Below are 144,179 nucleotides of genomic sequence, written 5' to 3'. Positions count from 1 at the left end.
CCCGTTCTCTCTCTGACATAGTCTACTGTAACATGAAGGGCATACTGCTCCCCGTTCTCTCTCTGACATAGTCTACTGTAACATGAAGGGCATACTGCTCCCCGTTCTCTCTCTGACAGTCTACTGTAACATGAAGGGCATACTGCTCCCCGTTCTCTCTCTGACATAGTCTACTGTAACATGAAGGGCATACTGCTCCCCGTTCTCTCTATGACATAGTCTACTGTAACATGAAGGGCATACTGCTCCCCGTTCTCTCTATGACATAGTCTACTGTAACATGAAGGGCATACTGCTCCCCCGTTCTCTCTCTGACATAGTCTACTGTAACATGAAGGGCATACTGCTCCCCGTTCTCTCTATGACATAGTCTACTGTAACATGAAGGGCATACTGCTCCCCGTTCTCTCTATGACATAGTCTACTGTAACATGAAGGGCATACTGCTCCCCGTTCTCTCTCTGACATAGTCTACTGTAACATGAAGGGCATACTGCTCCCCGTTCTCTCTCTGACATAGTCTACTGTAACATGAAGGGCATACTGCTCCCCGTTCTCTCTCTGACATAGTCTACTGTAACATGAAGGGCATACTGCTCCCCCGTTCTCTCTCTGACATAGTCTACTGTAACATGAAGGGCATACTGCTCCCCGTTCTCTCTCTGACAGTCTACTGTAACATGAAGGGCATACTGCTCCCCGTTCTCTCTCTGACAGTCTACTGTAACATGAAGGGCATACTGCTCCCCGTTCTCTCTCTGACATAGTCTACTGTAACATGAAGGGCATACTGCTCCCCGTTCTCTCTATGACATAGTCTACTGTAACATGAAGGGCATACTGCTCCCCGTTCTCTCTATGACATAGTCTACTGTAACATGAAGGGCATAATGCTCCCCGTTCTCTCTCTGACATAGTCTACTGTAACATGAAGGGCATACTGCTCCCCGTTCTCTCTCTGACATAGTCTACTGTAACATGAAGGGCATACTGCTCCCCGTTCTCTCTCTGACATAGTCTACTGTAACATGAAGGGCATACTGCTCCCCGTTCTCTCTCTGACAGTCTACTGTAACATGAAGGGCATACTGCTCCCCGTTCTCTCTATGACATAGTCTACTGTAACATGAAGGGCATACTGCTCCCCGTTCTCTCTATGACATAGTCTACTGTAACATGAAGGGCATACTGCTCCCCGTTCTCTCTCTGACAGTCTACTGTAACATGAAGGGCATACTGCTCCCCGTTCTCTCTCTGACAGTCTACTGTAACATGAAGGGCATACTGCTCCCCGTTCTCTCTATGACATAGTCTACTGTAACATGAAGGGCATACTGCTCCCCGTTCTCTCTCTGACAGTCTACTGTAACATGAAGGGCATACTGCTCCCCGTTCTCTCTATGACATAGTCTACTGTAACATGAAGGGCATACTGCTCCCCGTTCTCTCTATGACATAGTCTACTGTAACATGAAGGGCATACTGCTCCCCGTTCTCTCTATGACATAGTCTACTGTAACATGAAGGGCATACTGCTCCCCGTTCTCTCTATGACATAGTCTACTGTAACATGAAGGGCATACTGCTCCCCGTTCTCTCTATGACATAGTCTACTGTAACATGAAGGGCATACTGCTCCCCGTTCTCTCTATGACATAGTCTACTGTAACATGAAGGGCATACTGCTCCCCGTTCTCTCTCTGACAGTCTACTGTAACATGAAGGGCATACTGCTCCCCGTTCTCTCTATGACATAGTCTACTGTAACATGAAGGGCATACTGCTCCCCGTTCTCTCTCTGACATAGTCTACTGTAACATGAAGGGCATACTGCTCCCCGTTCTCTCTCTGACAGTCTACTGTAACATGAAGGGCATACTGCTCCCCGTTCTCTCTCTGACAGTCTACTGTAACATGAAGGGCATATTGCCCCCCCCCCCCCCCCCCCCCCCTTCTCTCCAGGGATGCAAACTAGTGAAATTTGCCGTTTTTAATCCAAAATAGGTGACCTACGTGATTCATGTAGATCCGATGAGAAAAGTTTAGTAAGGGGAGGGGTTGGATCACTACTGTAAGCAAACGAGTGATGCACGTTTGGAGCAATACTGGCTGCTTTATCCAAGGCTCAGCCAATCATTTACTTAACAGAATGCAGTGCAGCACCCGACTGAAGAAAGAAGAGACAACCAACTTACTAGTTACAGCATCAACGCGCGTTTTGGAAAGTCAGCTTCCCAGTTACAGCAGCGTGTCCACTGAACGATAAGGAAGAGGTAGGTGAGAAGCCTGACCATAGAGACAGGGTGAGAAGGTGATGAAGCGTACTTCATGAGCTGTAACCAAACAACTATTGGCATTTGGAAAGTTTGAGGTGAGGGAGAAAGTGTGGTGGAACAAGAGTTAGCATTAAGTATCTTGCTATCTGGATTGAATTCTCCGTTAGCTAGCCAGATAAATGTTGAGCGACGTTAGCCAATTTATCTGATAAAATAATTGAGTTTATGGTGTAAAGTAGCTTGCTAATGAAGTTAGACAGTGAACGTTAGCTCATATGATGTTGTAACTAGAGCTCGACCGATTTATGATTTTTCAACGCCGATACCGATTTATTGGCTGACAAAAAAAGCCGATTATTAAAATAAATAAAAAGTATATATCACACATTTGTAATAATGACAATTGCAACAATACTGAATGAACAATTAACACTTATTTTAACTTAATATAATACATAAATAAAATCAATTTAGTCTCAAATAACATGAGAACATATGTTAAAACGAACCACCAGCTTTCATGGGTCTTCAATATTCTCAGTTAAGAAGTTTTAGGTTGTAGTGCAGAAAGCAGAGCTTGTCTGCATGGTCCCCTGTCAATCTGCTCCTCCGTGAAACACAGACCTTATTTGAAGTAGATCAAGACATTCTCTATGGAAGACATGAACGGTAAAATAACGAAGGAACCACTTTCAAGTTCAGCCGCAAGTTATTACAGGAATTATAACGCGTCGACTATTTCTCTCTAAACCATATACCTTAGACTAATCACCTCAAACAAAACGTTTATTCCGTTCCGTATTTTATCTAACGGGTGGCATCCATGAGTCTAAATATTCCTGTTACATTGCACAACCTTCAATGTTATGTCATAATTACATAAAATTCTGGCAAATTAGTTCGCAAAGAGCCAGGCGGCCCAAACTGTTGCATATACCCTGACTCTGCGTGCAATGAACGCAAGAGAAATGACACAATTTCACCTGCTTAATATTAACTGCTAACCCGGATTTCTTTTAGCTAAAATGCAGGTTTAAAAAATATATACTTGTGTATTGATTTTAAGAAAGGCATTGATGTTTATGGTTAAGTACACATTGGAGCAATGACAGTCTTTGATTGTTTTTTATAAGATAACTTTAATGCTAGCTAGCAACTTACCTTAGCTTACTGCATTCGCGTAACAGGCAGGCTCCTCGTGGGGTGCAATGTAATCAGGTGTTAGAGCATTGGACTAGTTAACTGTAAGGTTGCAAGATTGGATCCCCCGAGCTGACAAGGTTAAAAATCTGTCGTTAGGGTTAAAAGGGTTAAAAAATCTGTCAAACGCTCCTAGGCCGTCATTGAAAATAAAAATGTGTTCTTAACTGACTTGCCTAGTTAAATAAAGATTAAATAAAGGTGTAAAAAAAAAAAACGGCGCACAAAAATACCGATTTCAGATTTTGTTATGAAAACTTGAAATCGGCCCCGATTTAATCGGCCATTCTGATTAATCGGTCGACCTCTAGTTGTAACACTAGCTAACATTAGTAACCTAACCAATTCGCTATAGTATTAACTGGTATACGACTCTTTGCTGTTCCTCAAGTTAATGCGTTAGTTGCTTACTGGACCCTGGCAATCTGAAATGTTAACTAGCTAACGAACTAACCACTAGCTGTTAACTAATGTTTTCCCTCTACAGTATGTGGTTAATTTTCAGAATGAGAGAATTGGGTGAATTTATTTAATTATTTTTCCTTTTTAACTAGGCAAGTCTGTTACGAACAAATTCTTTTTTTCAATGACGACCTAGGAACAGTGGGTTAACTGCCTTGTTCAGGGGCAGAACGAAAGATTTTTACCTTGACAGATCGGGGATTCAATCTGGCAACCTTTCGGTTACTGGCCCAATGCTCTAACCACTAGGCTATCTGCCACCCTGTGTGACCACCAGAATTAGGTGAAAATTAGGCGTTGCTTGTTGAACAAGTGGATTCAGGGATTAAGCTGGATGCCACTATAGAGGTGAAAGGAACACGACACAATTTTCTTCTTTCTCACTTTTGCTGGCACATTGTAGAACAGATGTACACAGGCAGAAAGTGTACAATGTAATAATGTGTAGTGTAGCAGCCCAAATATATTGTTTTTTTTGTTTAACTTGACAGTAACACGTGTGTGTGTGTGTGGTGTGTGTGTGTGAGGGGCGATTCAATTATTTATTTATTTTTACTCAGTGAACGTTATTTTTGCACACATGTAGCCTTGTGCACTTGATCTATATCTTTAGTGGCCACTATAATAGAGCAAAAATAGAATGCCAGTTTGTTTCAATCTATTTCTACTATAAGATGTTTTTTCACCCCAAGTGCAATGTGTCTGCATTTAACACTGCTGGTTTGACAGTCTGTCTGTCCCGCCTCTTGATACGTGTGTGTGCTGTGGTGGCAGTCAAATGTCTTTACACTGAGGAAGAGAGCATGAATTTGCACATCCCATATAAATTGTTTATTTGCCCTTCATCTACTTCCCCAGATTCGGGTGAACTCTAGTTAGCATTAGACCAAGTGAAACTACACTACATGGCCAAATGTATGTGGACACCCTTTCAAATTAGTGGATTCGGCAACTTCAGCCATACCCGTTGCTGACAGGTGTATAAACTCGAGCACACAACCATGCAATCTCCATAGACAAACATTTGCATTAGAATGGCCTTACTGAAGAGCTCAGTGACTTAACTTTGCACCGTCATAGGATGCCACCTTTCCAACAAGTCCGTTTGTCAAATTTCTGCCCTGCTAGAGCTGCCCCTGTCAGCTGTAAGTGCTGTTACTGTGAAGTGGAAACATCTAGGAGCAACAACTGCTCAGTCTCGAAGTGGTCGGCCACACAATCTCACCGAACGGGACGGCTGAGTGCTGTAGCACGTGAAAATCGCCTGTCTTCGGTTGCAACACTCACTACCGAGTTCCAAACTGACTCTGGTAGCAACGTCAGTATGAAAACTGATGGGAGCTTCATGAAGTGGGTTTCCATGGACGAGCAGCCGCACACAAGCCTAAGATCACCATGCGCAATACCAAGCGTCAAGTGGACTGGTGTACACGCTTAGATCAGATGTTCACAGGCAAAGTGTACAATGTAATAATGTGCAGTGTAGCAGCCCAAATATATTGGCATCTGGAGCAGCGGAAACGCATTCTCTGGCGCGATGAATCACGCTTTACCATTTGGCAGTCCGACAGATGACTCTGGGTTTGGAGGATGCCAGGAGAATGCTACCTGCTCCAATGCATAGTGACAACTGTAAAGTTTGGAGGAGGAATAATGGTCTGCGGTGGTTTTTCATGGTTCGGGCTGGGCCCCTTAGTTCCAGTGAAGGGAAATCTTAATGTTACAGCGTACAATGACATTCTAGACTAACTCTGGTTGGCTGGACCCACCACCCTAGCCCGGGGGAGCCTGGCTGGCTACTTTTTCTATTAGGCTGGCTACTCCATTTGCTTGTGGAATAAACACTGTTTTTCCCTGGCAGCACAATATGATCAGCCTAAGCTTGTGTTTAGGTGCACTAGGCCTATATATGTCTAAGCTGGGGCTGAGCTTTTCTGCAGACTCACATGCCTTCCTCTAGTCTATAAGATAATAAGGATCTTAGCCCCGATTTTGTTAAAGCCTGTTCTCTGTGCTGCATAACTGCTGACGCGAGGACTGTTCCCCCCCCCCCCCCCCCCCCCCCCCCCCAATCTGAACTTTTTAAGTGTCTGCCTTTGTTGCTCTAGTTTCCAGTGCCTTGCACCCACGTGCACATCCGATATGGCACGACACTGGTGCTGTGTGTGTGTGTAATTTCTCCTGCTGTTTCCATCTGTTGTCTGTGTCTGTATGGGGAAGAGATTGAATGTGCAACATGGAAGGAAGGAAAAATGTATTTTCTTCATTTGCCTCAGGGCCCCTCAGGTGGGAAACTAGCTCCACTTATCAGGCACAAAAACATGAAGCTGCTTTCTGGGATGTTGTTGTTTTAATGTTTACTTTGGAATGTAATCGGAGTTAACATTGCATTACTTACTACTTACAATATGATACATAGGTTAAGAAGGCAGACTAGCTCTGTTGTGAGATAATGGGGCAATCAAGGTTTTGTGAGAGCTGTGCAATAGGCTGTGGCAAAGCATAAATTATGTTCAGCCGACATGGCATGGGGCACTAAATGTGAGCTGCAATCAATCTCTCATTATAGGACACTGTTTTTTATCAACTCTGAGCTGTTGAAGGTCATCTACATTTTCTGAGATTGTACTAGGACATGGCCCTTTGGCTCAGAGGAACACACACAGATTGCCTGGCTTAGAGCTTGTTGTTTGGGGACGTGAATGTAAACGATGAGCTGCACGCCTGTAAGCTTGGCTCTTTAATCTTGCGCATCTAGGCCAGTTGTCAGTGAACTCATCATACATGCATCTAACCTCCCAGAATCAGCTTCATCCATGCCTTAGTTCTAGATCTAGGTTGCTTTTACCTCAGCTGCTGCCTCAGTCTTGACCTATTCAGGAGAAGCGAGCGCTAATATGTTCTCTTTAACTAAAAGCCTTCATTCCCACAGCACAGGAATGTAGGTAGTGGTGTTGTTTTAGAGGAGCCCTAATGTGTTTCTGCTTCATGTACTATTTTATACTGTTTTAATTGGTTACTAGCTGTTTTATACCGTTTTATATGATCACTAGCTGTTTTATACTGGGTTTTTTATATGGTAACTAGCTGTTTTATACCGGCCGTGATCTGGAGACCCATAGGGCGGCGCACAATTGGCCCAGCGTCGTCGGGGTTAGGGGGAGGGTTTGTCCCGGGGTAGGCAGTCAAATAATACGAATTTTGTAAAATAAGAATTTGTTCTTAACTGACTTGCCTAGTTAAATAAAATAAAAGTATATATGGGAGCTAGCTGTTATGTTTTAAACAGTTTTATATGGTAGCTACTGTAGCTGTTTTCTACTGTTTTCTATGGGAGCTAGCTGTTTTAAACTGTTTTGGTGAAGTTGCCAGTAGAGGTTCTCTTTTATCCATTGTTTTTTTTTTCTCTGAGGGAAAATGCAGTGGATATTTTATTTTGGTGTGTCTAGGGATGAAGCTTTAACGTCATGTGTAATTACAACTTCCAGGCTGACACTATGGAGTTGCTGATTATACCTTACCAGTCAAAAGTTTGGACTCCTACTCATTCCAGGGTTTGCTATTTTCTACATTGTAGAATACTAGTGAAGACATCAACAAAACTATGAGCTAACAAATTTTATATTTGAGATTCTTCAAAGTAGCCACCCTGTGCCTTGACAGCCTCTCAACCAGCTTCATGAGTTAGTCACCTGGAATGCATTTCAATTAACAGGTGTGCCTTGTTAAAAGTAACTGTGCCTTGAAATCCACAAATTAAAACAGCATGGCTAGCACAGCATTCTGCAGCGATACGCCATCCCGTCTGGTTTGCGCTTAGTGGGACTAATGTTCAACAGGACAATGACCCAAAACACACCTCCAGGCTGTGTAAGGGCTATTTCACCAGGAAGGCGAGTGATGCAGTGCTGCATCAGATGACCTGGCCTCCAAAATCACCCAACCTCAACCAGATTGAGATGGTTTGGGATGAGTCGGACCACAGAGCGAAGGAAAAGCAGCCAACAACTGCTCAGCATATGTGGGAACTCCTTCAAGACTGCTGTAAAAGCATTTCAGGTGAAGCTGGTTGAGAGAATGCCAAGAGTGCAAAGCTGTCATCAAAGCAAAGTTTGGCTACTTTGAAGAATCTGAAATATATAAAACATTTTTTTTGGTTACTACATGATTTCATACGTGTTATTTCATAGTTTTGATGTCTTCACTATTATTCTATAATGTATAAAATAGTAAAAATAAAGAAAAACCCTTGAATGAGCAGGTGTTCTAAAACTTTTGACATGTAGTGTATGTATGTGAAGATGATCACGGAGTGAAAGACTGGAAACTACCTGGCTCATCCCCCATGTTCCCAGTTCTATCAGCACTAACAGCTGCTAAAGGATAGAAGCAGCCGCAGCTCACAACTGTGCTCTTTATTAAGCTTTTGCTGAAAAGATTGCAATTAATGAATTCGTTTTTTACGCAAAGATGTTTTGTTATATCGGGACAGAATTAGGCAAATGCTTTGCCATGGTCATTATCAAAATAACATTCTTGTGTTTGTGGGGAAATGACAGAAACAACCATGTAATCACATAACTGCAATGGTAGTCCTAGCACAATTATAATGTGTCCTTCACTCAGCTTTGCCTTCTTTATCTGTTGTCATGGTCACTAAATGTCATGAAATTATTGCCATGTCTCATTGAGTTCTGTGGGAAAACACTAAGGGGCTTTCACACCGAATTGGTTTGGAACGGTTTTTGCGAACTCTGGTGTGTTCGCCCGCTTGGTTTGTTTGGACTGGTGTAAAGTGAACACACTACACATTTTATTAAATGGAGGTCTCGGTCAGATTCAATTTGTACAGTGGTGTGGTTTGCTGCAGGTGAGAAAGTATTCAGGATCAAACAAAGGAGAAGAACCAGAATCGCGCAGTATTAATGGTTGTTTGACAGCAGCACATTGCTGAGCACATCTGATGCAGATTAGGGGAGACGGGGGCTGTACCGGGGATATAGGCTATTGAATATAGACTTCACTTAGAGGGGGTATTGCGCTGTTTCCTCCCACATGTTGTTGGAAGTGGAAATCGAAAGTAATGAAGATGACACAAGTTGTGTTTCTTTATAAATATAGATTGATTTAACATGATCAATTTTTGGCTATTGGGAATTGTTTTATTTTTTTAAATTTCACCTTTATTTAACCAGGTAGGCTAGTTAACAACAAGTTCTCATTTACAACTGCGACCTGCCGAGATAAAGCAAAGCAGTGCGACACAAACAACAACAGAGTTACTCATGGAAGAAACAAGCATATGGTCAATAATACAATAAAGTCTATATACAGTGTGTGCAAATGAGGTAGGATAAGGGGGGTGAGGCAATAAACAGGCCATAGTGGCGCAATTATTACAATATGACAAATTAAACACTGGTGTGATAGTTATGCAGAAGTTGAGTGTGCAACTAGCGATACTGGGGTGCAAAATAATAAAATAAATAACAATATCGTGATGAGGTAGTTGGATGGACTATTTACAGATTGGCTATGTGCAGTGATCTGTGAGCTGCTCTGACAGCTGGTGCTTAAAGTTAGTGAGGGAGATATGAGTCTCCAGCTTCAGTGATTTTTGCAGTTCGTTCCAGTCATTGGCAGCAGAGAACTGGAAGGAAAGGCAGCTGAAGGAGGAATTGGCTTTGGGGATGACCAGTGAGATTTACCTGCTGGAGCGTGTGCTGCGGGTGGGTGCTGCTATGGTGACCAGTGAGCTGAGATAAGGCGGGGCTTTACCTAGCAAAGACTTATAGATGACCTGGAGCCAGTGGGTTTGGCAACGGACATGAAGCGAGGGCCAGCCAACGAGAGCATACAGGTCGCAGTGGTGGGTAGTATATGGGGCTTTGGTGACAAAATGGATGGCTCTGTGATAGACTGCATCCAATTTGCTGAGTAGAGTGTTGGAGGCTATTTTGTAAATGACATCGCCGAAGTCGAGGATCGGTAGGATAGTCAGTTTTACTCTATGTATGGAATGTAAAACCACCCGGACCAAATGGAGAAACAAATAATCAAACCAAAATTCGAACTTTAGCTCAGAACTGTGTGAAAACGACCTTCGTGTGCATTGAGGACTGGTATGTGAGATGAGTTCAGAGCACATTTGTGGAGCAGCCAGTTAAGTGTTGGGGCTGAGCCTGAGACCAAACCTTGGGGTGGCTCTATCAGAATAAGCTTTATTTGCGAAGTACATTTTCACATACCCGGATTTGACTTGGTGAAGTGGTGATGCTAGCGATAGACTAAATATACAGACATAATATGGAGGAATTTACACAATCTCTAGATATAAACATTATATAAAATAATTTTGTCGCAAGTCACGTGCTGCCTCACTGAGCACCACATAGATAGCTAAGTACATTAGCATGGATGGATTCTCTGGGCGATATGCTCCTTGGTAGTTCCACAGAGCAGTGAAATTCTTTCTCTAATTCCTGCCGCTCTTAAGTGCATTTATTTAATCTGGTTTAGGATGATCTCTTTTGCAAAGATCCGTGTGTGTGTGAGAAAGCGAGGGAGGAAAATTAAATGAGTAGCCTATTGAACTATGATTCCTTCTACCTTCATTCCTTCCACAAATGTGATTGCATTTCTATGCATGCATATTGTATAGGCTTTTCATGTCTGGAATTGTCATGCAGGGCGTATTATCCTGCCGTGTCTGTCAATATGCCTCTCTCCGCTCTCGCTTTCTTTGATTTATATTTATAAAGCCACATTGATAACATCCATCACTTCACAACCCCAGTCCTGGTTGGAATAACATAAGTGATTTGCCAATGAGCACTGTTGTCTCAGGGAGAAGGTCTGTCAGGGGACAGCATGTCTATGGGAGAAACTCAATTGCATTTCCTTGATTCCTCAAGTTTTTTTCTCTCTTCACCTTCCCAAAACCTATTCAATGAGAAGGTCAGAGGGGAGGGACCTCCTTTCTTCTCATCCAATGGGTTTTGGGAAGGTGAAGAGAAAAACTTGAGGAATCAAGGAAATGCAATTGAGAGTAAAGGTCGAACGAAGAATTGGAATGGCCGATTTTAATTAGGGCCGATTTCAAGTTTTCATAACAATCGGTATTTTTGGACACCGATTTGCAGATAAATTTTTTTTTTTAATAGTATTTTTATGTAATACATTTTTTTTTACATCTTTATTTTACTAGGCAAGTCAGTTAAGAACACATTCTTATTTTCAATGACGGCCTAGGAACGGTGGGTTAACTGCCTTGTTCAGGGGCAGAACGACAGATTTTTACCTTGTCAGCTCGGGGATTTGTTTTTGCAACCTTCCGGTTACTAATCCAATGATCTATCCACCTGCCCTACCTTGCACTACATTGCACGTGGCAGGCTGACTACCTGTTACGTGAGGGTGAGCAAGAAGCCAAGGTAAGTTGCTAGCTAGCATTAAACTTATCTTATACAAAACAATCAATCTTAACATAATGACTAGTTAACTACACATGGTTGATGATATTTCTTGTTTATCTAGCGTGTCCTGCGTTGCATATAATCGATGCGGTGCCTGTTAATTTCTCATTGAATCACAGCCTATTTTGACAAAAGGGTGATGATTTAACAAGCGCATTTGCGAAAAAAGCACTCGTTGCACCAATGTACCTAACCATAAACATCAATGCCTTTCTTTAAAATCAATACACAAGTATATATTTTTAAAACTGCATATTTAGTTAATATTACTTGCTAACATGAATTTCTTATAACTAGGGAAATTGTGTAATTTCTCTTGCGATCCGTGCAAGCAGTCAGGGTATATGCAGCAGTTTGGGCCGCCTGGCTCATTGCAAACTGTGTGAAGTCCATTTATTCCTAACAAAGGCTGTAATTGATTTGCCAGAATTGTACATAATTATGACATAACATTGAAGGTTGTACAATGTAACAGCAATATTTAGACTTAGGGATGCCATCCGTTAGATAAAATACGGAACGGTTCCGTATTTCACTGAAAGAATAAACGTTTTGTTTTCGAAATTATAGTTTCCGGATTCGACCATTTTAATGACCAAAGGCTCGTATTTCTGTGCGTTATTATGTTATAATTAAGTCTATGATTTGATAGAGCAGCCTGACAGCGATGGTAGGCTCCAGCAGGCTCGTAAGCATTCATTCAAACAGCAATTTCATGCATTTGCCAGCAGCTCTTCGCAATGCTTCAAGCATTGAGCTGTTTATGACTTCAAGCCTATCAACTCCCGACCGAGATGGCCGCCTCGCTTCGCGTTCCTTGGAAAATATGCAGTATTTTATTTTTTTATGTGTTATTTCTTACATCGGTACCCCAGGTAATCTTAGGTTTCATTACATACAGTCGGGAGGAACTACTGAATATACGATTAACGTCAACTCCCCATCGTTATAACCAGGAATATGACTTTCCCGAAACGGATCCAGTGTTTTGCCTTCCACCCAATACAATGGATCTGATCCCAGCCGGGGACCCTATGCGACGCCGTAAAAGGGGCAAACGTAGCGGTCTCTTGGTCAGGCTTCGGAGACGGGCACATCGCGCTCCACTCCCTAGCATACTACTCGCCAATGTCCAGTCTCTTGACAATAAGGTTGATGAAATCCGAGCACGGGTAGCATTCCAGAGAGACATCAGGGATTGCAACGTGCTCTGCTTCACGGAAACATGGCTAACTCAAGAGACGCTAACGGAGTCGGTGCAGCCAGCTGGTTTCTTCATGCATCGCGCCGACAGAAACAAACATTTTTCTGGTAAGAAGAGGGGCGGGGGGGTATGCCTTATGATTAACGAGACGTGGTGTGATCATCATAACAACACACAGGAACTCAAGTCATTCTGTTCACCTGATCTACCAAGGGAATTCTCTTCGATCATAATCACAGCCGTATATATTCCCCCCCAAGCAGACACATCGATGGCCCTGAACGAACTTTATCTGACTCTTTGTAAACTGGAAACCACACACCCTGAGGCTGCATTCATCGTAGCTGGGGATTTTAACAAGGCTAATCTAAAAACAAAACTCCCTAAATTCTATCAGCATATCGATTGTGCTACCAGGGCTGGAAAAACCCTAGATCATTGTTATACTAATTTCCGCGACGCATATAAGGCCCTCCCCCGCCCCCCTTTCGGAAAAGCTGACCACGACTCCATTTTGTTGATTCCAGCCTACAAACAGAAACTAAAACAACAAGCTCCCGCGCTCAGGTCTGTTCAACGCTGGTCCGACCAATCTGATTCCACGCTTCAAGACTGCTTCGATCACGCGGATTGGAATATGTTCCGCATTGCGTCCAACAACAATATTGACGAATATGCTGATTCGGTGAGCGATTTCATTAGGAAGTGCATTGACGATGTCGTACCCACAGCAACGATTAAAACATTCCCAAACCAGAAACCGTGGATTGACGGCAGCATTCGCGTGAAACTGAAAGCGCGAACCACTGCTTTTAACCAGGGCAAGGTGACCGGAAGCATGACCGAATACAAACAGTGTAGCTATTCTCTCCGCAAGGCAATCAAACAGGCTAAGTCCCAGTACAGAGATAAAATCGAGTCGCAATTCAACAGCTCAGACACAAGAGGTATGTGGCAGGGTCTACAGTCAATCACGGATTACAAAAAGAAAACCAGCCCCGTCGCGGACCAGGATGTCTTGCTCCCAGACAGGCTAAACAACTTTTTTGCCCGCTTTGAGGACAATACAGTGCCACTGACACGGCCCCCTACCAAAACCTGCGGGCTCTCCTTCACTGCAGCCGAGGTGGGTAAAACATTTAAACGTGTTAACCCTCGCAAGGCTGCAGGCCCAGACAGCATTCCCAGCCGCGTCCTCAGAGCATGCGCAGACCAGCTGGCTGGTGTGTTTACGGACATATTCAATCAATCCTTATCCCAGTCTGCTGTTCCCACATGCTTCAAGAGGGCCACCATTGTTCCTGTTCCCAAGAAAGCTAAGGTAACTGAGCTAAACGACTACCGCCCCGTAGCACTCACTTCCGTCATCATGAAGTGCTTTGAGAGACTAGTCAAGGACCATATCACCTCCACCCTACCGGACACCCTAGACCCACTCCAATTTGCTTACCGACCCAATAGGTCCACAGACGACGCAATCGCAACCACACTGCACACTGCTCTAACCCATCTGGACAAGAGGAATACCCATGTGAGAATGCTGTTCATCGATTACAGCTCAGCATTTAACACCATAGTACCCTCCAAACTCGTCATCAAGCTCGAGACCCTGGGTCTCGACCCCGCCCTGTGCAACTGGGTCCTGGACTTCCTGACGGGCCGCCCCCAGGTGGTGAGGGTAGGTAACAACATCTCCACCCCGCTGATCCTCAACACTGGGGCCCCACAAGGGTGTGTTCTGAGCCCTCTCCTGTACTCCCTGTTCACCCACGACTGCGTGGCCATGCACGCCTCCAACTCAATCATCAAGTTTGCGGATGACACTACAGTGGTAGGCTTGATTACCAACAACGACGAGACGGCCTACAGGGAGGAGGTGAGGGCCCTCGGAGTGTGGTGTCAGGAAAATAACCTCACACTCAACGTCAACAAGGAAAACAGCAGAGGGAGAACTCCCCTATCCACATCGACGGGTCAGTAGTGGAGAAGGTGGAAAGTTTTAAGTTCCTCGGTGTACACATCACGGACAAACTGAATTGGTCCACCCACACAGACAGCGTTGTGAAGAAGGCGCAGCAGCGCCTCTTCAACCTCAGGAGGCTGAAGAAATTCGGCTTGTCACCAAAAGCACTCACAAACTTCTACAGATGCACAATCGAGAGCATCCTGTCGGGCTGTATCACCGCCTGGTACGGCAACTGCTCCGCCCACAACCGTAAGGCTCTCCAGAGGGTAGTGAGGTCTGCAGAACGCATCACCGGGGGCAAAATACCTGCCCTCCAGGACACCTACACCACCCGATGTCACAGGAAGGCCATAAAGATCATCAAGGACAACAACCACCCAAGCCACTGCCTGTTCACCCCGCTATCATCCAGAAGGCGAGGTCAGTACAGGTGCATCAAAGCAGGGACCGAGAGACTGATAAACAGCTTCTATCTCAAGGCCATCAGACTGTTAAACAGCCACCACTAACATTTAGCGGCCGCTGCCATCATACTGACTCAACTCCAGCCACTTTAAAAATGGGAATTGATGGAAATTATGTAAAAATGTACCACTAGCCACTTTAAACAATGCCACTTAATATAATGTTTACATACCCTACATTACCCATCTCATATGTATATACTGTACTCTATATCATCTACTGCATCTTGCCATCTTTATGTAATACATGTACCACTAGCCACTTTAAACTATGCCACTTTATGTTTGCATACCCTACAGTACTCATCTCATATGTATATACCGTACTCTATACCATCTACTGCATCTTGCCTATGCCGTTCTGTACCACCACTCATTCATATATCTTTATGTACATATTCTTTATCCCTTTACACTTGTGTGTGTGTATAAGGTAGTAGTTGTGGAATTGTTAGGTTAGATTACTTGTTGGTTATTACTGCATTGTCGGAACTAGAAGCACAAGCATTTCGCTACACTCGCATTAACATCTGCTAACCATGTGTATGTGACTAATAAAATTTGATTTGATTTGAGATTAGGCTGGTGTAACCGATGTGAAATGGCTAGCTAGTTAGCGGGGTGTGCGCTAATAGCGTTTCAAACGTCACTCGCTCTGAGACTTGGAGTAGTTGTTCCCCTTGCTCTGCATGGGTAATGCTGCTTCGAGGGTGGCTGTTGTCGATGTGTTCCTGGTTCGAGCCCAGGTTGGGGCGAGGAGAGGGGCGGAAGCTATACTGTTACACTCGCAATACTAAAGTGCCTATATGAACATCCAATAGTCAAAGGTATATGAAATACAAATGGTATAATAGAGAAATAGTCCTATAATTCCTATAACTACAACCTAAAACTTCTTACCTGGGAATATTGAAGACTCATGTTAAAAGGAACCACCAGCTTTCATATGTTCTCATGTTCTGAGCAAGGAACTTAAATGTTAGCTTTTTTACATTGCACATATTGCACTTTTACTTCTCCAGCACTTTGTTTTTGCATTATTTAAACCAAATTGAACGTTTCATTATTTATTTGAGGCCAAATTGATTTTATTGATGTATTATATTAAGTTAAAATAAGTGTTCATTCAGTATTGTTGTAATTGTCATTATTACAAAAAAATTAAATAATAATCGGCCGATTTAATCGGTATCAGCTTTTTTGGGTTCTCCAATAATCGGTGTCGGTGTTGAAAAATCAGAATCGGTCGACCTCTAATTGAGTCTCCCCATGTCCATATCAAGTCACTTGCTGGCAGTCTCCTGAGACGACAAGATCTCCTCTGCCTGACCTGCTGACAACCAGCCAGCATGCCTCCTCACGGTGACAACTTTCAGTTGCACATCACATGTCGGCCCGGACAGTGGGCACAGAAGATTAAAAAAATATATACTTATATTCCATTGCGGGAGAGAGAGGGGGATACGGGTAGCTTTTGAGTGGCAAATGGGAGGGTTATTTCGGCTGTTCAGGGCTAGAACCCCATTATTTGGGGTTGGCATCCGTCATTTTTAGAGTATCGTAACCCTTTGTAGGTGAGAGAAGGGGACAGGCTCAAACTGCCAACAATAACAAAACCATTAGCAACAGTTGTGAGCTCTGACATGATCTGTCAACAGTCGGTAAAATAGTATGATTGTTTTGGCCTTGGTTTCAGGATATGAGGAGTATACATTCTGGGCCCCCATAAAAATATTTGACTACTATCCCAAATTCTCTCTCTCTCCCTACAAATATAGGCTGCCGCTTACAGCCATCAGATTTTTCTAAATGATGTTTGCAAATAAACAGCAATCCAAAACACCAGCGGCCTTGAACGCAAACCACTGTCAGAAGGGATTGACTAGTTAACAGTACAGACATGAGAATGGTTACTCCTCCACATTCTTCCCATGACAACCCAGGGAGAAAAAAAATCCCTCTTTGAAAATGTTGAGCATTTCCTTTCCAGATAGACTAGACTGAGGATTTGTTCTCTCTGAATGGGAAATATGGGGAGCAGATTCAAACAATGGTTAGACACATCAAACTACTTAGATCTTTAGAGGATTTCTAGAGAGGACTACTTAGTTCTATGAGAACCTAAATCATATAGCACATACGAAAAGACGTGGGCTCACTATTACCACAAAGAAAGCATGTGGTTTAGGAAAGGTGTGTCTGTGTGTGGATCAATCCCTCCCTCCCTCTGGGAAGTAGCTGTATGGTCCTCAGCATCACCACACTAGCTCTACCAACAGTGAGCTGGCCAGCACACAACTGATTGAAGTTAGACTGATTTCTGAATAGTACTCGGTCAGGTAATGTGTATTTATCAAGATGATGAATAAGGGAGTTTGACGTTTCTTTTTATATTCCCGATCACGCTTTCATTCTCAATACCGCACTAGTAAGCACATTCCACAGGAGATAGGCTTAGGTAGTGAGTTGACCCAATTGTATTCTGATAAGTGCTCTTTTTAAAGTGGTACCCTTTCCTTTATCTTAAACCCCAGTGGGTTTACATAATTAAGTCTTCTTGCTGTAATGTTGATAAGCAGTTGGCTGTACGGTGTGAATATTGACAATCACGTTTAAATATCACAGTACAATCAATCAAATGTGTAATTCAATGGTTTTGAATGTAAATTTGACAGCTTAAGTATTTTTCATAAAAGTGACATTGTTCAATCTGATACAAGCTATGCCGTGTCGTCCAAGCCCACATTAGCATGACTGGTGGTGTGTAGGCTAACTCCTCCTGCTTCATAATGATCTACAATGGAGCTTTACTCTTAAACCAATGTTGCTTTTTATGCGCCAGACTCTTCTAATATAATACGCAGATGATTTTATCCAAAGCAACGTACAGTCATGCCTGCATTCAGTTTTTACGTATGGGTGTTCCTGAAAATCGAACACACTATTCTGGCGTTGCAAGTTTCAAAGTCTACCAACTGAGCTACAGAGGACCACCTTTTTTTCTTTCATGCATACATCTCATTTAATAAATGTCTTCTTCTGTGTTTTTCTAGGCATGCCTGTCTGGTGTGTCTGAGGAACATTAGTCTATATCACCAAATACACCAGGGTCTTCTGACCGGACCTGAAGCCTGTTCATATCTGATGCTCTTTCAGAAGAGAGTATCACCGCACTGTGGCTGGAGATTTTGTTTTGAGGAAGAGAACCCCCCCCCCCCCCCCCCACCGTTTGGAAGAAGGTAAGAACTTGTCTTTTATCCTGACTAGCGTCCTGTTCAGGGGCTGTACACTACCATTCAAAAGTTTGGGGTCACTTAGAAATGTCCTTGTTTTGAAAGAAAAGCAAATGTTTTTGTACATTACAATAACATCAATTTGATCAGAAATACAGAGTAGACATTGTTAATGGTTTAAAAAAATAAAAATTAAGATCTCGTACAACACTGTGTACTGCTCCCTTCACAGAACAGTGCAAACTGTCTCTAACCAGAATAGAAAGAGTAGGAGGCCCCGGTGCACAACTGAGCAAGAGGACAAGTACATTAGAGTGTCTAGTTTGAGAAACAGACTTCTCACAAGTCCTCAACTGGCAGATTCATTAAATAGTACCCGCAAAACACCAGTCTCAACATCAACAGTGAAGAGGTGACTTCGGGATGCTGGCCTTCTAGGCAGAGTTCCTCTGTCCAATGTCTGTGTTCTTTTGCCCATCTTAATCTTTTATTTTTGTTGGCTTTTTCTTTGCAACTCTTTGCAAAGGCCAGCATCACTGTTGATGTTGAGACTGGTGTTTTGCGGGTACTATTTAATGAATCTGCCAGTTGATGACTTGTGAGAAGTCTGTTTCTCAAACTAGACACTCTAATGTACTAATGCTCAGTTGTGCACCCGGGCCTCCCACTCTTTCTATTCTGGTTAGAGCCAGTTTGCGCTGTTCTGTGACAGGAGTAGTACACATCATTGTATGAGATCTTCAGTTTCTTGACAATTTCTCGCATGGAGTAGCCTTCATTTCTCGGAACAAGAATAGACTGACGAGTTTCAGAAGAAAGGACTTTGTTTCTGGCCATTTTGAGCCTGTAATCGAACCCACAAATGCTGATGCTCCAGACACTCAACTAGTCTAAAGAATGCCAGTTTTATTGCTTCTTTAATCAGGACAACAGTTTTCAGCTGTGCTAACATAATTGCAAAAGGGTTTTCTAATGATCAATTATTCTTTTAAAATTATGAAGTTGGATTAACTAACACAACGTGCCATTGGAACACAGGAGTGACGGTGGCTGATAATGGGCCTCTGTGCGCCTATGAAGATATTCCATTAAAAATCACCCGTTTCCAGCTACATTAGTCATATACAACATTAAGAATGTATTACTGATCAATTTGATGTTTTTTTAATGGACAAAGAAAGCATCAAGCTTCCTCACGCTCCAGAAACAGGAGAGAGGTTACCTCCTGCCACATTCTGTCTCGCACAAGGCGTGGGAGGGGGACTGATTTGGATGGCGGAGGTGGCAGGTCTCCTGGAGGAGCATTCAGCACTGAAACAAGGGGCGAAGAGTGAACACTCGGCCTCCCTCCCCTAATAAGACAAAGCACCCTGTGCTTAAGTGAGAGGTGGAAGTGCCTGTACCTGTCACTTGCCGTTTGGGTTGTGTGCCAGTGGTATCCTTGTAGCAGCCCGTTCAGCAGGCATTCTAACCTTGGGGGCTTGATCTTGTTAATTTAACACAAAAGATCCCCTGTCAAAACTTGGGTTCGAAGTTTGCACCGATATTGGATCACATCGAATGCAGGAACTACAATATTGGGTTTCCAGTGCAAATTTGACTTTTTCAAATTGAGGAACTATAATAAGAGTTGTCGGAGGAGCTTGCCCATTTGGGCCGTTGCCCACGGTACTTGATCGGTCTAGCTGCTCAAGATGGATTTGCTTTGAGTTTATTAGTTCTCTAAGAGATGTCCGTTGTGAACAAATACAAAGTTATAGTACTTTTTGTACTACACCCCATGTAAGTTCTTTGACTATTCATGTGTACTGCATTACTGAAAGAAATGGCATTTGGCTTGTAGGCATTTTGTGTATTTCAACAAGTTTACATTTTCTTCACCTTCTGTACGTTAGGGAAGTGGAGAAGAATGAATAATGAAATTTCATGAATAATTGAAAGCATTTGGCAGAATTTAATAATTAATATGTGAGAAAGGCATCTCCTAGAGCCATTTACTGTGCTGGGACTAACTCACAACACAGCCTGATTCTGCAAGGCTGCTTCAACCTGGAGAATAATTAGCCAGTCAGGGCAGATAAACCTTTTGTCAAATTATGCATATTTAAGACCTCATGAGACATCGTCTTACGTCAGATGGCGTTACTCCTACGCAACGCTCGTCCCTCAACCGATCTGTCTTGTAGGGTGTGGAGGTTTTATATATTAAGTATTTGAATACTCCCGAGTATCTACCATTCAACAATGAAAACATAATCACTGCGCTCTCGTATGACTCTCCATGAAAATAGGCAGAATAACTAGCAAAATTATTACTAATGTGACAGTGATTTAACTTTTTAGGGATAGGGGGCCGCATTTTCACTTTGGATGAATAGCGTGCCCAGAGTGAACTGCCTCCTACTCTGTCCTAGATGCTAATATATGCATATTATTATTAATATTATAATTTTTATCTTTTTAAAGGGGTGATCAGCTTAATATTGCGGAAAGAATGTTGCTTCCAATGTAATTGTCTGCATCATTTCCAATCCCCCATATTTTTGGGGTAAATATATATATCCATACACGTATGCATACATATACACATATATACATACACATACCTATATAGACATAAATACTTTTTTAAAGAATATACCTTTATTATTATTCCCCGCAAACCCTACCACCGATCCCCCAATTGGAGTAAACTAATAAACACTTCTGCTTTTACCTTCAATTTATACATCTTATACACATTTTAGACAGTCTACTTTACAATAGTTCTCTCTTGTTTGTTCTTAGTCCTTCCTCTATTTCTGATGTCCATCCAGTTTGATTTCTATTTGTAACTGTGCTATTTCACAAAAGTTCCAAACCAATATACATTTTACAGATCCCGTATGCTTTACATTGTTTATCTTGTTATTAGTCCCACCCTTCAGCTCCATTCAACCCCTCCCATCTATCTCTCAACATCATCCATTTCGGATTTCTATTTGCCATATATTTTTCAACTGTGCTGTGATGCTTCACAAAATAATTGAACCTTCCTATTCTCATAGCTTCTACAGATTGTACATTTAAAAATAAAATGTTTTGCCAAAATAATTATTATATTATTGATTGATTGACTATGGCTTTTCAAATCCCCCAGTATTGCTATCTGTAGCGTTAGTTCTAGGCAAATGTTGTAATTCTTCAACCATTCCTGGACCTGTGACCAAAAACGAGCTAATGACTCTGCCTCCTCACAACAGAATCTGCAGAGCTGGGAAGATTATATCCCCCATATATATAACATTCTATTAGTTGCAAGAATTTTGTATAGTAATTTAAATAGAAAAATTCTAAGTTTTGAATCTGGCGTTGTTTTGCGTATTAATTCATAAACCATGTGCCATGGAATGGGTACATCGAAAATCTCTTCCCAACTATTTTGCAATTTATATGGCACAGCTGTCAGTTTTTTGGTCCTTAAATGAAATTGGTATGTTTTTATTTATCACACTTTTCTTTAACCATTTATGTTCTTTAATATAGGGCCGACATACAAGTTCCTTACTTTTTTCCCCTTCTACTTGCCTCTTCCATTTTTGTGGTAATGCTGCAATTAATTGGTTGTAATTTTGGGTAGAGCAGACATTTCCATATGTCTGTGTTAGCTGCATGTGTGACATAACGCCCCCAGTCCTTTTTATGATATCGTTCACTAAAACTTTACCTTTTTTAAACATTTCTTCGATAAATAGTTTTTTTAATCTATTACTATATTTGAATTTAACAACAATATTTGTTGTACTATTTGTTCCGTCATTTCAGGTGGATTAAACTGAAATTGCAACCAACTTTCTAAGGCTTGTTTAAAAAATAAAGATATTTTGGAGATTATTTGCTTTTCAAACAACCGAAAGTGAGCAGGTGTAATCTGAATAAAGGGAAAAAGGCCCTTCTTGAACATAGGATGAGACATTCGTACCAATTTACTAGAGAACCAGTTTGGATTTAAGTTTAACTTTTGTATGACTGATGCCTTTAGTGAGAGTTCTAATGCTTTAATATTTAATAATTTCTGCCCTCCGAATTCATATTCGTTATATAAATAGGCCCTTTTAATTTTATCTGGCTTGCCGTTCCAAATAAAATTAAATATTTTTTGTTCAGATAATTTAAAAAGCAGGTCACTAGGTGTAGGCAAGACCATAAGCAAATAGGTAAACTGTGATATGATTAAAGAGTTAATCAGGGTGATTTTTCCACGAATAGACAGGTATTTTCCTTTCCATGGTAGCAAGATCTTATCTATTTTTGCTAACTTTCTATAAAAATGTATTGGAGTGAGATCATTTCTTTCTTTTGGGATTTGTATACCGAGTATGTCCACATCTCCGTCAGACCATTTAATTGGTAAACTACATGGTAATGTAAAATGTGCATTTTTTAGTGATCCAATATGTAATATGGTACATTTATCATAATTTGGTTTTAATCCAGAGAGGATAGCAAAAGTATCTAGATCCTCTAAGAGGCCGTGGACAGACTCTAATTGTGGTTTTAAAAGAACATGAATCATCAGCGTACAATGACACCTTTAGTTTTTAAGCCACAGATTTCTAATCCCTTAATATTATTGTTGGATCTAATCTTAACAGCTAACATTTCGATGGCAATAATAAATAGATATGCCGATAGTGGACAACCTTGTTTTACTCCTCTAGATAGTTTAAAACTTTCTGAGATGTAGCCATTATTTACTATTTTACACCTAGGGTTACTATACATAACTTTAACCCATTTTATTAGAGATTCCCCAAAATTGAAATAGTCTAGGCATTTATATATAAACTCCAGTCATACTTTATCAAAAGCCTTTTCAAAATCAGCTATGAAAACCAGGCCTGGTGTCCCCGATATTTCATAGTGTTTTATTGTTTCCAGTACTTCCAGTACTAGTCTTATATTATTTCCAATGTATCGTCCATGTAAAAAACCTGTCTGATTAGGATGAATAATATCTGACAATACTTTTTAAATTCTATGCGCCAAGCATTTTGCTAGGATTTTTGCATCACAACACTGAAGTGTAAGAGGTCTCCAATTTTTTAATTGGAATGGATCTTTATATATACCACTTGGGTCCTGTTTCAGTAATAATGATATCAGACCTTCTTGTTGTGTGTCTGATAATCTACCATTTATATAGGAGTGGGTAAAACAAGCTAATAATGGTCCTTTGAGTATATCAAAAAAAGCTTTGTATACTTCCACTGGTATGCCATCCAGCCCTGGAGTTTTCCCATCCTTAACCTCTCTTGGGTATGTGGGACGTTAGCGTCCCACCTCTTAAACAGCCAGTGAAACTGCTGGGCGCCAAATTCAAATAAATAAATACTCATTATAAAATTTCAGAAAACAAAATATATTTTACATAGGTTTAAAGATGAACGTCTTGTGAATCCAACCACGGTGTCAGATTTAAAAAATGCTTTACGGCGAAAGCATACCTTACGATTATTTTAGAACATAGCCCACTAGACAATTCATTACAGACAGTAACCAGCCAAGTAGAACAGTCAGAAATAGAGATAAAATGAATCCCTTACCTTTGATGATCTTCATGTGGTTGACTTAGCAGACATTCATTTACTCAAATGTTTCTTTTGTTCGATAAAGTCTCTTTATATACAAAAACCTCTGTTTTGTTCGTGCGTTTTCTTCAGTAATCCACAGGCTCAAATGCAGTCAAAACAGGAAGACAAAAAAATCCAAATTGTATCCGTAAAGTTCATAAAAACATGTCAAACGATGTTTATAGTCAATCTTCAGGTTGTTTTTAGCCTAAATAATTGATAATATTTCAACCGGACAATAACATAGTCAATTTAAAAGGTAAACAAGAATTGCTCTCTCTGTCGAGCGCATTAAAAAGCTCTGCAACACTTTAGCGTCCAGTCATGCCCTAATGCTCTTATTCCCTAATTTTTCAGAATACAAGCCTGAAACTATTTCTAAAGACTGTTGACATCTAGTGGGAGGCACAGAAACTGCAGTTTGAGTCCTAAGTCAATGGATACTGTTATGGCATTGAATAGAAAACTAACCCCCCCCCCCCCCCCCCCCCCCCCCCCAAAAAAGAAAAACTACTTCCTGAATGGATTTTTCTCAAGTTTTCACCTGCCAAATCAGTTCTGTTATACTCACAGACACTATTTTAACAGTTCTGGAAAATTTTGAGTGTTTTCTATCAAAATCTACCAGCTATATGCATATCATATCTTCTGGGCCCGAGAAGCAGGCAGTTTAAATTGGGCATGTATTTCATCCAAAATACTGAATGCTGCCCCCTACCCTAGTGAAGTTAAAGGCCCCAATTGCATCAAGGAGTTCCTCCTCTGTAATTTGGCCTTCACCTGAGTCTTTCTGTACAGATGTTAATTTTACATTATTATTAGGGAAAAAATCCATACAATTAGTTTCAGTTAGTGGAGATGGAGGAGCCTGAAACAAACATATTCTTAAAGTACTTTACTTCCTCTTTCAAAATATAATTTGGTGAATCATGCGTGACAAGTTTTAATACATTTTTTTTGGTGGCATTTCTATATTGAAGATTGAAAAATAATTTGGTGCATTTTCCCCCATATTCCATCCAGTTAGCTTTATTTTTATAATATATTACACTGGATCTTTCTTGAATAAGTTCCTCCATTTCTTTTTGTTTTTCCTCTAACTTATTCTCTGCCTCAATGGTACCATTTTTATTGCTATCTAACTGTACTGTTAGTCCTTCAATTTCCTTTGTTAATATGGACTCTTTTGATCTAAATTGTTTTTGTTTTATAGATGAGTACTGAATTGCATTGCTTCTAAAGGCACACTTAAAAGTGTCCCAAACAATACGGGGATCTGCTGTACCTATGTTATGTCTGAAAAAGTCAGTTATAAATTCTTCTGTCCTAGTTATAAACAATTTATCATCTACTAGGCTTTGATTAAATTTCCAATATCCTCGCCCACGTGGAAATTCTGTAAGAGTAATATATATGCCAATTATGTGATGATCCGACCGCATTCTGTCCCCTATCAACACTTTTTAAACTTTTGGTGCCAGAGAGAATGGCATAAGAAAGCAGTCAAGACGACTAGCTTGATTAAGCCTCCGCCATGTATATCTCACTAGATCAGGGTATTTAAGTCTCCATACATCCACTAATTCCAATATATCCATGACATTCATGATTTCATTAAGTGCCTGAGGGTGATAGTTTGTAGTGTGATTTCCTTTCCGGTCCATAGAGGTATTTAAGACCGTATTAAAATCTCCCACCATAATAATAGAGTCTAGTGTTGCTTGTAGAGTTGATAAATTCTAATATATATTTTCAAAGAAGCTTGGATCATCATTATTCGGACCGTATAGGTTAATAAGCCATATCTGTTTATTGTCCAATAACATATTTAAAATAATCCATCTACCTTGAGGATCTGTTTGGACAATTTGCACATTTGGATCAAAATGATTGTTAATTAAAACCATCACCCCTTTTGAATTTCTTTGCCCATGGGAGAAATATATTTCGCCCCCCCCAGTTCTTTTTCCACAAAACTTCATCTAAAACTGTTAAATGGGTTTCCTGTAAACAATAGATATTATATTCCTTCTCTTTTAGCCATGTAAATACGGATCGTCTTTTCTTATTATCTGCTAGGCCATTACAATTGTAACTGGCTATACTTATTTCACCACTTACCATAATGAGACACAACTTTCAATTCTTTTTATCAAAATATATGTTTGTAAACGTACCATTAAAAAGTAACATGATTGAGTGTCTATATAGCTGTACCGTGATATTTGCATTTCTACTAAGTAAACCTCCAATTGGTCCCTACTATTCCACCCGCTAAAAGCCCTCATCCCGAGTTGGGTTGTCATCCCAATGCCCGGCAGACCACCCTCGACCCCCTGTCTCCCATAGCCCTGAACTGACTGGGATCCATCCTTTGAAAAGAGCACACAGTGCCATTTACCGAATTGAAGTAGATCAAATGCATTTCCATCGCCCTCACCTCGATTTGTATTATATATAGCTGTGGATCATCCTCTATTGTCTCTAACATCTTTTACTCCTTCACAACAGTTGTGGGATACACACATACACCCACATACACTCAACCCTTACCCCCACACAACCATAAGCTCACTTTCTCAACAATTGCACCATCCCAGAGCCCAACTCAAGATAGGTCTTGATTTACAAATGCACTTGCAGCTGCATGAGAAGGTCTGCAAGACCGTGCAAAAAATGGGCGAAATTGAGAGATTTTATTAGCCATTGTCACATCCTAGATGATGGAGGTCAAATGTACACCTTCTTCCTGAAACACCCACAATACGGTCACCCGTTTTGACCATATTCCCAAGCATCTCCATGCAGTCCTACTTTGATTTTGTGCCACCAGGGTCACAATAATATACCCCCTCTCTGATTGTCTGAGTGTGACCCCCTCCCCATGGGTTACCGCAGCTAGTGTTGCCAGCACTGCCACTGCCTGGGTGGGGGCACCCCACCGGAATCCCCACCGGCTAGGTACAAGGTCGTCAAGGTTCTCATTAGCAGCTTTGAGAATTTCCTTGTGTAGTATGCTCTCCCTTTAGGGGGCTTTGGCTTTGCAGGACCAACCCTGCCAAGCAGGCTCAGAATCTTGAGGCAGTGCTGCTCTTGGTCTCTGACCTCATTTTGGCTGCATACAGACCGCTTACAGCAGGCACATAAAACAGTTAGGGACTTCTCCTTAGTATCTGGGTCATTTGTGTGGGTGTATAGGGTCATGGACCGTACCATTAAAATAGCATCATAAATAATTAGATATAATTTATTTTAAAAATGTAGTTCCCCATGATAGGACAATAATAAATCAGACGTATAATTCATTATGAAACTATATCCATCATCTGAACAACATTGAAAGCCCTCTCATACCCGGCTCACAGCAATACATTGGCTCTGGGATATGCAACCATTTCATTACTCACTCACTCAACTTTCCAAACATAACAAATAAAATAAACACACACCACACCATTCACACATACTATGCCTTCTGTTTACTTAGTTTTTATCTTCCCTATGTTGAATTAGTGCTTGTGTGTTCAATTAATTATATGTGACGATATATAGAAAAGCTATATTTTTTATTGTATTGTTACAATCCATAACTGGGCTAGAATTGTTTATTTTCCTCATGAGAACTTTGTCATTTTTAAAATAACCATGGAGTAGTCTTTGTGTCTCTGAACAACTGGTTATCAATATATAGTTTATAAACGACGAGAGCTACTCGTTTCGCTTTTAATCTATTTTCTTTGAAAATTGGATACAGAACTTTGCGCCGTTCTGCAATTTCCTTCAAACTGATCATTCTTGCCAATTTTGGTCCCAGCAAGTCTTTTACCCAGGCTTTTAACCATTATTTAATCTTTAAATGAAGCAAATTTGGCAACAATTGGGCGTTCATACCTTTGGCCTCTCTGTCCGAAGCGGTGTACAAGTTCCAGTTGGATTTTGTCGATAACTTCGCATGGGATCTGAAGCGCTGTGAGGAGGAACTCTAACTACAGATTCAGGAACTTCCCCTTCTTTCTCAGTTTGTCATTTATTGTTTTTAACAGTTCGGTTTCTACCTTTACCATTCCCGGTGGTGAAAATATTAAATCGTCTGTGTCTGTAGAAGAGTCACGTTTCCGTTTCGAAATCGCTTCCCCTGTCTTACTCTCCGTCATGTTTGGGTGTTGCTTGTTTTTGTAATATTTGTCGATAAATGTCTCTAGTCTTAAGATTTGTTTTGTGTTATCCAGATTGAAGGTTATGACCCACCAGATTATGTAGTGCTAATATTTTAGTCTAACTTGCAGATATTGATATTATGTTTTATCTTGAGGTGCTCTACATAACTTTGTTCAGTCCGCCATTACCTTTACATCCGCCCCTGCATCTCGTGCACAGAGAGTGTCAATTTTTGTGCAACCCTGATCGAGGGTTGCTCAAGAACAGAATGACAGGAGAATTATAGAATGTCATTATTATTACTATTGGATATAAAACTGTTTGAATGATGTCTGTGAGTATAACAGAACTCATATGGCAGGCGAAAACCTGTGAAAAATCCAACCAGGAAGTGGGATATCTGAGGTTGGTCGATTTTCAACTCATCGCCTATTGAAATCCCATTGGGATATGGATCTGTTTGCACTTCCTACGGCTTCCACTAGATGTCAACAGTCTGTAGAACGTTGAATGAAGCTTCTCTGTGATGTTGAGTCAGTGGTCTGGCAGAGAGCCAGGTCCTGGTCACGCGCATTCCACATGATATCGACTTGCGTTCCATTACTTCTATAGACACAAAGGAATTCTCCGGTTGGAACGTTATTGAATATTTATGATAACAACATCCTAAAGATTTATTCTATACTTTGACAAGTTTATTCGACCTGTAATATAACTTTTTGAAGTTTTCGTCCGACGTTTGCCTGGACCTGCACGAGCGTTTGGATATGTGTACTAAACGTGCTAACAAAAGTAGCTACTTGGACATAAATAATGGACATTATCGAACAAAACAACAATTTATTGTTGAACTAGGATTCCTGGGAGTGCATTCTGATGAAGATCATCAAAGGTAAGGGAATATTTATTGTCATTTCTGATTTCTGTTGACTCATACATGACGGAGAATTTTCTTTTCTTTCTGAGCGCCGCCTCAGATTATTGCATGGTTTGCTTTTTCCGTAAAGTTTTTTTGAAATCTGACACAGCGGTTGCATTAAGAACAAGTGTATCCTAATTTTATGTAAAACATGTATCTTTCATCAAAGTTTATGATGAGTATTTGTTATTTGATGTGGCTCTCTGCAATTTCTCTGGATATTTTGGAGTCATTTCTGAACATGGCGCTAATGTCAACTATCAACTCTATAAATATAGACATTATCGAACAAAACATACATGTATTGTGTAACATGATGTCCTATGAGTGTCATCTGATGAAGATCATCAAAGGTTAGTTATTCATTTTATCTCTATTTCTGCTTTTTGTGACTCCTCTCTTTGGCTGGGAAAATGTCTGTGTTTTTGGACTTGGCGGTGATCTGACATAATCATATGTTGTGTTTTCGCTGTAAAGCATCTTTAAAGTCGGACACGATGGGTAGATTAACAAGATGTTTATCTTTCATTTGCTGTATTCGACTTGTTAATGGGTGAAAGTTACACATTTCAAAAAAATATTTTTGAATTTCCCGCGCTGCCTTTTCAGCGGAATGTTGTCGAGGGGTTCCGCTAGCGGAACGTGTGTTCTAGAAAGGTTAAGGAAATAGACGCCTGGCTCAAATAGAAGCCTGGCTCAAATAGAAGCTTGTTAAGTGATTTTTAAGCCATTAAAAGCTCTGGCTATTATTAGAGGTTTTACTGTAGCTAGTTAGCCAGAGTGAATTTACGAAGTAGAGCTATCTACTCCGATTTCAGAGCACTCTCGTCTGAGCGTGCCAGAGCGCAGAATAACTGATTAATTTACGAACGCTCCACACCTGTTGAATATGGCCGCTGTTAGTAAATATCTGTAAAAAAGCGTAGTTAAATTGTTGCCAGCAGCAGAGTTAGTCACCAACATTAGCCAGTTATTTTGGGTGATTGACTGCCGTTGAGGTCAGAACACTCAGATCAACCCTACTCTTCGGCCGGAGTGTCCATTGTGCGCTCTGAACACTCAGAGAGCAAAAGACTGAGTTTACAAACGAACAATCTGATAACACACTCTGAATTTTTCGAAAAATTCAGAGCGAATTCACTAACATACCCATTGTGTGTGCAGCACTAAGTAAGTAGCTGGTTTGTTAGCATAATCTTTTCAGTGACTGGCCCAGCTAGCAGGCTAATGTTGGACAAATTTATGCTAGCTTTAGTGTCCATTGTCAAACTTGAAATACGGCGTTTTGAAGCACAACAGTTCTTAGCGAAATGTAAAATGTGGCGACTAAAGCAGATAAATGTAATCTTTTATGGGGCAGAAATGGGGTTCAGCAGACGGTCACCTAGGTAATATTTTTTTAATGTTAGACAGCTGTTGTAGCCGGATTTCTTTTGATCTATCCCATGACCCTTTGCGACGAGACAGATCAGTGCAGGCGGATACGACGCGCTGTCAGACAATGCTCATCAGGTCCTTTTGAACCAGTATCTTGGTAGAGGCACAGCCATCACTCAGCTACTGTAATGACCAACAGATGCTCCCCATTGTGATTAGTTGACTTGACTGTTTTCTAGTGCACACATCTTTGAATTCTAATGAAATGGGCCTTTGAGAAAATTGATTGTTTGCTTTACGGTCACTGGCACTGACAGGTAGGCCCAGGGCACTGTGCATTGATTTACAATGTAGATTTGTTTTTGTCTTTTAACCTGCTTTCAATTTATTCTGTGTTTATTTTCCTATTGTTGTTTTAGGAGGAAATGTCAGAAGGACTTATTTTTTTCGAAAGGTTTTAGAACCCTGCGTCTCATAGGAACATCCCCAACGCCAGAGTTTCCCAAAGTCGGTCCTGGAGACCCCAAGGGGTGAACTTTCAGTTTTTTTGTCTTAGCACTACAGTTGATTTTAGAAATATTCAAAGCTTGATGAGTTGATTATTTGAATCAGTTGTTTAGTGCTAGGCCGAAGACCTTTTGGGGTCCCTAGAATGGAATTTGGGAAATGCTGCCCTATGTTATATTTAACTAAATAAATGAATATAGAACTGTGGACCCTCGTTAGAGCAGACGCAAGTGAGGTGTTTTTGTCTGCCCTCAGACAGAAAAAGGACACCGGTCCAGACGAGGTCAGAGCAGGGCACATGACGACTACGGTGTTTCTGGCTGTAGCCTGGGCGTCTAGCCTCTGTCCCTGACTCAGTACCTGTCCCTGATTCATTACCTTTGGCTCTCAGGGGCCTCGTTCCAAACCGCCAGCTCAAAGCTTTTATAACCCTCAGAGGGGACTTTAAAACACAAATGCTCACGCAGTAGAAAAGATGCAGAGGACAGCCACTAAACTGATGGAACCCAGGTGGCACTAAACTGATTGGACCCAGGTGGCACTAAACTGCAGAGGCCAGTGTGATAGTTCATAGTGACAGGCCAGTCAGAAGGTTGTCATTTGCATGCAGAAAGGGTTGATAGAGCTGAGTAGACAGTCGGTGCTCAAGTGTGAGTTTTACTTGCCTTTGGTTTTACCCCTGAAAATGGGCCTCCGCTCACACAGGCTACATAAACGTTTAAGTTATAGTGGGTTGGGGTGGGGGTGGGGGGCACAGCGTGGTAACCAACAGTGTTGCTATGTCCATGTGTCCATACAGAATCATTAAACTATCTTACACACTCAATCTGCCCATAGTTCATCAGGATGTCATGGGAAATAGGCATGCAGAGCTGACTTCTCATGGCCCAGCTTTATAGTGGATGGAGCCTTGTCAGTGGAAGTAGTAGGCCTAAATCACAGCCACGCAGCCTTGACACATAATTACAGAGGAGGCTGTTAATATGGTCTCTACAAGACATTAGCATCTGACACTGGACCCAAAGACACTTGGCAAGGTTTCTTTTGAGGAATCAGTGGGGAGGCGAACGCCACAAACCCCAACACTTTAAGCAGGTTATTCTGAGCATCGGCAGGACAGCATTCCTCTGTGGCGTTCTTTCGATCCCCTCGACAGACAGCGAGCTGGCAGACGGTCTGTCTGTGTGGGTGAACGTTGCTCTGCTGTGCCCTCTACTTCTCCCCAGCCGGCCCGGCCTTTGCATGTCATCCCTGTTCTCCCATGTTTGCCCTGATTGATGGATTGTGTTGTGAGCAGCCTAGTTCTTCTGCAGGTATGTGCTGCAGCACCTGGTTCAGTATGACAGCATGTCGTCCCAACCAGCCGTCTCTAAATTTGACTAGAATGTGTTCCAGAAGAGGGGTTGCTTTGCTGCCTGGATATCAGAACTGGTCCAGCTGTGTCTCTTGTTAATGAGAGCACAGCAGTGCTCCCAAGTTGGACAGTGGTTGAAGCCTGGTGATGAAAAGTTAGTCTACCCTTTGAGACCAGATGAAGGGAAGCGAGAATGGAAGAATGGTCTTCTGAGTGAGATGTTATTGCTGATTAAGATGCGTGACCCTGAAGCCTTGTTGCGCACACACATGGCCTGTCATACTATAGTAGCTCTTTGGGTTCCATCTCTGCTCCCTGAGCATTAAAGCAGTCTTCACAACATGAATATTTTACTGTACGATCAGAGACAAATTCTGACACGTGGAAGGTTGGTTCCGTATATTCTTAAAAAAAAAAAAAAAAAAACAGCGACATAAGATTGTGGCGAAATCCTGCACGGAGCCTTCACCGTGCGCTGCCACTTTAAGAGCGCATGAGCAGTAAGGAAGGAGGAAATAAAGATGGCTCGTTCAGCTCTTTGGGGAGGAGCTCTTGGGTGGCGCGACAGTTTGATTGTGTGTGCTATGCTGCAGAAGTGTTGTTTGTTTTCAGCGTATGTAGTTATAAAGTATTTCACTTAATCATCGGTGTGATCGCTCTAGGTCGTGGTTGTTTTCGTTTGGGACCGCGCCGGTTATGGATCGCATGGATTAGTAGCAACATTGTTGCGAAGCTTTAAGCTTCAAACCAACAAACCATCGGACAGTCGGACAGTACACCGGCACGCCTGAAGACCACAGCTAAGATCTCTCTTGTTCCCTTTCTCTCTTTCTCTTCCCTCTATCGTTCCAGTGCTTTACCCTGAAACAGACTCTATTTTCCTAATGCACTTCCCATTGAAGTTCATTGGAGCTGGACTATTATTGCCCTGCCAGAAGTATTTGGGTGGACATTTTAGTTAAAAGGGAGGTTGCTTTAAAGTTGTGTATTGTTATTTGAACTGTATTGAGGTGGGGTGTACTAAGGACATGTGGCCGAGAAGATTGTGGACATTTTTAAGGCCTTTGTTGTGTCGATGAACACCCCCACATTCATACCCTCTGCACTCCTCCACTGGAAGAGAATACAGATTATTGCAAATCCTCTGTTGATGACTGGGTTCTTTCTGGTATGAAGTTGCTGTTCAATTGCTCTGCCATTATTATTATTATTATTATTATTATTATTATTGTATGAGGTATTCTTGGTGGGGTTACCCCTGTGCTGTGATGTGGGTTTTATAGGGTGGGTATTCTCTTTTCTCTCCGCTGGCTATCTGGTAAACAGGCTACACTCTAGGCAGTCTCTTCTGCTGATGTGTGTGGGTCTGGTAGTGGTACTCTCTCTATTCTACTCTTTTCCTTTCGGCATGGTTAATAACTGCCTGGCGCCCGAACAAAATCTTTCTTTACCCCCCTCTAATAAATATCGCTACAAGATGTTGACCAACTTTGTTGGTTATGCTGGGGGACTGGAAGTGTGACCTTGACCAACTTTGTTGGTTATGCTGGGAAAGAGGGAGGGAGAGTGGAAATGTTTCCTTCAACCCCCACTGCACTGCTCAAACGAGACCCCACCGACACTTTTTCTTCAGCTGCGATACAACTCCATTATCTGAATGGCTGAGTCGCCTGTACCCTTTTCATAATGGCTTGTTGTGTTTAGGAATTCTCGGCATGCTGACAATTACAATGGAGGGGGCCACATTGAACCACCCCTGCCTCACCTGTCTCCCTCAGCACCAAGCCAAATTAAACACTAAAGGTGACTCTTTTGTTTACTCCCCCCACTCTTTCCCTTTCTCTCCTTCTCCGTTCCCCCTCCTCTCATGCTCCCTCTATACTCCATGCTAAACCTCATGCCAGGCTTCTATTCTCTAAAGGCCTTTTATTTTGTTTTGGGAACTGCTATGTAGTACGCCTGGTATTCTTTTTACAGAATGATGTGTGCATATGGTATTTATGTAAGGATATTTTATCTGGTAATCCTGCTTTAGTCACATATGCTCAAATTGGTGGCTTGAGCTGTCTGAACTGGACAATCGCCTGTTTCCGTTCCCATTTTATTTTTTTCATTTGCGATAGTTCTTTCGGAAATTAAAAGAGCAGTCGTGTTATTTGTCTGGTTTTCTCATATTCCTGTAATGCCAACTGATTGTGTTGTTGTGAGAACGTTGTTCACATTCATTGAAATTCTAATCTCTTGACTTAGAAACATTGGAATGTTCATTGAATCAAAGTAGACCATGTATCAAGGGATAAAGACTTATTTTCCTCCATTCTGTTAAATGGCTTCTATGCATTTTGCTTCCATCTTCATGTTTTTTTAATAACACATGGGTTGTTTAGGATTTAAAGCTCACGGCAGAGTTTTTCCTTTCTATCTCAGGCTCCCAGGACACTGGAGCTATGGTTGTGTCAGGAGCACTGAAAGGGGACTGCATGGTGGGGGGGGGGGGGGGGGGGAAACGATTCTCTGTTCTGACTAAATCCACGGTTCTCTTCCACTTAATCACCTTCTCCCAGTGGTGTGTTCCAGTCAGCTCCCTCTGAACATGCCTCATCCACCGGCATGTTATTGCAGCCTTCTCCCCACCAGACACCGCTCCCCATGCGTTTTGAATTCATCAACCCACCCCTCGTCTCCTCTGTTCCCCAACGGTGACACCATCGGAGCAGGGAAGTGTAATGACCTAAATTGATGTACTTCAGGGTGAGACGACACCATTTAAGTGAGGGATGCAGCTGCCATGAAGCCAATCGCTCCCTAGTGCATTGGTCCTGCTCGCTTCTCCAGTCCTCACGCCTTGTCGTCTTAACCTCCAAGCTCTGGGCAGTGGTGTAACTTTGTATCACTGTGTGACACAATTAGTGAGGCCACACTGAAGAGTCAGACTCTAATCGCTGGGGGGTATTCAACCCCACAGATAATAGAATGTACGGAATGCCCTCTTCCAATCTCTCCCTGTATATCCTGTGGATTGCAATGGGAGCTGACATTGTTTTTATTTTAATAAGAATTTAGTCAACATACGTAGTTGGAAATGCCTAGGGCTTTAGATCTTATCATGGTGGACACAGAACATATAGAGAGGAAATGGATATTTAGTAGTATTCAATATAATAGCACGGTGCTCTCTTCTAGGTCCTATCAGGCGTTAAGGGGACTTCTTAGGGATCAAATCCCGTTAACGGGATCGATTTGACAACATCCGGTGAAATGGCAGAGCGCCAAATTAAATTTATTCGAAATATTTAACTTTCATACAATCACAAGTGCAATACACCAAATTAAAGCTTTACTTCTTGTTAATCCAGCCACCGTGTCAGATTTCAAAAAGGCTTTACGGCGAAAGCAAACCATGCTATTATCTGAGGACAGCACCCCATCAAACAAATACAGACAATCATTTCATCCCGCCAGGCGCGACACAATACTCAGAAATAACAATATAATTCATGCCTTACCTTTGACGAGCTTCTTCTATTGGCACTCCAATATGTCCCATAAACATCACAGATGGTCCTTTTGTTCGATTAATTCCGTCGTTATATATCCAAAATGTCCATTTTATTTTGCGCGTTTGATCCAGAAAAACACCTGTTCCAACTCGCGCAACATGACTACAAAATATCTAAGTTACCTGTAATCTTTGTCCAAACATTTCAAACAACTTTCCTAATACAACTTCAGGTATTTTTTTTAACGTAAATAATCAATACAATTTGATGGGATAAACTGCGGATAAAAACGAAGTGGAGCGAGCTTTCAGGTTGCGCGCCCCTAACAAACAGTACACTACACTCGACCCTCGTTCTGAACAGCCCTACTTCTTCATTACACAAAGGAAAAACATTAACCAATTTCTAAAGACTGTTGACATCCAGTGGAAGTGATAGGAACTGCAAGCAAGTGCCTTAGAAATCTAGATCCCCATAGAAAACCATTGAAAAGAGTGACCTAAAAAAAAAAAAAAAAACTGGATGTTTTGTCCTCGGGGTTCAAGATTGTTCAAATAGGTTCTGTTATACTCACAGACATCATTCAAACAATTTTAGAAACTTTAGTGTTTTCTATCCAAATCTACTAATAATATGCATATCCTAGCTTCTGGGCCTGAGTAGCAGACAGTTTACTTTGGGCTCACTTTTCATCCAGATGTGAAAATACCGCCCCCTAGCCTAGAGAGGTTAAGGGGAAATACACTAGTGTCTACAAATAGCTCTCTAAAATCAAATCAAACTTTATTTGTCACATGCGTCGAATACAACAAGTCTAGATGGGGTACAGGGGGTACCGAGTCAATGTGCAGAAGTACAGGCTTTGTGCCCACTGACAAAGCAAGGCTTGCACATTCTGAATTACTGATTAAATAATTATTGTATTCTTCAGGGTCAGAATATAAATTATATAGCTATTGAGTTTAATCTGATCTAAATTTAAGCCAATCTCAGATGAAGATGAGGGCTGCTGTTCGGTGTGTTTGGTCAGGGTAAGAGAGGAATTATAGACTGGAAGTGAAAAGGTGGGTCAGTCTCCCTGCGTTGTGATTGGAGAAGCCAAGAGTGAGTGTCATTGATCTGGATGTTTGGAGATGCGTGCTGCAGCCCGAGGTAATCCCTAGTGTTTCTGAACTGAATTGCTGATTCTAGAAAACGTGCAATCCTAAATCTCACCACGCTCTCTCTTTCTGGGACAGGGCTGGCATGTAATCAACACGGTTCAGATACCGCTGTGCACCTTCAATCGACTTTTGAATGCAGCCCTATTTTTCCTCCTCTGTTCTTATTTACTGTGTTCCGTTAAAGTGAGAGCGTAGTTATTTTATCCTCAGTTTGGTACAAAAAAGTCTACACTTGTAGCAGTTTTACTGAGCTAAATGTCAAGGCCAGTAGAGTACAGATTATAGGCCTCATGGATCATTTTTAAGGAACCCCACGAGGCTTTGCCAGAGAGGGTTGGATGTGAAAACAGAGTTATGGGAGAGACCCCCTCACCACAGCCTTAAGAATGTATGGTATCTGGTATTTAATAAAGTACTGGTATGCAGTCTCCATAGGCAACCCTGCTAATGAATATCATGAGGAGCAGCCCATACTTGTGGTTCCAGCACTTACTCCATTTCTATATCAATCAGTCAAATGTACAGTGGCAAGAAAAAGTATGTGAACCCTTTGTAATTACCTGGATTTCTGCATAAATTTAACATAACATTTTATCCGATCTTCATCTAAGTCACAACAATAGGCAAAGTGTGCTTAAACGAATAACACACAAATTATTGTATTTTCCTTGTCTATATTGAATACATCATGTAAACATTCGCAGTGTAGGTTGGACAAAGTATGTGAACCTCTAGGCTGACTTCTCTAAAAGCTAATTGGAGTCAGGAGTCAACTAACCTGGAGTCGAATCAATGAGACGAGATTGGAGGTTTTGGTTAGAGCTGCCCTGCCCCATAAACACTCACAAAATTTGAGTTTGCTATTCACAAGAAGCATTGCCTGATGTGAACCATGCTTCGAACAAAAGAGATCTCAGAAGACCTAAGATTAAGAATTGTTGCCTTGCATAAAGCTGGAAAGGATTACAAAAGTATCTCTAGAAGTCAGTGCATGGTATGACAAATTGTCTAAAAATGTAGAAATTTCAGCACTGTTGCTAGTCTCCCTAGGGGCTGTCGTCCTGCAAAGATGACTGCAAGAGCACAGCGCAGAATGCTCAATGAGGTTAAGAAGAATCCTAGAGTGTCAGCTAAAGATTTACAGAAATCTCTGGAACATGCTAACATCTCAGTTGACGAGTCTACAATAAATAAAAACACTAAACAAAGAATGGTGTTCAATGAGGGGACACCACGGAAGAAGCCACTGCTGTCCAAAAAAACTATATTGCTGCACGTCTGAAGTTTGTGAAAGAGCACCTGAATGTTCCAAAATATTCTGTGGACAGATGAAACTACAGTCTAGTTGTTTGGATGGAACACACAACACTAGGTGTGCTGTGCCTTTTTTTTCTCCACAAGCATCAAAACCTCATCCCAACTGTAAACTATGGTGGAGGGTGCATCATGGTTTGGGGCTGCCTCAGGGCCTGGACAGTTTGCTATCACTGATGGAAAAATGAATTCCCAAGTTTATCAAGACATTTTGCAGGAGAATGTTAGGCTGTCTGTCCAGACATCCCAAGAATATTGCTGAACTGAAACAGTTTTGTAAAGAGGAATGGTCCAAAATTCCTCCTGACCATTGTGCAGGTCTGATCCGCAACTACAGAAAACGTTTGGTTGAGGTTATTGCTGCCAAAGGTGGGCCGACCTGTTATTAAATCCAAGGGTTCACATACTTTCCCCATCCTGCACTGTGAATGTTTACACAGTGTGTTCAATAAAGACATGAAAACATATAATTGTTTGTGTTTTTAGTTTTAGCAGACTGTTGTTCGTCTATTGTTGTGACCACATTTTATGACCAATTTATGCCAAAATCCAGGTAATTCTAAAGGGTTCACATACTTTTTCTTCCCACTGTATTTATATAGCCCTTTTTACATCAGCACATGTCACAAAGTGCTTATACAGAAACCCAGACTAAAATCCCACAAAGAGCAAGAAAGGCAGGAACCTAGGAAGAAACGTATAGAGGAACCAGGCTATGAAGGGTGGCCAGTCCTCTTCTGGCTGTGCCGGGTGGAGATTGAGTACATGGCCATTAAGGCTATATTGTTCTTCAAGATGTTCATATTTGACCAGCAGGGTCAAATAATAATCACAGTGGTTATAGAGGGTGCAACAGGTCAGCACCTTAAGAGTAAATTACAGTTGGCTTTTCATAGCTGAGCCTTGAGGTCGAGACAGCAGGTGCGGGATAAGGTAGACTGTGTACACGCCACCTAAAGGAGTAAGGACAGGAAAGCAGGTAGGCATGCCAATGCTCTGTCTACCATCTGTTAGCTGGTGATAATTGAATTGCTTCTTAAGTCTGTGTTTGTTTAACCGATGCCAAAGATGGGACAATTCTAAGAACTCCTCAACTATTCTTAATTCCTCTGTTGCTGTGCTTGTCAGCACAGATTGGTTTTTCCACTGGTATTTCACTTTTTTGGGGGGGGCCTCGGTGTCTGAGTGTGTGTGATGGTATGCTCCGTGGACGGAGGTTTCCAGGAGGCCGAGCTGCCATGTATTTGTTAGCACCATACAACGGTAGAATAATAGTTGTCTGTAGTTGTTGGTTTCCTCCAGATGTGCTATTGTGTAAACGTACAGTATATACACATCAATGAAGGTGTAACAAAAAGGTTCCTCCTGGAAAAGATCAATGGCTCCGAGAGCTCCTGACGTTTTTAATTGGTAGTGCTCGAGTCGTGATGAATCTCTGGGAATGCCTAGCCTATTGGTTTCCTTTACCATCCACTAGAGTAAACTCTGCCTTCCCCCACGCTTGGACCATGACAGGCTGATGTATCACTCTCGGCTTTCTTAGCATTTCCCTCTCTCTGCTAAACCTTTCTCACCTCCTCACCCTGGGCCTAGTATACTATACCCTTCTATATGTCCACCTCACACACACTCATCTTTCCATTCACAGGCCGTTTGTTTTCTGCAGCTAGATATAAAAGCTAACAACACTAGTGCTGTGGATGTCCCCCCTCTTTTCATTTTAAGGTGGAATGATTAGTAATCTCCTGCCCCGGGTTAAGGAATGCACACATTCTTCTAGAATGAATTGAGTGTCCTCTTGGAACATTTTATTCGGTTGTCGTTTTTCATGGTAGTTGTAACATGGTTACCATTAGAAGGTGCTGTCTGTTCCCCCACATCTCCCAAATGAAGATTAATGAGGAAGTGTGTGTGTGTGTCTGTCTACGGGTGCCAGCAGGGACCAAAATATATTTAGTAAATTGGCGCTCCGCTGAACGTTAGAGGGGAGGAACAGTAGGATGCACATGTTCTCCATAATTTTCACCTTGTAGTTTTACAGCGGACACACATCCAAGCCACACATTCAAGCTAGTATGGATTAATTTATGATCCAGTGAGGAAACCGCTCAAGGATTTAATGGGTGTTATTGGGGAGAACTGAGGATGGATCAACAACATTGTAGTTACTCCAGAAAACAAACCTAATTGACAGAGTGAAATGAAGGAAGCCTTTACAGATTTTTTTTTTTCTTAACAAAAAATGTGGCTAAGGAATTAACTTTTTGTCCTGAATACAAAGTGTTATGTTTCAGGCAAATTTCACACATTACTGAGTACCACTCTTCATATTCTGAAGCATGGTGGTGGCTGCATCATGTTATGGATATGTTTGTCATTGGCAAGGACTAGGGAGCTTTTTTGGATAAAAAAATATATAAGTATTGCTAAACACAGGCAAAACCTGGAGGAGAACCTGGTTGTCTGCTTTCCAACAGACACTGGGAGACAAATTCACCTTTCAGCAGGACAATAACCTAAAACGCAAGACCAAATATACACGTGTTGCTTACCAAGACCACGTTGAATGTACCTGAGTGGCCAAATTACAGTTTTGACTAAAATCGCTTTGAAAATCTATGGCGAGATTTAAAAATGGCTGTCTCACATCCAACTTGACAAAGCTTTAAAAAAAAATAAAAAAAAATAAAGTGCATATTGTACAATCCAGTTGTGCAAAGTTCTTAGAGACTTACCTAGAAAGATATACACCTGTAATCACTGCCAAAGGTTCTTCTACAAAGTATTGACATAGGGGTGTGAACAATTATTTCAATTAGATTTCTGTATTTATTTATTTTAAGTTTCCCCCCAAAAAAATTCACTTTGTCATTCTGGGGTATTGTGTTTAGATGGGTGTGAAAAAAATGCTATCTAGTCCAGTGAAGTGGTGTGAATACTTTCTGAAGGCACTGTAAGACATGCCTCATATTACATTCAGGTTTCAAACAGTTATGTATGTTTTCAAAATGCATATTGCTTCCATCTCACATTGTAAAGTGGTGGATGACGCGCTGATGTTTATGGTGAATGTGAGCCACACTTCAATTACCAGTTGAGATATAAAAATAGTAGCTCTTTTTAATCGTACACCAAAACGGTTTTTAACATGCAATTGTGTTTAGAATTGCTGCACAATGAATGGGCTTATGAAAGCACGTTATACTCAAACAGCAACCAGCTGACGAGCTGCAGGAGAAATCCTACTCAAAATAGGCGCTGTATGCTGTACGTGTGTGATAGTTGATTTGGATAAATAAGCTACATAATGACTAATGAAAATACACAGGCCAATTTAATTCCAGTAAATTATGCAAATGAACCTATAGACCCATAATCATGGCGGTAAAATGTATTTACATCAACTGGTATTTCCATCTAATAATAAAAAGTATTATTTTACAATGGGATTTTATTTCTCCCTATCATTTTGGCCGTTAACTCTTTATAGTCTTCATTTTTTGGGGGGCCAAAAGTTGTTTAGCTGGCTAATGGAAACCCTGTAACTGAGGTAGTGGGTCCTTTTCAGGAAGTAAAATGATTAACTGACTTTCTGGGCTAATGAACAGGGGGAGGTTTTGAGTTTCTTGACAGGGTTTTGGGTAGACATCCTATTATGTCTCACACAACGAACAGATCTGCACACCCGCCCGTGCAATCCAGTTAGTCTCAATTATGTTAGCCCTAATCTATTTACTGGCCATAGAACAGATAGCTCCCCTTGGCTTATTTAAACTTATTTTTTTAAACACACAAAAAAGGCAAAGGAGAGATATGTACGTGTGCTATTTGTGCAGCTGGTTACAATCAATAGAGCTGGATGTAAAGTTGTGGTGGGATCAGGGTAAGTTTACTATTGTGTGTATGTATATATCTTCCTCTGGGGGGCACTACCTGGCATCACTCAGCTGGTGTTGGTTGGCTTGTCTCAGCCAGATGGAAGCTGGGTAATGAGTTGTTGTGCATTGTACACCAGACAGGTCAAGGGCACAACAATGTCTAGGATGTCAATACAATACCAGGGATGAGTAATTAACCATGTAAAGACCTTGGTCTCAAACTGAGCTATGCTGAAGTGTCACTACATACAGGATAGTACAGTCGTGGCCAAAAGTTTTGAGAATGACAAATATTAATTTCCACAAAGTTTTCTGCTTCAGTGTCTTTAGTGTCTTTAGATATTTTTGTCAGATGTTACTATGAAAAACTGAAGTATAATTACAAGCATTTCATAAGTGTCAAAGGCTTTTATTGACAATTACATGAAGTTGATGCAAAGAGTCAATATTTGCGGTGTTGACCCTTCTTTTTCAAGACCTCTGCAATCCGCCCTGGCATGCTGTCAATTAACTTCTGGGCCACATCCTGACTGATGACAGCCCATTCTTGCATAATTAATGCTTGGAGTTTGTCAGAATTTGTTTGTTTTTGTTTGTCCAACCGCCTCTTGAGGATTGACCACAAATTCTCAATGGGATTAAGGTCTGGGGAGTTTCCTGGCCATGGACCCAAAATATCTATGTTTTGTTATCACTTTTGCCTTGTGGCAAGGTGCTCCATCATGCTGGAAAAGGCATTGTTCGTCACCAAACTGTTCCTGGATGGTTGGGAGAAGTTGCTCTCGGAGGATGTGTTGGTACCATTCTTTATTCAGTGCTGTGTTAGTCAAAATTGTGAGTGAGACCACTCCCTTGGCTGACAACAACCCCACACATGAATGGTCTCCAGAATGCTTTACTGTTGGCATGACACAGGACTGATGGTAGCGCTCACCTTGTCTTCACCTGACCAGCTTTTCTCCGGATACCCGAAACAATCGGAAAGAGGATTCATCAGAGAAAATGACTTTACCCCGGTCCTCAGCAGTCCAATCCCTATACCTTTTGCAGAATATCAGTCTGTCCCTGATGTTTTTCCTGGAGAGAAGTGGCTTCTTTGCTGCCCTTCTTGACACCAGGCCATCCTCCAAGTCTCCGCCTCACTGTGCGTGCGGATGCACTCACACCTGCCTGCTGCCATTCCTGAGCAAGCTCTGTACTGGTGGTGCCCCGATCCCGCAGCTGAATCAACTTTAGGAGACGGTCCTGGCACTTGCTGGACTTTCTTGGGGGTCCTGAAGCCTTCTTCACAACAATTGAACCGCTCTCCTTGAAGTTCTTGATGATCTGATAAATGGTTGATTTAGGTGCAATCTTACTGGCAGCAATATCCTTGCCTGTGAAGCCCTTTTTGTCCAAAGCAATGATGACGGCACGTGTTTCCTTTCAGGTAGCCATGGCTGACAGAGGAAGAACAATGATTCCATGCACCACCCTCCTTTTGAAGCTTCCAGTCTGTTATTCGAACTCAATCAGCATGACAGAGTGATCTCCAGCCTTGTCCTCATCAACACTCACACCTGTGTTAATGAGAGAATCACTAACATGTCAGCTGGTCCTTTTGTGGCAGGGCTGAAAAGCAGTGGAAATGTTTTTTGGGATTCAGTTCATTTGCATGACAAAGAGGCACTTTGCAATTCATCTGATCACTCTTCATTACATTCTGGAGTATATGCAATTTGCCATCATACAAACTGAGGCAGCAGACTTTGTGAAAATGAATATTTGTGTAATTCTCAACTTTTGGCCACGACTGTACAGTCATTTCGTTAAACATGGCAAGTAGGCTTGCCACAATTCCGACGCCCCGACGCGGATTAGTCAAAGGTATATGGTTTAGAGAGAAATAGTCGACGCGTTATAATTCCTGTAATAACTTGCGGCTGAACTTGAAAGGGGTTCCTTCGTTATTTTACCGTTCATGTCTTCCATAGAGAATGTCTTGATCTACTTCAAATAAGGTCTGTGTTTCGTGGAGGAGCAGACTGACAGGGGACCATGTAGACAAGCTCTGCTTTCTACACTACAACCTAAACTTCTTAACTGGGAATATTGAAGACCCACAGAAGCTGGTGGTTCGTTTTAACATGTGTTCTCATGTTATTTGAGACTAAATTGATTTTATTTATGTATTATATTAAGTTAAAATAAAAGTGTTCATTGTTCATTCAGTATTGTTGCAATTGTCATTATTACAAAAATGTGTGTGTGTGTATGATATATATATATATATTTTATAAATATTTTTTAATCGGCCGATTTAATCGGTATCAGCTTTTTTTTGTCCTCCAATAATCGGTATCGGCGGTGAAAAATCATAATCGGTCGACCTCTAGTGGACAGGTGTCTTTTATACAGGTAACGAGTTCAAACAGGTGCAGTTAATACAGGTAATGAGTGGAGAACAGGAGGGCTTCTTAAAGAAAAACTAACAGGTCTGTGAGAGCCGGAATTCTTACTGGTTGGTAGGTGATCAAATACTTATGTCATGCAATTAAATGCAAATGAAATACTTAAAAATCATACAATGTGATTTTCTGGATTTTAGATTCTATGATAAAAATTACAGACTTCTACATGCTTTATAAGTAGGAAAACCTGCAAAATCGGCAGTGTATCAAATACTTGTTCTCCCCACTGTATATATATTTACAGAAGTATTCAGACTCTGCTATGAGACTCAAAATTGAGCTCAGGTGCATCCTGTTTCCATTGATCATCCTTGATGTTTCTACAAGTTGATTGGAGTCCCCTTGTGGTAAATTCAATTGATTGGTACTGATTTTGTAAAGGCACACACCTGTCTATATAAGGTCCTACAATTGACAGTGCATGTTAGAGCAAAAACCAGGCCATGAGGTCGAAGGGATTGTCCGTAGACCTCTGAGACAGGATTGTGGTTAGGCACATAACTGGGGAAGGGTACCAAAACATTTCTGCAGCATTGAAGGTCCTCAAGGGCACAGTGGCCTCAATCATTCTTAAATGGAAGAAGTTTGTAACCACCAAGACTTTCCCTAGAGCTGGCCACCCGGCCAAACTGAGCAATCGGGGGAGAATCAGGCCTTTGTTCAGGGAGGTGACCAAGAACCCGATGGTCACTCTGACAGAGCTCCAGAGTTCCTCTGTGGAAATGGAAAAACATTGCAAAAAGACAACCATCTCTGCAGCATTCCACCAATCAGGCCTTAATGTTAGAGTGGTCAGACTGAAGCCACCCCTTGGTAAAAGGCACGTGACAGCCCTTTTGGAGTTTGCTTAAAAGCACGTAAAGGACTCTCAGACCATGAGAAACAAGATTCAATGGTCTGATGAAACCACGATTGAACTCTTTGGCCTGAATGCCAACTGTAGGAAACATAGCACCATCCCTACGGTGATGCGTGGTGGCAGCATCATGCTGTGGGATGTTTTTCAGTGGCAGAGACTGGGAGACTAGTCAGGATCAAGGGAAAGATGAACTGAGCAAAGAACAGAGACATCCTTGATGAAAGCCTTCTCCAGAGCGCTCACGACCTCAGACTGGGGCGAAGGTTCACCTTCCAACAGGACAACGACCCTAAGCACCACAGCCAAGACAACGCAGGAGTCGCTTCGGGACAAGTCTCTGAATGTCCTTGAGGGGCCCAGCCAGAGCCCGGACTTGAACGTTTCCTGATATTAGTTGTGAAAAAACATATTTTTTAAATTATCAATTTTAGAATAAGGCTGTAACCTAACAATGTGTAAAAATTGAAGGGGTCTGAATATTTTCCAAATGCACTGTATTGGTTATGTGTCTGAGCAACGTTCTATCGATTTTCTTGGGGTCATTTCATGTGTATCTGAGCTATTGCCGTTCAAGTAGGCAGAAATTCGTCCAGTATGACAAAGTGATAAATCTGCCCTCACTACACTAGAAGTTAATAGGAATATGACTTTTAGATCGCAACAACGTCTATCATTCATGTCAGATTTCAATACTGGCCGATGTCATGACTCATCTCTCGAGCCATTAATCATATTTTTGCGATATTCCTACCTCAAGATATTTTGAAATTTAACAGAGTGTCCATCACATTTCTCCTATTTGTCTGCCTTGTCAGTCCAGTTGCATGTCGACATTGCACTGCCGTTGTGATTGTCAGACTCCACTGTGCGAGGCAAGTTGAACATGGTGAGATTGCCCTATCAATTTAGGAGTATACAGTTTGTTTAGGCCATTTTATAGCAAACTAGCTACTTCACATGTTGATATTGGTATTATTGTGTGTAGCTACGTTTGCTAGCTAGACAGCTAGCCAGCCCATAGAGAGCATTGCATTGTGGGTTTTGTAGGCAACTTGAGCTGTAACAGATTTCCACAATGATTTTAACATGTTGCTACTACCATACAACAAAATAAAAAAATTGTTTCTAATTTTTTTTATCATTTAACACTAAATTGTAGGAATTTGTGGTTTTGGGTGGATTTTTACTTTAAGAGTATAGGGACGACGCTGCTCCCAGCATCTGGGTTTGGAGCGGAATGGCTGCCCTGTTCATGTGCGCTAGTAATTACACACCGCTTCCAATTTATCTCCAGTAATGTGACATCCAAGTGTACTTCCATAGGAATCACAGAACGGTGTAATACAGATCGCCTCCCCAGATTCTGACAAAGGTTAGTGAAATATACATCCTGCCTTTGGTAAACAGGAGTGAGCAATGTAGATTAGTTTCTCTGTCTGAGACATATAAACAAGTTGTGTTCCAATCCTTTCTCTCGCCCCTGGATTTATGGTAATAGCTCTGGCGTTGTGTTCCCCAGAATTAATTTAGCCAGTTAGTGGACACAGGAAAGCAAAATTGCAGTTCCCTAAGTAATTTCCTCTGTCTCTGCTTTCAGGGGAATACTTGTGAGGAGGATGGAGATGAGGGTCAGCATGTTTTATCTGCGGATGAGGGTAGTGACATTGTCTGGCTAGAAAAGAACTGGGCAAAATACGGCCCACGTGGATTTAGGCGAGAAGAACAAATCGTCCCCCCCAAAAAACAGCAAGGGCCCTCCTGTTGAATTTCAAAATCCCGATGTTGCCCTCAAGCTAAACGTTAACCATTTTAAGTTCATTCTTAACTCAAATGCTTGATACCCTCTGGTAAATAGGGGTGTTTACGTCAGGCTGACACGCTCTCTGGGTTCCCTGGGAAAGGTATCACAATTTACTATGATCTCATTAGAGAATTAAAATCACAATTTTATCGTCACAAAAACATTCTCTTTATCCTGGATATTTTCCAACGTACAGTATGTAAAGTTGATATACACAGTATGAAAACTCTTCAAGTTTACTACATTTTTCCATACCTGTTATTTCATAGATTTGATGTCTTCATTTTTATTCTAAAATGTAGAAAATAGTCAAAATAAAGAAAAACCCTTGAATGAGTAGGTGTTCTAAAACTTTTGACCGGTAGTGTATATCGCATAAAATATTTTTTAAACGCCACAGAGCCCCGTGTAATATCTGTTTTGATCAGTTTTCTCCGTCAGTCTTCTCTCTGTCATCTCTCTCCGCCTCTACTCTTGCGGCTGCTTCAGTGCTGTCAACAGATTGTTCCAAACAAGAAAGATTCCACTTTTTTTTTTTTTTTTTTTTTCTCCCCAATTTTCGTGGTATCCAATCGCTAGTAATTACTACCTTGTCTCATCGCTACAACTCCCGTACGGGCTCGGGAGAGACGAAGGTCGAAAGCCATGCGTCCTCCGAAGCACAACCCAACCAGCCGTACTGCTTCTTAACACAGCGCGCCTCCAACCCGGAAGCCAGCCGCACCAATGTGTCGGAGGAAACACCGTGTACCTGGCCCCCTTGGTTAGCGCGCACTGCACCCGGCCCGCCACTAGAGTCGCTGGAGCGTGATGAGACAAGGATATCCCTACCGGCCAAACCCTCCCTACCCCGGACGACGCTATGCCAATTGTGCGTCGCCCCACGGACCTCCCGGTCGCGGCCGGCTGCGACAGAGCCTGGGCGCGAACCCAGAGACTCTGGTGGCGCAGTTAGCACTGCGATGCAGTGCCCTAGACCACTGCGCCACCCGGGAGGCCCCACTTTGCTTCTTTAATATAATCCTTCTTTCTAGGATTTCAAGTTCACCCAGGTAACCGCCAAAATAAAGGAAACACCAACATTTATTTTTTACCTTTTTATTTAACTAGGCAAGTAATTTAAGAACAAATTCTTATATACAACGACGGCCTACGAACAATGGGTTAACTGCCTTGTTCAGAGGCAGAACAACAGATTTTTACCTTGTCAGCTCGGGGATTCGATCTAGCAACCTTTCGGTTACTGACCCAACACTCTAACCACTAGGCTACCTGCCGCCCAAAGTGCCTCAATAGGGCATTGGGCCACCACGAACTAGAACCGCTTCAAAGCACCTTGGCATAGATTCTACAAGTGTCTGTAACTCTAATGGAGGGATGCGACACCATTCTTCCACAAGAAATTCCATAATTTGGTGTTTTGTTGATTGTGGTAGAAAACGTTGTCTCAGGCGCCGCTCCAGAATCTCCCATTTGTTCAATCAGGTTGAAATCTGGTGACTGAGATGGCCATTGCAGATGGTTTACATCGTGTTCATGCTCATCAAACCACTCAGTGACCACTCGTGCCCTGTGAATGGGGGCATTGTCATTCTATGGGGGCATAACCATTGTAGCCAAAATGAAGGGCCTGCCGAGCATTTTATACATGATGGGATGTTAATTGCTTAACCTTTTAACTCAGAAACCACATCTGTGTGGAAGCACCTGCTTTCAATGTACTTTATTGCTCATTTTACTCAAGTGTTTCCATTATTTTGACAGTTACCAGTATATTGAAATGAAATGTTTTGCCTGTATTGGGCGGCCCTACGGTCTCTCTACCTATCTACCTTTAAGGCCAACTGTGGGCACAATATTTTAATGTACAATAATCACAGATGGATTGAGAAACCCAATTTAAATAATGCATTTTATGACCGCTAAGTGGTTGTTGGACGCAACTGGATTTCTGGAGAGACTGTTACAGTTTCAGTTTACTGGCCTTTTCATGTTTCATATCTGTGCTGCTTCAGAAGAGCTTTGGAAGTAAACTACATTGCAGCGTGCAGTGGTGTATCATATTGGATTTAGACCCACAGCTTCCCTCAGTCTTTATCTCTGAAAACACAGACTTTTCCCCTGTCCCCCGCCCTCCCTTCCTTTAATGTCAGGAGACAAACACCTCCAAACGGGAAGTAATCCCCTTACCCTCATGCCGGAGTCAGTCCACGGGGGGATTATGTCAGGGGTACAGCTCATGGGGTTAGCGCCGTCCCAGTGAAACAGGAGATTAGCACGCGGACAAAAACGCACATTAAATAAGCAGCGTGGTGGGCTCGCAGCTCACCCCAAACACTGGTCATGCAGTGCGTGGGTGGGGGGGTGCACCCGCTCTCGCCAAGTAAGTACTCTCTAGGGATTGGAGCGACACAGCAGGTGTGATGGTGGTGGTACAGATTGTGCTGGGTTGGCGCAAGAGGGCTGGCTGGTGGACTGTGCGTTCATCACCAGACGTAAGCAGCTGTGTGTGTGTGTGAGCTCAGACGGAGCTGAGCATGGTGGGGAAGTGGAGTTGAAGTTCAGAGTAGAGCAGAGCGCCTGTGGAGGTAGGAGCAACCCTAGCTAGTAGAGTGGAAATTGGAGGAGCACAGAGGCTATCCTGGCAGGGACACCACACACACACACAGCTAGAGGGCCCTGGAGGATAGTTCTCTTCACAGGATGGACACGCTTCACAAGGTACTGTGGCTGACGCTTTCCTTCAGAGTGGCTCCATCGACAATAAATGGGACTGTATGGTTTTATAGGTTAGGCACTTGTGTTCTCGTTGTAGGCTGAGGCTATATTGACAAATCTTATTCACTGGTTCAGATTGATGTCTTGGACAGATTTAATTTGGTTAACTGAAAATGGGTTCCGGATCCATCAATGCACTAGTCCATGTTGGACACCAAGTTGTGGTCACTGCTCTGTATGTCTGTACATTCATCTGCCACTTGTTTGCGCATTTGGTCCAGTCTAGATAAACAGGATTAGAGATTTAGGATTACACTTCCCTGACCCTCCCCAGATTGTGCTGGATTAGGCCCTTCAGATTGCTAATGTTTTGTATTAACTCTGCCTCTGAGACAGAGGTGAACCATCCCAGTGCCCCATTCATTGGTATGCTGTGCAATTAATCCCGTGTGGTTCAGTTGGTAGAGCATGACGCTTGCAACGCCAGGGTTGTGAGTTTCCTTCCCCTGCGGGACCAGTATGGGAAAACATTTATGAAGATGAATGCTCTGAATAAGAGTGTCTGCTAAATTACAAAAATGTTAAAAAAATAAAAAATGTGGTGGATGGCCTGAATGCCTCTGCTATGATTCTCTCACAGCATTTGAATGGATATTGGTTGTATTTTCAGTGGTCTTGCTTGTTGGTTTTGAAAATTGCTTCTCCGTGTACCATTTCATGGTACCCCTTAGTACAGCCTTAATCTGTGCATAAAATAATATATTACAGTTTTAGCAAGCAAGAATTGTGACTGCAATAAACGAATGACTGAATGAAGGCAGTGAACTGAACAGCATTTGGGTTCTGACTGACCTTTATTGCCTACTAATAAGAGAGAAGAGAGGACCATGGTGTTAAAAGGATTTTAATCTTACCATGGTAAAGTTGACGCACTCTAGTGTTTGTGGTGCTCTACGTTCATGGCATATTACAATTCACAGACAAATGCTCCTGTGTGATAGATAGAACATTAGCACTAAGGATCTCAAACTCCTCAGTCAAACGGATTCAGAGCTGTCACAAAGCAGTGGCGCTCTTAAACTTAAAACAGTTTTTTATTTGTCATTCTCATGTTACATCCGCCCCTGATTGCATTTCTCTGAACCATGTCCGTCAGAAGTTTTGTAGTGTCTGTTTTCACGGGTGGCAGTTGCCAGCTCCAGCAGTAATTCAAATTCTGATGAAGGGGAACTTTGGTGTCTGATTGGATGCAGTTTGACTTGTGCTTTCTGAAGAAGGCTGTGTTTATGCTTTTCCTTTGGAAAGGGTGACTGAAACCGTTGAACCAACCGACGCTTGTTTTTAGCCCCATTTCTTTTTATTTATTTTTATTTTTTCATGAATGTTTTTTCTCCTTACCTTATTTACTTAACAGAGAGGCTACAGCTTTTTGATTAGTGTTGTCTTTCATATGTGCAGTACTGATACTGTCCCACAGAAAGCAATATTTATGTTCTTCATGTACGTGTTGTCAGAAACTCGTATTTCAACTTAGGTCATCCATGTGAAGGATTCTCTTAGTCCTGTCCCTCTGTGATAGATACAAGGCATTTGGGAAAGTATTCAGACCCCTTGACTTTTTCCACATTTTGTTACTTTACAGCCTTATTCTAAAATGGATTCAATTGTTTTTTCCCCCTCATCAATCTACACGCACTACACCATAATGACAAAGCAAAAACAGGTTTACAAATTTATTACAAATAAAATAATCTAGCCTATGTTATCCAGTAAGCATGGTTCCCTCTAATGGCTATTATCACCTGGATTGCCTTAGCAACCCTTGTGGTTCCTATCCAATGCTAATTAAACAAGTCAATCTGTAAACCTAAACCATAGTCTATAACCCATAGCCCAGACAGTCAAACGCTATGGTGATTCAGGAACCGACCTCAGTGATGATAGTAGTTAGTCTGACTCCCACCAGTTGGTTAACCATCTCAGTACCTTGGATACAGAGGCTGACTTATTGAACATAATCAGTGTCTAGCATGCCATAATGAGCATATTTCTCGCTCTATACCAACTTTTCACTTTTTCCTTTCTCTCATTTTTTTTAAAGAAACTTGGCAGTTTAAAGACAGCTTGATTGCATGTAGGGCCTACTGCAATAAGGCAACACATGAACAGCTGGAACAGGAAACATCGGTGTCCTCCACATCTGGTGTTTGAAGAGGTATTTCATATTGTGTCTGTATTCCTCTGAGCTTTAACATAAAATGCTGCTCCTCCATCTTACTTCCACCAAACCCCGTGAGCCAACCCATTCCTCTGTTTCAATTGACTAGCTCCACCCTGACTTCTTTTTAGGTGGGGTTTGGGAAGGCCATGAAAACCTGCATTAGTCTCAGTCTGCTAACCCCTCATGCCTGAGCAAGGACCGGATTCTCAGGCAGTCATCATCTGCTCCAAACAATGTCTGTCATTGTGAATGTGAAATGGCACCGAGCCCATGGGGTTAGGCCTGGATACACTCTGTGAATCTAAAGTTGGGGCTGCCTGAGTCTGAGAGAAAGCAGTCCTGCAAGGCTAGCCACCCAGGGCCGGCAGCCAGGGTTCGTCTTGTAGCCCAAGCCCCTGGTGCAGTTACCCACGGTGCTCATTACAGGAAAGGTTCTGGTGTTTATGGGCCTACGCGCCAATCAGTGGCTCACTAATATTCCCAGCTGTTGAGGCACTCCTTTTTTCTTCAGTAGCTGTTCTCCTCTGTCCAAATGTGCTTTGAAAAGGCAAAGAAAGAAACATATTGAAGTAGTGACAGATGAAGAGGGTAGTCGATAGGTTTCCTCACATACCGGAGGCTATGATTACATAATGGAATTAAAATAGGGCTATATTTGAATATGATTTCTTGTCCACATTTTGATAGCCACATTAAAGACTATATTCCTTGTTTGTTGAACATGAATCGACTAGGTGATGCTTAATGGTTCAGCTTGTAGCACTTTTTTTTTTGAAAGGACTTTTCCCTGTACTGTATGTTGCTGGGTCAGCGGGCTAGGAGCATATTGCTGTCTCTCGAGGTAGGAACACTTGATGCATAAAGTACAGTGCCTTCAGAAAGTGCACATATCCCTTGACGTATACCACATTTAGTTGTGTTAGCCTGGATTCAAAATGGATTCAATTGATTGTCATTATGGGTTAGAGTGCGGAAAAACAAAGTAAAACATGTTTAGAAATGTTTTCTAATTTATAAAAAAATGAAATACATTTTTACATAACTATTCACACCCCTGAGTCAATACTTTGTAGAAGCACCTTTGCCGGTGATTACAGCTTTGCACATCTGGATTTGGGGATTTTCTTCCTTGCAGATTTTCTCAGTCGCTTAGATGGAGAATGGCGGTGAACAGCAATCTTCAAGTTTTTCTGGAATTCCAGTCTGGGCTTTGGCTGGGCCCCTCAAGGACTTTCACATTCTTGTTCTGAAGCCATACCAGCATTGCTTTGACTATGTTTGGGGTCATTGTCCTGTTGGAACATAAGTCTTCACCCCAGTCTAAGGTCGTTTGTACTATGAAGCAGGTTCTCAAGGATTTGCCTGTATTTGACTATATTCATTGTTCCCTCTTTCCTTACCAGTCTCAAAGTCCCTGCTGCTGAAAAGCATCCCCATAGCATGATGCTGCCATCATCATGCTTCACGGTAGGGTTGGTGTTAGACTGGTGATGAGCTGTGTCTGGTGTGCTGTCACGTGCCCTTTCAGCTAACTTCTGGTGTGCTGTCACGTCCCCTTTCAGCTAACTCCTGGTGTGCTGTCACATGCCTTTTTCTTAGGAGTGGCTTAAGTCTGGCCACTCCCATAAAGCCCAGATTGGTGAAGTGCTGTAGAGACTGGCAGGTTCTCCCATCTCAGCCAAAGAACTCTGTAGTTCTGTCAGAGTGGTCGTTGGGTTCTTGGTTACCTCCCTGAGGTCCTTCTTGCCCGGTTGCTCAGTTTGGTCGGATGGCCAGCTCTAGGCAGAGTGGTTAGTTCCAATTTTTATTTTATTTTTTCTCTCCCAATGATGGAGACTACTGTGCTCTTGGAAACTTTCAACAATCTAGAAATAGTTTTATACCCTTCCCCAGATATATGCCTCATCACAATTCTATCTCAGAGGTCTACGGACAATTCCTTGGTATAGTTTTTGCTCTGACATGCACTGTCAACTGTGGGATCTTTATATAGACAGGTGTGTTCATTTCTAAATCATATCCAAGCACTTGAATTGGCCACAGGTCGTCACCAATCAAGTTGTGAAATCTCAAGGATGATCAAAGGAAATTGTATGCACAGGTCAATGTCGAGTGTTATAGCAAATGTGTGTGAATACTTATCTTAATGAGTTTTTAAAAATACTTTTCCTAACATTTCTAAAAACATGTTTTCACTTTGTCATTATGGGGTATTGTGTGTAGATGAGTGAAGAAATATATGTTTGATCAATTCTGAATTCCCGGCTTTAACAACAACATGTGGAATAAGTCAAGGGGCATCAATACTTTCTGAAGCCACTGTATGTGATGCCCTGAGAGCAGGACGTGTGATGACGCTCATCCTAAAAAAATGGGAGTTTGTGTTTGTTCCCAGATGCCCACAGCTCCTTTTCACACGTCTGTCAGTCCCCTGACTGCGACAAAATAGTGGGACTGTCTGGCATGGGAGTTGGTGACGTATTCTTAAATGTCAAGGTCCTCAATTTCCCACTTTTTTTTCAGTCCTGGACTGGTATTTCTTCTTACTTGTATTTTATACCACCTCTGCATGTTTGGTGTGTCATTGCAGAGGCTTTTGAAACCTGTGACACAAAAGCAATTTGTTAGTGTGGTGAAGTGAGCAGTGTGTTGGTGACCCAGACAGCCAGTCTCTACTCGAACCCATTAATGTTGCTCAGGCTGTTTTTAGTTAAACTTTCATTTTTCTCGAAGTTGGGATCGACTTTCTTCACTTCAGACACACACACACACACACAAGAATCAAATACCAGCCAGGAATACAACTTTTTTTTTCTCCCTCCATTCTTTTTTTTTTGTCTGCTACATTGAACAAAAAAATAATCCTCAAATCCTTTGGCACTGTTGTCTTGTAAGACTATGTGCCTTCATCTCAGCCTGGTATTCAGTTCCTCAGATGAGACACATGATGTCAGGGAAAAGCTGGGTTTTTGTTGATCTGGAAGAGCGGTGAATACAATCTGTTCTTTTGTCAGCTATTTGCCAGAGGCTGCTCCGACTCGTCACTTATCTCCACTGTCATAGAAGAAGACAGATATTCAAACGTTAACTTGAAAAAACGTAAAAAGTATATCTTTATTGTCCCAATTGAGAAATGTTGTTCAGTCAGGGTTCAACAATAAAAGCAAACGGTGTCAGCCGTACAACAGATAATGAGATTGGTTACGATCTTAAAACTTCTTGAGAATACAGGGGGTGCTATTTTCCCATTAGCATAATTTGCTCTACAGATTAAACTGCCTCTTATTCAATTATTGCTCTTACTATATGCATATAAATAATACCATTGGAAAGAAAACAATCTCTAGTTTCTAAAACCGTTTCAATTTTGTCTCTGAGTGATACAGAAGTCATTTGACAGCACTTTCCCTGACCAAGAAGAAAAAAGCAAGATGTGTTATGCCAGCTTCAACGCTCTGCCTATATATGGTCGTGCCCCCTATGACCCGAAACACACCTCATTGGCCTTCCTCTGGGTGACAAGAGGACGTCAGAGGAAAAATATCTTGTTTATCTGGGACTGACGTGAAATGAGAGCTAATTCTTTGGCGTGACCGACAACTTCCGGTTCTCTATATCGTGCGACTTGGAGCTGGGATTGTCTTCTGTTGTACGGCCATTATTATCTCCGTCTCGAAGTTTGTTTGATACATGTGACCAGATCATCGTAATGTATGTTTTTTCAATATAGTTTAATCAGATTATTTGAATTTTTTCGGGAGTTTTGCGGTGTTCCGTTGTCTGATTTTATTATCGTTTGAGAAATCCGTGCCACTCGACCAGTACCTGTGCTAAATGGAGTGGGAAAGGAACCATTCTGAACGCAACCAACGACTCATCTTGACAAAGGACAGTTTGATCAACATTCTGATGAAAGATCAGCCATAGTAAGACCCAATTTACGATGTTATATCATATCTGTTGTGCATGTGAACTGGCCGTGGGCGCCCAGCCGAATCTGCCTGGTATAGCTATGCTAATTTAGCGTTACATTTTGTTTTCGTTATAAAACATTTAATAAATCTGAAATATTGTTTGGATTCACCAGATGTTGGGCTTTCAATATCTGTACGCTGTGTATTTTTCTGAAATGTTTTAAGATGAGTAATTCGTTATATGACGTTGGTCTCTGTAATTGTTCTGGCTGGGTCAGCACTATTTCAGATTGCAGCTGCAATGTAGAACTGTGATTTATACCTGAAAAATGCACATTTTTCAACAACAAAAAACTATGCTATACCATAAATATGTTATCAGACTGTCATCTTATGAAGTTGTTTCTTGGTTAGTGGCTATATATATATTTTTATTTAGTCGAATTAGTGATAGCTACTGACGCAGGAAAAAACTGTTGGGAGTAAAAAAATCGTGTCCTTTGCTAACGTGGTTAGCTAATAGATTTACATATTGTGTCTTCCCTGTAAAACATTTAAAAAATCTGAAATGGTGGCTTTATTCACAAGACCTGTATCTTTCATCTGGTGTTTTGGACTTGTGATTTAATGATATTTAGATGCTACAAGTTACTTGTGACGCTATGCTAGCTATGCTACTCAGTGGGGGGGTGGTGGGGGGTGCTCCCGGATCAGGGTTGGTGACTCGTTAGAGGTTAAAATCAATAAAAAAAAGGAGAGGTCATTGTGCAAAAGTGCAGCAATAAACATTTCATTTCATGTGCAGATTCAGAAAGCCTATGGGATAAAATAGTTCTTCCATCTGTTGCTCTTGAGTTTGGGAAGTCTAACACGATGGACCTGACTGGAGGATTTCAACATCGTCAAGAAGGGGACAGCCTTGGATACGGTTAGCTCTCCTAACCACTTGCTTCCTGAATGTTTCTGAGAGCTGTGCCTGTTGCACCCAGTTGAGCTTGCTGTGGCCACCTTTACCACCCTGTCTTGCCTGTTTTTGTTGCCAACATTAAACCAGGCCACCATCAAAAACATCAACACGGATTTAATAAAACTCTTGTTTTAGCTAGCTAATCTTGTGTAGCCCAGCCCTGTCCTACAGACAGTAGAATCATACTGTCTATGACCCAGCAGCTTTAGTGCTTCATGTTTATTGGGTGTTTCCCCTCTTTCACTTGACAAATGCATTGCCATCTGAATTATACTGGGTTTTCATAATCCTTTACACATTTAAAAGGGTGGGCTAAATACCCTGTGGATGAATAGCAGAGCCCCTGTGGTGACAGGTCTTCACCTCCCTCTCACTGCCACAATGGGAGCCAAGTGACGTGTATTGTGGTTGAAGCTCAGACTCTGGGTGTGGGGACTGGGGAGGGGGCCGGGAGTGGGGTTAAGGACTCAAATGCCTGCACGTCATCCTTGCAACCCCTTATGGAATTTTTCTTTCTTGCTTCCTAAAGCTAGCCCCCACGGCCCGCCTCAAAAATTCCTGATGGGGGAAATTGGATCACGCTAAGGGCTCACACACCAATAGTTTTTGCTGGCCAAGAATACTTAGCACCTCAATGAAATTTGAAAGCCAAGTGCACACTGATTTTACATGTAGAAACACATTAAAAACGTCAGCAGCCAGAGGTCTACAGCTGGTGGTCCCTAAAACACAACGCGCTGAACTATAGTCAGACGAACGCTAGATCCCCATTCGTTGCGATATGTGCAAGCCTTAACGGACTAGAACATGAACAGCTGTGTCTCACCAAAGGGAGGGCGACTGGTGTCTTTCACATGCTCTGCTCCCAACACCCTTTTGAAGTGATAAAATTGCTTTCTCCCTGCCCCCCCCCCTCCCCTCCATTGCCTGTTATCATCTTTATAAATGTACTTTTGTGCTGTTGCTTTGCTTTGGTATTCATGCATTTTGTTTTTTATCCCCATACCCCTGCAAGGCTTTGATAATTTTTTCCACTCTCTTTACATATATGCCCGTATATTAATGGCTCTGTGGTGCCTGACTGGATCCAGTCCCAGGCACGCTGGATCTTGTCACCCTGTCACTTCAGCCATTTCCCACAGTTGAACAAGCTCTCGTTTTTTTTTAGCTTTATCCTCTGAAAATTGGTGCTTTGTAGAAGACAAAAAAAACAAGGTGCTGGCATTCTAACCAGCAGCAGACTTTCCAAATCAGGTCCAATCAATTTAAGTTATCTCCGTTGGACTCCAATCAAGTTGTAGAAACATCTCAAGGATGACCAATGAAAACAGGATGCACCTGAGCTCTGTTTCAAGTCTCATGGCAAAGGGTCTGAATACTTGTGTAAAAATAGTATTTAAAAATAATTATACATTTGCAAAAAAATTATTAAACCTGTTCGCTTTGTAATTATGGGGTATTGTGTGTAGATTGCAGAGTATATATATATATATATTTTTTTAAATTAGAATAAGGCTGTAATGAAACAAAATGTGGGAAAAGTCAAGGGGTCTGGAAAACTTTCCGAAAGCACTCTGTGTATATCTGGAACACTGAATAGTCCTTTTCTAATCTCTTATTAAGCTTTTGCTGAAAAGATGACTGCATTTATGATGAGATAATTGCATGTCTTCACTATTATTCTACTATACTATATACAGTTGAAGTCAGAAGTTTACATGCACTTCGATTGGAGTCATTAAAACTCTTTTTTAAACCACTCCACAAATTTCTTGTTAACAAACTATAGTTTTGGCAAGTCGGTTAGGACATCTACTTTGTGCATGACACAAGAAATTTGTAACAATTGTTTACAGACAGATTATTTCACTTATAATTCACTGTATCACAATTCCAGTGGGTCAGAAGTTTACATATACTAAGTTAACTGTGCCTTTAAACAGCTTGGAAAATTCCAGAAAATGATGTCATGGCTTTAGAACCTTCTGAAAGACTAATTGACATAATTTGAGTCAATTGGAGGTGTACCTGTGGATGTATTTCAAGGCCAACCTTCAAACTCAGTGCCTCTTGGCTGATTTCTTTTGATTTTCCCATGATGTCAAATAAAGACCTAAAACAAAAATGGCAGACCTCCACAAGTCGGGTTCATCCTTGGGAGCAATTTCCATACGCCTGAAGGTACCACGGTCATCTGTACAAACAATAGTACGCAAGTATAAACACCATGGGACCATGCAGCCGCCATGGACGCGTTCTGTCTCCTAGAGATGAACGTACTTTGGTGTGAAAACTGCAAATCAATCCCAGAACAACAGCAAAGGACCTTGTGAAGATGCTGGAGGAAACCGGTACAAAAGTATCTATACCCACAGTAAAACGAGTCCTATATCGACATAACCTGAAAGGCCGCTCAGCAAGGAAGAAGCCACTTTTCCAAAACCGCCATAAAATAGCCAGACTACGGTTTGCAACTGCACATGGGGACAAATATTGTACTTTTTGGAGAAATGTGCTCTGTTCTGATGAAACAAAAATAGAACTGTTTGGCCATAATGACCATTGTTATGTTTGGAGGAAAAAGGTGGAGGCTTGCAAGCTGAACACCATCCCAACCGTGAAGCACGGGGGTGGCAGCATCATGTTGTGGGGGTGCTTTGCTGCAGGAGGGTCTGGTGCACTTCACAAAATAGATGGCATCATGAGGCAGGAAAATGATGTGGATATATTGAAGCAACATCTCAAGACATCAGTCAGGAAGTTAAAGCTTGGTCGCAAATGGGTCTTCCAAATGGACAATGACCCCAAGCATACTTCCAAAGTTGTGGCAAAATGGCTTAAACAGCTGCAGACTTAATGTTCCTGTGTAGTCATCTTCGAGAGAGTTTCTAAACATGTTGTACCTTTCAGCTCACGCTGTCGGTCACACTGGTTCAATGTAGAGCTAGAACCATTTATCCGCCCGTAGCAACCCGGAAATGTACTGGTCTCCAGAGATTTTAATTCCTACCATTTCATTGTGCACCACGGTCCATATTTTTCTGGTCTCTTAGAGTCTAACCCTTCGTGGCGTCCGGTTCAACACCGTCCGCCTGCTTGGCCTATGTTAATTCTTCACGAGGGGTTTTATGCACCCTGGCAGAAGGTGCGTTCAGTGACATGTCTGTGCTCAGGTGGGTGTGGTCACTGACTGGTTAGACTTTATATGAAAAACAATTATCTCATTTAGAAGGCTAGCATCACATTACATCTTCTCACAAGTAGTTTCATATTTAATTATTTAATTTCCATAACATTTAGATGTATACATCCCAGTTATCAGATTCACATTTGTAGAGGTACAGGTATTTAGTTATACCATCCTTCATGATATCACAAAACAACTACTGTTGGACATGGTTATTCTTTAAATACCCACGGACCATTCCCGATGTTTGGATTACAGAAATATTGTTTCATTATCCAGCCTTTTGGTGTTGTAGTTTTGGCGGGAGGAATCTCCTTTCCCCTCCATCCTGCAAAGCCCAAAGGCAGAGTTTCTACAAGGTATTTACGACCGTCATAAAACGGCCAACGTCACCCCTCCTCCCCCTCTGCGGGGGAGAGAGGGTGCTGTAGACCGGACCCACTGTAATCTGATCCTTCAGATCTTCACAGGATTGTCATGACAATGTTTTTAGAAATGTTAGGAAATGTATTGAAAATGTAATACAGAAACCTAATTTACATAAGTATTCACACCCCTTTGCTATGACACTCCAAATTAAGCTCAGGTGCATCCAATTTCCTTGATCATCCTTGATGTCACTACAAATTGATTGGAGTCCACCTGTGGCCAATTCAATTGTTTGGACGTGAATTCGAAAGAAAGGTCCCACAGCTGACCGTGCAGGAACTGTACCGTGTAGTTCAAGGAACTGTCCGTAGATCTCCGAGGTAGAATTGTGATGAGGCATATACACTGCATTTATATGAACTGTAACTCAGTAAAATCATTGAAATTGTTGCATGTTGTGTTTTTTAAATATTTTTGTAAAGTAGAGATCAGAAGCCTTGCAATTAGCAGATATATGTAAAACAGTCTGAAGGTACACTACAAACGTTTGTGGACACCTGCTTCCAAACTCATGTTCATTAATATGAAGTTCGTCCCCCTTTGCTGCTATAAACAGCCTTTACTCTTCTGGGAAGGCTTTCCACTAGATGTTGGACTTGCTTCCATTCAGCCACCAGCATTAGGGAGGTCGGGCACTGATGTTGGGAGATGAAGCCTGGCTCGCAATCTGCGTTCAAATTCAATGGGGTTGAGGTCAGGGCTCTGTGCAGGCCAGAGAAGTTCGTTCACAACGATCTCGACAAACCATTTCTGTATGGATGCAAGATTGTTTTACTCATGCGGACAGGTATATGTTCCGGGTTGCCTCTGAGAATAACATTGACATATACACTGACACGGGGACTGAGTTCATCAGGAAGTGTATAGGGAATGTTTTTTCCCTATAATACAAACAGTGCAGTTATGCCCTCCATAAGGCAATCAAACAGGCATAACGGTACAGAGACAAAGTGGAGTCGCAACTCAACGGCTCACACACAATGTATGTGTTAGGGACTCCAGACAATCACAGACTACAAAGGGAAACCAGCCACGTCGTGACCACAGACGTCTTGCCATAACATTTAGACAAGCTAAACACCACCGTAGTCCGTTTTGAGGATAACACAGTTCCACAGACGGGGGCTACTCCCAAGGACTGTGGGCTCACGTTCTTAGTGGCCGATGTAAGTAAGACATTTAAGCGTGTTAACCCTCACAAGGCTGCCGGCCCAGACGGTGGCCTGAGGGGGGAGGTTTATGACCCCCATAAATACCTTTCCTCTTTTTCCTCTCTCTACTGTACCGATGTGACTTGAAAATCCCTTTGTTAACATTGAGAGAGTCTGGGAACATCAAAAGGGTGGGGGAACGGAACCATGTTTCTGTAATCCAACCAGCTGAAAATATGCGTTGGTACTAAATGAATATGATGCCAGATCAGTTGGCGTCTGAGACATTATTACTGATGATAGGACGACAAACTGTATCTTGGAAAGTCTGCACATTCTAGTTATCAGATTCACATGGAATTGTTGTGCAATTTAAATGTTTAAATATGAAACTATTTGTGAAAAGATTAAATGTAATTTTAGCTTCCAAATGAGGGAATTGGGTTTTCATGAGTGAACTATGCTCAACTCAGTGGCCCTGCCCATGTGAAGAGACATTGGTTATAAATTATGAAACACACCCTTCTCTCCCCTACTATATAAACCCTGTTATGAAAATGTAACTTCCTGTTCCGAGGACGTTAGGGCGATGGTCCTACGTTAAAAGGGCTCAGATAATAACCTGTTCCAAGGACGTGTGGTTGAAAGGACAAAAGACCACCTATAGAACTAAGTCAACCTTAGGTTCTCTAGCGAAATTAGCATCGAATTTCAATGTGAAGGTGACGACCTACATGCCGGAAGGATGAATTTCGACTATACCAGCCAGAATATAGCATGAGCATATAGCATGGCAACATGGTATGAACTTTGAACTCTTATTCACTAAAGAAGTGATAATTCCTAGCCGTCGCGTTAGCGCAGCAACTGTAGACGTGGGCTAGGAGAGGACGGACAGAGTATCTGTCTACCACAAGACGACGGTACTACCAAGTATCCATTCTACCATCAGACATTCTTCTAAGGACAACCCGGCATCCCATCTACAACCAACCGATCAAAGCGCAGCTCAGATTAAATATTTATTGCATTTTCCTTTTCCAAATGGGCGGTTATTTAGAATGCATAAGATTCTGTATTTACGATAGAGTAGCTGCCTACGGCCCGATAGACGTAGCTTCTCCCTTTGTTCCTCAGTCTTCCCGCTCTTTCATTCAAACCCAACCCCTTTCCTTTGTATAACCAGTCGTCATGTCGACTCCGTCCACCAGGAACATTTTCTTTGACATCATTTGTAATCAATGTATGATCCATTCTGTGTAGATGTAATTCTGTGTGATTATTTAGTAAATAAATAATTAAACCACATTTTGTATTGCTGATTCAACTTGTTAGCCAGCGTTCGTGAAGATAACCAAGAATTTACAACTTTCAGATGAGACTAAATAAGTTGACGATTAAATATTGATGTAAAAGATGACTCGGTCTTTAAGAGTTTATTCGGAAGATAACAGCTCTATAAACATTCTTTCTTGGTGCCCCAACTGTCTAGTTAATTACATTCACCTGATTAGCTTAATCAGGTAATATGAATTACAGAGAAATGATTTTATAGAATAGCATGTCATATCACTTAATCCGGCATAGCCAAAGACACGACAACGGCATCCCTAGCCACGTCCTCAGAGCATGCGCAGACCAGCTGGCTGGAGAGTTTACGGACATATTCAATCTCTCCCTATTGTTTCAAGATGTCCACCATTTGTTGCTGTACCCAAGAAAGCAAAGGTAACTGAACTAAATGAAGCTCAATCATCAAGTTTGCAGACGACACAACAGTAGTAGGCCTTATTACCAACAATGTCAAGACCGTCTACAGGGAGGAGGTGAGGGCCATGGCGGAGTGGTGCCAGGAAAATAACCTCTCAACAAAACAAAGGAGCTGATTGTGGACTTCAGGACACAGCAGAGGGAGCATGTCCACATCCACATTGATGGGGCCATCACATCACTGACAATTTGAAATGGTCCACCCATGCAGACAGTGTGGTGAAGGCACAACAGCGCCTCTTCAACCTCAGGAGGCTGAAGAAATTTGGCTTGGCCCCTAACCCTTACAAACTTTTACAGATGCACCGTTGAGAGCATCCTGTCGGGCTGTATCACCGCCTGGTACGGCAGGGCTCTCCAGAGAATGGTGCGGTCTGCCCAACGCATCACCGGGGGCACACTGCCTGCCCTCCAGGACACCTACAGCACCCGATGTCACAGGAAGGCCAAAAAGACCATGAAGGACATCAACCACCCGAGCCACGGCTGTTCACCCCGCTATCATCCAGAAGGCGAGGTCAGTACAGGTGCATCAAAGCTGGGACCGAGAGACAGAAGCTGTTTTTCAATCTTAAAGCCATCAGTTTTAAGTAGCCGTCACTAGGCCTCCACCCAGTACCCTGCCCTGAACTTAATCACTAGCCGGCTACCTTAGAGGCTGCTGCCCTATTTACATAGTCATGGAATCACTGGTCAGTTTAATAATGGACAATGGTCACTTTAATAACGTTTACATATTGTTTTACTCATTTCATATGTATATACTGTATTCTAGTCAATGCTACACTATTCAACTATTGCTGTATATATACGATTCTATCCTACAGATGTACTAAATATTATATCCACATACCGTCCATAATGTCAATACATCCCATAACATACAGTGCATTTGGAAAGTATTCAGACCCCTTGACCTTTCCCACATTTTGTTACGTAAATCCCCCCCCCCATCAATCTACACACAATATCCCATAATGACAAAGCAAAAACAGGTTTTTAGAAACAAAACAAAAACCCGGAAATATCACATTTACGTAAGTAATCAAACCCTTTACTGAGTACTTTGCTGAAGCACTTTTGGCAGTGATTACATCCTCCAGTCTTCTTGGGTATGACGCTACAAGCTTGGCACACCTGTATTTGGGGAGTTTCTTCCATTATCTTCTCTGCAGATCCTCACCTGTTATCTCTGTGTAAATTTGGAACAATGTACAGTCCTGTTCTAATCTCTGTGTATAACTGGAACACTGAACAGTCCTGTTCTAATCTCTGAATATTTGTCTTTGTCCTCCAGGTCTCCTGGAGAATGCTTTGGGGATGACCTGCTGGAAGAGCAGCACCTTGCTGGACTACCCGTGTGACCCCAGAGAACCATCTTCCGTCACCACCTTTGTCCTTCTGCAAGTCCTGTAGAGAGCCACAGGATTTAGAGCGTAAGCGGTGTCGGGGGGGTGGGGAGGGCAGGGGGCTGGTGGATGGGTTAAAGGCACACATCCCTGTCTGCCAGAGAGCCACCCACCCACACTGATGGTGTCCCCTGCCTATGTTGCTCCCACCACCCCTCGGCAATGGTGACATGAGTACGTGATGGGGAGGAGCCTATTGTATTTTTGAAGAAGAATCTCTACCACCTCCAAAACTACCGTTACATTCTGGTTGTTTTCGCCGTGCACTCTGGGACAGAGTCTGTGCGGGGTGATGTTGCTGCCGACATGCGGTCGCCTCCGGCGGCTCTTCCGTCAGTCTCACTCCTTCACTCTCCAGACCAGCCTGCTGCTCCTCTTCCTCTTCTGCATGGTGAGCGTCCTGGTCTCTGCCTACTTCCTCTACGGAGTCAAGCGGGAGCTGGAGCCGGCGGCGGGGGGCATGGGAGGCCCGGAGGAGGGCACTGCTGACTGGGATGACCGCCGTGCCGCCACACCCTCCACCTCCTCCCGGGCGCTCCCTCCACGCACGGCCAGGCCCTCAGATGCGTTGCGCACTGACCCTGTGGTGCTGGTGTTTGTGGAGAGCCTATACTCCCAGCTGGGACAGGACATTGTGGCCATCCTGGAGTCTGGCCGCTTCCTCTACCGAACCGAGATGGCCCCGGGAAAGGGGGACATGCCAACCTTGACAGACAAGGACCGAGGCCGTTTCACGCTGGTCATCTACGAGAACATCCTGAAGTACGTCAACCTGGACGCTTGGAACAGAGACCTGCTGGACAAGTACTGTGTGGAGTATGGAGTGGGTATCATAGGCTTCTTTAAGGTTAGTATGCAGTGGGTTTTATATGCTTCTTTTAAGATGAGAGCCAGTCACTGATTTCAGCCCAGGACACCGATCCCGTATTGTTATCTTTAATCAGCTGTGTAAACAGTAGAAACAATAGTAAAATAAAGATGCCTGTGAAGCTTTAGAAATTACTAATTTGAATACTAGGGGCACTTGTACTGATTGTGTCCGTCAGATGTTGTTGTAACCTTCATTTAACTAGGCAAGTCAGTTAAGAAAAAAATCGTATTTACATTGACGGCCTACCGGGGAACAGTGGGTTAACTGCCTTGTTCAGGGGCAGAAAGGCCGATTTTTATCTTGTCAGCTCGGGGATTCGATCCAGCAACCTTTCGGTTACTGGCCCAACGCGCTAACCACTAGGCTACCTGCCGCCCCAAATATTTTTGTATTTAAACACCTCTTCAGGCTGACCCCATCATCGTGAATTAGACTCATCAGTTCCCTTCACCCTGACTCTGCACTTGACCCTCTGTCTGCAATAGGCTGCAATCACCACATAGACTAGAAGAAGTCCTGACCTAAGCACTAAATATCCTTTCCCACTCTGGGATATGCAGGTCAGGATTAGAGAAAATAGACACCTAGATTGGTTTCTGTAAGCACATAGTCAAATGACTAGAAAAATAGTATTTTTTCCCCCTAATGTGTACCTCCCTGAATCCGAGGGGGAATTCTGTGGTTTGCGATAAAAGTTTTGAATGAAATATGTGCTCGTTAATTTTTAAATGAGTCCCGGCTGCTTAAAAGGCGGGCAGGTTCCGCCTTGGTGTCATCTACCTCCAAGAGCAGCGAGTACAGTATAATACACACACACACACAGAGGTTTGTATACAGAGTCTGTGCCTGTGGTTGTTTGCCATGCTGTGGCTGGCTGCTACCCTGCTGTTTCTCTAGTACGGTGGTGCTGTCATGGCTCATAGCTCAGCTGATAATGGTCCCGCTGGAACATGGTTCAGCAAATTCACCAGGAGTGGGAGTGGGACTCCGCTGCTTGGCTGCTATAGTACGTCCGCCTGCCTAATTCTCTTTGGTTGAGTCTGAAGTGAACACCCACCTGTTAGAACCACTACACTGGGACCAAGTGGCCTCGCCCAGCCTGCCTGGTCCCAGAGCACTCAAGCAGGGCTACCGCAACTACAGGTTAGATCCCGGCACTAGAGCAGGGCTGTTATAACTACAGGTTAGATCCCGGCACTAGAGCAGGGCTGTTATAACTACAGGTTAGATCCCGGCACTAGAGCAGGGCTGTTATAACTACAGGTTAGATCCCGGCACTAGAGCAGGGCTGTTATAACTACAGGTTAGATCCCGGCACTAGGGCAGGGCTGTTATAACTACAGGTTAGATCCCGGCACTAGGGCAGGGCTGTTATAACTACAGGTTAGATCCCGGCACTAGAGCAGGGCTGTTATAACTACAGGTTAGATCCCGGCACTAGAGCAGGGCTGTTACACCCAGAGGCCAGCCACCAGCACCCTCACTTTTAATTACACCCAGGCAGGGGATAGAGGTTGCTTTAAGCCCTTCTCGTCCTCCCATTAGTCATTGAGCTTAATCCAATATCCATGTAGTTGCTGCATAATTGGAGTAAATCCTCCCCTTCTAAACTAGCACTAGAGTCAGTCTCCTCATAATTCACCCAGGGTTAGGCTATGTTAAGAACTGCACCCTTTTCCGGCTGTTTTGTGGCCGTTTGGCCAATCAGCCCGCAGTAACCCTGAGCGATTAACCATGTTGCCATGACGCACCGAGGGCTAGTATTTGATATACCATCCTAGTCCCTAATATATATATATCTGACTGAGAGGTATAGCTATAGGTCAATATTGCATGTGATGTTGAATTCCTTAAGTTAATATACAGACGGATATATGCATAGTAAATCATATTCTTTAAAGTATGATATTGCCAGTGGCTCTGAGAGCAAAGCAGCATCTGCTAAACCACAGAATTATGGTTTGACAGGTTCAGGATGACTCACTGCCTGGGGCTGCTGTGACTGTGATTGATTTGTTTAGAATCGCCAAATGCTGTTTATCACTGATCAATACAACAGTTACGGGGCTCCTGCTCTGAATGTAAACAAAGAAATAATGGGCAGAGGGTTCACCTACGTATTTATCCCCCCCCCCCCCCCCCCCCCCACACACACACAAATGGATAGGACAGGGAAATAGGATACCTAGTCAGTTGCACAACTGAATGCATTCAGTGGAAATGTGTCTTCTGCAATTAACCCTACCCCTTCAAATTAGAGATATGTGGGGGGGGGCTTCCTTAGTTGGCACCCGGGGGTTAACTGCCTTGCTCAAGGGCAGAATGGTAGATTTTGCCACCTTGCCGGCTTGGGGTTTCGAAACACCGACCAACGCTCTTAACCGCTAGGCTACCTGCACACAAACAGAAATGTACACACATACACACGACCCACGCATAGCCACACTTATGGGAATTATAGAGCCCCTTTACCTCTTTGGTAATGAATCTCTGAATCGGTGTCTATTGTGTGTAGGAGAATTGTAAGTAACATTGCCAGGTATGTAATCATCTCAAGGATAAAGTGTGCAAATGTTTTCACCAGGAAACTAACTGTAAACAGAAATGCAGCTGACTCCATCTCTCCCTTGTCCTCTCTCCCAGGCCAATGAGAACAGCCTACTTAGTGCCCAGTTGAAGGGCTTCCCCCTCTTCCTCCATTCCAACCTGGGCCTGAAGGACTGCAGCGTCAACCCCAAGTCCCCCCTGCTCCTCATCACTAAGGCCCGGGAGGTGGAGCGAGGCCCCCTACCCGGAGATGACTGGACTGTCTTCCAGTCCAACCACTCTACCTACGAGCCTGTTCTCTTAGCCAGGACCCGGGTGCCTGACCTGGGCATGTCTGGGGTGGGGATGGGGGTGGGTAGCAGCCCCCTCCATGCCTCTGTTGTCCAGGATCTGGGGCTTCACGACGGCATCCAGCGGGTGCTCTTCGGCAACAACCTCAACTTCTGGCTGCACAAGCTGGTGTTTGTGGACGCTGTGGCCTTCCTGACGGGCAAGAGGCTGTCTCTGGCTCTAGATCGCTACCTGCTGGTGGACATCGATGACATCTTCGTGGGCAAGGAGGGCACCCGCATGAAGGTCTCAGATGTCAAGGTAAGCATCTGCGGTGGATTGGTCTTTTGTAAGGTGGGTTTTGTGTGTGTAAGAAGTTGGTTTACTTGTGTGGGTATGTGTGTAATCGCTCATTATCTGTAATCGCTTATCTGTTGCATCGCAATCTGCCTTATTCTATTACTGGTGCATACATACTTCCCAGAGATCCATGCTGTGTGATGGTGAGTAACAGTGAGTCATGCAGGTGTCAGTGCCAGAGGCAGACCTGACCGTGATTGAAGGAGACAGAAGGTGAGACCACCAGGTCACAATACTATGTAGGACAGAGTCCATGCTAGAGCTGTGCAAATGTGGCACAGGTGCAGTCACCAACATGTCTGTCCCCTGGGGGGCCGACTTGAGGACAGGGGGACACAGTTGGGCTGACTGCCATGGCAGTCTCACCCTGCCATTTTCACTGTCTATATCCCCTCAACAGCCAGAGAGAGAGAAGAATGGAGGGAGGGATAGAGAGAGAAGGATGGAGAGGAAGGATTAGTGCAGCAGAGTGTAACAGAATATATTTTCTTGTATTTCCATCCAAAGCCTCGTTTGAAAGTAGAATAAGACTCCGTTACTGGATTCCCTCCACACAGCCTCCTCAGCTCAGACAAACGCTTATTACAAACTAAAGGTCAGGAGCCGCCCTCCAGCGTTCTTCCACATCTTGTTCCCTCAAACCCAGAGGACAGTCTTTGTCCGTACAGCCTCCCTCCCGCAGCAGTAGGGTATGAAGCTCAGTTTAACCACTCTTCTCCAGCTTTGCTTTGTGTGATGAGTTGCTGTTCAAAGGGCATCCACAGACTCGCCTGCAGCATAAATATTTGATACAGCTTTGTTGTTTTCTCTTCTCCCTCCCCCGTTGCGAGGGAGTGACTTTCAGTGAAGAGTGGGGAATGAACACATAAACACAATCAAAGCAGTCTTGTTGAGTTGTCTTGTATGTCGGCGGGCCACAACAGTGTTAAATATGAATCAGGCTCTGATTGAGACGTGGGAAAAATGGGGGGGGGGGGGGACTAAACCTAAAAAACAAATAGATGCAGATGCAAAGTGAATATGGAAAGGGTATTGAGGGATGAGATCAGTTTGAATATGGATACGTTAATGAAGGGGGGATGTGTGGACTGAATACTACTGCTAACTACAGTCCTTATAGAAAATCAAATCAAGCTTTATTTATAAAGCACATTTCAGGCATGGAATGTAATGTGCTGCACAGGAAAAAATTTATAAACAATGAAAATAAATTCTGAATTATTTACAACAAACATAAGATTAAAAAAATAAAGGAATGGCCATCTGAATGACAAAAAAACACTTGAAGGAAAAGCAAAGCTAAGAAGATGTTTTAAGATCTCTGAAATATGTCCACAGTTTCAGGCCCTCAGGTTCTCTCGCAGGCTATTCCAGAGGCTGGGGGAATAACCAAAGGCTGCCTCTCCCTGTCTCTTGGTTCTAGGCTTTGGTATAGTTAAAAGGCCAGTACCAGAGGACCTGAGGGACCTACTGGGTACATAACTTAAAAGCATGTCTGACATGTATTGGGATGCACAATCGTGGATTGATTTCAAAACCAATACAACTCACAGGCAGCCAGTGCAGAGACCCTTAAAACCAGTCTGTGTGCTCTCTGTATGGTCTTAGTCAGTACCTGTGCTGCAACATTATGTATGTTTTGCAGTTGATCAATGGCTTTCTTGGGTAGACCAGACAGGAGAAAATCACAGTAGTCAAGCCTGCTTGTAATAAAAGCTTATCAGCCTGAGAGAGAAACGGCCACACCTCGGTAAAAAGCTATTTTGGTCACATTCCTATTGTGTGACTCAAAAGTTCAGATTCTAAAATAACACCTGCTTTCTGATAACCCTGCCAAGGGTTAACATACACTGCTCAAAAAAATAAAGGGAACACTAAAATAACACATCCTAGATCTGAATGAATGAAATATTCTTATTAAATACTTTTTTCTTTACATAGTTGAATGTGCTGACAACAAAATCACACAAAAATTATCAATGGAAATCAAATTTATCAACCCATGTAGGTCTGGATTTGGAGTCACACTCAAAATTAAAGTGGAAAACCACACTACAGGCTGATCCAACTTTGATGTAATGTCCTTAAAACAAGTCAAAATGAGGCTCAGTAGTGTGTGTGTGTGGCCTCCACGTGCCTGTATGACCTCCCTACAACGCCTGGGCATGCTCCTGATGAGGTGGCGGATGGTCTCCTGAGGGATCTCCTCCCAGACCTGGACTAAAGCATCCGCCAACTCCTGGACAGTCTGTGGTGCAATGTGGCGTTGGTGGATGGAGCAAGACATGATGTCCCAGATGTGCTCAATTGGATTCAGGTCTGGGGAACGGGCGGGCCAGTCCATAGCATCAATGCCTTCCTCTTGCAGGAACTGCTGACACACTCCAGCCACATGAAGTCTAGCATTGTCTTGCATTAGGAGGAACCCAGGGCCAACCGCACCAGCATATGGTCTCACAAGGGGTCTGAGGATCTCATCTCGGTACCTAATGGCAGTCAGGCTACCTCTGGCGAGCACATGGAGGGCTGTGCGGCCCCACAAAGAAATGCCACCCCACACCATGACTGACCCACCGCCAAACCGGTCATGCTGGACGATGTTGCAGGCAGCAGAACGTTCTCCACGGCGTCTCCAGACTCTGTCACGTCTGTCACATGTGCTCAGTGTGAACCTGCTTTCATCTGTGAAGAGCACATGGCGCCAGTGGCGAATTTTCCAATCTTGGTGTTCTCTGGCAAATGCCAAACGTCCTGCACGGTGTTGGGCTGTAAGCACAACCCCCACCTGTGGACGTCGGGCCCTCATACCACCCTCATGGAGTCTGTTTCTGACCGTTTTAGCAGACACGTGCACATTTGTGGCCTGCTGGAGGTCATTTTACAGGGCTCTGGCAGTGCTCCTCCTGCTCCTCCTTGCACAAAGGCGGAGGTAGCGGTCCTGCTGCTGGGTTGTTGCCCTACTACGGCCTCCTCCACGTCTCCTGATGTACTGGCCTGTCTCCTGGTAGCGCCTCCATGCTCTGAACACTACGCTGACAGACACAGCAAACCTTCTTGCCACAGCTCGCATTGATGTGCCATCCTGGATGAGCTGCACTAGCTGAGCCACTTGTGTGGGTTGTAGACTCCGTCTCATGCTACCACTAGAGTGAAAGCACCGCCAGCATTCAAAAGTGACCAAAACATCAGCCAGGAAGCATAGGAACTGAGAAGTGGTCTGTGGTCACCACCTGCAGAACCACTCCTTTATTGGGGGTGTCTTGCTAATTGCCTATCATTTCCACCTGTTGTCTATTCCATTTGCACAACAGCATGTGAAATTTATTGTCAATCAGTGTTGCTTCCTAAGTGGACAGTTTGATTTCACAGAAGTGTGATTGACTTGGAGTTACATTGTGTTGTTTAAGTGTTCCCTTTATTTTTTTGAGCAGTGTATATAACTAAACCCTACCGGACTCAAAATCCAACCTTGTGGAACGCCACATGTGATGTGTGTTTCCTCTGAATTATGTTCTCTAAAGGTGACAAAATCTCGACCGGTTAAACAGGTCCTAAACCAATTTAGAACTGGACCGGACATCCAACCCACCTCTACAGTCTGTCCAGAAGGTCATCATGGTTAACATTGTCGGATGCAGCACTTAAATCCAAGAATACAAGGACAGAGAGCTGTTTGGCATCTGTGATCATTTACCGCTTTAACTAAGGCTGTCTCTCTGCTGTGGTGGGAAAAATATATATATATTTACTGTTTGAAAACCAATTTCTCCAGAATTTTGCACTGTTTTTAGTGCAGTGGGGAAAGTGCCCGTGAACAGGGAGGGATTTAACAATAGCCTGCACTATTTCAGATATGCAATTAAAAACTGGTTTGAATAGGATTGAGAAGGCAGGTTGAAGGCTTAAATTGTGATATCACTTTCCTGAGCACGTCTGTGTAAACGAGGGGGTAAAAAATCCATAGTTCCTTTGCGTGGTAGGCTAGGGCACATATCATTAAACTTCTCATCAAGGCTTGCTTGACTGATACCCAGCCTCATGTTGGTTATCTTATCTCTGAAATATGCCGCAAACTCATCACATTTAGATGGGAGGAAAGTTCACATAGGTTTGAGGGGGTAGGATTTATCAGGCCATCAATGGTTGAGAAGAACACTCTGGAATTATTCTGATTAATAGTGATCAAGTTAGAAAAATGAGTCCGTCTGGCATTTCTAATTGCCTTGTTATATATGCCAAGTTACTGTCTCAGAACATCATAATGGACCTGCAACTTTAACTTTCTCCACTGCCAGTCTTCCTTTCTGCAATTTCTCTTTAATTGATTAGATGCCTCACTCATTCAAGGGGCTCTTTGTTTGGATGGGGCCTTTTTCAACTCTACTGGAGCTATGGCATCAATGGTTACTCTTAATTTGATGTTAAAGTTATTAACTGAATCATCACAAGAGGAAGGCAGAATAGGTGGTGGCGTATTGTTCATACACGCAATAAAATCTGTCGCAACTTCAAAGGTAAGATAGTGTTTCTTAATAATGCGCTATGGGCAACAAGGTCGTAAAAAATCTGTAGTGGTGATCAGATAAAGCAACATCAACAATAGAGGATATGTCAAAAGAACGACCCTTGGTAATAACCAGGTCCAGAGTATGGCCACAGGTAGGGTGGGCCCAGTAACATGTTGGATCAAGTCCGTAGAGCTCAGTAGATTCAGTAATTAAATGGCCTTGGAGTCAGTCTCTTTTTCTTTACTGGCCTTTACAGGGCCACTTTGCCCCTGGGTCATCTGCCTCGAGGTAACCAATGGAATAACAACCAAATGATTAATATTACAGCCACATTTTCTGACAGTCTCGAATCTAACAGAATGATAGGAGATTACCTTTTCTAAACTCACTAGAAGGCAGAGTATAAAAAAACACATTGATTATGTTACTCACAATAACCATAGTGCCATTTGTACAGGAGTTGATATGGTTTCCAAGTCCTCTGTTGCTTTTTCTGACATGGAGGACTGGAGCACCACCAGACCCTGTCTGTCAGTCTTTAAAACGGTTTGCAATGTTGCTGGAAATTATCCTGGAACCCTGACTCATCGACAGCTTTGCTATAGGAGTAATTTAAAAATGAGATGTGGTTTACCTAAGTTACAGCAAGGTCGGTGTACAGCAAGTTCGGTATACTTAGAAAGCAGGTTATCCTTTTCCCGCAGCCGAGCTAACAGCAGGAGGATATCTTCCCTAAACTGCTTGATGGTGGTGCATTTAGGGCAAACAAATCCCTGTCTATTTTCCAGTTCTACCTTATCTTCATCTTGTGATTGTGTGGAAATCATCTAACACCTAAGGCATTTGTGCCCAGCCGGGGATAAAAACACCCGTGGGCTAACACTGTTAGCATTAGCCTGATTTGCTAATGCTAGCATTAGCATTAGCCTGATTTGGCACTGAGCATCAATACATTATCCATCCCCCACACTGTCAACCAAGAGTCAAGACTAAACCGATTCACCTTGGTGGTATGCAGACTGGTTTTATATTGTTCTTAAAGATTTCACACAAACCAGAAAAATATTAAAAATATTTCTGAAACGATATATTCACAGTATTATGAATGAATTGTGGTTAATTTGGTAGTATTTCGTAGTGTGACTGATTTTACTATTTGCAATAGTACTGTACAAAGTTAGAGGTGCACTATTTGATAGATTCCCCCGCTCCCCCTACCTCGGGCTTCCAGTGGGGAGACCTGAGGTCAACCTACCCTCGCCCTCCTCCCCATCTCGTACTTCTGAGTGGGAGACTTTCCCAGGCAGTAGCCTGCCTAGCTTACAAATTAGAATCAGGGAGCTCACTCCGACAAGATGAATTGACCCACAGTTCCACATGGTGACATGATATTGACGTGACGTGCAAATGAGCAATAGAAAACCGATCACGCAAATGTCACCATTCCAAAGAAAAATAGTGTGGCCGCCCCGTACCGCCCCCGGCAAGATTACGCCCTGGGCGGCTGCCCATGTCGCCTATACCTAAATCTGCCACTGACATTGCAGAATCCTTAGCAATACAAACTTTAGCTACAATTTAAGTATTTGATGAAGACTATACTGAACAAAAATATAAACGCATCATGTAAAGTGTTGGTCCCATAAAAGATCCCAGTGATTTTCCGTATGCACTAAAAGCTTATTTCTCTCTTATTTTGTGCACAAATTTGTTTACATCCCTGTTGGTGAGTATTTCTCCTTTGCCAAGATAATCCATCCATCTAACAGGTGTGGCATATCAAACAGCATTATCATTAGACGGGTGCAGGCTTGTGCAGGGGACAACAAAAGGCCGTTCGGAAATGTTATGTTTTGTCACAACACAACGCCATAGATGTCTCAAGTTTTGAGGGCGCTTGCAATTGGCATGCTGACTGCAGAAATGTCCACCGGAGCTGTTGCTAGAGAATTGAATGTAATTTCTCTACCATACCACTCCAACGTCGTTTTAGAGAATTTGGCAGTACGTCCACCCAGCCTCACAACCGCAGACCATGTGTAACCACGCCAGCCCAGGACCTCCACATCAGGCTTCAGCTGCAGGATCGTCTGAGACCAGTCACCTGGACAGCTGATGAAACTGAGGATTATTTCTGTCTATAATAAAGCCCTTTTGTGTGGAATAAACTAATTCTGTTTTGGCTGGGCCTGGCTCCCAAGTGGGTGGGCCTATGCCCATCCATGGCTGCGCCCCTGCCCAGTCATGTGAAATCCATAGATTAGGGCCTAATTTATTTCAATTGACTGATTTCCTTACATGAACTGTAACTCAGTAAATTCGTTGAAATTGTTGCATGTTGCGTTTGATATTTTTCAGTATATTTCATAACAACAACAAACCGAGTGTAGACCGAGTGTAGACCGAGTGTAGACCGAGTGTAGACCGAGTGTAGACCGAGTGTAGACCGAGTGTAGACCGAGTGTAGACCGAGTGTAGACCGAGTGTAGACCGAGTGTAGACAGTGCTCTGTTGCGCGCTCTGATGACATCTGTTGCGAGTGACAAAGAATGCATATGTGGTGGCCTAGTGGTCTAAGAAACTTCCTCTGACACACACGACGTATCGCTGCTAGCATAGGCTCTTTCAGCACACTTTCTCCTACCTTTCAGCTCCATCTCTCTCTATCCAATAAACATACAACATACTTAAACATATATGTATTTAAAAGAGGGAATGCATGTGAATGAGTCTTAAGTTGTCCCTGTCCCCTCTGTCTAGGCCCTACTGGAGACCCAGAATGACCTCCGAACCTCTGTCCCCAACTTCACCTTCAACCTGGGCTTCTCTGGGAAGTTCTTCCATACTGGTGGGTGGAGTGGACAGACAGACCCACTGCATGACTGTAACACTCAGGGGGATCAAATACAATGTCTTATGGCAGACAATCATCAATAATCTCTCATGGACAGACTACGTAAACATTTGACCAAATGACACGTGATTTTAGTTCTGGGTTAACTGAGATTAGATCATCAGTTACTTCACACAAAAAAATGCATGGATCAAATGTCCAAATCAATTATTGCATTACTGTTGATGCTTAATATAATGAACTTGCTTTAAGATTTGCCCAGCACATACACTACCAGTCAAAAGTTTGGATGCCTACTCATTCAAGGGTTTTTCTTAGTTTTGATTATTTTCTACATTATAGAATAATAGTGAAGACATCAAAACTATGAAATAACACATATGGAATCGTGTAGTAAACAAAAAAAGTGTTAAACAAATCAAATATATTTGAGATTCTTCAAAGTAGCCACCGTTTGCCTTGATGACAGCTTTGCACCTGCTTGGAATTCTCTCAACCAGATTCATGAGGTAGTCACTAGGAATGCATTTCAATTAACAGGTGTGCCTTGTTAAAAGTTAATTTGTGGAATTTATTTCCTTAATATGTTTGAGCCAATCAGTTGTGTTGTGACAAGGTAGGGGTGGTATACAGAATATAGCCCTATTTGGTAAAAGACCAAGTCCATATTATGGCAAGAACAGCTCAAATAAGCAAAGAGAAACGACAGTCCATCATTACTTTAAGACATGAAGGTCAGTCAATCCGGAACAATTCAAGAACTTTGAAAGTTTCTTCAAGTGCAGTCTCAAAAACCATCAAGCGCTATGATGAAACTGGCTCTCATGAGGACTGCCACAGGAAAGGAAGACCCAGAGTTACCTCTGCTGCAGAGGATAAGTTCATTAGAGTTACCAGCCTCAGAAATTGCAGCCCAAATAAATGCTTCACAGAGTTCAAGTAACAGACGCATCTCATCATCAACTGTTCAGAGGAGACTTTGTGAATCAGGCCTTCATGGTCGAATTGCTGCAAAGAAACCACTACTAAAGAACACCAATAGGAATAATAGACTTGCTTGGGCCAAGAAACACAAGCAATGGACATTAGACTGGTGGAAATCTGTCCTTTTGGTCTGAGTCCAAATTAGAGAATTTTGGTCCCAACTGCTGAGTCGTTGTGAGAAGCAGAGTAGGTGAACGGATGATCTCTGCATGTGTGCTTCTCACCGTGAAGCATGGAGGAGGAGGTGTGATGGTGTGGGGTGCCTTGCTGGTGACACTGTCTGTGATCTATTTAGAATTCAAGGCACACTTAACTTGCATGATTACCACCGCATTCTGCAGCAATACGCCATCCCATCTGGTTTGCGCTTAGTGGGACTATGTTTTTCAACAGGACAATGACCCAACACACATCCAGGCTGTGTAAGGGCTATTTGACCAAGGAGAGAGATGGTGTGCTGCATCAGATGACCTGACCTCCACAATCACCCGACATCAACCCAATTGAAATGGTTTGGGATGAGTTGGAAAGCAGAGTGAAGGAAAAGCAGCCAACAACTGCTCAGTATATTTGGGAACTCCTTCCAGTTGAAGCTGGTTAAGAGAATGCCAAGAGTGTACAAAGCTGTCATCAAGGCAAAGGGTGGCTACTTTGAAGAATTTTAAATGTATTTAGATTTGTTTAACACTTTTTGGGTTACTTCATGATTCCAAATGTGTTATTTCATAGTTTTTATGTCTTCACTATTATTCTATGACGTAGAAAATCGTACAAATAAAGAAAAACCCTTGAATGAGTAGGTGTGACCAAACTTTTGACTGATACTGTATATCTAGGTTTTCAACACCAGCACACACCCTTGCCCATGCCATGTCTGTATATATGTAGACTAGACTAAATCCCCTCTGTGTTTCTATGCTCCAGGTACAGATGAGGAGGACCTGGGGGATGACCTGCTCCTCTCCTATGGGAAGGAGTTCTGGTGGTTCCCCCACATGTGGAGTCACATGCAGCCCCACCTCTTCCACAACCAGTCGGTGCTAGCTGAACAGATGCTCCTCAACAGGAGGTTTGCACAGGTAGGTTGGGGGGTCCTGCTCTATGCTGACTGGGGGTACTACTGTTGGTAAAAAAATATTTGAATGAATGTTATAATTTCGTTGACAAAAAATTGATAAAAAAATAAATAACAAATATATACAGTTGAAATCGAAAGTTTAAATATACTTAGGTTGCCTCCCGGGTGGCGCAGTCGTCTAGGGCACTGCATCGCAGTGCTAGCTACGTCACCAGAGTCTCTGGGTTCGCGCCCAGGCTCTGTCGCAGCCGGCCGCGACCGGGAGGTCCGTGGGGTGACGCACAATTGGCATAGCGTCGTCCGGGTTAGGGAGGGTTTGGCCGGTAGGGATATCCTTGTCTCATCGCGCTCCAGCGACTCCTGTGGCGGGCCGGGCGCAGTGCGCGCTAACCAAGGGGGCCAGGTACACGGTGTTTCCTCCGACACATTGGTGCGGCTGGCTTCCGGGTTGGAGGCGCGCTGTGTTAAGAAGCAGTGCGGCTTGGTTGGGTTGTGCTTCGGAGGACGCATGGCTTTCGACCTTCGTCTCTCCCGAGCCCGTACGGGAGTTGTAGCGATGAGACAAGATAGTAATTACTAGCGATTGGATACCACGAAAATTGGGGAGAAAATGGGATAAAATTAATAAATAAAAAAAATAAAAAAATATATATATACACTTAGGTTGGAGTCATTAAAACTCAACCACTCTACAAATTTCTTGTTAACAAACTATAGTTTTGGCAAGTCGGTTAGGACATCTACTTCGTGCATGACACAAGTAATTTTTCCAACAATTGTTTACATACAGATTATTTCACTTATAATTCACTGTATCACAATTCCAGTGGGTCAGAAGTTTACATATACTAAGTTAACTGTGCCTTTAAACAGCTTGGAAAATTCCAGAAAATGATGTCATGGCTTTAGAAGCTTCTGATAGGCTAATTGACATCATTTGAGACAATAGGTGGTGTACCTGTGGATGTATTTCAAGGCCAACCTTCAAACTCAATGCCTCTTTGCTTGACATCATGGAAAATCTAAAGAAATCAGCCAGAAAGAAATAAGTTCTCGACCTCCAAGTCTGGTTCATCCTTGGGAGCAATTTCCAAATGCCTGAAGGTACCACGTTCATCTGTACAAACAATAGTACGCAAGTATGAACACCATGGGACCACGCAGCCGTCATACCGCTCAGGAAGGAGACGCATTCTGTTTCTTAGAGATTAATGTACTTTGGTGCGAAAAGTGCAAATCAATCCCAGAACAACAGCAAAGGACCTTGTGAAGAAACTTATGGAAACCGGTACCAAAGTATCTATATCCACAGTAAAAATGAGTCCTATATTGACATAACCTGAAAGTCCACTCAGCAAGGAAGAAGCCACTGCTCCAAAATCACCATTAAAAAAGCCAGACTACGGTTTGCAACTGCACATGGTGACCAAGATCGTACTTTTTGGATTAATGTCCTCTGCTCCGATGAAACAAAAATGGAACTGTTTGGCCATAATGACCATCGTTATGTTTGGATGAAAAAGGGGGACGCTTGCAAGCCGAAGAACACCATTCCAACCGTGAAGCACGGGGGTGGCAGCATCATGTTGTGGGGGTGCTTTGCTGCAGGAGGAACTGGTGCACTTCACAAAATAAATGGCATCATGAGGAAGGGAAAATTATGTGGATATATTGAAGCAACATCTCAAGACATCAGTCAGGAAGTTAAAGCTTGGTCTCAAATGGGTCTTCCAAATGGACAATGACCCCAAGCATTCTTCCAAAGTTGTGACAAAATGGCTTAAGGACAACTAAGTCATGGTATTGGAGTGGCCATCACAAAGCCCTGACCTCAATCCCAAAGAAGATTTGTGGGCAGAACTGAAAAAGTGTGTGCGAGCAAGGAGGCCTATAAACCTGACTCAGTTACACCAGCTCTGTCAGGAGCAATGGGCCAAAATTCACCCAAATTGTGGGAAGCTTGCTACCCAAAACATTTGACTCAAGTTAAAAAATTTAAAGGCAATCCTACCAAATACTAATTGTGTGTATGTAAACTTCTGACCCACTGGGAATATGATGAAAGAAATAAAAGCTGAAATAAATCATTATCTTTACTATTATTCTGACAATTCACATTCTTAAAATAAGTGGTGATCCTAACTGACCTAAGAGAAGGAATGTTTACTAGGATTAAATGTCAGGAACTGTGAAACTGAGTTTAAATGTATTTATTTAAGGTGTATGTAAACTTCTGACTTCAACTGTGTGTGTGTATACATATATATATATATATAGTAGAATAATAGTGAAGACATGCAATTATCTCATCATAAATGCAATCATCTTTTCAGCAAATGCTTAATAAGAGCACAGTTGTGAGCTGCGGTCGCTTCTATCCTTTAGCAGGTGTTAGTGCTGATAGAACTGGGAGGATGAGCCAGGTAGTTTCCAGTCTTTCACTATGTGATAATCTTCACATACATACACTACCTGTCAAAAGTTTTAGAACACCTGCTCATTCAAGGGTTTTTCTTTATTTTTACTATTTTCTACATTATAGAATAATAGTGAAGACATCAAAACTATGAAATAACACATGGAATCATGTAGTAACCAAAAAAGTATCATGTAGTAACCAAATCAAAATATATTTTAGATGCGAGATTCTTCAAAGTAGCCACCCTTTGCCTTGATGACAGCTTTGCACACTCTTGGCATTCTCTCAACCAGCTTCACCTGGAATGCTTTTCCAACAGTCTTGAAGGTGTTCCCACTTATGCTGAGCACTTGTTGGCTGCTTTTCCTTCACTCTGCGGTCCGACTCATCCCAAACCATCTCAATTGGGTTGAGGTTGGGTGAGGTTGGAGGCCAGGTCATCAGATGCAGCACACTCCATCCCTATCCTACTTGGTCAAATAGCCCTAACACAACCTGTAGGTTGTCCTGTTGAAAAACAAAAACAAATGATTGTCCCACTAAGCTCAAACCAGATGGGATGGAGTATCGCTGCAGTATGCTGTGGTAGCCATGCTGGTTAAGTGTGTCTTGAATTCTAGATAAATCACTGACAGTGTCACCAGCAAAGCACCATCACACCTCCATCTCAAGGCAAAGGGTGGCTGCTTTGAAGAATCTCAAATATAAAAAATATATTTTGATTTAACACTTTTGGTTACTACATGAATCCGTATATGTTATTTCATAGTTTCGGTGTCTTCACTATTATTGTGCAATGTAGAAAATAGTAAAAAATAAAGAAAAACCTGTGTGTGTGTGTGAATTTATGTATTAATAGCAAGGGTGATTTAAATGCTAACAATGTGTTGAATCCACTGGTTGTCTCTTCCCAGGAGTATGGCATCCCCACCAACATGGGCTACGCGGTGGCTCCCCACCACTCTGGGGTGTACCCCGTCCACGTCCAGCTGTACGACGCTTGGAAGAAGGTGTGGGGCATCAAGGTGACCAGCACGGAGGAGTACCCCCACCTCAAACCTGCCCGCTTCAGACGAGGATTCTACCACAGTGGCATCAGTGTAAGGACTCACCCCTATTCCCCCCCCCCCCCTCTCTCTCTCTCTCTCTCTCTCTCTCTCTCACTCACACACTCACACTCTCACACTAGGTTCTACTGTACGTATAAACTAGCAATTCTTGAAACTAAGTCTTAGTTGGTATTTTCAGTCCTGGGTTTGTGCTCAATAATTTAACTAGAAGTATTAAATTAGGCTGTTTGAAGTATTTACTCTGGTTTAAGTGTAGACAGATGCATTGCACCTCTGTCTTTTGGGAAGTGCTGGGTATTGGAATCCTTGCGTGTGCCTTTGAAAGGACAAAGCTTTATTTTTTTGGTGTGCTTGAACAATTTAGTTTAGCTGTTGGGAACAACGCGCTGAGTAGAGTGAAGGATCAGTAGTGCTGAAGTACTCGTGTTGCCATGCCCTAGTGGCGTGGTCTTTTCACTGCCCCTCAGTGTCTGTGTCTCTCTCTCTGCTCCTCCCCACACCCCATGGAATAAAGCATGCTGACAGACAGATGGAGCAGTGTGAATGATCATTATGGAAATTGCCATGTTTATCACTCTCAACAAGACAATCTCACCGCAAATGACAGCCTTGGCAAAATCAACAAAGACAACTGCTAGCTTGTGATGTGACAAGAACATTCAATTTTTTTTGACAAATGTTAATCTGTCTGTCAATGCCAATTTATGTACAGTATCTTTACAAAGTGTAATTTTATGTCCATATGCTTGGCCTGGACATAAACAACAGCTTGCCTCTTTAAGAAATGTATGCTTAAATGTCTCAGATTTTAGAGCTTAAAGACATTTGTATTTTATTAATGTACCAACTTTGTTGTGATTTTTTTATTTTTTTTCCATTATCCTGGTAGAATACTCCTGTTCTAGACCCAGCAGTTTTCTGTTATATGTCTGGTGGAAGAGTGTGATGTCACGAAGATGTTAATTCCGATCTCGACACGTCCCTGTGAAATATACACCGGGAACTTGGCAGAGACTCTGAGGTGTCTCTTCTCTTCTTTCTTCCACTCTCTCTTTCCCCTTAATCAGCAGTCTGTGACTCCCGTTAGCTGTGACCCGCTCTGTGTTTTATAAAGCAGAGAGAGAAAAGCCTGTGAGCTTCAGTCTGTATCCAGCCTTCCCTTCCTTTCTCTTTCTAAGCATCTCAGTACTGCCTTAGCTGCTGCTTCTACCCCTAGCCCTAGCTAGCAAAGATTACTGCCTGATCGATACACCGTGTAGCTAGCTAACATCACAGCCTGATAGATACACTGTGTAGCTAGCTAACATCACAGCCTGATGGATACACTGTGTAGCTAGCTAACATCACAGCCTGATAGATACACTGTGTAGCTAGCTAACATCACAGCCTGATAGATACACCGTGTAGCTAGCAAAGATTACAGCCTGATCGATACACCGTGTAGCTAGCTAACATCACAGCCTGATAGATACACTGTGTAGCTAGCTAACATCACAGCCTGATAGATGCACTGTGTAGCTAGCTAACATCACAGCCTGATGGATACACCATGTAGCTAGCTAACATCACAGCCTGATGGATACACCATGTAGCTAGCTAACATCACAGCCTGATGGATACACTGTGTAGCTAGCTAACATCACAGCCTGATGGATACACTGTGTAGCTAGCTAACATCACAGCCTGATGGATACACCGTGTAGCTAGCTAACATCACAGCCTGATGGATACACTGTGTAGCTAGCTAACATCACAGCCTGATGGATACACTGTGTAACTAGCTAACATTACAGCCTGATAGATGTTGAGATTGTGTTGTTGACCATGTGGTGCAAGGACAACAACCTCTCCCTCAACGTGATCAAGACAAAGGCGATGATTGTGGACTACAGGAAAAGGAGGACTGAGCACGCCCCCATCCTCATCGACAGGGCTGTAGTGGAGCAGATTGAGAGCTTCAAGTTCCTTGGTGTCCACATCACCAGCAAACTAACATGGTCCAAGCACACCAAGACAGTCGTGAAGAGGGCACGACAAAACCTATTCCCCGTCAGGAGACTGCAAAGTTTTGGCATGGGTCCTCAGATCCTAAAGGTTTTACAGCTGCACCATCGAGAGCATCCTGACGGGTTGCATCACTGCCTGGTATGGCAACTGCTCCGCATCCGACTGCAAGGCACTACAGAGGGTAGTGTGTACGGCCCAGTACATCACCAGGACGAAGCTTCCTGCCATCCGGGACCTCTATGCCAGGCGGTGTTGGAGGAAGGCCCAAAAATTGTCAGACTCCAGCCACCCTAGTCAGACTGTTCTCTCTGCTACCACACGGCAAGCAGTACCGGAGCGCCAAGTCTAGGTCCAAGAGGCTTTTAAACAGCTTCTACCCCCAAGCCATAAGTCTCCTGAACAGCTAATCAAATGGCTACCCAGACTTTTGCATTGCCCCCCCCCCCCCACCCCCCACGCTGCTGCTACTCTGTTATTATCTATGCATTGCCACTTTAATAACTCTACCTGCATGTACATAATTACCTCGACACCGGTGCCCCCGCACATTGACACATTGGTTCTGTACCGGTACCCCCTGTACATAGCACCGCTTTTGTTATTTACTGCTGCTCTACTTATTTGTTATTCTTATCTCTTACTTTTTTTTTAGGTATTTTCTTAACTGCATTGTTGGTTAAGGGCTTGTAAGTAAGCATTTTACTGTAAGGTCTACACCTGTTGTATTTGGTGCATGTGACAAATAAAATTCGATTTGATACACCATGTAGCTAGCTAACATCACAGCCTGATGGATACACTGTGTAGCTAGCTAACATCACAGCCTGATGGATACACTGTGTAGCTAGCTAACATCACAGCCTGATGAATACACTGTGTAGCTAGCTAACATCACAGCCTGATGGATACACTGTGTAGCTAGCTAACATCACAGCCTGATGGATACACTGTGTACAGCACCTAGGCTGAACAGACAGTGTAATGTTTTCCAGGTCGTTCTGCTCCTGTGATTGTGTGCTCGGATGCCAATCGATTGTGTGTTTTATTGTGTTTCAACTATGTTAGGACAGAGGCTTTATGTTTGGCTCGAGAAATGGGTTTTGCTGACAGCATTAAGATTTGCGTCACATTTTATTCTCCACAGTGTGATCTCTAGTTTACGGGGATAATTGAATCACCTGAGCTGTCAGTGAAGTGGAAACAACACATCGAGGTAGTGTCACCGAGCATTTATGGCTCTGTTTGAATGTTTGTGTATTTGATTTGTTGTTGACTGGGAATCAGCAGGGTGTGGTTATATTAGGACACTCCCCACTGTGCAGATGTGTTGCTATGTAATATTAATTGTGTTGTGTACTGTAGGTGCTGCCGAGGCAGACGTGTGGCCTGTTTACTCACACCATCTTCTACAACGAGTATCCTGGAGGACCCAAGGAGCTGGACAAACTCATCAACGGAGGGGAGCTCTTCCTCACAGTGCTCCTCAACCCGGTGAGACCAGACACACCTCCATCACATCAGGAGAGGAAGGCTCTATGGTTGCTTTAGCCCTTCATGTCCCCTCAAATGTATTTCCTGCAACAGTGGTTGGAAGTGACATTGCAGCCTGCATTGCATTGTGTTTTTCTCTGAACGTTGTTCTGTGTTGATTCCTTCCTCACAGATCAGCATCTTCATGACCCACCTGTCTAACTACGGGAACGACCGTCTGGGTCTGTACACCTTTAGGAACCTGGTGAAGTTCCTCCAGACATGGACTAACCTGCGGCTGCAGACCCTGGCGCCTGTGCAGCTGGCCCAGCGTTACTTACAGATCTTTCCAGAGGAGAGGGACCCCATCTGGCAGGTGGGTGCGTGTGTGTGTGAGAGGCCATGTGAGCTGTGGGTCACTGGGTTTGTGGAGCTCGGGGACTATCATAAACCAGGCTGTCATTTTAGAGAAGGCTAGACAGGAGCTAAAGACTTTGCTTTTTCAATCAGACTCCATTGCATCCTACAGTGCAAGTCCTTTTGACTCAGACCATTGCATCCTACAGTGCAAGTCCTTTTGACTCAGACCATTGCATCCTACAGTGCAAGTGCTTTTGACTCAGACCATTGCATCCTACAGTGCAAGTAATTTTGACTCAGTCTCAATTGCTTCTTACAGTGCAAGTCTTATTTGGGTTTAGAGCTACGAGAGGCTGGCTCTTTGAACTGTGGTTTTGTGGGGGGAGCAGACTTAGACACTGTTTCCCAACAACACAGGAAGAAGATGGTTTCTTTCCCTAAGACGTCCAACTGCCATCTTGGCAGTTCCTCACACTGTCAGTGTGGAGTTGTCACAGTGTAGAAGTTAATGTGTGGAGTTGTCACAGAGTGTAGAAGTCCGTGTGGAGTTGTCACAGTGTAGAAGTTAATGTGTGGAGTTGTCACAGAGTGTAGAAGTCAGTGTGGAGTTGACAGAGTGTAGAAGTCAGTGTGGAGTTGACAGAGTGTAGAAGTCAGTGTGGAGTTGACACAGAGTGTAGAAGTCAGTGTGGAGTTGACACAGAGTGTAGAAGTCAGTGTGGAGTTGACACAGAGTGTAGAAGTCAGTGTGGAGTTGACACAGAGTGTAGAAGTCAGTGTGGAGTTGACACAGAGTGTAGAAGTCAGTGTGGAGTTGACACAGAGTGTAGAAGTCAGTGTGGAGTTGACACAGAGTGTAGAAGTCAGTGTGGAGTTGACACAGAGTGTAGAAGTCAGTGTGGAGTTGACACAGAGTGTAGAAGTCAGTGTGGAGTTGACACAGAGTGTAGAAGTCAGTGTGGAGTTGACACAGAGTGTAGAAGTCCGTGTGGAGTTGACACAGAGTGTAGAAGTCCGTGTGGAGTTGACACAGAGTGTAGAAGTCCGTGTGGAGTTGACACAGAGTGTAGAAGTCCGTGTGGAGTTGACACAGAGTGTAGAAGTCCGTGTGGAGTTGACACAGAGTGTAGAAGTCCGTGTGGAGTTGACACAGAGTGTAGAAGTCCGTGTGGAGTTGACACAGAGTGTAGAAGTTTAGAGTAAACTTGTGCCTGCCTGGGTCTAGAGGTTTCTTCAACACAGCACTGTGTTAAATGTATTGGGATTAATATGATAGCCTGGTCGCCTCATTACCCATGAGGCAGTTGGCAGTGGGGAGGGAAGGAGGTAGATAGATTTAGGGCAGTTGGTATCGTCTTGTGCCTCAGGGTCAATCTGCATGTCATGAAGCCGCGGGCCTTGCAGGGCTGCTCTGAGCTATCTTCCACATAGATACACTGAAGGTTTCTAACCACTCAGGAAGACCAATGAAAAGGCACCCTTCCTGATACTGATTATGGGTTCTTTCCTTAGTCCCTTCTTGTTGGGACTAAGGAGCATAATTGATCAAGGGGTGATTTAGAAACCAAATGTTTGAGTCTGCTCCCCCAAACCTCTGTTAGACTAGACTGGTTGGGTTCATTTGAGCTGAATTAAAAGCACCCCTCTTGGCACATTGTTGGTCCCACAGGGTGGATACAGTTGTCTGTAACCGTTGTGCCACATGTTAGTACACACACACACACAGGTCTCACTGCTTTACCACACTAACAAGTCCCCTGGCCAAGTTAGTGGTAGACTTTAATTGCAAACAGACTGCCGCTATATATGAGACTGGTGTGTGTGTGAGAATAGTGTTGTACCAGTCAAAAGTTTGGACACACCTACTCAATCAAGGGTTTTACTTTATTTTTACATCGTAGAATAATAGTGAAGACATCAACTATGGAATCATGTAATAACCAAAAAAGTGTTAAACAAATCAAAACATTTGAGATTCTTCAAAGTAGCCACCCTTTGCCTTGATGACAGCTTTGCAAGCTCTTGACATTCTCTCAACCAGCTTCATGAGTTAGTCACCTGGAATGCATTTCAGTTAACTTCTTGACGCTAGGGGTCATATTTTTTTTATAACGTTCCCAAGGTAAACGGACTATTTCTCAGGTCCAGATCGTAGAATATGCATATAATGTACAGATTAGGATAGAAAACACTCCAACGTTTCCAAAACTGTCAAAATATTGTCTGTGAGTATAACAAAACTGATTCTGCAGGCGAAAACCTGAGAAAATCTAACCCGGAAGTGATATATATATATATATTTTAATCTGTGTTTCCTGGCCAGTCTTTCTTCCATTTAAAGGGGTATCAACCAGATTCCTTTTCCAATGGCTTCCTCAGGCTGTGACCAGGCTTTAGACATAGTTTCAGGCTTTTATTTTGAAAAATGAACAAGATTTTTCAAAAGTAGTCAGGTGTCCTCTGAATAGTTCCTGAGCGCGAGAGGGGAGCTCTCCATTTTCCTTTTCTCTCTTATTGAATAGGTTACGGTCCGGTTGAAATATTATCGATTATGTTTGTTAAAAACAACCTGAGGATTGATTATAAAAAACATTTGACATGTTTCTACGACCATTACTGATACTTTTTGGAATTTTCGTCGAACGGAACGAGGCTTTAGTTTTCTGAACATAACGCGCAACCCAAATGGCGTTTTTTGTTATAAAAGTAATATTTATCGAACAAAAAGAACATTTGTTGTGTAACTGGGAGTCTCGTGAGTGCAAACATCCAAAGATTATCAAAGGAAAGTGATTAATTTGATTGCTTTTCTGACTTTTGTGACCAAGCTAATATAAGGCTAACTGTTCTAGCATTGATTGATACACTCACAAAAGCTTGGATTTCTTTCTCTGTAAAGCATATTTTCAAAATCTGACACGATAGGTGGATTAACAACAAGCTAAACTGTGTTTTGGTATATTTCACTTGTGATTGCATGATTATAAATATTGTTTGTAATATTTTTGAATTTGGCGCCCTGCAATTCTGCGGTTGTTTAGGGAAATGATCCCGCTAAAGGGATCTGTGCGCAGAGAGGTTAACAGGTGTGCCTTGTTAATTTGTGGATTTTTTTTCCTCAATGTATTTGAGCCAATCAGTTGTGTTGTGACTAGGGCTGTGGCGGTCACAAAATGTTGTCAGCCGGTGATTGTCAAGCAAATAACTGTCGGTCTCATGGTAATTGACCGTTAATTAACATAAACACATTTAGCATCTCCTGGCTTCCATACAAACCATTATAAAAAGTCTAATAAATCCATGTAATATAGCCTACACTTTCACAATAAATCCATTATTTATTTTAGACAGGTCTAAAGAAGCATGATATGGAGAAAATGTAGTCTATTTCAGAAGAAAAAAATAGCATACTCATGTGGCTAGGCCAAATGGCTGTGGGCTACGCTAGTTCATTTAGCAGACAAGATTTGGCATTATTTTATAGTATGAAGAATGCAAAAGAATGCAATTGAACAAAGTTTAATCAAATATAAATATTGTATCCGAACATTTCAGGGAGTGCGCACATGAGTCTATTCTGTGTTGAGCGATTAACAAAGAAACAGGTTCTCCTATATGCCTAATTTAGAGTTATTCATGTAACTTTAGTTACTCTACAAACGTTGGGCTATATGTTTTGAGTTTTGCATTGTAAGGCTGCATGATGAGATTCTAATGATGATTTGAAAAGATTTGCTTGAAAGGCATGAGCTCTGCTTTGTTTTTTTGCGCAGGCTGTACACACTTCATCAGTCTCTCATTCACAATTTGACAAGCACTTGATAATGCCTCAAATTTCAGAGCAGCATTCCCTTTGTGGCCAGATTGCACCCTAAAAAAATCTGTCTTTTGCGGCGTTGTGCCCTTCTCCTGGAGTGTTCCCCGGTAGGCCGTCATTGAAAATAAGAATTTGTTCAAAACTGAATTGCTTAGTTAAATAAAAAATGTATTCTCCCGGAGTGTGCTGCGCAATCGGAAGCTCTCTCACTCACATGGCTCTCCGTCACGTGATCTAGTCTTTCTCACAGGCTGCAAATGAAGATGGGCACATCAGGAAAGCAACTGCGCGCCTCATCCAATTCCGAGATGCATATTGGAAGAACTGTCCACATTTACTTTGTCAGCCAACATGAGTAGGCCTAACGAACAGAAAAAGCACTAGCCTATGTCAATCTACTATCCCCCATAGTACAAAAGTCGACCTACTCTGTGCGAGAAATAAATATTCCAAACATCGTCTGGGACAGTTGTGGGATGCGATAGGTCCCAAATGAATACGACCACTAGCATCAAAACATATTTTTTAAGCAATGTGGCTGATGCAACAGATCAGAACGTTTAGCTTAAAATGTTGATAAATTATTAGGCTATTTCTTCACATTATGAGCGCAGCAATGCACGCATGGCAGTAGGCTGTAAGTGTGAATGTTCCATTAGTGGGAAAACACCATTCTCAAAAGTGACTGCAAATGCAATTATAAATGTAATGCTTTTATTATAATGGTGCGTTTTTATGGCGCAAACTATCTTCCCCAAACTTGAAACTCACGCTCTGCTTATATACAGTTGAAGTCGGAAGTTTACAAACACTTAGGTTGGAGTCATTAAAACTTGTTTTTCAACCACTCCACAAATTTCTTGTTAACAAGTCGGTTAGGACATCTACTTTGTGCATGACACAGGTCATTTTTCCTACATTTGTTTACAGACAGATTATTTCACTTATAATTCACTGTATCACAATTCCAGTGGGTCAGAAGTTTACATACACTCAGTTGACTGTGCCTTTAAACAGCTTGAAAAATTCCAGAAAATTATGTCATGGCTTTAGAAGCTTCTGATAGGCTAATTGACATCATTTGAGCCAATTGGAGGTGTAGCTGTGGATGTATTTCAAGGCCTACCTTCAAACTCAGTGCCTCTTTGCTTGAGATCATGGGAAAATCAAAAGAAATCAGCCAAGACTTCAGGAAAAAAATGTGTAGACCTCCACAAGTCTGGTTCATCCTTGGGAGCAATTTCCAAACACCTAAAGGTACCACGTTCATCTGTACAAACAATAGTACACAAGTTTAAACATCATGGGACCACGCAGCCGTCATACCGCTCAGGAAGGAGACGCATTCTGTCTCCTAGAGATGAACGTACTTTGGTGCGAAAAGTGCAAATCAATCCCAGAACAACAGTGAAGGACCTTGTGAAGATGCTGGAGGAAACGGGTACAAAAGTATCTATATCCACATTAAAACGAGTCCTATATCGACATAACCTGAAAGGCCGCTCAGCAAGGAAGAAGCCACTGCTCCAAAACCGCCATAAAAAAAGCCAGACTACGGTTTGCGACTGCACATGAGGACTTAGATCGTACTTTTTGGAGAAATGTCCTCTGGTCTGATGAAATAAAAATAGAACTGTTTGGCTATAATGACCATCGTTATGTTTGGAGGAAAAAGGGGGAGGCTTGCAAGCTGAAGAACACCATCCCAACCGTGAAGCACGGGGGTGGCAGCATCATGTTGTGAGGGTGCTTTGCTGCAGGAAGGACTGGTGCACTTCACAAAATAGATGGCAGGAAAATTATGTGGATATATTGAAGCAACATCTCAAGACATCAATCAGGAAGTTGAAGCTTTGTCTCAAATGGGTCTTCCGAATGGACAATGACCCAAGGATACTTCTAAAATTGTGGCAAAATGGCTTAAGGACAACTAAGTCATGGTATTGGAGTGTCCATCACAAAGCCCTGACCTCATTCCTATAGAAAATCTGTGGGCAGAACTGAAAAGGTGTGTGCGAGCAAGGAGGCCTACAAACCTGACTCAGTTACACCAGCTCTGTCAGGAGGAATGGGCCAAATTTCACCCAACTTATTGTGGGAAGCTTGTGGAAGGATACCAGAAACGTTTGACCCAAAAAAACTATTTAAAGGCAATGCTACCAAATACTAATTGAGTGTATGTAAACTTCTGACCCACTGTGAATGTGATGAAAGAAATAAAAGCTGAAATAAATCATTCTCCCTACTATTATTCTGACATTTCACATTCTTAAAATAAAGTGGTAATTCTAACTGACCTAAGACAGGGAATTTTTGCTCTGATTAAATGTCAGGAATTGTGAAAAACTGAGTTTAAATGTATTTAGCTAAGGTGTGTTAACTTCTGACTTCAACTGTATGCCAGTTAGGCTCTACACCCCTTGTAAACCGGATTAATGTGCTCAATTTTAAGAATTTATTTGTCCACTTGTTGTGATCCAAGCCTTATCAAAATGTATAGGCCTATGGGCTAGATGACATGAGGCTACATGAGGTGTTGAAAAAGTTGCAAAATAAAGGCGTTGGTTCTTATGCTGGGAATCATTCACAAGTTATAATATATAATTCACAAGTGAGGCTAATATTGTCACCCATCAGACTTTTCTTGATTTAATCTTGTCTTTACATATACTAAATAATATATGTGACATTTTTTTGATTTAGAATTTACCATTATGCACCTTCATCGAGATGGGCAGTGGGAAAAAAATAAATGTAATCTATGCACTTAGATAGCGAATGGAAGACGCTTTTCCCCGTGGCTTATTTTTATGCCTGCCAGGTAGGCTATACTCAAGCAATGTGCTTGATATTAGGTAAGTTGAGAAATAAATATAGTAGGCCTAGCCTTTAGAAAGCTGACGCAATCCACATCTTTTTATTAGCACCCATCACTGTTTTCGCCCACATTTGCATAGCCTATAGAAATGTTGCGCAACATGAGATCATGGGCTCTTATGACGTGTTTGATTAGATTTTCGAATACATTTGCATTGATGTCAGAGTAATTAGAGGGACAATAGAGTGCTGAGTGCCAGGCAGTTAGCAAGTTTGGTAGGCTACTAATGACCAGCAGCAGCATCAGAGCATGGAAAAGCCTAATTACCGTGACTAAACGGTCATGTGGCATTTGACTACTCCCTTCATGACTCGTGATAACCGGTGTCGCAGTAATACTGTCACTGCAACAGCCCTAGTTGTGACATGGTAGGGGTGGTTTACAGAAGATAGCCCTATTTGGTAAAAGACCAAGTCCATATTATGGCAAGAACAGCTCAAATATGGAAAGAGAAACGACAGTCCATCATTACTTTAAGACATGGTCAGTCAATCCGGAACATTTCAAGGACTTTGAAAATTTCTTTAAGTGCAGTCACAAAAAACATCAAGTGCTATAATGAAACTGGCACTCATGAGGACCACCACAAGAAAGGAAAGCCCAGAGTTACCTCTGCTGCAGAGGATAAGTTCATTAGTTTCCAGCCTCAGAAATTGCAGCCCAAATAAATGCTTCACAGAGTTCAAGTAACAGACACATCTCAACATCAACTGTTCAGAGGAGACTGTGTGAATCAGGCCATCATGGTCAAATTGCTGCAAAGAAACCACTAAAGGACACCAATAAGAAGAGACTTTCTTGGACCAAGAAACACGAGCAATGGACTTTAGACCGGTGGAAATGTGTCCTTTGGTCTGAGTCCAAATGTGAGATATTTGGTTCCAACCGCTGTGTCTTTGTGAGACAGAGTAGATGAACAGATGATCTCCACATGTGTGGTTCCTATTGTGAAGCATGGTGGAGGAGGTGTGGGGGTGCTTTGCTGGTGACACTGTCAGTGATGTATTTAGAATTCAAGGCACACTTAACCAGCATGGCTACCACAGCATTCTGCAGCAATACGACATCCCACCTGGTTTGCGCTTGGTGGGAATATCCTTTGTTTTTCAACAAGACAATGACCCAACACACCTCCAGGCTTTGTACGGGCTATTTTGCCAAGAAGGATAGGGATGGTGTGCTGCGTCAGATGACCTGGCCTCCACAATCCCCCTACCTCAGCCCAATTGAGATGAGTTAGACCACAGAGTGAAGGAAAAGCAGCCAACAAGTGCTTAGCATATGTGGGAACTCCTTCAAGACTGTTAGAAAAGCATTCCAGGTGAAGCTGGTTGAGAGAAGGCCAAGAGTGTGCAAAGCAGTTATCAATGCAAAGGGTGGCTACTTTGAAGAATCTCGCATCTAAATATATATTTTAATTTGTTTAACGCTTTTTCGTTACGACATGATTCCATACGTGTTATTTTATAGTTTTGAGGTCTTCCCTATTATTCTACAGTGTAGAAAATAGTAAAAATAAACACTTACTCATTGATGGGTTTGTCTAGACTTTTGACTGGTACTGTATATTCTGAACTGGTTGGGCAAGTCATACCTATGGCAGCTCATCCGGAGGCATACATTCCCTCCATGTTTACTGAACGGAACTTCCAGGTGAACTAATTCTGCCCCCTCTGTCCCTACAGGACCCCTGTGAGGACAAAAGGCACAAAGACATCTGGTCCAAAGAGAAGACATGCGACCGATTCCCTAAGCTGCTCATAATTGGACCACAGAAGACAGGTGAGCATTAAACAAATATATTGTACAAAAAACATTTAATTAACAAGGTTACCTCAGTTCAGTGATGCAACCACACTCATAGCAATGACAAGTTTGAACCTAGAGAGAGAAACATGACCTGAGCTTGTGGGGGGGGGGGCACAAAAATAGTGCATTCAAACTGTATATTGTATGGGAAAATATGCAGTACAAACATTTTTGATGAGGCTAATTTGAAGGAGAAAGAAAATGATTGATCGGATGTATTTCTTGGTTTCTTTTCAATTTGATAAGAGGTGAAAATGTAATGAATTGAAGGTTGTGTTTATATAAAAATTGAAATCTACCACTTTTAAGATTGTCATTATATTTGGGGTGGTGAGAAAAAATTGGGTGTCTAGAAATTCTGACGTAAAAATGTTGTCCCCACTGAAAAAGTTTGAATACCACTGTGCTAGGGGGCTATAGATACTGTATGGTTACATCCCTATTCCTTTGATAGTGCAGGACTTTTCCAATATAGGGAATAGAGTCCCATTTTGGACACAGACTATGTCCCAGTCAAGGCGTCAGCATGCTTTGGTTTGGCTGGCTTCTAGCCTACTCCCTTATAAGACCTACACTTAAAAAACGAGAAAACTTGGCAATAGTACTGTTTGTCCATCTTGAGAAGCCGTAGCCAGTATACAATTTCTCAAAATAGTTAGAATTAATCCAAGAAATCTGTCATAAATGTTTACGTTTTTGCCGAGGACTTGTTGCGTGCGCCAGCGTTGCAAAATAAATGTTCACACACAATGTTATTCAATCATTGCACCCACAGTGCTCGCACACGCCAACGAGCATCTGTTTCCAAGCGCTAAAATAGAAGTTGCTTCTATTTGTGACGCCGAACGCGATGCCTCTCCCATCTCCTCATTGGCTTTTAGAAGCATATACCTACGTGCCATATCCTCATTAGTTATACCCACGTGGGTAATTGAAATATGAACTGTGGTCGGTCGGTTGTGGTAATTAATACACCTAATTATGAAAGTTAGATGCCAATCGCCATATTAAGTCCAAAGAAGAAAAGGCCTAGAAGGAGGAGAGGTGACTAGAAACGATTTGATTGACTGTTTTGTGCGTGGATTAATTGTCGGAGTAGAGGACCTTGTGCCTTTCAGCGAAAATAACAACGTTTATATCCCAGGACAAATTAGCTAGCAACAGCAGGCTAGCTAAATAGGACAAATTAAATAGCAACTACTAGCTAGCTAAATTGCCATACATGTTTAATGCTTTTCGAACTGTCCCCAAATGAATAGAATTGGTTCATGGTTTGTTTTGATATTTCAACCTGCGTGTCGTGATCACATTTGATGTGGGTGCTTTGGGCATGGTGTTAGTTGCACTATTTTATATCTAAAGAAGGTGTTTGGTGCAGTGTTTCTCAAGTGAAAAATCTTGCATAAAAACGAGTCATCTCTTGTTGAATGACAACAAACACTTCATTGAAGAATCCCTACTGTTGACCAGTCACAGACGAAAGGGCGTGGATTCCGGTTTCTGACTTGGCTTGCCTCGAGAACAAATGTGTGCACGAACAGCTGACCTAACTTGCCGTAATGAAAATTAACGAATACGTCACAAAATGTTGTCATTAATATATGCACAAACTATTCCGGATGTGACGAATGCGGACGCTTTTAGTCTACTCTACACACCACCAGGGTGTGGCTCACTGTACTAGATCCACTGCACCAGGAGGAGAAGTTCTGTCTGGCATGGGGCAGCCTTGAACCTCTGACAGCCTGGAGAGAAAGGATGGATAATTGGCAACTGAGCAGCCATTTACAGAGTGTCACATACTTAATTTCATTTATAGGTTCACCGTAGGCAGGCAGTCAGTCGCTGGCTTTTATTGTAACCTTGACTGCACCCCAGTAAATGGGAATTCCAGATTTACTGCGTAGCCTAATTAAAGTTCTTGAAGATGTCTTAAGGGAGTGATAACCCTCCTTCTGAGAGCGCTGTAAAATGGCCCCGTTAATCTTTTCAATAAAAATGGATTAGGGGGTTGGAGCTGAGAGTAAATTCACACACTTCACCATTTTAATTACCTAACTGCACCAACATTCACTATAGTCACGTCAGCCATCTTGTCTGTCAACTAGTGAACAACCTATATGGAATTTTTAGGACCGATACTGATTTTGGATGGTCAAGGAGGCCCATGGTAAATATTTTAGGCTGATATTCATCATCATAAAATGTGATTTCTTTTTTTTACAAATTTCCCAATTTTAAACAATACATTTGACTTTGGTTTTCACCAATCTAACTACATAACAACACAATGGTGGTAATGTTATTTGAATGATAAATCTCTTAATAAACTGGGTCAATTAAGATGGCATAGGCCTACTCACTATACAGGTGAATGCATATTCAATAGGAGTGTGTGCATATATTGAGCTGAGCTTGTTTGGCTGATCAGTAGAGTATGGTGCTACAGATGACAAATCTAATATCCTCCAATTTGGAAAAAAATAAATAAAATAAGTATGTGGACACCAACTCGTCAAAAACATCTCATTCCAAAATCATGGGCATTAATATGGAGTTGCCCCCCCCCCCCCCCCCCAACTGCTATAACAGCCTCTGCTCTTCTGGGAAGGCTTTACACTAGATGTTGGAACCTTGCTGCGGGGACTTGCTTCCATTCAGCCACGTGCATTGGTGAGGTCAGGCATTGATGTTGGGCGATTAGGCCTGGCTCGCAGCCAGTGTTCCAATTCATCCCAAAGGTGTTAGATGGGGTTGAGGTCAGGGCTCTGTGCAGGCCAGTCAAGCTCTTCCACACCGATATCGACAAACCATTTCTGTATGGACCTCGCATTGGACACGGGGGCATTGTCATGCTGAAACAGGAAAGGGCCTTCCCTAAACTTTTGCCACAAAGTTGGAAGCACAGAATCGTCTAGAACAGGGGTGTCAAACTCATTTCGCATCGTGGGCCACATACGGCCTAGGGAGATGTCAAGTGGGCCGGACCATTAAAATTATACCATACTCTGCTATAAATAACCAAAATATCATGTCTTTCCTTTGTTTTGGTGTAAAGAAGCACAAGAACATTAGGAAAATATTGAAATTTAATGAACTATCCTTTTACAAAACATTTCATGAAACACCTCATATTTCCTTAGACAAATGTGCAATTTACTTTTATCATTCACAAATATGCATTGCAACTGATCCCACTGATTGTACAAAGGCACAAAACTTTAATTGGTACTGAAAAATATAGTAATGCACTTTAAGATTAAATGAGACTTTTAAAGAAAGGAATTTTTAAACCACTTACACATACGCATATAAAATCTAAATGTAATCCCTGCGTACACCTTACAAACTAAGGAGAGTGATTTTAAATGTGTAATGAAGAAAGTGTTCGCCTGTCCTGTAAATCTGTAAACTTCATACATGAAACATACATACACATACAATACATACTGAAAATGTATGGAGTTGTATGAACAGTAGAATTCCATCACACAACTTTTGTTTTGAAGCTGCTGACTAACATTAAAGTGCACATTTTTTAAATCACCACAGTAAGGATTCATCTTCACAGAGCTGTATTCTTTCAATGCAAACAGTATCTAAGGCAGCATTTTAAAGGTGTTAGTCTAGTCTGGACTTGTATTTGTTCCTGAAACTTGGCATCTTTTGGCCTGTACAAGTGCATCAACACCAGGTGTCATGTCCTGACTAGCTGTCACTTTCAGAATGTCATTTAAGTGCTTGTTTGTGAGCCTTGAACGCATTTTTGTTTTATTGATATTCATCACTGAGAAAATTTGTTCACAAAGGTAGGTTGTCCCAAACATGCACAAAATTTTAGCAGCCAGGGCTGTTAATTTGGGGTACCCTGGTAGTAGATACTGATAAAATCTGTCCAGACCTACAGAGGCAAATTTGCCCTTCAAATCTGCATCACACTGCAAATCAATTATCTCTAGCTGAATTTCGACCGGCAGATCAGAAGCTTTAACTGTGAAAGGTGAGCGAAAAACTGAAAATTCTGTCTCAAGTTCACCAAATACCTGAAAACGTTTCTCAAACTCCCGCAGTAGTCCTGCAATTTTGTCTTTGTACCGTTTCATGTCCGCATCAGGTCTGGTCACACACACATCTCTCAGACAGGGGAAATGAGCAGGGTTGCCATTTGCCAGTTGCATCTCCCACAAAGTCAGCTTCAACTTAAATGCATGTATGTTGTCAGAAAACTGTGTGACAACTTTTTTGCGGCCTTGCAACATTTTGTTCAGATTGTTCAAGTGTTCAGTAATATCAACCAAGAATGCAAGGTCCCGTAGCCATTCCTGAGATTGTAATTCCAACACCGGTTTTCCTTTTTTCTCCATGAACTGTCCGATTTCCTCTCGTAGATCAAAGAAATGCCTCAGCACAGCGCCTCGGCTTAACCATCTCACTTCAGTGTGGTATGGCAGGCTGTGGGTAATGTTGCTGTCGCTGAGAAGTTTGTCAAACTGACGATGGTTCAGACTTCAGGACCGGATGAAATTTACAGTGCGAACAACCACCTCCATGACGTGGTCCATTTTCAGCGACTTGCAACACAATGCCTCCTGGTGCAAAATACAGTGAAATGTCCAGAAACGATCTCCTCCATTAAGGGCTTGTACTTTGTCTTTGAACTTTGTCGCGACACCTGCTTTCTTTCCGACCATGGATGGCGCGCCGTCTGTAGCCAGGCTGACAGCGCGGGACCAGTCCACTCCAACTCTGTCCAATGCAGCAACGACAGAGCCGAAAATGTCCTCGGCTGTTGTGGTGTCCATCATTGGCACCAACTCAAGAAACTCTTCAGTAACAGTCAATGTCTCATCAACTCCTCGAATAAATATGGCCAGTTGGGCCACGTCTGTGATGTCAGTGCTCTCGTCAATTGCCACGGAAAATGCAATAAATGACTTGACTCTCTGTTTCAATTGACTGTCTAAATCTGCCGATAGTTCCGAAATCCTCTCTGCTATAGTATTCCTCGTCAGGCTAATATTGGCAAAAGCTTGTCGCTTCTCGGGACATACAAGTTCAGCCGCCTTCATCATGCATCGTTTAACAAAGTCACCGTCGGAATACGGCTTCGATGCTAATGCTATTTCGCTAGCAATTAGGTAGCTGGCTTTTACCGCTGCTTCACTGACTTCTCGGCTCTGGATGAAAGTTGACTGCTGTTTCCTCAGACCCGCCAGCAATTCGTTAATCTTATCTACTTTTCTCCGTTTGGATAACGACATTTTGGCTAATGAGGGTGTAGCGGAGAGGTAGAGACCAAGGTATTAACAACGTCGTAACAAGCAGCAGATGGCGCATTGATACCGTCTGCTGTTTTCAGTCTGTCTCAGTGATGCGGCTTGTCTTCTACTCTGATGGAAAGAGTGCGCCCCTTAGCGGATAATCCATGAATTGCAGCGAATTAAAAATATTAATTCCATGTCTTTTATGCATTTTTTCCACTTTCAAATTATCCTGCGGGCCTGATCGAACCTCCTTGGGGGCCGGTTCCGGCCCGCGGGCCGTATGTTTGACACCCCTGGTCTAGAAGGTCACTGTATGCTGTAGCGTTAAGATTTCCCTTCAATAGAACTAAGGGGCCTGGCCCATTATTGTTGGCACTATGCATTTTGGCAGGTAGCTTTCTGCTGGCATCCACCAAACCCAGATTTGTCTGTTGGACTGCCAGATGGTGAATCGTGATTCATCAATCCAGAGAACACGTTTCCACTGCTCCAGTCCCAAGGGTGGCGAGCTTTACACCACTCCAGCTGACGCTTGGTATTGCGCATGGTGATCTTAGGCTTGTGTGCGGCTGCTCGGCTATGGAAACCCAGTTCATGAAGCTCCCGACATTGCTTCCAGTCAGTTTGGAACACGGTAGTGAATGTTGCAAACGAGAACACATTTTTACGCACAACGAACTCCCGTTCTGTGAGCTTGTGTGGCCTACCACTTTGCGGCTGAGCCGTTGTTGCTCCTAGACGTTTCCACTTCACAGTAACAGCACTTACAGTTGACCGAGGCAGCTCTAGCAGGGCAGAAATTTGACAAACTGACTTGTTGGAAAGGTGGCATCCTATGACGGTGCCCCTTTGAAAGTCACTGAGCTCTTCAGTACATGCTATTCTGCTGCCACTGTTTGTCTATGGAGATTGCATGGCTGTGTGCTCAATTTTATACACCTTGTCAGCAACGGGTGTGGCAGAAATAGTCAAAACCACTATTGAATGGGTGTCCACATACTTTTGGCCATGTAGTGTATATTAGCCTACTGATCAACAACATTTGCATAGAAGCATTACTCCACCATGTCACGCCTGTTTGGAAGGATATCATATAGGCACTGCTGTTTGATAATGTAAAATAACCTCTATTCAATGCAAATAGGTCCAACGCAACATCATGATTTGTATTCGAGAATGAAACTGGTATTTAAGTAATCGAGAACAAAAAAAGAATGTCAGCTGTCAGGAGACATCTGTAAACATGTTAACGATGGAGGATTGGTTGATTTTCAGTTAAGTATACTTTTTTACAATTGACGAGAAAAGTGTCCAACCCATCGTGTATCTCACTGCACCCTCGTATGCCATGTCTGGAAATATGCAGACAAATGGATTAAATGTACATTTACATTGTAATACGTATGACAGCCAACTTTTTAGCTGCCTGTACCTTTTGGTACATTCCCAGAAGGCATGGATTATTGAGTCATTGTTAGTTTTACACTTAAGACATGACTCTGCCGTTATGCTATAGAATTTGTGAATTTTGTCTCTTGTGTAATAAATTCTATACATTAGTTTATACTGGATTAAGTGTACATTTTCATTAATTGCAATTGTGTTAGTAATGTTCCACCATTCCCTCCATCTTGTGCCAATATCACTTATTTTTATGTCTCGGTTCCAGTAGTTTTTCTTTTTTTCAAGAGATTATCAGTTGGATAGGCACTCGGCAAGGTCTTGTATATCTTACCTATCATATCAACATCCTTTTCTGGCTCAAATAGGATTCCCTCAAGATTTCTCTGATGTCCAAGATTTCAAATTTAAATTTCTTGATATGAAACTTAAGTTGCATGTATTTGAACACATCTACATTGTTCAGTCCAAAATTGGTTTATAATTCTGTCATGGAAATAAATGTATTTCCTATTACCAAATCATTTCCGGTTTCTATGCCTTCCATGTGGAAGGCATATTTTATCGGTGAATTCTGAAAAGATATCCAAGGATTGTTCCATAGTGTTGTGTTTTTAGTGATGATATCGATTCTTGTAGAAAACGTTTAATTATCTTCCATATTGTTATTGTGTTAACTATGAAGTTGTTAATGTTCTTAGCTTATTTCTTAGACAAGTGAAAAGATTCTGGGGATGAGCATTTGCATCTAAAATATGTGCCCATTGTTCCTCTTCGGTGCATTTAACGATACATGGATTGTAGAAAACATTATGAACACCTGCTCTTTCCATGACATAGGCTGACCAGGTGAAACTATGATCACTTGTTAAATCTACTTCAATCAGTGTAGATGAATGGGAGGATACAGGTTAAAGAAGGATTTTAAAGCCTTGAGACAATTGAGACATGGATTGAGTTTCGGTGCCTTTCAACGGGGTATTGTAATAAGTGCCAGGCACACCGGTTGGGTCAAGAACTGCAACTTTGCTGGGTTTTTCACGCTCAACAGTTTCCTGTGTGTATCAAGAATGGTCCACCACCCAAAGGACATCCAGCCAACTTGACACAACTGTGGGAATCATTGGAGTCAACATGGGCCAGCATCCCTTTGGAACGCTTTCAACACCTTGTAAAGTTCATGCCCCGACCAATTGAGGCTGTTCTGAGAGCAAAAAGGTGATTCAATATTCGGAAGGTGTTCTTAATATTTTGTACAGTCAGTGTATGTCGCAAGTAAAGGTCCTGGATGGTGAGTTGATACAATTCCAAGACTGGAAGGTTAAAACCACCTGGCTGAGGAAGATGTAAAACTTTTATTCTATCAGTTTTATTTGCCCATATAAAGTCTTATGACTGAGTATACTTTTTTTTTAAAGAATATCTTTGGTGGGGTAATTCGGATTACTGAGAATAAATAACTGTTGGAGCCATGCCATTCTGAAAATATTTCTTCTACCTGTAAGATTTATGGGAAATTGTTGTATTTAATTAGATCTGCTTTCATATTGTTGATAATGGGATTATGTTATCTTTATTAAATGTATTTGTTGACACTTATTAAGCATCCTAAGTATTTTATATTTTTTTGTGGTCCACTTAAAGGATTGCTGTAGATCATGAGTTATTATGATAGTTTAGTAGTTTAGTTTTTTATGTTCATTTTATATCCTGAGATTTTAGGGCCTTCTGAAAATATTTTTAGCAAGACCGGTATTTGAAAAAAACTGATATTTGAAAATAAAAGAAACAACAAGTGAGATATTGGCAAAACAAACTAACAGTTAAAACTAAGTAAATATAAATAAACATATCTAGTAATGGCACAATGAAGTCACAGTCAATTGTGTGGCGACAACGGTTTCTCAGAATCGTATCCCTCTAAGCCACCGTCCTCTCTGCTATCTGGATCAACCAGTCTCTCTACTTCCTCTTCATCCTCTTCATCATCATCTTCCTCATCCTCCTCCTCCATTGCGTTTCCGGTATTGGTCAGGTATATCAGGAGATCATTTGGAAATACATTTAGATTATATTTGTTTACCAATATTTAGGCATTTTAAAACACTTCCTCCTTTGCCTATTATGACAATTATCTAATCTGTCAATTTACGGATATGGTTGTAGCTTGTCAGATCAGCACACCACTAAATAGCTAACGTTACACCGCAAGTCAGATGGCGTGTAGCTGAAAATGGTGCATGTTCAAAATGATGACCAGCTAATGTTAGCTAGCTACGTTGGCTATTAGCTCCTATCTGATATCAAACACCATGTTTATCTAGCCAGCTAGCTAGCATAGTAGCTAATATAGCTAGCTAGCTAACACCACAGATGAAAGGGTTCGTTATCATTATATTTGCTAACGGGGTCACATAGCTATCTGCTTAGCTAGCTAGCTTATTGCATGCACGTCGACACAAGCCGTATTATTAGTGAATTACACTGAACTAGTATTTGCAACAGGAGATCAATTTTGGTCACTGTCAATTCATCTGTTTCTCAATACTGCACCTTTCTGTTGGAGAATGAGCTTTCTGCTTGCTGGGCAGTGCTCGTGGCTCAGGCGGTGAGTGGCGGCTGGCATAGCAGCAGTTTTGTTATGTGGACAGAGTATCAGCAAAGTCGTTAGAGAAGGGCCGATAGGCGATGGATTAGAAAAGCCAATATCGGCCCGATATATCAGCACGGCTGATAAACGGTCGTTTACTGTCAACATTAGATCCACCACTCCTCTTTAACTGTCACTTCATCTCTAACTTGTTGAGTGTTCTGGTCTTTATTGCTATTTAAGCTTTGGCACATTTGAGATGGGTAGTAAATAGCTGTTCTAATTACCCAGAAATATGCATGTTTAGCATTTACATCAAGTTCTGTATTTAAATTAAATCTTTAAATTTACATCACCTAATAGTAGCTATCTACGTTTGATATTAGTATGAGCAATACTAATGAAAACTTGTGTTCTCTGCTAAGGCACCACAGCCCTGTACCTGTTCTTAGGGATGCATCCTGATCTGACCAGTAACTACCCCAGCAAGGAGACCTTTGAGGAGATCCAATTCTTCAGTGGCCACAGCTACCACAGAGGCATTGACTGGTATGTTATTCCCCTTGTCTTACCCTAACATATGCATTGCCACCAGTCAGTTGGGCATTAATTCCTCTTCTCCAACACATTTACAATATTCCAGCATGACTGAATGGAGACACGTTGCTCCTGTAAACCACTGTGCTTTTCGTAGTATATTAAACCAACTGAGTTGCCCAGTTTTGAAACAAATTCCAGTTACTATTTTTGGCTTTAGAGGAACGTTTCATCCTTCAAAGGGAGAGGCTTTGGTTCATCCCACTCTGAGCACAATCATTGATTAACAGAAAGCAGACAATTGGATTTATGAATCAAACATTAGTGTGTGGTGGGCTCAGTTGTGGAAAATCTTTCATGTCTGCAAAGTCTGTCTCTCTTACTCCCATTCAGCTTGTGACTGGTTTTTGCTGGTGCAGTCATATGTTTTATCCATTAAATTGCATAGTTATTGATGAAAAATTATAGGTTTGTGGTGTATAGGTAGGACTACGGCTGTTACGGTGACCGTATTACCGCCACACCTGGGGTCACGAGTCATGACGGCAGTCAAATTCCACGAAGACCGTTTAGTCACGGTAATTAGGCTTTTCCAAGCTCTGATGCTGCTGCTGGTCATTAGTAGCCTACCAAACTTGCTAACTGCCTGGTACTCAGCACTCTATTGTCCCTCTAATCACTCTGAAATCAATGCAAATGTCATTGAAAATCTAATCAAACACTTCATGAGAGCCCATAAGCTCATGTTGTGCAACATTTCTTTAGGCTATGGAATTGTGTGAGAAAACAGTGATGGCCTCTCTTAAAAATAGTAGGATCCCATCAGCTTTCTGGCCTCCTATACAGTGCATTCGGAAAGTATTCAGACCCCTTGACTTTTTCCACATTTTTGTTACGTTACAGGCTTATTCTAAAATTGATATATATTTTTTAATCCCTCATCAATCTACACACAATACCCCATAAAAACAAAGTGCTAACAGGTTTTTAGACATTTTTAGCTAATTTATTACAAATAAAAAAGATACCTTATTTACGTAAGTATTCAGACGCTTTGCTATGAGATTCGAAATTGAGCTCAGGTGCATCCTGTTTCCATTGATCAACCTTGAGCTGTTTCTACAACTTGATTGAGTCCACCTGCGGTAAATTCAATTGATTGGACATGATTTGGAAAGGTACCCACCTGTCTATATAAGGTCCCACAGTTGACAGGTTGAAGGAATTGTCCGTAGAACTCCGAGATAGGATTGTGTCGAGGCACAGATCTGGGGAAGGTTTCTAAAACAAATTCTTTATCTTTGAATGTCCCCAAGAACACCGTGGCCTCCGTCATTTTTAAATGGAAGATGTGTGTTGCCTCCGGAGTGGCGCAGCAGTCTAAGGCACTGCATCGCAGAGCTTCAGGGGTCACGAAAGCCCCGGGTTCGTTCCCAGGTTGTGTCACAGCCGACCGTGACCGGGAGACCCATGAGGCGGCACTCAAAAAGGGATTTCCTTTTTCCATCGCACTGTAGCGACTCGTGGCTGGCCGGGCGCTTGTAAGCTAACTTAAGTCGCCAGCGTTTCCTCCGACACATTGGAGCGGCTGGCTTCCGAGTTAAGCGAGCAGTGTCAAGAAGCAGTGCGGCTTGGCAGGGTCGTGTTTCAGAGGACGCGTGGCTCTCGACCTGCAGCAATGGGACAAGACTGTAATTACCAATTGGATATCACAAAACTGTGGAGAAAAAAAATTAATTGTAAGCAGTTTGAAACCACCAAGACTCTTCCTTGAGCTGGCCGCCCGGCCAAACTGAGAAATCAGGGGAGAATGGCTTTGGTCAGGGAGGTTACCAAGAACCTGATGGCTACTCTGACAGAGTTCCAGATTTCCTCTGTGGAGATGAGAGAACCTTCCAGAAGGACAACCATCTCTGCAGCATTCCACCAATTAGACCTTTATGGTAGAGTGGCCAGAAAGAAGCCGCCACTCAGTAAAAGCCACATGACAGCCCGCTTGGAGGACTCTGACCATGAGAAACAAGATTCTCTGGTGAAGCAAGATGGTGGCAGCATCATGCTGTGAGGATGTTTTTCAGCTTCAGGGACTGGAAGACTAGTCAGGATCGAGGGAACGATGAATGGCACAAAGTACAGAGATCCTTGATGACAACCTGCTCCGGAGTGCTCAGAACCTCAGACTAGGGAGAAGGTTTACCTTCCAACAGGACAACGACCCTAAGCACACAGCCAAGACCACACAGGAGTGGCTTTGGGACAAGTCTCAATGTCCTTGAGTGGCCCAGCCAGGCCCAGACTTGAAACTGATTTCAACATCTGGAGAGAACTGGAAATAGCTGTGCAGCGACGCTCCCCATCCAACCTGACAGGGGATCTGCAGAGAAGAATGGGAGAAACTCCCCAAATACAGGTGTGCCAAGCTTGTAGTGTCATACCCAAGAAGACTCAAGGCTGTAATCGCTGTCAAAGGTCCTTCAACAAAGTACTGAGTGAAGGGACTGAAATACTTATGTAAATGTGGTATTTCAGTTTTTATTTTATTTTATACAATTTCAAAAATGTACAACCTGTTTTTTGGTTTGTCATTATGGGGTATTGTGTGTAGATACAATTCTATCCATTTAGAACAAGGATGAAACGTAACAAAATGTTGAAAAATTAAAGGGGTCTGAATACTTTCTGACTGTACTCTATTTCTCAACTTTCCTACATTTACAAGAGGAGTATAGCCTACCTGGCTGGCATGAAAATGAACCACGGGAAAAGCGTCCTCCATGCGCTATTTGAGTGGATAGATTACATGTATTTTTTCGATTTAGTCCATTCTAAATCGCAACAAATTTCACACAGAACAGACACATTTGTATTTATATATATATAAACAGTACCAGTCAAAAGTTTGGACACACCTATTAATTCAAGGGGTTTTCTTTATATTTACTATTTTCTACATTGTAGAATAATAGTGAAGACATCGAAACTATTAAATAACACATATGGAATCATGTAGTATTTCTTCAAAGTAGCCACCCTTTGCCTTGTTGAAGGCTTTACACAGTCTGGGCATTCTCTCAACCAGCTTCACCTGGAATGCTTTTACGACAGTCTTGAAGGAGTTCCCACAATGTTGAGCACTTGTTGGCTGCTTTTCCTTCTCGGTGGTCCAACTCATTCCAAACCACCTCAATCTTGAGGTCGGGTGATTGTGGAGGCCAGGTCATCTGATGCAGCACTCCATCACTCTCCTTCTTGGTCAAACAGCCCTTACACAGCCTGGATGTGTGTTGGGTCATTGTCCTATTGAAAAACAAATGATAGTCCCACTAAGCTCAAACCAGATGGGATGGCGTATCGCTGCAGAATACTGTGGTAGCCATGCTGGTTAAGTGCGCCTTGAATTCTAAATAAATCACTGACAGTGTCACCCGCAAAGCACCCCCACACAATCACACCTCCTCCATGCCTAATGGTGGGAACCGCACATGCAGAGATCATCCGTTCACCTACTCTGCGTTTCACGAAAGACAAGGCGGTTAGAACTAAAAATCTCATATTTTAACTCATCAGACCGAAGGACAGATTTCCACCGGTCAATGTCCATTGCTCATGTTTCTTGGCCCAAGCAAGTTTCTTCTTATTGGTGTCCTTAAGTAGTGGTTTCTTTGCAGCAATTCGACCATGAAGGCCTGATTCACGCAGTCTCTGAACAGTTGATGTTGAGATGTGTCTGCATTTATTTGGGCTCCAATTTCTGAGGCTGATAACTAATGAATGTATCCTCTGCGGCATATGTAACTCTGCGTCGGTCCTCATGAAAATAAGTTTCATCATAGTGCTTGATAGTTTTTGTGAATGCATTTGAATAAACTGGAAACTATCGACTGACCATCTTAAAGTACTGCATTTTTCTTTGCTTATTTGAGCTGTTCGTGCCATAATATGATTTTATGGCACGAACAGATTTTATTTGACCAAATAGGTATTTCTTCTACCTTGTCACAACACAACTGATTGGCTCAAATGCATTATGAAGGAAAGAAATGCCATAAAATTTACTTTTAACAAGGCACACTTGTTAATTTAAATTCATTCCAGGTGACTACCTCATGAAGCTGGTTGAGAGAATGCCAAGAGTATGCAAAGGGTGGCTACTTTGAAGAATCTCAAATCTAAAATACATTTAATTTAACACTTTTTGGTAACTACATGATTCCATATGTTTCATAGTTTTGATGTCTTCATTATTATTCTACAATGTGGAAAATAGTAAAAAATTAAGAAAAACCCTTGAATGAGTAGGCTTGTCCAAACTTTTGACTGGTACTGTATATTATTTAATATATTTAAAGACAATATTATATCAAGAATAGTGTGATGGGTGACTATTATCCTATCACTTGTGAATTATATATTATAACTTGTGAATGATGCCAAGCTTAAGGCAAGAAACGGCACAAGTTTCCCCCCCCCAAACTTTTTCGGATCATAGTCGCACACCTCGTAGTCTTGCCCATAGGCCTATATGTTTTGATAAGGTTTGTATCACAACTGAAGTGGCCAAATAACGTCTTAAAATGAAGCACATTAATCCGCATTACAAGGGGTTTAGAGACACCTTTTGTAATAAAAGCATTACATGCATAATCGCATTTGTGGTCACTTTTGAGAATGTTTTCCTGCTAATGTAACATTTGTGCTTATAGCCTACTGCTGTGTACGCATTGCTGGGCTTCTAATGTGAAGAAATAGCCTAATAGTTGATCAACATTTTAAGCTAAGTGTTCTCATCTGTTTATCATGCTCATTGCTTAAAATAGGTTATTTTTTTGCTAGTGGTTGTGTTTATTTGGGATCTATCGCATCCCGCAACTGGAATATTTATTTGTCGTACAGAATAGAATAGGGTAACTTTTTTGTACTTATGGGGGATAGTAGATTGACACAGGCTAGTGCTTTTGCTGTTCGTTAGGCCTACTCATCTTGTTGGCTGACGAAAGTAAATGTGGACAGTTCTTCCAATATCTTCAATATGCTCCTCGGAATTGGATAAGGACCCACGCAGTTGTATCCCCGATGTGTCTGTCTTCACTTGTAGCCTGTGAGAAAGACCCGATCACGTGACGGAGAGCCATGTGAGTGAGAGGTGCTTCGACACGCAGCCGGGAGAAGGGAATTATAATTATTATATTCAGCCCAAGGGTGAATCCCATGGATTCTTTTCAGTGGGCATTACGGCCACAGAAGTGGATACAGCCGGGAAATTAAAGGCATTATCAAGTGCTTGTCAAATTGTGAACGAGAGGCTGATTAAGTGTGTACAGCCTGCGCAAAAATGAACAAAGCAAAGCTCATGCCTTTCATACAACTTTTTTCAAATCATCATTAGTCGTATCATGCAGCCTTAGAATGTATTAAAAATCAAAACATATAGCCTAACATTTATTTCACAACCAAAGTTACATAACTCTAAATTAAACATATAGGAGTACCTGTTTCTTTGATAACCGCTCAACACAGAATAGCCGCATATTCAAATAGTTTGAAGAAAATAGCCTTTCTATTTTATTGTGCTATGTTCAATCGTAATTCTTCATACTATGAAATTCCACAGAATTCTAAGCAAATATGTTCTTCTGAAATAGACTACATTTTCTTCATACGTTTCTTTAGACCTGTGTAAAATAAATATATTTAATGTGATGGTGTAGGCTATATTACATGGATTTATTAGACTTTTTAAAATGTAAACGTTCCAAAAGTCTGCATCAATGGCTTGTAGGCTATGCGTGGATCAAGCAGATGCTAAATGTTTGTTAATTAACGGTCAATTACCGTGAGACTGGCAGTTATTTGTTTGACAATCACCCGCTGACAAATTGTCATGAGCGCCACAGCCCTAGGTAGGACATTGGTATTTGTTATGTATTCAAAGACTTAGATAGACAGCTCTAATGCCCAAAGCCTTTTTTATCATGGACAGCGCCAATGGGCACTTTCACCATTTTGAAGTAGTCAACTGTGTGGGACTTCCTAGGAGTTAAGGAAGAATCACATAATTCAGTCCAAGTCATCAGAAGAGATCAGCCGATGAATTATACTCCTGAGCAAACATTCTATAACTGCAGGTGGCAGTTAATCACCGACCTTTGCTTTATACCTGTTTAGACAACAACTCCAGGTGGCAGTTAATCACCAACCTTGGCTTTATATCTGTTCAGACAACACACTCCAGGTGACAGTAAATGCACCCTTTCATAGACGTAGTAGATGCGCTTGGCCCGTAATACCATACCTGCCAAACCCTCCCCTAACCCGGACGACACTAGGCCAATTGTGCACCTTCTCATGGGTTTCCCTGTCGTAGCCGGCTGCGACACAGCCCAGGATTGAACCCTGATCTGTAGTGAAGCTTCTAGCACTGCGATGCGCCGCTCAGGAGGCCCCTAAAAATCATTCTTTAACCTGTCTCCTCCCCTTCATCTACACTGATTTGAAGTGGATTTAACAAGTGACATCAATAAGGGATCGTAGCATTCACCTGGTCAGTCAGTATTTTGGAAATAGCAGGTGTTCCCAATGTTTTGTCCGCTCAGTGTATGTATCGAGTCCAGTGGCCTTGTTTAAACCCCTGTCTGTCTGTGTGTTATGATTGACAGGTACATGGAGTACTTTCCCCTACCCTCCAACACCAGCTCAGACTTTTACTATGAGAAGAGCGCCAACTACTTTGACTCAGAGGTGGCTGCACGCCGGGCGGCTGCCCTCCTGCCCAAGGCTAAAATAATCACCATCCTCATCAACCCTGCAGACAGGGCCTACTCATGGTACCAGGTGAGCCTCCCTCCCTTTGAGTTAAACCTCTACCAACTGTTACATTTCCAACACCAGACTATATTATAGGGATAGCAATTGGGTGAAATGCTGTGGGTGTCTTGAGGGTAGCATCACTCCTTTTCCAGGTCAGCTGTACTGCTGATTTCACTTGAACTTGGAAATAAAGTAGCTAATATCCTGGTGAAGAAATAGGTGATGTACCGGTTTGTAGGAGTGAGAAATCAGTTGGAATGACCTCTGCAAGGGCACTGGATTAAACTGGCAAGGTGGACTGACTGTCATATCTGTCTGCTCTACTCTTAGCACCAACGTGCCCATGACGACTCAGTCGCCCTGAAGTATACTTTCCATGATGTCATCACTGCTGGCAACGACGCCCCCATCAAGCTGCGGGTGCTCCAGAACCGCTGTCTGGTGCCGGGCTTGTACGCCACCCACCTGGACCGCTGGCTTAGCCACTACCACATCAGCCAGGTAGGTTTGGTAATCTGGGTCCCAGGTGTGCATGGTCATGCTTATGTGTTTGCAGATTTGTTCATAAGCATATCGTTTAAATGTAAACAAACATTGATGTATTCAGTCTGTGTCTATATGTACATGGTTAGTACAGTGGGTGTGTGTATAGATTGTTGCTGGTATTTGAATTTGAGACCGCTCCGCTAGTCTATCTTGACCTACTGTGGTATTTTAACTGTGGTTCCTCAGATCCTGGTTCTGGATGGTCAGGTGCTGAGGACAGAGCCTGCTGCAGTGATGGACAAGATCCAGAAGTTCCTTGAGCTGACAAACACACTGAACTACCACAAGATTCTAGCGTAAGTGTCTTATTAGGCCTGCTAAACACTATAGACTAGAGCCAACATCACTTTTGTAGAAAACACATGGCAAATGAAGGCTTTTGTTTCCCTAACTGTTTGGCATGTAACATTAAAGTGTATAAATGGTCCAATGCAGCCTTTTTATCTCTATTAAATTAATTCGGTGTAAAAATTAAGTTTCTTACAATTAAAATGGTCGAAAAGAAATAGCTTCTTAGCAAAGGATAATTTCTCAAGCAGTAATTCTTCTAGGACTGTCTGGGAGTGGTCTGAGTGGGGAGGGGAAAACAAAAAATTTGCTTTTACTGGCAGAGAGTTTTGGAACTCTTTCTTATAGGTCGTAATCAATAAAATGTCACAATATGGTGCAGAGGGTTCGATTTGGCTGCTGGGGGACAAGGAGACCCCCAGCTTCGCTAAAACCAATGACAACTTTTGTGCATGTGATTTGAACTACACGCGGTTTTAAAGGAATTATTAAATAAATGTTATAGCTAACTGTTTTGTTTTAATATCATCACCTCTTGAAGAGCATTGTCAGAACTACACATTTCTGATTATTCCACATTTAGCTCTGTCATCAGTAGGGATGCACGATATATCGGTGAACATATCGGAATCGGCCGATATTAACTAAAAATGCCAACATCGGTGTTGGCCCGATGTCTAGTTTAACGCCGATGTGCAAAACCGATATCAAAGCTGACGTGCATACCTATATAACGTATGTACATGACGTAATGACGCCATGTAAAATGTTGTGCTATACGTGCAACACAGCATTCCTAACCTAGCCCACAATGTCTGCTGTGTGGATCGAGCAGTCAACAAGTCGAGCAGTCATTTAAAAGAGTAAGAACATTTCAGCGAGACAACTCGATGGCGAAATCCATTAACGCCAAAATAATGGAATGAATTGCCCTTGACAATCAACCATTCTCTGTCGTGGGTGAACGGTTGATAGATAGTAGTGGTGGCGCTTGGCTTGCATGTGCAAGTTCAGAACACACAACATTCTATAATAGAACTGTGTTATTTCACGTGTCAAATTCGGCTTTCGCCGACTGGTCGAGCACCGGTACACATGTTGCCCTACCGAAGTTGCACAGTAATACCGTCACTGCTATTAGCTTCACGACGTACTATGGAACGCCGTATGGGTGTTTGCATGTCAAAAAAGATACAAGTCAAATTACACTATTTTACGCTTTAAATAAGCTTTTAATTTGACACATCAAATAACAGAGTTATATTACAGAATGTTGTGTGTTCTGAATTTGCACGTGCAAGTCAAGCGCCACCACTACTATCAGTAGATCACTATCAGTGATCATGAACATGAAATGACATGTTCATGATCATGAAAAACATGCATTTACTTACTCTAACTCTGATAGATCTAAATGTGAGCAATTGTTTGGCATTGAATAATCTGTCATTTGTAGTTCTGACTATGCTCTTCAAGAGGTGATGATATTACAACCAAACAGTTAATATTTATTTAACTATCCCGGCACAGTTATTCATGGTTTTAGCGGAGCTGGGCATCTCCTTGCCCACCAACAGGCAAATCGAGCACTCTGCACCTTATTGTGACGTTTTATTGATAATGGCATATACTATACTGAACAAAAATGTAAAGTGTTGGTCCCATGTTTCATGAGCTGAAATAAAAGAACCCAGAAATGTTCCATATGCACAAAAAGCTTATTTTAAAATGTCCCAGTTCATCCATGACCTGCATACTCACCAGACCTGTCACCCATTGAGCATGTTTGGGATGCTCTGGATTGATGTGTACAACAGTGTGTTCCAGTTCCCTCCAATATCCCAGCAACTTTGCACAGCCATTGAAGAGGAGTGGAACAACATTCCACAGCCCGATCAACTCTATGTGAAGGAGATGCATTGTGCTGCATGAGGCAAATGGTGGTCACACCAGATACTGACTGGTCTTCTGATCCATGGCCCTACCTTCTTTTGTTTTGTTTTGATATTGGTGACCAGCAGATATGTTTCCAGTCATGTGAAATCTATAGATAAGGGCCAAATGAATGTATTTCAATTGGCTGATTTCCTCATATGAATTGTAACTCAGTAAAATCTTTGAAATTGTTGCATGTTGCGTTTATTTTTGTCAGTGTAATTTACCACATGGTGATGTCAGGCAAATGTTTTTAACCGGCTCTTACACTAAAAGGGCTTTTTTTTGACTGCACTGGGCCTTTAATGCAGGAATGGGCGACTTTGATGGGTGTGGGGGCCACAAAAAATCTGAACTCATCATGAAGGTCCGCAGTTGCTCGCGGGTGTGCGTACCTACATCCGCCACATTGTGATCAAAACAATTTTTGTGGCCCCTCATTTTTGCCATGTGGTGTAGAGAAAATGTTGCAGTTTTAAAGCAATTTGCTGTAATTCTAAACATTTTGACATAGGGTAGAGAGAAATGTTAGCCGTTTTTAATATGTCTAAGTGAGATTGACTAACGAAATCAACTTTGGTCCCCCAGCCGATAATTCTAGCGTTTTAGTTTAGATAGCTGGCTGCTAAACTAACTTAGCAATGACATTTTTTTCTGCTGATAGGGGCTAATTGACTATCTGTGAATGACACAAGAGAAAAACTGCTGATGCGCAACCAAATTTCTAAATTGCACCTTGTGTATTCTACTATTCTAACTCTCAACATGAAGTTGAGACTCCGACTGAGTTGCTAAAACATTTTAAGTAAAACATTTAAATTGTTGGAAATTCATCCGAGGGCCTTCAAAAGGGTGCGGGACTCCCGTTGCCCATCCCTGCTTTAAAGCATTGAGCTGTTCAACACCGCTGTGATTGTGAAGGATCCTATCTTCAGGTGGAGCGGAGGTGCTTGGTTTGTGAACAGCTTTGATGTGATTTTCAGAATGCTCTCCTTTGGAGAGATTACCATCGCTTTGACATTACCATGCCAACCTATTCCCTTTCTTCTGCTTCCCCCTGTTCACAACCCCCCCCCCCCCCCCCCCCCCCCATATCTGTTTCTGCCTCTGATGCTTGACCACATAATCACCCAGCCAGACTGCAGTAAACAGCAACATCTGTCAGCCACATCCCCCTGTGGACAATGGATATGGTTTGTCGCCGTGTCTCTTCTCTAAACACGAAGAGTCGCAAACCATCTGTTCAGGATGTTCCCTTTTAATTAGATTGATGAGCATTAATTTAAACATTCTGACTTGCCTACCTCCATTGTGTGTTTCTGTGTTCCTCTCTTCCAGGTTTGATCCCAAAAAAGGGTTCTGGTGCCAGTTGTTAGACGGAGGGAAGACCAAATGTCTGGGCAAGAGTAAAGGACGGAGATACCCCGACATGGACACAGATGTAAGTTACTATGAACCATGTACACAAACCTCAAAAATGTCTGTCTTTTCCCTCCACTTAAAAACATATTAAATTATGTCACCTTGATAAGCAAGTATTTTTTAATTTTTTTTATATAGTTGAATTGTCTCTCCTAGAATAGATGTTATAGAAGTATTTCCTACTCTAGTCAGTGGTGCTTTATGGTCTCATTGCTTGTCTGTGACTGCCTCCGCTCAGCTCTTCTCAGGATGGGCATGGAAATCCACCGGATCTGGTAGAGTGTCTCAGGAGCAGCCATGGAGAGGGGTGTTGAGGGGGACAGGGTGGGCATTGAGCTCAGGTCCTTGAAGTTACCTTGACTGTTTTGGCACAGACACCTCTGGGGTAATTAGCTGGGATGACAGGGCTCATGAGACCTGCAGAGCTGCAGTGCCCTCTGCCTGAGTTACTCAGTAGCCTGGACTAAAGCTCTCTCTGCACACTAAGTTAACTAAAGGTCATGTAACATTAAATGTGATGTTGTTCCCTGGGCATAAGAGTTAAATACTCATCATAACATTGAATATTGTTATATAATTTCAATACCAAAACTAGCTGCAAGCAGCCATATACATGTACCTTTGAGTCACTTAGCAGACACTCATCCAGAGCGACTTACACAAGCAATTGGGGTTAAGTGTCTTGCTCAAGGGCACATCGATAGATGTTTCACCTAGTCGACTTGGGGATTTGAACCAGCAAACTTTGTTACTGGCCCAACACTCTTAGCAGCTAGGCTATCTGCCGCCCCATATCTAGGGGTTCAAGCTTTGGCCGCCCAGCGCCACCATCAGGAGAAATTGGACAAGCTACTTCTGTACTTATCACGTTTGCCAAATATCAGAACTCAAAATCACAGATCACGCAGTATGCTTTTGATGGATTATGTACTGTTTTTATGTTGACTACTTTAAAAGTCTTCTATTCCGGAACCGCTTAACCGATTGGCACCTAATTTGGTATGTAAGCATCTATAGACCCACGTCTTTTAACACTCTTAATTCAAACAACATAAGCCAATGAGCTTGCATTAATGTTTTTTCCTGTCCAATATCACCCCCATGAGGCCAAACTGAACCATACTCTACAGGTTAGCTAGAGTTGCGGCCCTGAGCATGTGTCAAATTCCATGACTGAGTCAAACCGATCAAGAGATATGAATATGTGCCCGTTATAGCTCCACCATGTGGTGAATCTGATTAATTGAATGCGAATAACTGTGTCTGATTGATATGCATTTATGTGCCAGGTCACGCCCACTTGAATGTTTATTAGTCAGTAGTGGCCATGTTGTTTACGATGCTAGTCTGGAAAAACATGCATTGTGAGACCTTGGCCGTGTATTAAGTTTTGTGCAGATACATGGCAAATGTGTTCCTTGTGAGGACAGAGACCTTTAATGAATTTCAGGACTAGCTCAAACAGGGTGAGGGGTGTGAGCTTTCAAAGTTAGCATTTTCAGTCACTTGTTATTGCGCCACCATGTGGCCAATTAGCATTGCATGAGCGGTGTGGCCAATTGGCCCTTTACCATGATGCAAGGTTGTAACCTCCAAGGCCCGACCATCTCACGGGAATTAGAATTTTATTTCACCAAATCGTCAGAAGAAAATAACCAATGGCTACAAATACCGTAGGGTTTGACCCAGCTTCGCTGATGAACCCCTAACTGAATGGGTAACTGCTGTATCTAGGGTGGGAGCTACAAACAATGTATGTTTATTAAACATTTTCTTCTATGTGCCCTATATCTGACACACTCTTTCTCTCGTTCTGTGGCAGTCTCGCTCCTTCCTTAGGGAGCACTACAGGGACAACAACATAGAGTTGTCCAAGCTGCTCTATAAGATGGGCCAGCCTCTGCCCAGCTGGCTCAGGGAGGAGCTGCTCCACACCAGGTAGCCTCAGCACGGCCGTGGACACGAGGACAGAGACACCACCCCAACCTGACCCTCCTGTCTCCCACAGAGGGGGACGCACGTGCTCGCCCCTTGGCTCCAGCTATTCACCGCCATGCGGGCTGACCAGGAGCTGAGGAAGGCAGGAGAGACAGGCCCCCCCCATGCCAAGTCAGCCCAGCTGTTCCCAGTGGCCCCCAGGGACCCTAGCATGGGGTGTGGGCCCTCAGGAGGGAGAAGAGGCAGAGGTGAAGGAGAGACATGAACTGAGTTTAGGATTGTTCTACTTCCTTCTCGGAGAGAATGACACTGGGGCAAAGAGAGAAGAGGGATGTTCTTGTTCCACCACTGAAGTTTGCACTCTCTGACAGACAAGGAAGACGACGTCATTTCTCTGTGCCTGTCATGAACAATACATTAGCCAATAATGGATATTCAAGTGCCAGAGTGGAATGTTCATTTGAAAGTATTTCTGAATTTATATTTTCATAATTAACACTCATACTGCTGGATGTCTGTATTTGTTTCTGAGGTGTTGTGGTTGCACAACTCATCTGTCGAGCCTTTATGTTCTTTTTAACTGTTCCATGTTTTTAATCTGTGTTCATCTGAAAACCTAACTGGAGCCCATGTATTGCTACCACAGACCACACTGACCCTTGACCTTTATCAAGTCAAATTACATTTGGTTGTCTGAGACCTTCAATTGAATGAATTCACAGTGGATTAAAAAAGTTAAATCCATAATGATATTTCCGAACGAGACAAGCTGGCCTTGCCTTGGTCAGTGGAATGTTCCCCGCTTGTCCTTGGTTGTAACTTCCTTTAATAATGAAATATTGAAACCCATTCCTAAATACAGCTGATCCTACCATGTCTGTAGAGTACACTGCAAACTGAACATAAATGTGACATGAGAAATGTAGCCGCATGTTAAAAGGCCTTAAGGTAGACATTGCAATTTATCACTGGGGAGATGTGCATCATCATGGCCATCCGATGTGTTACTGTACCGAGCATGGATCTTTGTTTCCACTAGTGATGGTAGAGCAAGTGGAGCATGATGTTGACTGATTTTTTTAACATTTATTTTGACAGCAGGTTAATGTTATAATCCGCATAATAATTCACATTTCCTATTGCTGACGGATTATGTTCTGGCTCAAATTAAGATCCTACATCTGTAAATTTGCAGTAATGCACCTCTTATATTTGCACTTCACATTCTTATCAAATGCCTTACCAATTTAAGACTAAATTAAGTTTAGAATTATTGATTAAAAACATTAAGCACTACATTTTTATTTAACGTTTATTTTGACAGGGAGTCGATGCTGAGACCAAGGTCTATTTAACAGATGAGCCCTGTTTAGCACAACAATACACATCAGAATACAATACGCACATTAAACGTCACATTCATATACACATTAAAATAGACGTTATTATACACAACAATACATGTTAAGTAAACTGACACATTCTTCAGTAAAAAGGTCCCCTAACAACCATCTGAAAGGCCCTAGAGCAGGCCTGGGCAATTCCAGTCCTCAGGAGCCTGATTGGTGTCACACTTTTCCCCCATCCCTAGCAAACAAAGCTGATTTAAACTAATTGCATTCTAAACTGAAGATCTTTATTATTGGAGTTAGGTGTGTTGGCTGTGGAAAAAGTGTGACGCATCAGGCCCCTGAGGACTGGAGTTGCCCAGGCCTGCCCTAGAGGCACCAATTCCTCCCATTTTAAAGTGTATTGTAGATCATTCCACGTGTAAGGTACAACAAAACTAAAACTCAGTGGAGATGGAAGGGATCGCCAGAGTTCTCCATCCCTGAGCATGAGTCAGGTAGCCCGTACATCTATACGTTATTAATGAGGTAAGGACTCCTGGTCTTTCTCAACTCAAGCTAAATCCCCTCCCTATGCATTCGGGCACCTGATTTGTTCCTCCTACTGTTCCTGTAAAATTAGGCTATGTGGGAGAGTAGAATGGAAGGTTATCTGTTGATTTACTCCACTGAGGAAGGCTACTGGTTCCCTTAAGCCATAGTGTCCTAGTTTACAGTTAGACAACATCACAGTCTCCCCTTTCACCTAGAGTAGAATGACTTGGCCACATGCTAAATCCAACACAGGATGTTGAGGATCGTCAGTCACAGCAACATGTCTCTAGCTCGGCAGCATTTAGCTGCAGTGGTGAAGTTGATTTAGTATTTAGTATGCCCTTTGAACCGAAGCCCACTGGGTCAGTTGATAGTGTAAATGGACGCCTGTAAGAAGTGGTCCTTATCTGTCCCTGTATGATGGCTCTTAGAGGTTCACTCTCTGTCCCGTCATCCTCATGGTTTATTTATCACCACAGCTTGTGGTCCTAGCTCATTTCAAAGAGTCTAATCAGGAGAGTTTTAGTGTTGTGCAAAGACTTGAGCGAAAATGAAAGGAGGTGGAATTGGATTTTGAAGCTGCAAAATCAAACATTCTGAGGAGCTGGTGTTTTCTGTACAGGACACACAGGGCTTTCTTTTCTCCAGTTATTAGTCAAAGTTAGAGGAATGTGAACTCGCATCGTTTCATCTGTTAGTTGCTATACAGATACAAAGCGTCTAAACATATATGGGGGTTTAATGACATTTCTTTATTGTATTACAGTTCCAGTATGTACAGACACATGATCTACTCTGAATCCATTCTCTCCTAGAAGCACAATATTTATTTCTCAGCACTAGGTGTTAGAAGGTTCTGCTACAACTTTCCTGTTAAGGAGAACAGTCCTTGTTTGTGGTAGGAATTTTGCAGGGCTCCATTTTCAATTTTGTATTACTTGTTCTCTTGTAAGGAAGTGTGGACTTACGAGTCCATTCAAGATTAATTGTATGTAAGGTACTGAATCATGCACCTTGTGTGGTGATACACGGATGCACAAATGCTGCTCTCATTTCAATTTGCTCGAGGAGCTGTAATATATTCAAGTTTCCTTTTTTTGTCTTGAGCCGTTTTACAACTTCCTGTGACTTGAGCCATTTTACAATGCAATATGTGGTACAAGTGTTCTGGTTCCAAGTATCAGGGAGGGTGTTGTGGTGTTCCAGCCTATACATTACAGTCAGGAGATGAGCCCAGCACATCTCATGTCTGGGTTGTTCCGTCTTTACCCCACTCCAGCAAAAATCCTAGTGTTGTACTTTCAAAGATTCTGTATGACATTTAATGAGTAGTTAATTAATGAATGGTTAATATTGGACATTAATGAGTAGTAATTGTTAATTAACTATAAGGAAATAATCATCTGGACTGTACAATCAACCAATTGTTAATATTTTTTTTATTGTTGTTAGCTAATATTTTTGTGATTTTTAATTTACAAATAAAGAAACCACTTTTTTAAACTCTTGTCGTGCCTCTTCATTTTCTATGTAGTTGATCTCTTGTACAAAGTAAAGTAACAGCTATTAGCCAGGAGTGGGAGCATAATGAAAGCTGTGTAAACTCATGTGGCTCATAGACTGTAAATTGGTTTCTTAGCTGCCAAATGACAGTAAATCCAACCTGTGTCAGTTCTGCACTGCAAGCACAAACCTCAGCCATCTGTCCCTACTACTGCAAGCACAAACCTCAGCCATCGGTCCCTACTACTGTAAGCACAAACCTCAGCCATCTGTCCCTACTACTGTAAGCACAAACCTCAGCCATCTGTCCCTACTACTGTAAGCACAAACCTCAGCCATCTGTCCCTACTACTGTAAGCACAAACCTCAGCCATCTGTCCCTACTACTGTAAGCACAAACCTCAGCCATCTGTCCCTACTACTGCAAGCACAAACCTCAGCCATCTGTCCCTACTACTGTAAGCACAAACCTCAGTCATCTGTCCCTACTACTGCAAGCACCAACCTCAGGCATCTGTCCCTACTACTGCAAGCACAAACCTCAGTCATCTGTCCCTACTACTGTAAGCACAAACCTCAGTCATCTGTCCCTACTACTGTAAGCACAATATTAACTCATTTCAGATAGTAGTTGACAGATTCAACATACTTTTGTGTGTGTATATATAGTGTGGACACCCCTTCAAATTAGTGGATTTGGCTATTTCAGCCACACCTGTTGCCGACAGGTATATAAAATGTAGCAATCTCCAAAGACAGACAAACATTGGCAGTAGAATGGCCTTACTGAAGAGCTCAGGGACTTTCAATGTGGCACTGTCATGTGATGCCAGCTTTCCAACAAGTCAGTACGTCAGATTTCTGCCCTGCTAGAGCTGCCCCAGTCAACTGTAAGTGTTGTTATTGTGAAGTAGAAACATCTAGGAGCAACAACGGCTCAGCTGCGAAGTGGAGTGGTGTAAAGGTCGCTGCCATTGGACTCTGGAGAAGTGGAAAACCGTTCTCTGGAGTGAGGAATCACGCTTCACATTCTGGCAGACCGATGGACAACTCGGGGTTTGGCGGATGCCCCAATGCATAGTGCCAACTAAAGTTTGTTGGAGGATTAATAATGGTATGGGACTGTTTTACATGGTTCAGGGTAGGCCCCTTAGTTCCAGTGAAGGGAAATCTTAAAGCTACAGCATTCAATGATATTCTAGATGATTCTGTGCTTCCAACTTTGTGGCAACAGTTTGGGGAAGGCCCTTTCCTGTTTCAACATGACAATGCCTTCGTGCACAAAGCAAGTTCCATACAGAAATGGTTTGTCGAGATCGGTGTAGAAGATAGAGGACATTTCACCAAAGGAGCTTGTCACCATAATAGATTTTAAACTCAACCTTTTGAATCAAGATCATCTGATTTAACACTTACACTTTGGTTGCACTGCACACCACCTCCATGTCAATGTACAGATTGAGAGGGTTAAATGGGCATTTTATCCAATGTGTAATTTACATCAATTAAATTACAGGGGTCCTAATTTCAGCAAACCAGAAGAGATTACAGGGTTTCAGAAGTTGATATGCCTATATAACAATATATTACCAAATTGAATGAAGTGGTGCCAATTAAGTCATATTTCTGGATAAATCCTTTACAGAAACAGAAACGGACATTTAGATGGATGAAAATATGTGCTAAAATGAACTGCCGCATCTTGCATGGGTGGTTAACTTGATCAATTCCTATTACATAAACAATATCCATGTTGGTGGATGTTTGAGTAATCTAGAGCATGTCCAGAATACAGCTCAATCTCCTGTTGACACAAAATGGATGCCCGAGTGAGCAGTGCCCTGTGCTACTACCGCTGACATCCATTATCCCAGAGTGCACCTTGGCCAACTTTGGACTTTCAATCATCCTGGCATTCAGAATGAGCCGAAACATTAACCGCACACATTGGTCATTTACTTCAGGGTTTCACCGCCAACTGGCTGAGTATTTCATAGAAGGTGACACTTTCTGTCACAGAGTCCCGACGCTTATGAGGACTGTGTGCTATCGTTCTCTGTGGCCGACATGAGTAAGTAATTTAGGCATGTTAACCCTCGCAAGACTGCCGGCCCAAACGGCATCCCAAGCCGTGTCTTCAGGCCATGTGCAGACCAGCTGGCTGGAGTGTTTACGGACATATTAAATCTCTCCATATCCCAGTCTGTTATCCCCACTTCCTTCAAGATGGCCACCATTGTTACTTTACCCAAGAAAGCAAAGGTAACTGAACTAAATGATTATCACCTGTAGCACCCACTTCTGTCATCATGAAGTGCTTTGACGGGTAGGTGAAGGTGGTAGGCAACAACACCTCCACCACGCTGATCGACACGGGGGCCCCACAGCGGCGCGTGCACTGCACAGGAGGTTGGCGGCACCTTAATTTGGGAGGACGGGCTCGTGATAATGGCTGGAGTGGAAAATTAAGGAGTTGATCGTGGACAACAGGAGACAGCAGAGAGAGCACACACCCATCCTCATTGATGGGGCTGCAGTGGAGAGGCTCAAAAGCTTAAAGTTCCTTGGCGTGCACTTCACTGACAACCTGAAATGGTTCCTTCACACAGACAGCGTGATATAAAGAAGGTGCAACAGCGCCTCTTCAACTTCAGGAGGCTGAAAAAAGAAACTTAACCCTAACCTTAGCCCCAACCCATAGCCTAGCTAACGTTAGCCAGCTACCTAAGGTTAGCCACCTAGCTAGAATTCGTAATATATCATACATTTAGCAAATTCCTAACGTATAGTACATTTTGCAAATTCCTAACATATTGTAAGTTTTAGCAAATTTGTAACATACTGTTTAATACGAATTATAATTTGGAACATACGAAATGGTTGATTGTTATCCACAAATGAATACATAGCATACTGAATGGAATGTCTCGGATTTACGAACAGAATAATACGAAATGCTCTGACACCATTTTGGGTACACAGTCATTGAACACTGGTCACTTTAATAATGTTTACATTCTGTATTGCCCACTTTATATGTATTTACTGTATTCTAGTCACGACTCATCTTATATAACTACTGCTATACACACGTTTTCTATTCATATACTGGCCTTACTGTCTTTACACACCATTATATGTATATATATTTATATTCTGGTCTCTGACAATGCTCGTTCTGATATTACTTAATTTTTTTTTTTCTGTGTTATGTGTGTATTTATTTATTTAATTTTTTTGCTAGGTATTACTGCACTGCTGGAGCTAGAAACACAAGCATTTCGCTGCACCTGCAATAACATCTGCAAATCTTTGTACACAACAAATAAACTTTGATGTGAATCTTAGATGGTAGTCTCTTGGGTGATTCAACTCAGCCATAGAGATAGATGAAGGACTCTACTGCCCAAAAACTTGTTTAAGCATGGGCAGTGCCATTGAGGACTTTCACCATTTTGAAGTAGCCAACTGGGTGGGACTTGCAATGGGTTATGGAAGGACAACATAATTCCATCCAGGTCACCAGGAGGGATAAGCCAATAGATTATACTTCTGAGGAAACATTCCATGACTTGACTAGTTGAATCAGGTGTGCTTGTCTGTGGCAGATGTGCTTGTAACAGATGTGGTTGCAGCTATATATCATTTCTAAAGATATAATATGACTCAAGCCTTTTGAATAAGTTACTCAATGAAAATGGAATGTCTCTAAAGACTAAAAAGGCAATGGTCATCATTATTACCCACAAAAATAGTCAACCCTTTGAAAAACATGCATGCTTGGATCCAGAATCTTCAAAATACATTGCAGGAATAAGTAAAGTAAGGAATTCATGAATTAAGTCCGTTTATTATTTTCTCTAAACAAATATCTAGGTCTAAGGACTTTGTAAACAGTTAGAGGATTTTCGAGGATTTTGACATGTGGCATTGGATTCTTTAATGTAGTGAAACAAATTGTATAATTTGGCATGGAATATGACAGGACAAAATAGCATTATATATATTGATTATATATTTTCTTGGTTGAAATAGCAGAATTTCACAAGTTGAAAATGATGCTGTTTACCTGTAAAAAAAATAAAGGCCGATCCTTTCCAAACTGATTGCGTGCTGTGTACATACAAACCGCTAAGAGGCAGTAAAGAGCAAGATCCACTTCCGGGGGGTAACTTTCAACCCGGTTGCGAAAGTTCTTTCCTTTTCTGTTTCGGCATTACTAGAGACACACACAGGTAAATTATCGCAGATTTGTTATCCAAATGAATCCTCAATCCCTTAAAGTATATATTGCCCCTTGTCCTTGTATTCGATAAAGTAAGCGTTTATAGCTAAGGAAAATGTGCAATTTGTTCGAAAATAGGACGAAGTTTATGGAATAGACTACTTTAGTGTAGGCTGGAAGAAGCGATTTTCATCACCGCAAGGCCTGAAAATGTAGTTTTCTGAAGCACATTGAGTGGGGTTCATGTGTAACTAGTTATGTTAACCATATTGTGCCGAATGTCTTCACTCGTGTGCATTTTTTGCTGCTGGGAAGTGGTATCTATGTCTTTAATTGTACCGGAGTGTCATGTGGGGTGGAGTGTAGCTTGCTCATGGTGCGCTAACGGTTAGCTATTGTAGCTAGCTTGCTGTCGCGTTGGTTGGACCGTGCTAACCAGGTAAACTATGTGCCACTGTAGTTTTTAGTCTTTACATTGTTGTGACAAGCACGCATTGTCGTGTTATACATTCTGGTGTCTGGTAGTTAACAAAAAGTTAGTTGACGTTAACGCCACTCCACTGGCGTGTGTTGCCATGTGACACTTGTATACACTGGTGTAAAGTTCGTAAGTACAAAAGCTTTAAAGTACTACGTAAGTCGTTTTTGGGAGGTATCTGTACCTTGATAATATTTTGCATACTTTAACTTCACTACTTTCCTAAAGAAAATAATTTACTTTTTACTCCATACATTTTCCCTGACACCCAAAAGTACTCGTTACATTTTGATAGGAACATGGTCCAATTCACACACTTATCAAGAGAACATCCCTACTGCCTCTGATCTGGCGGACTAAAAACACAAATGCTTAGTTTGTAAATTGTTGGTGTGCCCCTGGCTATCCAAAAATAAAAACAAGAACATTGTGCCGTCTGGTTTGCTTACTATAAGGAATGTTAAATGGTTTATACTGTTACTTTTGGTACATTTTAGCAATTCCATTAACTTTTGATGCCAAATACTTTTACTCTAGTATTACCTTGAGTTCTTTTCTATTAAGTTATCTTTACTTTTACTCAAGTATGACAATTGAGTGAGTACATTCCCCACCACTGCTTGTATATAACGTTAGCTAGTAGTTATAGGCCAGTTGCAATAATGGTTGACATTTTGCTAATTATTCTCATTGTGCACATAACTAGTGAGTGACACTTTTTAAATACAGCAATTCAAACGCATCTTGTGGTGAAGTTGTCTAGTAATGTATCCATCCCCTACCAGGAGTCAGGATCTAGCCAGTTTGCTAGATATAGATATGGAAACGTTACTTCCTGCCTCGCCCCAATCCGGTCACTTGCTAGTGCCAGGATTGGTAACTGACGCTTAAACTAAATGCTGACCGACGTGTATTCCTTTGCAGCTATGGCACCTCGCAAGGGTAAAGAAAAGAAGGAAGAACAGGTCATCGCCCTGGGACCTCAGGTTGCCGAAGGCGAGAATGTCTTTGGAGTCTGCCACATCTTTGCATCCTTCAATGACACCTTCGTTCATGTCACTGACCTCTCCGGCAAGTAAGTACTGGAGGCATTGGAACTGTGCATGCTCGGCTTTGGAAAATATTCAAGTGACCTGATACATTATCAATCAACCTGCATGCTTCTTACAGCAATCGATGTCATCACATTATTGTCTGTGCAGTGTTCAGTGTTGATTTCAAATGCTTTGCCCTAAACGTGTCCCGGTACCCTCCAGGGAAACTATCTGCCGTGTGACTGGTGGTATGAAGGTAAAGGCCGACAGAGACGAATCCTCCCCCTACGCTGCCATGTTGGCCGCCCAGGATGTGGCACAGAGGTGCAAGGAGCTGGGAATCACTGCCCTGCATATTAAGCTGAGGGCCACTGGCGGTAACAGGTAATGAATCCCTCCCTCTGTTCGCTGAAGCGCAACCTATTATTGCTCCGTCAGAATTTGTCTTTTGTACATCCATGGGGTTGCACAGTGCTCGATGTAGCTAAATAGTTTTGGTAGGCCACATTGTTTCCTTTTGACTACTATTCTTGTTACCACTGTAAATAGAACAATACATTTAGGAGTGCAGTCTATATTTTGCTAAGTCTTCTGAGTTGTGGAACTGGATCTCTCTAGTCGACTACACATTAGATTTGTCTTCTGTGTAACTGAACATTTTCCTTTCAGAACCAAGACCCCTGGACCAGGAGCACAGTCTGCTCTCCGTGCCCTGGCTCGTTCTGGCATGAAAATCGGACGCATCGGTAAGCTTTAGCTCAGCCGTCCTGTTGGGAGAATAATTTATTTGATATACCAATGTTTCTCACCCCTCGCCTTGGACCAATGGATGGTCCTGTCCACATGTTAGTTATAGCCCCTGCACTGATGTGGTTGAGTCAACTAATCAAGGAGAGGGTTGGGAAACACTGTACCATGCTTGTGCATATTTAATGCGTCAATAGTGAAATCTATTGGTTGTATGATGTTTTCCAGAGGATATACAGAGGAAATACATTTTTTGCTGGTCTTTGAATACTACATGTGAAACAATTCAACTCTTCTCTTGGCCTGTTTTCTTGGGAGTCTCCTGAACAAGGAGGCTGTGTAATTTACATATTTACATTACAGTTTACGCTATACTCTCACATGATGTAGTCACAGCCATGGTATTTTTACAGTTGTCATTTAGCAGACACACTTATTCAGCGTGATGTATCATTAGCGAGTTGCTCTGTTCCAATGCCCTAAAGACCATATTAATTACAAATGGGGATGTCAATGAATCTGGGATTCGATGTACAATTCTGTTAATGCATGTGAAGACCACCAATGCTCTCTCTCCTTGCAGAGGATGTCACCCCTATTCCATCAGACAGCACCCGAAGAAAGGGAGGTCGTCGTGGGCGTCGTCTGTAAATGTGCTTTGAGTTTTTCACTCAATAAAAGGTTAATTCCAAACAGCCGTTTTGTCTGGTTCTTCAGTGTGTTTTCTATTTGTTCCAAGTCTTTCTAGGGGAAAAATATATATATATATATACACACACAGAGTACCAGTCAAAAGTTTGGACACCCCTGCTCATTCAAGGGTTTTTCTTTATTTTTACTTTTTTCTACATTGTAGAATAATAGTGAAGACATCAAAACTATGAAATAACACGTATGGAATCATGTAACCAAAAGTGTTTTTATATTTCCGATTCTTCAAAGTAGCCACACTGCCTTGATGACAGCTTTGCACACTATTCTCTCAACCAGCTTCACCTGGAATGCTTTTCCAACAGTCTTGAAGGAGATCCCACATATGCTGAGTACTTGTTGGCTGCTTTTCCTTCACTCTGCGGTCCAACTCATCCCAAACCATCTCAATTGGGTTAAGGTTGGCTGATTGTGGAGGCCAGGCTGATGCAGCACTCCATCACTCTCCTTGATCTAAGCCCTTACACAGCCTGGAGGCGTGTTGGGTCATTGTCCTGTTGAAAAACAAATGATAGTTTGTTCCAACCACCATGTCTTTGTGAGACGTGAAGTAGGTGAACGGATAATCTCCGTATATGTAGTTCCCACTAAAACATGGAGGAGATGGTGCTTTGCTGGTGACACTGTCAGTGATTTATGTAGAACAAGGCACACTTAACCAGCATGGCTACCACAGCATTCTGCAGCAATACACCATCCCCTCTCATCTGGTTTGCGCTTAGTGGGACTATTTTTATTTAACTAGGCAAGTCAGTTAACACATTCTCATTGTGAAGCATTTATTTGGGCTGAAATTTCTGAGGCAGGTAACTAATGAATTTATAATCTGCAGCAAAGGTAACTAACTGGGTCTTAGGTATTTTCTTGTGGCGGTCTTCATGAGCCAGTTTCATCAAAGCGCTTGATAGTTTTTGCGACTGCACTTAACTTTCAAAGTTCTACATTTTCCAGATTGACCTTCATGTCTTAAAGTAATGATGGACTGCCGTTTGTCTTTGCTTTTTTGAGCTGTTCTTGACATGATATGGACTTGGTCTTTTACCAAATAGGGCTATCTTCTGTATGCCGACCTTGTCACAACACATCTGATTGGCTCAAATACATTAAGTTCATTTCTGGAATTTCTTTCCTCCTTAAGGCACACCTGTTAATTTAAATGCATTCCAGGTGACTACTTCATGAAGCTAGTTGAAAGAATGCCAAAGCTGTCATCAAGGCAAAGGGTGGCTACTTTGAAGAAAGTTAAATATAAAATCTACTTTTTGTTTAACACTTGTTACATGATTCCATGTGTGATTTTTCATAGTTTGTCTTCACTGCTTTACAATGTAGAAAATTAGCAAACATAAAGAAACCCTGGAATGAGTAGGTGTCCAAACTTTTGACTGGTACTGTATATACAGTTGAAGTGGGAAGTTTACATACACCTTAGCCAAATACATTTAAACTCATTTTTTCACAATTCCTGACATTAATCCTAGTAAAATCTCACTGTCTTAGTTTAGGATCACCATTTTATTTTAAGAATGTGAAATGTCAGAATAATAGAGTGATTTATTTCAGCTTTTATTTCATCACATTCCCTGTGGGTCAGAAGTTTACATACACTCAATTAGTATTTGGTAGCATTGCCTTTAAATTGTTTAACTTCTAAATTGTTTAAACTAATGTTTCGGGTAGCCTTCCACAAGCTTCCCACAATACGTTGTGTGAATTTTGGCCCATTCCTCCTGACAGCTGGTGTAACTGAGTCAGGTTTGTAGGCCCCCTTGCTCGCACACGCTTTTTCAATTCTGCCCACAAATTTTCTATAGGATTTAGGTCAGAGCTTTGTGATGGCCACCCCAATAACTTGACTTTGTTGTCCTTAAGCCATTTTGCCACAACTTTGGAAGTATGCTTGGGGTCATTGTCCATTTGGAAGACCCATTTGCGACCAAGCTTCAACTTCCTGACTGATGTCTTGAGAGGTTGCTTCAATATATCCGCATAATTTTCCTGCCTCATGATGCCATCTATTTTGTGAAGTGCACCAGTCCCTCCTGCAGCAAAGCACCCCCACAACATGATGCTGCCACCCCCGTGCTTCACGGTTATGATGGTGTTCTTCGCCTTGCAAGCATCCCCCTTTTTCCTCCCAACAACGATGGTCATTATGGCCGAACGGTTCTATGTTTGTTTCATGAGACCAGAGCTCATTTCTCCAAAAAGTACGATATTTTTCCCCATGTGCAGTTGCAAACTGTAGTCTGGCTTTTTTATGGTGGTTTTGGAGCAATGGCTTCTTCCTTGCTGAGCGGCCTTTCAGGTTATCTCGATATAGGACTCGTTTTACTGTGGATATACATACTTTTGTACCTGTTTCCTCCAGCATCTTCACAAGGTCCTTTGCTGTTGTTCTGGGATTGATTTGCACTTTTCGCACCAAAGTACATTAATCTCTAGGAGACAGTACGCGTCTCCTTCCTGAGCAGTATGACGGCTGCGTGGTCCAATGGTGTTTATACTTGCGTACTATTGTTTGTACAGATGAACGTGGTACCTTCAGGCATTTGGAAGTTGCTCCCAAGGATGAACCAGACTTGTGGAGCTCTACAATTTCTTTCCTGAGGTCTTGACTGATTTCTTTTGATTTTCCCATGATGTCAAGCAAATAGGCACTGAGTTTGAAGGCAGGCCTTGAAATACATCCACAGGTACACCTCCAATTGATTCAAATGATGTCAATTAGCCTATCAGAAGCCTCTAAAGCCATGACATAATTTTCTGGATTTTCCAAGCTGTTTAAGGGCACAGTTAACTTAGTGTATGGAAACTTCTGACCCACTGGAATTGTGATAATAATCTGTATGTAAACAATTGTTGGAAAAATTACTTGTGTCATGCACGAAGTAGATGTCCTAACCGACTTGCCAAAAATATAGTTTGTTAACAAGAAATTTGTAGAGTGGTTGAAAAACGAGTTTTAATGACTCCAACCTAAGTGTATGTAAACTTCCGACTTCAACTGTAAGTAACCGGTGCTGTACTGTACCTCTGCATTGTGTGATTGAGACTATAGACGTGGACTTCAGAGATCAGGCTGTATTGATGAATTAGAATTCTCTTTGTATCCAAAAGAAAAGACAAAACATTTGTAGAGCATGAAAATGTTCTGCCAATTGTCGCCTCTTTCTACAACATAGATGCACAATACAAGGGACTGGGATCAGTCGAGGAGCAAGGCATCATTCACACATACAATACCTTAGCTAGCTAGTAACCACATGTTGAATTCAGAATGTTAATATCATCCTAAAAAGTACAATTAAAGTCTAAATATATAACATTCATGAACAAAAAAACGGTGTATGACTGTGCTTAAAGGAATCTTACTTTTCTGAAGATAACAGAAAAAGAGTGCCTACCTCTCATAGTGCATCAAAACTATTTGAGAACGAGCATGCAGGGCAAAACACAAGTACACACTCCCCTATTCCCAGGATGCAGGCATGCATAATAACAAATCAACATGCTATATTAATATATGAACCTGGTGAAATTCACAAAGTATTTTAACAACTGTTAAATTCACCCCTCCTGAATTTCACCAAACGTGGAAAACTACCAAGCTCAAGGCATAATTCTGAATTCAGCTCAAAGTTACCCATAGGGTTCAAGGCAAGTGAAGGTTGGTCAGGCCTTCAACTGCCCCTAAATGCACAGTGCCTCTTACACTATATGTACCTTAGCCGTAAAGAGAAAAAAACTGTCATTCTGTACTATGTTAAACATGCACCTTCTGGGGGATTGACTCAATTTGTCTCTTGACTGGTTTAACTACCCTCCCTGCCCTTGTGCGACCTGCCACTGGGCTGCTTTTATCAGGTGCATTACAGTGAACTGGGCTAGGGGCCATGGTGACTAATAGTGGTTCTGGCCTTAGATCAGTGATCAGAAGAAGATTTGAAGGAATCAGCTCCAGGATCTCAGGGGTGCTTCCCAAGTCATTTTCCTCAGGGAGGTTCTGTCTTTCCATCCGATGTCCAGAGCTCGGAGTAATTGCTTGAATCCTCCGCCATCCAAGATGCACTTTCCTCCCCAGAGTCCTCCATGTCCTCCCTGTCCAGTCTATCACCGGAGTGCATGGCCTCTCCTGCATCTACATTGATGGAAGATCCTGCAGCATCACTGTCATTGAAGTGCTCTGAATCATCGATTTCAAATGGCAGGAAGTTCACCTGCAGCAGTAGATTTCTATGAACCACCACCTCTCTGCCGTCGTGGTCTTAGATTCTGTACATGTGAGTTTGTGGATTGACTGAAGTCACTGAAAATCTCAGCATTCCACTTGTCAGCCAACTTGCGGCTGCCCCTTTCACCCTTGTTGGCGATGAGGACACTATCCCACATGGACAAACTGATGCCTCTAACCTGCTTGTCGTACTCCCAACCATGGAGTCTTTGCTAGAACGCATCTCTGGCAGCAGTGTACACACTCCTTGATGTCTCTCTCTATTGCAGGCCAGAAAAACCTCTGTCTGGCCAGGGCTAGAGTTTTAGCTTGGCCTTGATGTCCTGCAAGGTTGTGAATGATGGTCATTGCTTTGAGTCTCAACACCGTTGGTTAGACATACTGGAACTTTCTCCGGTTTGTGTGACTCTCCTTAATGACACGATACAGAACTCCCTCTCTTAGGATCAAGCGGTCCCACTGCTTCATCAGCAACAACACTTTAGAAGAAACAGCATATCGGTCCTGTCTGGTGGGCCGTTTCTTATTGAAGATGAAAGGAATGGCCTTGGAAATCACAGAGTCTTGCAGCTGGAGATCCCAAAGTTCCTCATACGAGAGTTCAGGCAAAGTGTCAATACCAGGAGAAAGCAGCTGTTGGATGTTGGAACCAAGCTGGATTGCTTGCATCTCTGTTGAACATTCCCAGTCGATATGGAGCTGACATATGGCCTTCACTTCAGCAGTGGTCAAGGAAGTTAACTCCTGTGGATAAGAAGCCCACAGGAAGGCATCTTGAACATCATCATTCAGCGTCCCAACAGCCTCAGACAGAAGTGCTTGGTAGGACTCCCTCATCAGTCTCTGCGTGACAGTCCCTGCGAAGGGGTCGCGGCTCAATGTATCTGCTACTGTATTCATGCTCCCTGGGATACGCTTCAAATTGAAGTTGTATGCTGCCAGCTTGGCAACCCATCTTTGCTCACAAGCGTCCAGCTTGGGTTTTGTCATGATGTACGTTAACGGGTTACTATCTGTCCAGACAGTGAACTCGTGCCCCTTAAGCCAGTGACTGAATTTCTCACACACGCTCCATTTCAGGGCTAGAAATTCAAGTCTGTGTGCCAGATACCTTCTCTGCGACTTACTCAGGGTCTTGCTCGCGAATGCCTTCAGGCACTTGACAAACCACAGCCCCGAGACCATCCAAAGAGGCGTCAGTGAACAGAATGAACGACCTCTCAAAATCAGGGTGAGCCAGCACAACACAATTCAGAAGAGCATCCTTTAGCTTCTAGAATGCAACGACACACTCCTCAGTCCAATCCAAAGGCGTCAGCTTCCAAAAAATAACACTGTTTAACACACCTTTCTTCTTCCCATCTCTTCCTCTTCTCTTTTGACCCCCGATGAGTGCATACAAAGGCTTCGCTATGGGGGAACAGTCAGGAATTAAGCACTGGTAATATATAACCAAGATGGATAACATAACCAAGATGGATTTCAGCCTCCGAGCAGATGGAGTGCATCCGTCTACCTCCATCAGCTGAGCTTGGCTCATCTTGGCAATGGCCTTCACCTTTTCCACCCCAAATCTGTAAACACGGGCACCCTCATAGATATCATCCTAACCATCCTTCCCTCCAAATACACCTCTGCTGTCTTCAACCAGGATCTTAGCGATCACTGCCTCATTGCTTGTGTCCTTAATGGGTCTGCGGTCAAACGACCACCCCTCATCACTGTCAAACGCTCCCTAAAACACTTCAGCGAGCAGGCCTTTCTAATCGACCTGGCCCGGGTATCCTGGAAGGATATTAACCTAATTCCGTCAGTAGAAGATGCCTGGTTATTCTTTAAAAGTGCTTTCCTCACAATCTTAAATAAGTGTCAATCTTAAATAAGCCCTTGGTTCACTCCAGACCTGACTGGCCTTGACCAGCACAAAAACATCCTGTGGCGTACTGCATTAGAATCGAATAGCCCCCGCGATATGCACATTTTATGGGAAGTTAGGAACCAATATACACAGGCCGTTAGGAAAGCAAAGCCTAGATTTTTCAAACAGAAATTTGCATCCTGCAGCACAAACTCCAAAAAGTTCTGGGACACTGTAAAGTCCATGGAGAATAGAGCACCTCCTCCCAGCTGCCCACTGCACTGAGGCTAGGAAACACTGTCACCACCGATAAAGAATTTCAATAAGCATTTCTCTACGGCTGGCCATGCTTTCCACCCCTACCCTGGTCAACAGCCCTGCACCCCCCACAGCAACTTGCCCAACCCCCCAATTTCTCTTTCACCAAAATCCAGAGAGCTGATGATCTGAAAGAGCTGCAAAATCTGGACCCCTACAAATCAGCAGGACTAGACAATCTGGACCCTCTCTTTCTAAAATTATCAGCCGAAATTGTTGCAACCCATATTACTAGCCTGTTCAACCTCTCTTTCATATCGTCTGAGATCCCCAAAGATTGAAAAGCTGCCGCGGTCATCCCCCTCTTCAAAGGGAGAGACACTCTAGACCCAAACTGCTACAAACCTATATCTATCCTACCCAACAGCCTTGGTTTCTCAAATGACTGCCTCGCCTGGTTCACCAACTACTTCTCAGACAGAGTTCAGTGTGTTAAATCGGAGGGCCTGTTGTCCGGACCTCTGGCAGTCTCTATTGGGATGCCACAGGGTTCAATTATCGGGCTGACTCTTTTCTCTGTATACATAAATGATGTCGCTCTTGCTGCTGGTGATTTTTTGATCCACCTCTACGCAGACGATACCATTCTGTATACTTCTGGCTCTTCTTTGGACACTGTGTTAACTAACCCCCAGACGAGCTTCAATGCCATACAACTCTTCTTCCGTGGCCTCCAACTACTCTTAAATGCAAGTAAAACTAAATGCATGCTCTTCAACTGATCGCTACCAGCACCTGCCCGCCCATCCAGCATCACTACTCTGGACGGTTCTGACTTAGAATATGTGGACATCTACAAATTCCTAAGTGTCTGGTTAGACTGTAAACTCCTTCCAGACTCACATTAAGCATCTCCAATCCAAAATGAAATCTAGAATCGGCTTCCTATTTCTCAACAAAGCATCCTACACTCATGCTGCCAAACATAACCTCGTAAAACTGACTATCCTATCGATCCTTGACTTCAACAATGTAATTTACAAAATAGCCTTCAACACTCTACTCAGCAAATTGGATGCAGTCTATCACAGTGCCACCCGCTTTGTCACCAAAGCCCCATATACTACCCACCACTGCGACCTGTATGCTCTTGTTGGCTGGCCCTCGCTTCATATTCGTCGCAAAACCCACTGGCTCCAGGTCATCTACAAGTCTTTGCTAAGGAAAGCCCTGCCTTATCTCAGCTCACTGGTCACCGTAGCAGCACCCAATCATAGCACGCGCTCCAGCAGGTTTATTTCACTGGTCACCTCCAAAGCCAATTCCTTGTTTGGCCACCTTTCCTTCCAGTTCTTTGCTGCCAATGACTGGAACAAATTACAAAAATCACTGAAGCTGGAGACTCATATCTCCCTCACTAACTTTAAGCACCAGCTGTCAGAGCAGCTCACAGATCACTGCACCTGTACATAGCCCATCTGTAAATATCCCATCCAACTACCTCATCCCCATACTGTTCTTTTTTTGTTGTTGCTCCTTTGCACCCCAGTATCTCTACTTGCACATTCATCTTCTGCACATCTATCACTCCAGTCTCTATCACTCCAGTGTTTAATTGCTAAATTGTAATTATTTCGCCACTATGGCTTATTCATTGCTTTACCTCCCTTATCTTACCTCATTTGCACACACTGTATATAGACTTTTTTCTATTGTGTTATTGACTGTATGTTTTGATAATTCCATGTGTAACTTTGTGTTGTTGTTTGTGTTGCACTGCTTTGCTTTATCTTGGCCAGGTCGCAGTTGTAAATGAGAACTTGTTCTCGACTAGCCTACCTGGTTAAATAAAGGTGAAATAAAAAAAATCTCGGAGTCCACTGACACACCGTCCTTTTTAATGATTTGTCCAAGGAATTTCACTGTTCTTCGTAGGAAGTGGCATTTCTTGGGTGCTAGTTTGAGGGTGTTGGTACTTAGATGGCTAAACACAACTTCAAGTCGCTGCAGAGCCAGTTCCTCGGTGGATGCAAAGACCAACAAGTCATCTAGGTAACAAAGGAGATTGGAGAAATGTAGGTCCCCAAATATACTTAACATCATTCTCATGAAAGAGGCCGGGCTGTTACACAGACCTTGTGGCATGCGATTGTACTCATAAAGTCCCATTGGTGTGGTAAAGGCTGTGTACTTCTTGTCCTCACATGAACTGGGATGTTATAAAATCCTGAGGGTCAAGTCCATGGGGCTGAAAAATGCACTGCCACCAAGGGCTGTGAGAAAATCTGCTTGATGAGGAAGGGGATGAGCGTCCTTCACCGTTCGTGCATTCATCCACCTGAAGTCAGTGCCTAACCTCAGACTCCCATCTTCCTTCCATACCATGACTAAAGGGGAGACATACTCACTAACCGACTTGCGTATAAGGCCTACTTCCTCCATATCCGTTAACGCCTTCCTCAGCTTCAGGTAATGAGCAGGCAGAACCCTTCTGAATGGTAGGCGGAAGGGTCTGTCATCAACCAGGTGGATACGGTGAACATAACCCCTGGCTTCTCCACAGTCCAGATTATGTCTTGAGAAGATGTTTCATATTCTGTGATGGTATTCACAAGCTTCTCATTCATCTGGTCAGTCACTTGGCATCCATCAATGTCTATGTCTCCTAATCCTAGATCAGACAGTCTTTGTTTCAGGTTGTGGCAGCCATTGTCATCCTGCTTCTGTTCCATTGCGGTTTTACCCACCTCATGAAGGGAAAGGGAAAGGGGGATACCTAGTCAGTTGTACAACTGAATGCATTCACCTGAATGTGTCTTCAGCATTTAACCCAACCCCTCTGAATCAGAGAGGTGTGGGGGTTGCCATAATCAACATCCACGTCTTTGGCGCCCAGGGAACAGTAGGTTAACTGCCTTGCTCAGGGGCAGAATAACAGATTTTTACCTTGTCAGCTCTGGGATTCGATCCAGCAACCTTTCGGTTACTGGCCCAACACTCTAACCACTAGGCAACCTGCCGTGAAGGCCCTGGAAGATTGTTGCATCCTCACCAGCCAAGCATGTAGACACATCGTTCAGCTTCATGTTACGTCTTAGAGTGAGATGTTTATCGGAACAGTTTACTACCTTTAAAGGGGCCCAGCCATGTCCTCACATGGGCATAATAACTCTACCCACAAGTATGTTTCTGGGCATGACCTTTGACCTGGTAGGCTCGACTATTACAGTGCTGCCTGGAGACAATGCCACATTTTTTAGGAAGTTTACCCCAAACTAAGTGTTCAGTCTTGGGAAAAAGAGTCACAGCTTGAGTAAGCTTCATGGTCCCAATCTTGCCATCAACGTCCTGTCCCTTCCATCTTGTGACACTTGTCATCATCTATAGAAACTGCCCACACACTGTTGAGTGAGTCTGGCCATCCATGTTGTTGACTAGCTTCCAGTATTCGTCCGTGCCCCTCACGCAATAGATGCTTAATGACATTCGATCCCAGGATGAGATCATCCCGCTGTCCAGGAACAACCAGGGTGGCACTTTAACATCAATCCCATAGATTTACATCTCCAAGTCATAGAAACACTTTGATGAGGTCTTCTTCCCCCCCACAACCCACTAACACTAACTCTGTAGGAGGCTGATAATGCTGAGGAAGGGCACCTGTTTCCAATAGTCTCTGCTCTGCATGTTCACTCAATGTACAGGCCATAGATCCAGTGTCAAGCATGCCCTTAAGCAGCACATTCCCATGTACAAGCTTTAAAACAAATCTGAAAAAGCCTCAGCCTCTTGTGAACCTAACATAACAATTTTCTCTCCTTCTTTCAGATCAGAGCACAACATCTCATATGTTTTCTCGAGATCATCAAATTATTTCTTGGAGGCAGACAGTTGAACACCCACATTCCCCCCCTTCACCTGTGGGCGTGTCAGTTGAACGGTTGCTGCTGTGGTGGGTTTCTCTGCTGCTGTGTTGGGCGTCTCTCACCGCCAGAATTGGCATAGCGTTCCCCCTTTTTTAGACAATTTGACTTCCAATGATCAGGGGAAAAGCACCAGAAGCACAAGTTCTCATGTCTAGGGTAAATCACAGTGGAGTAATCTGTTGATCCACAAACCCTGAATTTCCTAAGCCTGAAGGGCGTGTGTGAAACCATAACAGGTGGTATGCTCTTCTCTGAGGTACGTTCAAGCAGGTGAATGAGCCTCTCGATACTTGCACTCTGCACATCTTGTTTGGCGGTGAGAGAAGTGTCACTGCACGCACCTGCATTGGCCCCGCCTTCACATGGAGTTGCCTGGGGTTCATAGATTCTCTCCTGTACTTCACTTGCAGTTCATTTCTCAGCAGACTTGTATTGGAATACTGCTGACAGTTTGGGGTCAGGGCAGTGTTACAAACATCATGACGACATCTGAGTTGGTGCTGTCACTCTTCTTACCTTGTCTCTTAAGGCCCTCGTCAGCGACATCTACGGCCTTGTTCAATCGAATCCAATACTCCATAACAGCCTCTCCGGGTTCAGGTTTAGTATTGTACAAATCAGCTAAAGGCATGCATGAAGAGGCCAATTCGCTGAAAGTCTGTTTCAGAATGTCAAATACAATCTCTAGCTTCTCTTTAAGATCAACAGTTGTCACATTGTGTAAATGTATCTTTACCATGTCTTTTTCTTTGCCAGATAATCGACTAATCATCTCATCCGAATTGTTCCCCAACAGGACATCCTTCCTCCTCAAGTATATTCTCATCAGCTCCTCCCATTCATGAATGGAGCATTTGTCTGTACCATCTCCTCTATGTGTAGGAGGTTCCTTTATGTCTGATTGCATAATGAACTTCATTTTACTGAGGTCTACATATCCTGCGGACTCCGAGTGATGATCACTTATCTTCTCTGTACTTACTGGTGGCTCATGAGTGCTGGACCTACCACTGTATTTTTCCCCTAATGGAGCTCCCTGTTTCCCGGGCTAGCTGAGTGACCAGCTCAGCTAGACCATCTACAGGGGCATTTTGATTAACACTAGATGAAGGGCTTTCATCAGAACTTTGTTTGGAGCAAAACATGGGGGAACCTACTGCACCTACACGCTCTAAAGTAGTTTAATCAGGGTATGATAAAAACCTCCACCTCCCGGCAGTGAATTTGGGTTCATCATCACCATTATAAGATGCCATGTCACTAAACCGCTGTTATGTTAAAATGTATGTTGGTGAACATACTTCTATGTTAGTTAACCATAAACAGCATTCTCAAGACATTGTTTTCAGAAAAAATATTAAACAGGAAAGAAAATAGACTGCGGTTCCGCTCTATGCCACAATGCGGCAGGAGTACCTCAATGATGTAAAGAGTCTCTAAAGCAGAAGCGCCGCCGTGATTGAGCTAACGTCGATCAACGATGAATCCAGGTCACTGGTGCCGTACTGCACAGCTGTAGCTCTACTTTGTGTGTGATTGATTGAGACTATAGAAGTGGACTTTGGAGACCAGGTTGTTCAATGAATCAGAATTCTCTCTCTGCATCCAAAATAAAATACAAAACATTTGTAGAGCACAAAAATGTTATGCCAATTGTAGCCACTTTCTGCAACATAGACGCACAATAGAAAAGACAGGGATCAGTCGAGGAGCAAGGCATCGTTCACACATACAATACCTTAGCTAGCTAGTAACCTCATGTTGAATTCAGAATGTTAATATCATCCTAAAAAAGTACAATTAAAGTCTAAGTCACAAAGTCTAAATATACAACATTATTCATGAACAAAAAAACTGTATGACTTTGTGCTTAAATGAATCTTACTTTTCTGAAGATAACAGAAAAAGAATACCTACCTCTCATAGTGCATCAAAATTATTTGAGCACGAGCATGCAGGGCAAAACACAAGTACACACTCCCCTATTCCTAGGATGCAGGCATGCATAATAACAAATCAACATGCTACAGTCGTGGCCAAAAGTTTTGAGAATGACACAAATATTAATTTCCACAAAGTTTGCTGCTTCAGTGTCTTTAGAAATGTTTGTCAGATGTTACTATGGAATACTGAATTATAATTATAAGCATTTCATAAGTGTCAAAGGCTTTTATTGACAATTACATGAAGTTGATGCAAAGGGTCAATTTGCAGCGTTGACCCTTCTTTTTCAAGACCTCTACAATCCACCCTGGCATGCTGTCAACTAACTTCTGGGCCACATCCTGACTGATGGCAGCCCCTTCTTGTATAATCAATGCTTGGAATTTGTTAGAATTTGTTTTGTTTTTGTTTGTCCAACCGCCATTTGAGGATTGACCACAATATCTCAATGGGATTACGGTCTGGGGAGTTTCCTGGCCATGGACCCAAAATGTCGATGTTTTGTTCCCTGAGCCACTTAGTTATAACTTTTGCCTTATGGCAAGGTGCTCCATCACGCTGGAAAAGGCATTGTTCTGCACCAAACTGTTCCTGGATGGTTGGAAGAAGTTGCTCTCGAAGGATGTGTTGGTACCGTTCTTTATTCAGTGCTGTGTTCTTAGGCAAAAGTGTGAGTGAGCCCACTCCCTTGGCTGAGAAGCAACCCCACACATTAATGGTCTCAGGATGCTTTACTGTTGGCATGACACAGGACTGATGGTAGCGCTCACCTTGTCTTCTCCGGACAAGCTTTTCTCCGGATGCCCCAAACAATCGGAAAGGGGATTCATCAGAGAAAATGACTTTACCCCAGTCCTCAGCAGTCCAATCCCTGCACCTCTGGCAGAATATCAGTCTGTCCCTGATGTTTTTCCTGGAGAGAAGTGGCTTCTTTGCTGCCCTTCTTGACACCAGGCCATCCTCCAAAAGTCTCCGCTTCACTGTGGGTACAGATGCACTCACACCTGCCTGCTGCCATTCCTGAGCAAGCTCTGTACTGGTGGTGCCCCGATCCCGCAGCTGAATCAACTTTAGGAGACGGTCCTGGCATTCTTGGGCGCCCTGAAGCCTTCTTCACAACAATTGATCCGCTCTCCTTGAAGTTCTTGATGATCCAATAAATGGTTGATTTAGGTGCAATCTTACTGTCAGCAATATCCTTGCCTGTGAAGCCCTTTTTGTGCAAAGCAATGATGACGGCATGTGTTTCCTTGCAGGTAACCATGGTTGACAGAGGATGAACAATGATTCCATGCACCACCCTCCTTTTGAAGCTTCCAGTCTGTTATTCAAACTCAATCAGCATGACAGAGTGATCTCCAGCCTTGTCCTCGGCAACACTCACACCTGTGTTAACGAGAGAATCACTGACATGATGTTAGCTGGTCCTTTTGTGGCAGGGCTGAAATGCAGTGGAAATGTTTTTTAGGGATTCAGTTTATTTGCATGGCGAAGATGGACTTTGCAATTAATTGCAATTCATCTGATCACTCTTCATAACATTCTGGAGTATATGCAAATTGCCATCATACAAACTGAGGCAGCAGACTTTGCGAAAATTAATATTTGTGTCATTCTCAAAACTTTTGGCCACGACTGTATATGAATATATGGACCTGGTGAAATTGACAAAGTATTTTAACAACTGTTACATACACTACTGGTCAAAAGTTTTAGAACACCTACTCATTCAAAGGTTTTTCTTTATTTTTACTATGTTCTACGTAGAATAATAGGGAATACATCAAAACTATGAAATAACAAATATGGAATCATGTAGTAACCAAAAAAAGTGTTTAACAAATCAAAATACATTTTATATTTGAGATTCTTCAAACAGCCACCCTTTGCCTTAATGTCAGCTTTGCACACTCTTGGCCTTCTCTCAACCAGCTTCACCTGGAATGCTTTCCCAACAGTCTTGAAAGAGATCCCGCATATGCTGAGCACTTGTTGGCTGCTTTTCCTTCACTCTGTGGTTTGACTCATCCCAAACCATCTCAATTTGGTTGAGGTCGAGGGATTGTGGAGGCCAGGTCATCTGATGCAGCACTCAATCACTCTCCTTCTTGTTCAAATAGCCCTTACACAGATGTAGGTGTGTTGGGTCATTGTAGAATTGAAAAACAAATGATAGTCCCACTAAGCACAAACCAGATGGGATGGCATATCGCTGCAGAATGCTGTGGTAGCCAAGCTGGTTAAGTGTGCCTTGAATTCTAAATAAATCACTGACAGTGTCACCAGCAAAGCACCCCCACACAATCACACCTCCTCCTACATGCTTTGCGGTGGGAAGTACAAATGCGGAGATCATACGTTCACCCACACGGCGTCTCACAAAGACACAGAGGTTGGAACCAAAATCTCAAATTTGGACTCAACAGACCAAAGGACACATTTCCACCAGTGTTATGTCCATTGCTCATGTTTCTTGGCCCAAGCAAGTCTCTTCTTATTATTGGTGTCCTTTTGTAGTGGTTTCTTTGCAGCAATTCAACCATGAAAGCCTTATTGACACAGTCTCCTCTAAACAGTTGATGTTGAGATGTGCCTGTTACCTGAACTCTGTTTTATTTGGGCTGCAATTTATTTTTGTAATTATTTTTGTAATTATTATTTTACCCTTTTTTCTCCCCAATTTCATGGTATCCAATTGGTAGTAGTTACAGTCTTGTCTAATCGCTGCAACTCCCGTACGGACTCGGGAGAGGCGAAGGTCGAGAGCCATGCATCCTCCGAAACACAACCCAACCAAGCCGCACTGCTTCTTGACACAATGCACATCCAACCCGGAAGCCAGCCGCACCAATGTGTCGGAGGAAACACCGTACACCTGGCGACCTGGTCAGCGTGCACTGCGCCCGGCCCGCCACAGGAGTCGCTAGTGCGCGATGAGACTGCTGGCCAAACCCTCCCCAACCCGGACGACGCTGGGCCAATTGTGCGCCGCCCCATGGACCTCCCGGTCGTGGCCGGCTGCGACAGAGCCTGAGCTCGAACCCAGAATCCCTGGTGGCACAGCTAGCACTGCGATGCAATGCCTTAGACCACTGCGCCACCCGGGAGGCTGGGCTGCAATTTCTGAGGCTGGTAACTATAATTAACATATCCTCTGCAGCAGAGGTAACTCTGGGTCTTCCATTCCTGTGGCGGTCCTCATGAGAGCCAGTTTCATCATAGCGCTTGATGGTTTTTGTGACTGCACTTAAAGAAACTTTCAAAGTTCTTGAAATGTTCTATATTGACTGACCTTCATGTCCCCCCTACCTTGTCACAACACAACTGATTGACTCAAACGCATTTAAGAAGGAAATAAATTCCACAAATTAAGTTTTAAGAAGGCACACAAAAAAATATTTTGATTTGTTTAACACTTTTTTGGTTACTACATGATTACATATGTGTTATTTCATAGTTTTGATGTCTACAATGTAGAAAATAGTGAAAAATAAAGAAAAACCCTTGAATGAGTAGGTGTTCTAAAAAAAATTACCGATAGTGTATATATTTTTATTTCCACATAGGTTGGAATAATATTGTGGAAATTATGGTAATACCCTTTTAGTGTATGAGCTTTTTTTTCATTTTTTTTTTTTCAGCCTGTTTTGGTGTGATGGGGTTTTGGCCTGACTTGGGACATCACTAGGCAATACTTTGGTTAATAGAGCAATGAGTTCCAAACCTCTCTGCCACTAAAGGCTAGTTTTCAGCCTGGATGAAAATTTCCATCAGTCTCGCTGAGCCACTGCGTTGTTTTGCCAATGCTTTGCTTTATTCCTGTTCATCCACACTGCCAAGGAGGTCGATTTTTGTTGGACCACTCAAAACGGGCTTCAATACCACAATCCAACCCTTTTAAATTAAACTAACAAATGATTTTATAGATAATTATTTGAATGAGAACAAAATGGAATATTATAGGCTGATAAAGTAGTCAACATTTTGTAGTGACAAACATTTCTGCTTGTACTATATGTGTCAAGATCATCAAAATAACATTCGGACCAAGGCGCAGCGTGATATGGGTTCCACATCTTTTTATTTGTGAAACGAACAAAACAAGAAAAAAACAGCAAACAATACATGACGCTATGGAGTGCTCACAGGCAACTACACATAAACAAGATCCCACAAAACACAGTGGGGAAATGGCTGCCTAAATATGATCCCCAATCAGAGACATGATAAACAGCTGCCTCTGATTGGGAACCATACCAGGCCAACATAGAAAAAAACAACCTAGATTACCCACCCTAGTCACACCCCGACATAACCAACATAGAGAATAAAAAGGCTCTCTATGGTCAGGGCGTGACAACATGTACGTAATCAGTCTGGGAGAACCTGGATGTCTATCGAGAAAGGGGG

The 144,179-nt window shown here is 42.5% G+C and overlaps 2 protein-coding genes across 2 annotated transcripts; both read left to right on the top strand.

Moving 5' to 3' along the window:
• The first annotated feature begins 64,983 nt into the window (after positions 1-64,983).
• On the top strand, positions 64,984-120,354 carry LOC129863523 (bifunctional heparan sulfate N-deacetylase/N-sulfotransferase 1-like). Its single transcript, XM_055935571.1, has 14 exons — positions 64,984-65,785; positions 68,453-68,947; positions 76,255-76,342; positions 78,257-78,411; positions 81,744-81,929; positions 85,269-85,397; positions 85,570-85,752; positions 94,117-94,213; positions 103,921-104,044; positions 110,689-110,863; positions 111,170-111,340; positions 111,572-111,681; positions 114,947-115,049; positions 116,853-120,354. The coding sequence occupies exons 1-14, from the start codon at positions 65,231-65,233 to the stop codon at positions 116,970-116,972; spliced, it is 2,691 nt and encodes an 896-aa protein (XP_055791546.1). The 5' UTR covers positions 64,984-65,230; the 3' UTR covers positions 116,973-120,354.
• Positions 120,355-124,484: 4,130 nt separating this feature from the next.
• LOC129863522 (40S ribosomal protein S14) lies at positions 124,485-127,531 on the top strand. The gene is made up of 5 exons (XM_055935570.1): positions 124,485-124,589; positions 125,982-126,132; positions 126,314-126,475; positions 126,761-126,837; positions 127,422-127,531. Exons 2-5 carry the CDS (start codon positions 125,984-125,986, stop codon positions 127,487-127,489), a joined length of 456 nt encoding a protein of 151 aa, XP_055791545.1. The 5' UTR covers positions 124,485-124,589; positions 125,982-125,983; the 3' UTR covers positions 127,490-127,531.
• Positions 127,532-144,179: the final 16,648 nt, after the last annotated feature.

This window comes from Salvelinus fontinalis, chromosome 10, assembly GCF_029448725.1.
Source record: "Salvelinus fontinalis isolate EN_2023a chromosome 10, ASM2944872v1, whole genome shotgun sequence".
Taxonomy (NCBI): Eukaryota; Metazoa; Chordata; class Actinopteri; order Salmoniformes; family Salmonidae; genus Salvelinus; species Salvelinus fontinalis.
Note: the sequence above shows the minus strand (reverse complement) of the source record. Positions and strands in the feature narration are given on the sequence as shown.

What these genes read in the sequence shown, in the direction of transcription:
- LOC129863523 (XM_055935571.1), top strand. Translation starts at nt 65,231, where the DNA reads ATGTTGCTGCCGACATGCGGTCGCCTCCGGCGGCTCTTCCGTCAGTCT. An exon ending in TGGGAAGTTCTTCCATACTG is followed by an intron (nt 76,343 to 78,256) that starts GTGGGTGGAGTG and finishes TCTATGCTCCAG; the next exon opens with GTACAGATGAGGAGGACCTG. An exon ending in GCCACTACCACATCAGCCAG is followed by an intron (nt 111,341 to 111,571) that starts GTAGGTTTGGTA and finishes GTGGTTCCTCAG; the next exon opens with ATCCTGGTTCTGGATGGTCA.
- LOC129863522 (XM_055935570.1), top strand. Translation starts at nt 125,984, where the DNA reads ATGGCACCTCGCAAGGGTAAAGAAAAGAAGGAAGAACAGGTCATCGCC. An exon ending in AGGGCCACTGGCGGTAACAG is followed by an intron (nt 126,476 to 126,760) that starts GTAATGAATCCC and finishes TTTTCCTTTCAG; the next exon opens with AACCAAGACCCCTGGACCAG. An exon ending in CATGAAAATCGGACGCATCG is followed by an intron (nt 126,838 to 127,421) that starts GTAAGCTTTAGC and finishes CTCTCCTTGCAG; the next exon opens with AGGATGTCACCCCTATTCCA.